The sequence below is a fragment of the Pelmatolapia mariae genome, linkage group LG23, assembly GCF_036321145.2.
Source record: "Pelmatolapia mariae isolate MD_Pm_ZW linkage group LG23, Pm_UMD_F_2, whole genome shotgun sequence".
Classification (NCBI taxonomy): domain Eukaryota; kingdom Metazoa; phylum Chordata; class Actinopteri; order Cichliformes; family Cichlidae; genus Pelmatolapia; species Pelmatolapia mariae.
Window position 1 is genome coordinate 10,929,566 of NC_086246.1, and position 143,791 is coordinate 11,073,356.

General features: G+C 40.1%; 7 protein-coding genes across 15 annotated transcripts; 4 read left to right on the top strand and 3 right to left on the bottom strand.

The window, feature by feature from the left end:
* The first annotated feature begins 16,816 nt into the window (after positions 1-16,816).
* On the top strand, positions 16,817-21,463 carry hpxb (hemopexin b). Its single transcript, XM_063466326.1, has 9 exons — positions 16,817-17,049; positions 17,731-17,857; positions 17,938-18,095; positions 19,220-19,373; positions 19,532-19,744; positions 19,829-19,921; positions 20,569-20,699; positions 20,793-20,940; positions 21,012-21,463. Exons 1-9 carry the CDS (start codon positions 16,987-16,989, stop codon positions 21,236-21,238), a joined length of 1,314 nt encoding a protein of 437 aa, XP_063322396.1. The 5' UTR covers positions 16,817-16,986; the 3' UTR covers positions 21,239-21,463.
* An 8,506-nt stretch (positions 21,464-29,969) lies between these two features.
* LOC134620052 (gap junction alpha-3 protein-like) lies at positions 29,970-34,538 on the bottom strand. Of its 2 annotated transcripts, XM_063465953.1 has the most exons (4): positions 34,470-34,538; positions 33,668-34,218; positions 30,513-30,786; positions 29,970-30,434 (listed from the first exon to the last, which is right to left on the bottom strand). In XM_063465953.1, exons 1-4 carry the CDS (start codon positions 34,536-34,538, stop codon positions 29,970-29,972), a joined length of 1,359 nt encoding a protein of 452 aa, XP_063322023.1. The 2 variants fall into 2 exon arrangements, with proteins under 2 accessions (XP_063322023.1, XP_063322022.1); XM_063465952.1 differs by having other exon boundaries at positions 29,970-30,786.
* A 4,578-nt stretch (positions 34,539-39,116) lies between these two features.
* LOC134620835 (gap junction beta-2 protein-like) lies at positions 39,117-50,757 on the bottom strand. Of its 2 annotated transcripts, XM_063467143.2 has the most exons (8): positions 50,582-50,757; positions 43,268-43,357; positions 43,071-43,119; positions 42,264-42,435; positions 41,306-41,458; positions 40,923-41,071; positions 40,640-40,846; positions 39,117-40,494 (listed from the first exon to the last, which is right to left on the bottom strand). In XM_063467143.2, the coding sequence occupies exons 4-8, from the start codon at positions 42,432-42,434 to the stop codon at positions 40,407-40,409; spliced, it is 768 nt and encodes a 255-aa protein (XP_063323213.1). In that variant the 5' UTR covers position 42,435; positions 43,071-43,119; positions 43,268-43,357; positions 50,582-50,757; the 3' UTR covers positions 39,117-40,406. The 2 variants fall into 2 exon arrangements, with proteins under 2 accessions (XP_063323213.1, XP_063323215.1); XM_063467145.1 differs by lacking the exons at positions 43,071-43,119; positions 43,268-43,357; positions 50,582-50,757 and having other exon boundaries at positions 42,264-42,867.
* sap18 (Sin3A-associated protein) lies at positions 46,635-49,548 on the top strand. Its single transcript, XM_063467146.1, has 4 exons — positions 46,635-46,815; positions 48,382-48,491; positions 49,041-49,163; positions 49,271-49,548. The coding sequence occupies exons 1-4, from the start codon at positions 46,744-46,746 to the stop codon at positions 49,425-49,427; spliced, it is 462 nt and encodes a 153-aa protein (XP_063323216.1). The 5' UTR covers positions 46,635-46,743; the 3' UTR covers positions 49,428-49,548.
* A 2,238-nt stretch (positions 50,758-52,995) lies between the features above and the next one.
* rtraf (RNA transcription, translation and transport factor) lies at positions 52,996-56,529 on the top strand. Its single transcript, XM_063466223.1, has 8 exons — positions 52,996-53,156; positions 53,629-53,753; positions 53,884-53,983; positions 54,818-54,898; positions 55,068-55,156; positions 55,543-55,611; positions 55,747-55,795; positions 55,946-56,529. Exons 1-8 carry the CDS (start codon positions 53,096-53,098, stop codon positions 56,098-56,100), a joined length of 729 nt encoding a protein of 242 aa, XP_063322293.1. The 5' UTR covers positions 52,996-53,095; the 3' UTR covers positions 56,101-56,529.
* Positions 56,530-56,593: 64 nt separating this feature from the next.
* On the bottom strand, positions 56,594-115,623 carry nid2a (nidogen 2a (osteonidogen)). 6 transcript variants are annotated; one of them, XM_063466222.1, is made up of 41 exons: positions 115,363-115,623; positions 113,724-113,909; positions 113,407-113,523; positions 101,409-101,510; positions 100,864-101,003; positions 100,213-100,345; positions 96,716-97,021; positions 96,245-96,356; positions 93,794-93,833; positions 93,350-93,459; positions 93,120-93,253; positions 91,946-92,057; positions 91,420-91,620; positions 91,109-91,339; positions 81,185-81,325; positions 79,668-79,796; positions 75,700-75,833; positions 75,409-75,514; positions 74,907-75,040; positions 74,650-74,755; positions 74,425-74,549; positions 74,208-74,313; positions 73,461-73,588; positions 73,040-73,145; positions 72,814-72,938; positions 72,401-72,506; positions 68,817-68,941; positions 68,605-68,710; positions 68,101-68,234; positions 67,844-67,949; positions 67,618-67,742; positions 67,205-67,310; positions 66,120-66,249; positions 65,907-66,007; positions 65,619-65,791; positions 64,650-64,779; positions 64,376-64,547; positions 61,300-61,457; positions 60,929-61,052; positions 60,705-60,817; positions 56,594-58,855 (listed from the first exon to the last, which is right to left on the bottom strand). In XM_063466222.1, the coding sequence occupies exons 1-41, from the start codon at positions 115,564-115,566 to the stop codon at positions 58,845-58,847; spliced, it is 5,388 nt and encodes a 1,795-aa protein (XP_063322292.1). In that variant the 5' UTR covers positions 115,567-115,623; the 3' UTR covers positions 56,594-58,844. The 6 variants fall into 6 exon arrangements, with proteins under 6 accessions (XP_063322292.1, XP_063322291.1, XP_063322290.1 ...); XM_063466221.1 differs by having other exon boundaries at positions 67,618-67,751; XM_063466220.1 differs by having other exon boundaries at positions 67,618-67,751; positions 68,817-68,950.
* A 10,713-nt stretch (positions 115,624-126,336) lies between these two features.
* ptger2a (prostaglandin E receptor 2a (subtype EP2)) lies at positions 126,337-140,574 on the top strand. Of its 2 annotated transcripts, XM_063466768.1 has the most exons (4): positions 126,337-126,490; positions 129,705-130,005; positions 130,390-130,551; positions 137,656-140,574. In XM_063466768.1, the coding sequence occupies exons 2-4, from the start codon at positions 129,706-129,708 to the stop codon at positions 137,929-137,931; spliced, it is 738 nt and encodes a 245-aa protein (XP_063322838.1). In that variant the 5' UTR covers positions 126,337-126,490; position 129,705; the 3' UTR covers positions 137,932-140,574. The 2 variants fall into 2 exon arrangements, with proteins under 2 accessions (XP_063322838.1, XP_063322837.1); XM_063466767.1 differs by having other exon boundaries at positions 129,705-130,551.
* The last annotated feature ends 3,217 nt before the right edge of the window (positions 140,575-143,791 follow it).

The following is a 143,791-nucleotide window of genomic DNA, read 5'->3' on the forward strand; positions in this document are numbered from 1 at the left end:
CTAGAGGACAATGTGTGCTTTGTCCTACTGGTCATTGCTTTGCACAACATGGTAAAAAAAAGTATGCTCATCAAAGTATGCAAATCTCTAGTGCAATGGAGGCTTGTGAACATACTTTCTCTGTATGTATTATTGTAGGGTCTACCTTACAATACGAATCACTTTGATGCGACTGTTGTTTTGATTTGGCGCAGTATAAATAAAATTTCATTGAATATAGAGCACCTGCCTCCTCATTGTGTTGCCTGTTGTTGTTGTTGTTGTGGTTGTTATGACCAGTGCTTGACCCCACACATCAGTGATCCAAGATCAAAGATGTTTGAAAGCAGTATGTTGTGAAAATACGGCCTTTTGCAACACTTTGTACTTTGGGGTCATTTTTGTCCACGAGGACCACAGGTGTTATAAAATCCAATAAAAACCCCATAAATAAATCAAATTACTTAAAACTTATTCCAATCATGCATAGTATAGTAATGAATAACTTCTGTTATTTTCAGACCATTTGATGAATAAAAAACACATTTTTGATAGCAAAAGATTTCTTTAGAGGACAAAAATGACCCAAGGACAACACAAGGGTTAAATATTAAGGTACAAGACAGAAATGCATTTAAAGCTGCATTAACCCTCTCAGGCTCAAATTAAGTTTTTGTTGCTAATGCACAACCAAGTCCTGCAGTGGTACTTCTGAGTAAAAAAAACCTCATAAAATATGTATGTGGGGTAATCAGGTTGTTAGTTTTTAACTGTTGCAAATCGGCAACGCCTGCCTTGAGAGGGTTAAAATATTTTGGTCACTTGAAATAAAAACTGCATACTCAGTCGTGACATTCATATCTTTTATATTTGAGTCCTGAAACAGCCTTTTTCGATCTTAAAGTTCTGTCTTATCTTTAACTCTAGCTTCAGACATTTTCAGATAACATGTGCTCTTCGGCCAGTTTATTTGTACTTGTTCAGTCGCTGGTTAATGCAAATATCTAATAAGCCATTGGTAACAAGTAATAAGTCACATGCCTAAATGCAATGAGTTGTATTTAGGCATGCAGGCATGATCAAGATGACTGGCTGAAGCTCAAACCAAGTATCAAAATGAGAAAAAAGGGGCTTTATGGGACTTTTCACACTTGGTTGTTTGTACTGGATAGGTTGGTCTTAGTATTTCAGAAACTTTAGATCGACTAGGATTTTCCTGCAGAAGCATATTTAAGGTTTACAAACGTCGGCCTGAGCAAGAGAAAAAGTCCAGCAAGCAGAAGTTCTCTTGTCCCTCATCAATGCCAGAGGTCAGAGGAGAAGGGCCAGACTAGTTTAAAACCAAGGTTACAGTAGGAATTTAAAAAAAATCAGTTGATACAATTAAGGTGTGCAGAAGAGCAACATGTCAAACCTTAAAGCAGATGGGCTACAGCTGCTGCAGATTCTGGGTGGTGGGCAAGTTTTGCCAGATATCTGGGAAAATACAGCTGAAGTGGTGAGGGAAATGACCAAGAGGGTATTTGGTGTATTCTCTGGACAGAGGAAAGATAACAAGGAAACTTAGTGATGCAAGTGTTTAAAGAAAATGGACACTAAGGGACTAATAGGGTAATGATTTGGTAGGCAGAGACACTGAGCTGGAAAGGATGTGCAGCATAGACAGAGATGGAAATGTAAGAGAAGAGAGTATGATAGAGAGTATGATGAGAAGGTGGAAGGAGTACTTTGATGAGTTGATGACAAAGAAAGGAGGACAGTGAATTAGGGTGGCCAAAGGGTTGGCAAGGAGGAGAGGGCAGCTATGAAGAGGATGCAGAGTGGAAAGGCAGTTGGTCCAGATGATATACCTGTGCTGATATGGAGATGGATAGGAGAGAGGGCAATGGACCTTTTGACCAGATTGTTTAGCACAATATTGGAGGGTGAGAGAAGTCCTGGTACTAATCACAGAACAAAGATGTGCAAACTGTAGTAACTACAGAGAGATAAAGTTGATGAGCAATACCATGAAGCTATGGGAAAGAGCTGCCAAAGGCAGAGGCGACAATAAGTGAGCAGCAAGATGGCTTTATGCCAAGAAAGAGCAGTACAGATGCAATGTTTGATTTAAGAGTGTTAATAGAGAAGTGTAGAGAAGGTCAGAAGGAACATCACTGTGTCTGTTGGTCCTGTTGTACTGCATGAGTCCGAGTGTCAGATAATCATGTAGGGTTGGTGCAGGACATGTAAGAGGACAGTGAGACAGTGATGAGGTGTGCGGTGGGAGTGACAGATGGGTTCAAAGTGAGGGTGGGATTACATTAGGGATCAACTCTGAGCCCCTTCTTGCAGTGGTGATGGACAAGTTAACAGATGAGGTCAAGCAGGAGTCTCCCTGGACCATGTTGGTTTCAGAAGACATTATGATCTGTACCGAGAAGATCTGTGGAAGAGAGCCTGGAGAGGTGGCGGTATGCACTGGAAAGAAGTGAAATGAAAGGTACTGGAAGCATGAAAAAAGGTGGAGTGAGGTGTGATGAGTGTCAGGGGTGATTTGTGACAGGAGGCTAGCAGCAAAAGTGAAAGAGAGGGTTTAGAAGATGGTAGTGAAACCTGGGGTGATGTATGTTTTGGAAATGCTGACCCTAAGAAAAAAGACTGGAGGCAGAGCTGGAGGTGGCAGGACTGAAGATGTCAAACTTTTCACTGGGAGTGATGACGACAGATTAGAAAGAATACATCAGAGCGACAGTTCAGTTTCATGTTTGGAGACAGAGTTTGAGATGGTTTGGACACAGACACGTGCAGAATATGTGTTGAATATGGAGCTGCCAGGCAGGAGGAAAAGAGGAAAACTGCAGAGAAGATTCATGGATGTAGTGAAGGAGGACATGCAGAAGGTTGGCATTGACTGAGGAGGATGCTAGGGATAGGGTGAGCCGTGGCAACCCCTAAAGGGAGCAGCCATAAGAAGAATGAAACATAAATATTCCATATTTACAAAGACCAAAGGCTGTATTTGTCAGGTGTGTGTGTGTTTGTGTGTGTGGCCCCTAACTCGACCATGTGCTAACCCCACACAGCTGCAGAGTCCCCTTGAGGGTTTGTCGCACAGGCAACAGAGGAAGGGCGGAGAAGGTGGGGTGGGGGGTGGTGTGTGTGTGTGTGCGTGGCGGTGGCGTGGCGGTGTGGGGTGGACTGAGCACTCATTTCCATGCCGCACTGTTCTGGCAAAGACATTGTACACTGCTGTGATTGTGCGTCTCTAGTGCTATTGCTCAATCTTTTTAGGCCTGTCAGTTAGTGTTTTCATCAGATAATTCTCTAGGCGCCAAGGTTGGAAAGCTCAATGTGTACTTCACTGTGGCAAATGTGTTTCTTTGTGTGTGGCATTGCATGTATACAGGAGATAGAAGAAGAGATGAGGGGACTCTTTAGAGGGAATTAACAAGAGCATAATCTGATTGTTTTCTTTATGCTAAACATCAAATGGAGTTGCAGAGAATACAAATTAATTTAGTCTCTGCTGAGATACTTTAGCTGAATTTTATTCAGCTATATTATCGTAGCACTTGTCACTCTTGTAAAACTACAAGTGTTTTCTGCACACTTGTAGCAGACATACGACAGCTCACAGTCCAGCCTGAAAACAGTAATGGAGAAACCAAGGAGTCTCAGGTTCCTCAAATATCCCTGTCAATCACACACCGTTTCCTCTGAGTGCGTTTTCTATCTGTCAAGGGTCATAGAGAGTGAGGATGAGCCCCGTCCCTCCCTCCCTACTGCTGCTTCTCCATCTCCATCTCCTCCACCTCCATCCCTCCCTCCCCTCCTTCTCCTTAGAGGTGTATCTCTACCTTGTGCATCACGTCTGGGCATGACCTGTTGCTAGGTAACTCTGGGTCACAGCTGCACACTATGGCAGACCCTTTTTTTATTTATCAGTGAGTTATGTGGGAGATGGGGGCTGTAATTTATTAGTTTGATATTGGCCAGGCTGCGCAAGTTTGGGATTGTAAAAAGAAGAGACGGCCTATAGCTCATCAAAATGCTCATTCTGATCCTGGGCCTCCGTTCGCTGAAGAGATTCACAACAGAGGGGATCACAACATTATAAATTCATCTGCTTTTTACTAAGAAAATCAAGCATCTCCAACAACAAAGCCAATAGTAATGCACTTTCCATGCTGGTAATTGAACAGATGTGGTCAGAGCTTAGAGGACCGAGGAAAAGGAATTCATCTCAGTACAGTATGTGACTGATTCATGTCCAAGGATGAAGTGGCTGCAGACAAATAACGTTATCCAGCTTTGTAGTACCTGCAGGGTAAATTTATGCAGAGCTTGCATCAGACTTATTAAGTTCACACATTTGTGTGAACCAATGATTTTGATAGAAATAAAAACTAAAAATATGATAAATGTCTGATCTGATTTCAAATTCACGGTTTCATTTAGATGTATTTTGGTTTGATATATAGGGAACTCTGCTTCTTTGCTTTCGGTAAGGTTGCCGCCGCTCTCATATCTGTGAGGTGAACCCAAAGCTGGAGCAGCAGCTGGTTAGCTTCGCTTAGCATAAGAGCTGGAAACAGATGGCTTATGTAGTGTAATAAAAGGTTATCAGTCATAAAGAAGATATAAAGGTTATATATCAAAAGATCAACATCTATGGCATTAACTGGAAATATTACTAATATAATAGATCGAGCACAATGTAGAGTTTTCATTGACCTAAAGAGAAGCTTTAAAGACAATTAATCATGAAATCCTTGGACACTGGAGCACTATGACATTAGTGGAGTGGTGTTGGAATGGGTCAAGAGTTCTTTGAGAAGCAAACAAAAATTTGTGAAAAGATGTTAATGTCAATCAAAATGCCCGGACACTGTTTTTGGAGTCCCTCAGGGATTAGTATCGGGACCAAATTTGTTTATCCTGTTCATTAGTGATATATATGAAATATCTGATATATCACAGTTTAATTCATTTGTAGATGTAACAAATATCTTTTTGTGCTGGAAAAAAATTCACGACAGCTTTTGGAAATTCACACAAGAAATGATTCAGTTGAGAACATGTTTGATGGAACCAAGTTTGAAGAAAACTAAATTTGGCGGTACTGGTACATACAGAACTTCACTTCGACAATTATGTAAACTTGATTAAAAAAAGAGCAATCGGGATCACAATTTAATATTCTTTTTTGAAAGTAAAAATCTTAATGATCATGTACCTCGTAAAATATAACACTGCACAAATTATGTATAACAGTATGTATAAATATACAGAAGATGTTTGTTGGCAGGAAGGGGACTGTAATCTGAGGGGAATGTGAAACTTAATGGTCAAACATCAGTTAAAACCTTTTGCATTTCTGTTTGTGGATTAAAGCTGTGGAACAATGAGCCTACAGCAATGTTCAAGCACTATCCAGATGTCTATAGTAAGACAAATTAATACATTTAAAATAGATTTATATGAGTTAATAGAATTTTCTTTTTCTCTCTCTCTTTTTGTGTTGACTTTTAGCAAATGTTATGATGATGAACATGGTAAATCTGTAGAATGTTGTGTAAGGATTGAAAGAAGCATGTGCATACTCTTCCTATTCCACTGCGGGCTTGATGATTGAGTTGAGTTCATGTCATGTCGATTCTGTTGACTTTATTTGCATACATATATGAGTATATATATATGCATATATATGTGGGTATACATGTATTTGTAATTGTATATATGGGTTTGTTTGTTTTATATGGCAGAAATAAAAGGTTGTCATCATTATCATCATCATTAAAATTTTATAGGTGGCAGCCATCAACTGGAACAATAGTAACCATTAATATTATTACTGCTAGCTAATCACTAGCATAGGGCAAAAACACCAGAATGTCAGTGCAAGGAAACCATAACTGCTTGTTTTTTACTCATAAATTCTAAGTAATATGTATATACTGAAAGAGATCTTGGTGTTTCCACTGGTGCGATTGATGTTTCTAATTAGAATTAAAAATGGCGGGAATATTCTAATTAAAGTAAGCTAACCGGCAGCTAGCAGAACTGTTACCAGTATAAATATTCTTGTTTCACTCTGAGAAAGAAAGCTTGTTCACTTAAATATACCAACATATTTCCATAAAACGGAAAATAGTTATTTTCTGTTTTAAACATATTTTTTGTGGGAAAACAATTTAAAATTTTTGGAATTTTAATGACCCGAGAGAGATTTGTCGATACCGGCAAAATGCGTAAGGTGAGACGTTTCCCTAGGATTATTACTACTTAAAATTTATCAGAATAAGAATTTCTACATTTTGCAGTAAAACGGCTCTCATATTATTTTATACTGTATAAAATAAAATTCTACATTTCTTTTCTTTCTTTTCGTAGTTGAAATAAACAGATACATGGAAATAACTCACCCCTAAACTAAAATATGGCTCGTAAAATTTTAGAACAGACTGCTACCATGTGAAAGTTTGACAGTTTTTGCAACACTTCAGTATGATATTAATTTGTGATGCATCTGCTGCTGTTGACTCAGCCACACATCTCTCTCTTTGCCCTGATGAAAGCTCAGCATTGCATCCCAGGTCTCGCCCGCAAAGCTTTTGTTAAATTCCTCTCCCTAATGTGCGTGTGATGAATATTTTTCAGATGCTTCCTTCAGGCCATAGCTGATCAAAACAAATGCACCTGCACTTTTTTTCCCTCCTTGCAACTGCAACTCCCCCAGGACTGGTAAAAATTGACTCCCTGGCTTCCTCCACCAGGCAATTACGTGCCATCTGTTCCCATCTTGGTTGTTCCAGCTCGTTTTGTTTCTGCGATTGTTCGTCTAATATCATAGGCCTGAAAGTGTTAGAGAGGATGGCGGGGTGGGGGAGTGGGGGTAAGAGTGGAGGGGGGCACAAAAATGAGGAGTGGCATGAAGAGGAATTAATCGAATCTAACAGTCGAACCAGATCTTCCCCTCTGAAAGGAGATAGTCCCACTAGAATGAGGACAATTACCATATTCATCACCTAATATTGCCTGCTGTATGCAAAGTGGAGAAGAAGAGTGTGATATGACTTTCTTGACCACCTTTCTAATTCCATCTGTGGAAGCTTACAGACTTGTTTTTTAATTGTTTGTTTGCAACAAGTCCATGTTGTACCTGCTTTGCTGTGGCGCTGCCATTTGTTGGAGAGTGCTAATAATAACCCATTAACTTCCCTGTCATATAACCCACTGATAAATCTATATGTGTGGTTGTTATGCTGCCACGCTGAATCACAATATTGTTTTGTTACAGTAACTATTGGGCCCATTACTCTCTGCCACACACACGGGCTGGTAGCGGCGTGTAGATTTAATTGCGGTGATGTTGCAGGCGAGGCGAGCAGCTGGATTGGAGAGTTTTAACAGTGATATCAATAACGGAGCGCCACCTTAGGCCGATATTATTTTCCATCTCTCCTGGCAGAGCGGAAGATAGAAATAATCAGTCACAACACCAGCCAGGCAGCCTGTAGGACCCCGTGTGACATCCAGCAACACTGATGGCTTAGGACCCATCTGTGTCCAGGGGGCAACGCTCAGTGTGTGTGTTTGAGTGGGTCGCTGACGATAATTGGTGAGAAGATGCCGGATCCTATAAGAAGCGGGAATCTGTTACTGTGCTGAAAGGCTCATACAGTAAAAACCCTAACTGTGTTAATCAATGGATATCAAAACTCTTTCGTGCCATCTTAAACAAGTATCCAGTGCTTGCTTTGGCAAACCAACATTTTACGCCACAGTTTTTAGATATCAAATGAAAAGAAAGGAAAAGAAAAGAGACAGCAAAAATAGCTTGACAATAAAATATTTTGGAAAAACGAGTGACAAAAAAAGAAGATGGAAATTATCTGCAAGCAGCTGAGGACAAATTCAAGCACAATATCATTCCAGTATCTCCTTAACCTTCTTCTGTAAATTGTTACCTCTGAGAGGTTTCGAGTCTCCTCCCACAGAATCGGTGAGATCATTTGGTTTTTAATAACAGTAATTAGATAAGCAAAATCCCATAATGCAACTGAATATCGACAGGCAGCTGTTGAACATACGTGGTTTGAAGCTTGTTGACAGCAGCAACAAACCCTGTAGGTTTACTGTTATTTTAAATTCATGTGCGCAGTTTCTTTTCCAAAGTGGCCACCCTGGTTGGAATGGCAGCTTTAAAAAAATAGGAAGGTAAGTGTGAGTCTTTAATTGGTTGCAAATCTGTTAAATATGTGAGCTTCCTGTGGAGAGATGCTGATAAGATTGACCGACAGACAAATCTGTAAAATGCTATATGATGGGAAATTTTCATAGCTCAAGTTATTTAATATGAAAATATACACAACTAAGAAGTATTTTCCTTATATTATTATATAAAAGTATTAAATGACTTTTTGAAAATGATTTAATCTTTATTTATATAGTAAATTATCTTTAAGTTGTGTGTGAAACGAAATATAGCTGTGGGGTGAACCCCTGGGAGTTTTGGCTCCTTGTTCAGTTGGTGAGAAAGTAAGTCTTGACACTCAGCCTGAATGATAACCTCTTTCTATAGAATAAAATACATTGCTTTCTTAGAGCTGTTTAATTTGGAATTAAACAGCTCTAAGAAAGAACAAATTGTATTAACTTGCATGGCAGTCTCCCCTTCGATTCTTTATATTTGCTGACATCTAGTGGTTCAAACTTGAAATGGATGTGTAGAACAAGCGTCAATGGAGAACTTCGCTCTCAGACTGCTGCCAACGTGTGATTTCTAGGATATTTAAAAGTAGAATGGGAGGCAGAGCCTTTGGCTTTCAGGCCCCTCTTCTGTGGAGTCAGCTCCCAGTTTGGATTCAGGAGACAGATACCCTCCCTTCTTTTAAGATTAGGCTTAAAACATTCCTTTTTGCTGAAGATTATTGCTATGGCTAGATCAGGTGACCCTTTAGTTGTCCTGCAATAGACCTAAGCTGCTGCAGAGTTCCCATGATGCACTGAGTTTTTCTTCTTCTCTCATCTTTTTTCACTCACTTTGTGTTTATGCATCAGTCTGCATTTAATTATTAGTTCTTATTCATCTCTGGCTCTCTTCCACAGAGCGTCTTTTATCCTGTCTTCCTCCCCTCATCCCCAACCGGTCTCGGCAGATGGCCGCCCCTCCCCGATCCTGGTTCTGCCGGAGGTTTCGTCCTGTTAAAAGGGAGTTTTTCCTTCCCACTGTCGACATTTGCTTGCTCATTTCGGGTCATATGATTGTTGGGTTTTTCCTCTGCATCAGGTCCTTAGTTTACAATATGAAGTACCTTGAGGCGACTTTTGTGATTTGGGTTTATATAAATTAATTGTACTGAAATGTACTGAATTAGTAAATTGCTGTATTTTCATTAAATTAAAAAATGATGGCTTATAATATACAGTGTTTGTGTTTCTAAACCTAGCGAAAGTTTTCTGATATAACACACCGAATAGTTAACAGTTACATTAAAATTATTAGTAGTATTATTAGAGACAGCTATATGCCTATTGTGTATTTCGTTTATCTAGTTTAGGAGCCAGAGTCCAATCAAAGTGAGTTCTAATGTGACATAAAATAATCAAAATTAAAAATCCATCTGTAATTATATAATTGCAGATGGATTTTATTATTCAAATATTTACAAAATAATAAGGAGTAAGTCTGTAAAAAACTTTTTACTTGATTGATTTTTGAATGGGAATTCATTCTTGCAAAGCAGTCATCCTCAGGATGTTTGTAGATCTTCATCCTCACCTGCTAAAGTCTGCCTCAGATCAGCAGGTATTTAATGAGAGACATTTGTCATGAGCAGACTGATGATGGCAGATGATTTCTGCAGCATCTTTCTGTGGGAGAATATGTATCATCACAAATGTACCAGCAGGATCAAAATGACAAAAACATAATACACATTACATTTGTTTCAGAATAGTTCTGTGCTCCATCAATCTCATCGTCTTGGGGGGTGGGGTGAAGTTTTTATGTCTCATGTTGCTGATAGGGTGCTTGAATGCGAATATACTCCGGATTAAGTTTGAAGGTACACCCTCTTAGCTATCGTTTACATATATCATGCATAAACTGTTTTTGCTTTCCCCCCCCTCATAAATTTTTCAGCTCCCCAAAATGATCTACATTTTCAAAGAAGTTAAAATTATTATCCCTTACTGTAATTCAATAACACAACAATGCAGCCTGTGAAATATGCAAGGACAAAAAAAAGGGAGGGGAGGGGAGAAAGATTGGGGGTGAGGGTGAGTGGGGAGGAGGGAAGGAGTAGAGGCTGCAGGTCAGAGCAGAGTGAGGAGCAGAAGGAGCAGTGCACACCTTGGTTACAGGTAGGACCCTCTTAGCATTGCTACTTTTAAGACAAAAAGGTATGCATTGTTCTGTATATTCACCTTTAAAATGCTGGTATGCTATATAAATACCAAAAATGCAAATGATGGCTTTTAGGGACAATTTGCGACTCACAGATTTTCTTTCAACCAACTGCAGGACATGTGAGTTTCAAAGAGGTGTTTAGCTGTGCTGAGCTTTACACTCCGTAACGCTTTCTGAATAGCTCTCTTGTTTAGTTTGGATATGCAGTAACGCTCATGACCGTACTGCATAATCTTTTCAATTATGAATGGTATCATTTATTTTACACTCAGTGGAGGGTGTTTGGTAACTTAGCAACTACTGCCTCTCATTCAACATTAAAGTGGGGTAACATGAGAAGTCAGTGTCTTCTCTCCAGATAAGTGACAGGGATTTGTTATTGAATGTAACCTACAATTTCCTTAACTTTAACCGACAGATTAATTCATAAACCGTGCACCATGTGTGCATAAACTGTAGTTTGATTAAACTTGTATTTATGTGTTCCGTGATTTCCTGCATCTGAGTTCTGTTTAAAATAATGTTTTAATTGACCTAAAAATGTACAACAAATCACTCATGGAAAATCTTAAACATAAAAAACCCATAGTAAATAGATTTTATCCATTCAAAACAGGAGTTCACATCTTTCCTTTGGGGCCTTATTGTGAACCTGCACAGGTAAACTGATACCACCCCTTTCATCCTTGCAAAAGCTTTTTTGTTTGTTCCAAGGGAGCACAGAACTGCCTACCCAGGTCTACACTAACATATACAGTACATGCTCCTACCAACAAATGCCAGCTCCGAATATGATCCCTTTATAAATGGCCATAAAACGCATAGGCTTGCTGAAAGCACTGACCTTCTCTGGCAGTGACTTGCATACTTTGTGTCAGAGTTGAAAGACAGAGTTCAGTTTCAATGCTTTAAGCAGATAAGCGTGGCTGTTTCCATCAAGAGCGACAATGGGGCACCTGTGCTGCTTTCAGAAAAAATATTTGAGGCTAAGATTTCACGATGAGTAACATCAAGAGGAACAACTTGGCAAGCATAAACCAATGTGTTTTGCCTGGACTCCATGTGTAATGAGGATTTAATAATAATTTGAAGTGAGAAAAAGCAGAAAAGCAGTAGATTATAAAATAAGATATACTTGAGCCAACTGTCGATTAGCATCCTGTTAGAGACATTTATTGTTGTCACCAAACTCTTCCAACAGAGTTAAAGTCTGATTACAACACTGACCTCAGAGAAATGGAACAGTGGTTACCTGAGAGTAGTTTGGAGCCTCGTGAGAAACTGGATATTGTGTGGGATAGATAAAGTTGCAATGAAAGAGACTCTGTGTCCCAGTTTAAAACAGCAACAGATAGGCCATGTGGTTTTTCACAGGGGGGACTGTGGCATTCATTGATAAAACACCACAGACTGTGTTGATGAGACCCAAGATATCTCAGTGACGTACCATACTTAATTTTGCTTCAGATCTACTTAGCTTTTATATTGACCTGCCACTTTTCTGCTGGATGAACATCTTATTCTGAATTCTACCTCCAGATGTCTTACATTTTTTAATGCGTTCAAATACTACAAAAGTCTGTGTATTTTCTATTCACATGAATAATCTTTTAATTCTTTACAGAAACATAAAGGAGTAAAAAGTAAAAAGAGGACTACTGAAATCTGTCCGGCACAATGTTAATGAGGTCTCACTCAGAAAGAAGAGCCCTTCCTGGGTTCTCAGCCCTGCTGACACATAGCACTCCAAAACTGAAAGATGTGACTTTCCCACCTCCACTTTCTCAAACCCCACGGGAGTCCATCTTTACTCCCATATCTCTTACTTCACCACCTCCATGGGTAACACAGGCTCTTTCCAATCTGGAGCGAGGAGAACAAGAGCTGTTAAATCTCAGGGAGCAACAGCAGGCCGAAGTAGAGGAGGTGAACCGCGAATTGGACAGCGCTGCAATTGAAGCTCAGCGAGAGGAACGTCGCCTTCTTGAAAAGGTTGAGCAAGATCACAGAGAAGCCCAACGGCACCTCAGTCAAGTGAAGAGAGAAAATGCTGCTGCGGTGAGAGTTGTGCAGTCACTTGTTGATCAGCAACTCAGAAAAATCGGTCAGCTGAGGGAACAGATACAAAGATGGGGGAGTACAGCTGGAGAATCCAATAAAAATCAACTGCAAAGAGGGGTGGCAGAGATCATCCAGCCATGGGAAATCTCTCTAACGCTTAAAAGAGTCAGTTTTTTACCAAGCCCTCAGTCCAAATCTTTAAGCTTAGGGGAAGTTGATGTTCGTGAGCAAGGTATGACCTACCACATTGGTGTCTGTAGTGCTCAAGGACAAAAGTGTGCCTTGCACTCAGGAGATATGAAATTTTTGAACCTTTCCCCTCTAGAAATTAGAAAGGAACCTCAACCAAACAGAACTGGCCAAAGGTATAGTCCAGAGGAGAGCATGAAGATAAATAGTGGGAACATGCGTATTGTCCGGAAACTACGTCTGTCAAGTTCTACAGAGAATGAGGAAGACTTAAAATCACCCAACTCTCCCATATCAAGACGCCGTGGTGTATCCGAGTCTTCCCAAGATGAATTGGAATCCGTGTTTTCAGACACACAAGGGCAAGACCTTTTCCTTGCTGTCCAACCTGTCTCCAGTCAAGGAGAATCTGAAGGTGATGACTCTGACAGCAGACCAAAGGGAACAAAGAGACGCAACACAGTGAAAGGTAAAAGAAAGCAAAAGTCTCTTGTCTTGGTGTCATGTAAGGAGCCATCCTGCCCTCCTGAAGAAACTGATACAGCAACATCTCCAAAGACTAGGCACAAAAGTTCACTCTCCAGGCACAGTCTTGTAGATGTTTCTACAAGGCATTTTTCTCTTTCCCAACAAGGCCTTTCACAGAAATCTTCATTGGACAATGGAAGCCCGCCATCCCCAGCCAACAGTGAGGATTTCTGCTACACTTATACTGTGAATACTCCAGTAAATGGATCCCTTAGGCAAGAGCACTGCCGATCAGTATCCACAGCTGACCTCTATGGTAAACTCCGTCCTTTAATTAGTGATGACAAGACTGAGAGCAGTGGAATCAGAAAGGTCAACAGAATGTGTCTTGTCTCTGAAACCTCAACTTTTGAGCAAGGCCAAGGAAACTCCCCAGAATTTGAAGGGAACACAAGCTGTGATGAACGACAGTCCACAGCCACAACTCAAGTTACACAGGGTGTGAGCAGATCTCTGTCAATGTCAACCATTGAAGGTGACAAATTCCACAGAGTCAATGAAACACAGCAGGATATGGAAGAGGGAGCTGTGTCTGGTCTGAAGGGGCTGGTGGAAAGAGCTGGTGGTTCAGCTGCCCTAGACTCAGCTTATCTAGTCAAACAGTTTGGAAAACAAGGATCAGGCCGTACTGACTTCAACCTGCCAAGTGGTATCCACGCAACAGTCAAAGGGCAGCTATTTGTGGTGGATTGTGGTAATGCCAGAATTCAAGTCACAGATCTCCAGAAGAATATTGTACAACAGGTGTCTCCTTCAGGATCTGAAAGGTCGTCCCGCATCTGTAACTACTTTGATGTGGCTGTGAACTCAAAGGGCCTCATTGCCCTGACTTGTGCTGCTGAACGAGCTGTGCTGGTGTTCAGTCGTCATGGACGGCTCCTGCAAACGTTTGGAGGCACTGCAATCGGTTCTACCACTGAAGAGTTAGATGCTCCGAGAGGGGTCACTGTTAACCGTCAAGATGAGTTTTTAGTTGCTGACATCAAGCGCGGCACTTTAACTGCCTTAAAGCTGGATCCCAAAACAGGGGCCAGGTTAGAGCGCACAGTGGTGACAGGGTACCACAGACCCTACTTGGTTGCAGCTTGTCTCACCACTGGGCTCATGGCAATATCAGAAAGAGGCAATGAAACTGGGCGTGTCCCATGCATTCGAGTCCTGGAGCCAGGCTGGAACACTATCCGAATACTGGGAGTGTGTTCTGGCCTGGGGCCAGTCCTGACCTGTCCATGGGGCCTCTGTATCGACAGTGATGGGGATGTATTGGTGACAGATTGGGGCAAACAGCACCACCGTGTTCTTATCTACCCATCCAAGGGAGTTGGCTGGCCTCTGGTGACTGACAACCTAAGTAGCCCAAGAGGTCTAGCCCTTCTCCCTGATGGCCACATGGTAGTGTCAGATAGCATGAATCACTGCATCAAGATCTACCAGTACAAATAAATGCAGTGCATGGTAAAGACTGAGATACAACAAAATAGAGATACACTAAGGGTGAAAAGTTTTAGAACACCCCAATTTTTCCAATTTTTTATTGAAAACTATGCAGGTTTATGTCTCATTGCACTCTGAAATGAAAGCATGTATTTTAAACTCCTGACTGATCAACGTAGCCACATTTGGCAGATATAACAGCTGAACACACACCCGTGGCATTCACTCTACAACAGAGATCGAATATTCTTCAGAAAGTTCTTCCCATATCTGTTGCACAAGTTCCCATAAATGTGGCACTTGTAGGTTGCTTTGCTTTCACTCTTCTGTCCGGCTCGATGGGGTTTAAGTCTGGAGACTGTGCCGGTCACTCCATGTTTTCAAGCTTACCATCTTGTTCTTTTTTTCCTGAGGTAGTTCTGGCATAGCTCGGACTTGTATTTTGGGTCATTATCTTGCTGTAGGATGAAACCCTGACCAACTAGGAGGATAACAGAGGGTATTGCATGGCGCTGCAGAATGCTGTGTTAGCCGTTTTGGTTCAGGGTGCCTCTCACTCTGTACAAGTCACCCACCCTGGATCAAACTTCAAACCATCACACTTCCTCCTCCATGTTTGACAGTTGATGCCACACATTGTAGAGCCATCCTTTCGCCTACTCGAAGGCATAATACCTTCTTTCAGTCTTCAGTAGTCCAATGGCGGTGTTTCATGGCCCAGGCAAGCCTCTTTGTCTTATTCTGACGTCTTAGCGATGGCTTTCTTCCTGCAGCTTGTCCTGTCAAACCTGCAGCTTGAAGTCTTCTCTTCACAGTTGAAACTGAGACTTGCTCACTACAACCACTATTGAGCTGTGCTTGAAGCTGTTGTCCTGTGAGCCGCTTGTAACGCGAACTGTGAAATCTCAGAAACTTGTCCTCTGATTCATTTGTGGCTTTGGGTCTGCCAGACCTTTTCCTGTCAGAGTTTGCCCAAGTTTCATTGCCTTTTGATGGTGAAAGAAACTGTACTCACTGACACCTTAACTTTCTTTGCAATTTCTCTTTAGGAAAGACTTACATTTTTAAGTGTTATGATGGTCTGTCTCTCTTCCATTGTTAATTGCCTCTTTCTTTCTTTCATTTTTGTAGCAACAAACTACTTTCTGCCCAAAACTTTACCCAAAAACTTTCAGTTTTGGGTAACCTTACCTTTTTTTATCCTCTGGTAGTTCACCACTTACCTTCTCACCATCTCAGTCTATTCATTTGACTTTAACAACTTGAACTGCATTAAATAACTGGAAAAATTTGGGTGTTCTTAAACTTTTGACCGGTAGTATATACTAACAATAATTGGTCTAATAATTTGAGGTAGGTTAAACTCTTAGAAGAGTTATAATCTGACATTTTTTGAGATTCTTCTAAAATCTTGTACCTCTTACCAGTTATATTTGACATGATCATGCTTGAAGAGGTTTAAAGATTTAGTGTCAGAAGTTAGAGTGGTGTAGAAAATTACTACTTTGATAGAATAAATTTTCAATATTTTCCTTTAATTCCCAATTCCAGAAGATGCAAGCAATATGGCATGCTTGGAAAATGTGAGCACAGTGCAAACGGGTACATCTGTAACTCTTGATAATTGAGTGTTCCTGCGTGATATTTAGACTTTTTGTGTATATTCCAATATTGGAAAACATTCAGATGATCAATAATAATCATGACAAAATATAATAAACTCATTGTAATCTCTCCTGTATCAAACTCTTTAGTTGGCTTGGGAAGGTCTGAATAACGTTTGTACTGTCAGTTTCTTAGTTAATTTTATTAAACTTTCATTCAAATCTAATTTCCAACTATTATGTTTTATTTCTGAAGATTTTTTTTAACCCTACACTTTCAAGGGTGGTTCAATAGCTTTTGGGTATTTCTATAACTGACAAACTGTCCAAAATTGCAGTATTTCCAGAAATCTCTTACAAACACTGTAACACAAATGGAGTCTTTTTTCACCAACGTGCAATTATCAAATGTAGTTAGAAGTGGTAACCAGACAGATCAATAATTACACTTTAATCTGCTCCATAATGAAAGTAAATCTTCTTCTCCTTTACTCTCATCTCAAGGCAGATATAGAAATATAGTTTGGTCTGCACACATTCTCATGCAGAAAGAGTAAAAATTAGCAAAGTTGAGTGAAAAGTGATAAATAATTATGTTACAGCCATATTTTGCAACAACAAAACTTCCATCACTCTGGCTATACAAACACACACACAGGAACACAGGATTTCCTAACCTGTCCACCCACACATGCACAGCACAGAATAAAAGTGCAGCTTCAGCTCCTGTGAAGCTACAGCTACAGCACCAGTCCAGAGTGAGACTCCACATCTGAGGACTTCAGCAAGAGAAACATGGAGCTGATCACCAGAACTCTGCTTCTGGGTCTGGCACTTTCCCTCATTAATGCAGCACCTGCGTGAGTGTTAATGAGCTCCATTTATATTTTGAAGTTTTAGTCAAAATAGACAATTCGTGTTGGCAGGATTTTTCCTACTATCTTGGCTTTAAAGGCAACATGATGTGCCATGTCTTTTAAAATAATTTGTGAACACTTGCAGTACGAATTCTCTGTGTGTTGATTCTTTGTTGAGGTTAAAAAGGCAAAATGTGAAACAACTCATATTTTGTTTCTGTAAATTCAGGAATAATGGAACATATTAAAATTGATAACCTTTCTCAAAATATCAGTCTGTAACTATTTACATAGAATAATAGAATAATTTCTGGATTTTTTTTCTTCTTATCAGTTGGCGATTTAGTGAAAAAGTCAGCTTCATCCATTTGGAACCCTGTTTGTTAGATTACAAAGTTCACCAGATGGATCAATTGAACAAATTTAAGACTGCTTAGTCATCATATTATCATGCTGTTTTGTCAGTGACTCACTTTTTTTTAATCTAGAAAAATAACTTTTTGAAATTATCTACAGGCATCAAGACGAGCCAGCACCAGAAGGTAGGATTTTATGTACATAAACTGTACGTTGTTTGTCAGCTACATAACAGCTAGATCTCAATCACAGCAGCATTCTATACTGAGCAATACTCGTATGTGTCTAATGACATGCATTTTGAATATTAAAGTTACATTAACAGTTAAAAGTATGTTACTTTTATCTTGGGAATAAAGATGGAGATACTGCTCTACCAGACCGGTGTGAAGGAATTGAGTTTGACGCCATCACTCTTGATGAGAGTGGAAAAAACCCCTTCTTCTTCAAAGGTATTGGACATGTTCTTTTTCTTAGAATGTTGGACTAAATCATCCTCTAAAATATTGTGTCTGTGGTGTTTTCTCCTCAGAGGGCCACCTGTGGAATGGTTTCTATGGTCCAGCTAAACCCTCAACGATGTTCTTCAAGGAGCTAGATGAACACCACCATCTCGGCCATGTCGATGCTGCTTTTCGGATGCACAACCCAGAGAACCAAGATGCCCACGATCACATCTTCCTCTTCTTGGTACGATCCTCATATGCTTTCAGCTATCATATGGGTCAAGACAAGTGTTGGTCAAGTTACTTGAAAAAGGTAATCAGTAACTAATTACTGATTACTTCCCCCCAAAAGTAATCCCATTACTTTACTGATTACTTATTTTCAAAAGTAATTAGTTACTTAGTTACTTTTTAAAAAAATTATTTACAACCTGAATAGGTAATAAAGTGATAGCTCTTTCAGCCCAATTCTATTTTTTCTGCATAATCCATCATATAAAATGTAATCAAATGAAAAAGTCTCTTTTTGAAACTTGTTTTATTAGTTTTAATCTTTTAACTTTACGCATGAAGCAAACATTAAATTATTAAACATTCTCTGACTGGAAGAAATTTGTTTAACATTTAAACCTATTTTCTGCACATTCCAGCACATAAAATAAAATAGTTTTTTGTGTTTACACTCACTCTTTCAAATAGATGCACGTAAAACACAGCAGAAAATAAATAAAATCATAGACTCAGCGGTCCAGTTGTTCTATTTTCACCTGTATAGCAGGAGTGGGGCAGGCGGAGGTTTGCCCTGGTGCAGGTGTGTCGTAGCGGTCAGTGGAAGGATCTGGGAGTTTCACATTCCCGTTGCAGCGTGCTGTCGGTGCTTGCTCGGAAGTTTAGGGGTTTTTTTCGCTGTAAAAAGAAGTTTTCTTCCCACGCAGTGAACAGCGGACGCTAATGTTTTTGTCACTTTTTACGGAATCAAACTCAAAGTAAGGTCAGTACTTCCACGCTTTAAACGCTGCACGGTCATACTCTCTGCCGCACTCGTTATATTATCCATTGTTGATCTGCACACAGCTGTTGCCACGAACGTTGCACTCGCTTACATCATTGTCATGAGACACTCTCGCAAAAAAATCACGTTTTAGTAACGCAGTAACGCAGCGTGCTTATGGGAAAGTAACAGTAATCTAATTACCTTTTTTGCAATAGTAAGTAATAGTAATAATTACTTTACTCGTTACTTGAAGAAAGTAATCGGATTACAGTAACACGTTACTTGTAACGCGTTACTGCCCATCTCTGGTCAAGACATCTTTTACTGATCTCAGATATTGTGTACTATTTTGTACTATTGTGTACTATTTCCAGGATGACCACATGTTCAGCTATTACAACCACACTCTGGAGTCTGGATATCCAAAAGCTATCCAGGAAGATTTTCCTGGAGTCCCCACACATCTAGATGCCGCTGTGGAGTGTCCTCAAGGAGAGTGCGTTACCGACTCTGTTCTGTTCTTCAAAGGTATGTTGGCATTTACTGCTGCAAAACTGTTCAGTAAGTCGAAATGAATTCTTTGACAGCATTGTTGAGTACTGTGATATAATGAGGCTACAATAAATAAAAAAGAACATTGTGATGACTTGTGATCTCCTTCTCAAAGTGGTCATTTCCCTCCATAGGGCAAGATGTGTATGTTTATGATATAGTCACAAAGACAGTGAAGACCAAGGCGTGGCCCCACCTGCCTCTCTGCACCTCTACTTTCCGCTGGTCAGAACACTACTACTGTTTCCATGGACACAACTTCACCAGGTTCAACCCAGTATCAGGAGAAGTTAGCGGCACGTACCCAAAGGATGCCCGCAATTACTTCATGAAGTGCGAAAACTTTGGTGGGTTCATTAAGAAGAGAATCTTAGAGATTCATTTTGGAGGTTTTTTCGTCAGATACATGCAATCTTGTGTGTTTCCCGCAGGTCACGGAGGTGATCACAAGGCTCCTAAATGCAGCGAAGTCAAGCTAGATGCCATTACTACAGATGACAGAGGCAGAATTTATTTATTTACAGGTAATGTGACATATGTTTCAAAATCTCAGTCAGCTCTCACTTAGTGTGATCTCCCATAACTGAATAAATAGATTATAATTGAATTATTTCTAGATGTGCCTTTAGCTGAGGGAACTTGGGACAGTCCTTGTATTTTGAGTTAATTTAGAATAAGCAATAAAATTTCAAGCAAAAAAAAAGATATTTCAGTTATTTTATTGCCATCAAACATCAAACTGTAAGATTTTAAAAACCAAAAACAATAACATTAACAGTCAACTAAATAATGATGTTACCAAGCTAAACTAAGAAGGTGTGTATTAATAACACACTTAAAATAGCATTTAGCTATTTGGCTAAGTAACATATAGCCTTATGTAACTGCTAAAGTAGGATTCTTTTGCAGTTTAGTTGTTGCACAGATCAAACAAACAAATTGTAACTTTTTTTTTGTAACTTTACAACTTGCCAGGTGTATTTTTGAACTTTAGTGAGAGTCAGGCTAACCCGGAAAGTTTACAAGGAAACAGCTGAGCTAATAGTATGTTGATCCGCACTTTATATGTAGCATACAGATTTAGGAGTGCTTCATCCAAATGTGATCCTGTAATGGGGAAAAAATGTCTTTAAGTTTTCTGCCATGATAAAGAACAAGTTCAATTTCTCAGGGCTTAACTACATGCGTGTGGACAACAGGCGTAACGGCCTTCACGGCTTTCCAATAACCAGGGGATGGAAAGAAGTGACAAACGGGGTGGATGCCGTTTTCTCCTACACCAACAAAATGTACTTGATTAAGGTAGACACCATATAACCACTCAGTTGTTGTTCCCCCCAATTTCTGTGTTGAAGTTAAAACTAAAATCCACTTATTCTAACATAACACTTACAGGATGATCAGGTTTACATCTATAAAACTGATGCCCACTACGTCCTGATTGAAGGTTACCCTAAATCCCTCAGGGAGGAATTAGGCATTGAAGGAACCGTGGATGCCGCTTTCCTCTGTCCCAATGAACACACAGTTCATATACTCCAAGGTAAGTTACTGAGTGCTTATGTCTTGGTTTTTGTGGAGAAAATTGTTATTTACATATGCTTTCTCCAAAAGGACACATGATTCGTGATGTTGACCTCACTGCCACACCCAGGGTCATCAACCGAGAAATACATTTGCCCTTGCCTGACATTGATGCTGGTCTCTGTGGTCCAGATGGCATTAAAGTGTTCAAGGGGTCACAGTATTACCTCTATGAAAGTCTCATGGTATTGGCTACAAGCAAGATTGCTCCTGTTCCTCGAAACATCACGTCAGGAATGATGGGGTGCGAGGATTAATCAGAAAAAGAAAAATGAGGAAGAAACCTTAATAATAATTTACTGGCAAGTCAGTTTTTGGACGTGAAGACTCCAGTGAAACCTAAAGTAATAGGGAACAGCTTTATTAGGTGACCAACGCATTTTGGCTTGTGGCCTTAATCAGCGTCATTCAAGTCAGTTTTTGGAAAAATGATCATGTCTTGCAATGAAGTTTGACTTGCTTGGTGAATAAAGCATTTTTTCATGGGGAAATCTTTATTATTAAAGGGTCTATATTTTGAATCTGCAAGCTTGGAACTGAAATCAACCAAATTCAGTTAAAATGAAGTAATGTCAGAGTTTGGCCACGAGAGGACCTACTGTACAAAGGCATGCATATTGCCATGCATGGCTCTGTCCCAGTGATTTGTTTCTTTAATGAACAAAGTGTGTCTTCTTCTTGTTGTTGCACTGATATTACAGGTCCTCTTGCTGACCAAAAGTTTTTTCTTTTCCCATAGCTTTCAGAAATGATACTGGTACTTTAAAACTTATATACATTTCTTTTCTGTCAGCTTTATACAATCAACACTGAATGTTCTAGTATCTGAAAAATCCTGTTCAGGACTATTATTTGACTAAAAGGCATCAGGTCAAACAAACAGCTCATGCAGATTGTTTTCAGTCATTGCTTCTGTGCCCAAATGGGACACATCCTCTGATGTCACATCCAAGGGGGCACTTGAGTGCTCTAAATGCCTCTTTTGTAAGTGCATCTGCCTTCCAAGGGGCTCTTCGGTCGGCCCAGATAACATTTCGGTTAGCTTAAGTGCTCCTTTAGTGTGAAAACTAGGAATTAAAAAAATGAACTTTTGGCTTAACCTCTCCCTCTTAAATAGCCTATTGATTGCACAAATGCACAAGGGCAGCACAGTAATGCACGTGATGGAGCTTTTATCCATTGTGTTGTTTTTAAAATAATTTTCCTCAGACAATCTCTTTTACACCTTAACTTTTGAAAAACCAAAGTGCAGACTTTTTGACATAATCCCAAATCAGACCAGTGGGTTCTGCATGATGTTATCTCAATATCAAAATATAGATAGATAGATAGATAGATAGATAGATAGAAGTTGGAGTGTACACCAAAGCCCAAGGAAAGGAGCCACAGTGCAGATTTCACAGTCTAAAGAGAATGGAGGTATGTACAAAACTCACAAGTCTCATTTACCTTTGAAATAGAAGTAGTGCACTTAAGTGTTTCATTCCATCACATTTCTCCTATAAACTCCTCCATGTTCTCATATGACAAATGAAACTTTTACTAGATCATACCTTTTATTAGCTTCTTGAACATGTTGTAGGTTTTACAATTATTTTTGAAATTAAAAAAATGAAAACAATGTTAATTTTTAATATGTTAACATCAAAGTCAGGTATTGCATTTCCATCATCCTTTTATTATCAATATGTATATGTAGATATATATAACAGAATTATGAATCCAGTTCTCTCTCTTTATTGCAAAATATTTAAATTACTGTCTGTAGCCGTACTGGACCATGCAGACACGTACGCACCAGCCTGCAAGAGTCCAGAGGTCGGAATAGCATTAGCAGGCATTCAAGGCCTTTTCTCTCCCCGGAGAGGTTTTTGTTCAGCCAAAATCCCTGGGACTTTCAGCTAGCATAAAAGAAGTGCTGGCCTCAGCACAGCTTAATGGGCGAGGCCACTGGGAGACACACACACACACACACACACGTTCTGCTGTGTGTGTGTGTAAGTGCATATTCGCGCATGCGATCCAGTGTACTTGTTACTGTGATTAAATAATAAACATCTGTTTATGAATTTATTGATTGTCAATGCTTCTGTTAGCTTCTTTTAGACCAGTTTTTGTTCCGCTGTCTAGCACTGCACATTTGCACTTAACTGAGAGAGCTTCCTGAGCTGAAGCAGGAGTTTTTGTTTTTCTAATATTTATTCATTCATGGTGTCATGGTGAGTTATGACTTTCAAAAGACAAATGCAAATAAACATATATATTTTCCATTTCCTGTATTTAGAGGGATTGCAGGTCGAGTGAACTATTTTGCCACTTGGCAGAGAGCACAGTTCATACCTGATACATATTTTTACACTTCAACTGAGTTACTTGATTTGTGATAATAGATGTAATTAAAAGAAAATGACTCAATTAGATTTAGACTAGGAATACACTATCTTGGCTATACTTGTGTCAGTGGGTCTATCCTTTCCATTAAGTTGTATGTTGTTTGTTTCACCACATGTCAGGAGCTATGCCTTGTTTGATAGAGGGAGAGCTAGCATAGCATGGAAAGCTAATAACAAAAGCTCAGTACGTTGTAACTATTTGATGTCTGCTATATCAACAGCTCTTCTTTGTAGTTTACAGTAGCTTTGACTCCAAATGAAGCTCCTCAGTCTCAGCAATAGATATCATACAATATCATACATATACAAACTAATAGATTGCTTTTTTTCTATCTCACATTTTGCCTACAGACTGCTAGAACATAATTAGGTTCACACATTTTTGGATAATGACACAACCTTTGTAATTTTGCATCTGTACACCACCACAGTTGATTTTACAGTGATGTGGAAAAGTATTTGCCCCCTTCCTGGTTTCTTGGGATTTTGCATAATTGTCATACTGTCATGTTTTGGGTCATAACATACATTTTATTATTAGTGAAAGAAAACCCGAGTAAATCCAAAATGCAGTTTTTAAATGATGATTTAATTTATTGTAACTGCCCCCATGAATTAACTACATTTTTTTAAAGCTGACTTCAGTTCCACTAGCCACACCCAGGACTGATCACTATCACACCTGTTGAATTAAGAAATCACTTAAATCTGTCAAAGTGAAGGCATCTTCTGTGTCCTGAAATACCACAGAAGTAGGGATGGGAATCGAGAACTGGTTCTCAGTATTTCAATTCCTTAGAATGTTAGTCTGCTTGTCTATCAATCCCAAATATTGGCTCCACTTGCACGTATGGTTTGATCTATCAAACCAAGTCATCTATCAAACTTGATGGACCCCAACACGTTCTCACTCCCAAAGCGTAACATTTTATGCTAGGTGACAAATAGTCAACATATTACGCTTCCGGGCACCCAACACGTCCCTATATTACGAGACTAGAAAAATGAGGAAACATGAGAACCGTTTCGAATGAATCTACACATGTACGTTCGTTTCGATTAAATCGCTTTGGAAAACACTATCTAACGTCGTTAGAGTGCTGGTTAAGGTTAGAGATGAGGTTATGGTTAGGGTTAGGTATAAGGTTAGGGTTAGGGTTGGATCCATAACCCGGCTTGTAGCATAAGAACGTGGACGCGGACGGTCACCTTTCGCGTTCCTCAGGAACGCCGCGAGACTTGACAAATCGTCATTATATTACTCCTCGGGAGTGAGAACAGGCTGTGCAGGCAGTGTTGTAGTTATGTTATAGCATGGACATCACTAGTACTTTTGATGATGTGTTCTAAAGCTTACATGGCACACTGTCTGTTCAGGTTGAAACAAAGTCTGCAAAACTGATGGGAAGGAAAAGTGCAAATATGAAGAGCATGTTTTTCAGTTAAAAAAGACCCAGCTGGATGCAAAAAAGGCTCACAAACAGTGATGGCAGATGCAGTAAAAGGTCTGAAAGAGTATCTCAAGGTATCAAGCACAACATATGGTGATCAGTCCAAGGGTTCCAGAGAATTATTGACTGCACAAGATTTTAATAAAAAAAACAAAATACTGAGAGGCAGAATAAAAGACTGATGCAACAAAACCATGAATATGCTAATTAACACTCTCAGTTCAATTCAATTTTATTCATATAGTACCAATTCACAACAGTCACCTCCAGGTTGAGGCGACATTTGTTGTGATTTGGCGCTATATAAATAAAATTGAATTGAATTGAATTGAATTGAATTGAAAGGCTTTGTAAAGTAAAGACCCTAGGATATTAGACAAAAATCCCAACAATCATACAACCCCAATGGCCAAGCACTTTTTTACCAGGAAGAAACCTCTAGCAGAACCAGGTTAAGTTAAGTTTTAACTACTTTCCATTGAAATCAATTGGCAACATTGCTCCGGACCCCAAAATATTCCAAAACAAGCAACAAATATAGGTATGGTACAAAATATTTATTGAGTAACAGTTCTGTAAACATCTGAGGTAAATCAACATTTACATCAACATGTTCTTCAACAAAAGGTTCAGACAAAAGGCACTTCTCTTCAAAGACAATCATTTTACAGTGGGAGTAGTCGCAGGGGTTATTCTGTGTGTGCTCCTGCTTGTGTAGATGATAAGTCCATCATATAATCTTCATCATTTCCCATCAGAAAGTCTTTGATTCAAGGTACATCCACTGGTAAAAGCTAGAGCCAACATCTCTTCAACCATTTTCAGGACAGAAAAATATCACTTTAGTTTCATTTCCAAGTCTAATTGTGTTTGTTATTTCCACAAATAAACTAAATATGTTAATATATCCCTCTTTATACGAAACCCTTCTGATTTTTGCTTTTCTCTAAATATTTCAATGTCTTCATAACTATCTAACTGTGCAAAACTTTACCTACATGTCAAAGATTTTAAGAACAACTTGGTACAATAAAGTTAGAAAAAAAAACATTTCAGCAATAAAAAAAGATAATACCTTATTTCAAAAAGTCATCTTTTTAAAAGAAACTCTAACATAATGTATTTTCTGTATTGTATTATCTCTTTGGTAGATATTTCTTTGGTTTGGTTAAATCAACACATCACAACTAGCAACTTCCTCTCTAAGAATAGATTAAGTGGTTCAGCATCTACAGTGTGCTGAATTTATTGTCACCCAAACTTGATCAGAGACATAAACTCTATCCACAAACAGGATTTATGGGGGGGCTTATTTTATGCATTACAAAATGATTTGCTCTTAACTACAAAGTATGTAGAACAGGTTCCTTTCACAGTATATTGATTCTAATTTATCACCTTGTTTCTTATGTTCATTTATGCAGTTTAGGAGTTGAACTCATGACAAGATGGAAATCTTTAACTCCAAACTTTGAAAAGTTCCAAACATGAAACTGAGGGTGACCCCATCAATGGTCTGATGCCATCTAGTTTTACAGAAAATACATTCTTAATCACAAACTTAATGACTGCAATCACATCATAGTCAAATAAAACAGAGGTAACACTCTATCAACAGATTCAATGTCACTTGAGGCATGTCCCATCTCCAGCAAATAGCAAATATTTGGCAAGTACTGTGGCATTCTCCTTCACTGTTTTGATATTGATATTGGTATTAGGCCATTACAAAAATACCCCTAAGGATGTCATCACTTTTACAGATTGATGAAACCCGAAATGTGACATAGTTAATGTCTGAAAAGGGCTCTGGTTTGTATCATGAACGTGGTAGATGCTTGCAAGGGATATTGTATTTTGGGGAAACAACCACATTTGCTATGTTTTTTAAAATTTATACTAGACAAACGATCCAGCAGATCCAATTGAAGCGCTATTTATCTGTGAATCTGTAAATCCAAAAGATAGGTGGTTGTGCTAATCAATATGCCTGGGAGCAAGGGTAGCTATATATAATATATAAGCTAGCAGTCTAGTCTAGTAGCGGCATTAGCATCTTTGGAACAATAGGTCAGACCCTATTGTTTCAAAGCCCTGAGGCAAAGCCCTAAGGCTCTCTGAGCAATGGAAAAGGGAAGGGGAGCATTAGTGAGTGTCAAATCCACAGTCCAGGATGAAACATAGAGCATCCACGAATACATCAGGAGGATGGACCCCCGAGATAAGCAGCTGCAAGAATGCCTCTGGCAGCTGAAGACAGAGGGCGATGGACGACCAAGCATAGGATGTACCATCGACAGATAGAGGAACTAGATGGCATCAAGATTTCCTACTAGTGGCTAGAAAAGGCCGGCCTAAGGGACAGCACAGAGGCACTGATCATGGCAGCACAAGAACCGGCCCTAAGCACCAGATCCAGAGAGGAAGGAGCCTACCACCGCCAACAGGTCCCAAGTTGCAGCCTGTTCAAAGGTGCCCAGGAGACTATCCACCACATATTAGCAGGATGTAAGATGCAAGCTGGGGCCATTTACACTGAGAGGCACAACCAAGTTGCTTGGATGGCGTACAGGAGCATCTGTGCTGCATATGGACTAGAAGTCCCCAAGTCCTGATTGGAGAACAGCGCCAAAGGTGACTGAGAACAATAGGTCGAAGGTCCCGTGGGACTTTGAGTTCCAGACAAGCAGATGTTGGCCAACCAACCAGGCATAGCGGTGGTTGAAAAGGAGCAGAAGACTGCAATCATGATAAATGTGGCAATTCCAGCAGATAGAAACATCAGGAAGAAAGCGCTTATGAAAACAGAGAAGTACTGAAGGAACAACTGCAATAGGAAGGGAATGGAAGGAGCTGTAACCCTAAAACTGGAAGAGTGGCTCCAGCAGATTCCAGGCACAACATCAGCAACATTCAGTTTATTCTGGAAATTTAGAACTTAGCTTTACTAAGAATATTAAGTTGACTTTATCCACTACACCATGTCTACGCCATCCAAAAAGTGTAAAATATGAACGTTTTCAAATTGAAATGAATGCACATTATCGAACAATCACTAGATCTATGTTTATGCATTTGGTTTCAGTATATGAGCATTAATTAAGGCACTTTGATATTTGACAGCTGAGCTGTGAAGTATGTGAGGAAAAAAGTGTTTAAATTCAAATGTTAATCACTGACTGTTCTTTGGTAGGCTGCATTTTTTTCAAGCGTGTCATTTATAAGCAACTCAAATCTGTTCATGGAGGAACACAAAGTTGCAAAAACACAAAACACAGTTTGCTCCAAACCATTCTCTCTTGCTGTCCTGATGCAAGGCTGACTTTTTTCCCCCCAATGGATAAAATTGGATAAATTAAAGCTTTAGGGAAGTTACTAATAAGCAACATAACAACCTAGAATGCATAAACCATTATCCGTATGTTTTCTTGTGTTTTTAATCTGGCAGGAATTAATAGAAAAACAGGACATAAATGAACATTCCTATGTGGGATGTGTTAAGTACTAACAGCAAAGTAAAAATGAACACTTCTTAGATCATATTGCTTTCTTTTCTCTCAAATCTAAGAGCTACAGCATAGTCTACAGCTCATCTAGAAAATTAACTTAAGAGTCCTCCTAAACAAAACAGCTCCAGGGAACTCAACACTTCTGTGCCACACTGCAAACACAACCAGCAGAAAGAAGGCAGTTTTTATACTCAGTTCAAGCTGCAAAACTTAAACCTGTTCAGTAAGGAACTTTGAAATACTGTCTTATTAGTCGACTCAACTCTTATGCTAAGGGGTTTTGCATAGTGACAAACTTTGGCTCAAAGTCAGTAAAATGTTAAAGCATTTATGGTTTTTGGTTTCTTATGTAAAACTGCAGTTTGATCAGAGACAAACTTTTTAAAAACATAGGTAGTTCTGTATAAAGTCTTGTCGTGCATATCAATGCTGTTAATTATTATGTATTTACATATTTATATATAGTTTACCCTGATGTGACCGCAGAGATATTATTTTGTAAACACGAAACATTATAAATATACCTAAATGCAGACACACACACAGCCTGTAAAGCCTTAGAACTACATCTCTGGGTGGGCCTGCTTTATGGTCACCTGCTATTTCCTAATGCTGGTGAATCCCTCTATTTATTAAAACTACAGGCTGTGTAGAGAGCGTACACAGAGATGGACGAGTTCTACACACTTACGACACTTCAGCTCCACCATCACATCACAAGAAAAATTAAAGCTCAAGAAACAAAAGTGCAAACCTTTCCTCTGATGTCTCACAGGAAAGAAATAAAAGAAAGATGAAAATAAAAAACTGCACAAAAACTTATTAGTAGGTCCAGTCATCATCATCATCATCACAATAACCTTTCCTTATTTGTATTTTTGCTGGCTGTGTGGATATTTTAAGTGTGCAGTTACATTAAATATCATCTAGATTTCTTATCCTGTATTATTCTTTTGTCAAAGAGGAGTGAGAGAATGGCCAGAGAAGCAAAATTAAGTAGCAGCAAAATTGACTTCTGCATTTCTGTCTTTGTGTCAGTAAACTACTAAAACAATGGATTTGATATGATTAGCTTAAATTGGCTGGGGGCTGTTTTAGTGATACTTTTTTCAGTGGGCAATATCATGGCTACAAGAAAATTCCTGAAAACTCTAAGCTGGAATGACAACCATGGCCTGACAGGATTTTTGGTCTTGAAAAAATCTATATACAAAAGATATAGTTTCTTGGTCTATTTAATTTAGCCTCTAAACCTAATAATAAAAAAATAAAATAAAAATAATCTGGATGTTTTTATATGTTTGTAAACGGAAAAAAAATGGACCCCCATGTGCACAGCCATTACTCTAAACAATTTGAACCTCCTTTGAACTGAAAACTTACACGTTAAGAAACTAATGTGGACATACCCTAATGTTGTCAATATCTATGTAGGGCATCATTTCAGATTCGCAATGCTGACTATAAACTAAGCAGCCAACTCCAGTAGGCATCAGGCTCATGCTGAAGTGCATGCTTAGGTGTGGTTTTATGCTGCAGTGCATATTAAAAGAAAAAAAAGCATGTGTAGGCTCTCTCTGTGTATAGAGCATGCATGCATAGTTGGGTAAAAGTGTGAGTGAGTGTGTGTTTTAGCTACACGGCCAGGTCATCGGGGCGAGCTCGTCCACCGCCACTCTTGCTGGCCCGACTTGGCTTGCGGTTGTCTGTCCCCGCAGCAGCAGGAGGCTGATGCATCTCCGCCCTGGTTACCACAGTGAAGTCATTGTGCAGGACCTTAGAAGGTGCTGTGATGACAGCGGTTTCCTCTTTCATTGCCGTCTCCTTTGGCATGAGAGAAGAAAGAGGGGTGTTGCGCGGAAGTGTGGGAAATGCAGATTGCTGCTCCTCTGGTGTTGGGGTCTTTTCCACTTGAGGAGAGGAGGAGGCTGAGGCTGAATTTTTTCCATTCAGATCGTGGACTTCCAGCACCATGTTGTTCCAGTTCTGCTCTATCGCCACCAGCTGTCCTTGACTTCCAACACCCACTTTCTCACCACTGCTATAAAAAGAAGCAGCATCCAACAAAAAGTCGTCTGGGTGGAACGCCGTGTTGTCCATCTTCATCCCAGCAGGCACAGGGGTGGTTGCAGCGTTTAAGGAGGTCACAGCAGGGGAAGACTCTGGTGGGCTGTAGGCCCCTCCCTCAGCTGCCCCATCTCCCATCACACTCACGCTGCCAAATGTCGGCAGACAGTCGAGCACCAAAGGAGAGGTCTGCTCAGGGATCGTCTCTGCGTCTGTGGGCTCATCTTCAGCCAGAATCAGTGACTCGCTGTCAGGTGCAAACTCATTGGTGACCCCTCGCTTTACTTTCTTCCAGCCTAGGTGATAGATCTCCAGCAGGTTGAGGACCAAAGACACACAGGCAACTACCAGCATAAAGATGATGAAGATTGTCTTTTCAGTGGGCCTATGGCAACAGAGGAACAAAAAGAGGTTGTGATTAACAAATCACACCAGTGTATAATAGGAAATGTAACATTAAAAGAAGAAGAAGGAAGAAAATCCAATGTTATTGTTGGATTTCTCATTGTTAAAGCGATAAAGGCTGCAGTGGGAGCACTTGGTGATAATCATTTTTAAATAACCCACGAGGGCAAAAATGTTAGTATTTGAACAATATCTTCATAGACTAAAGCAACTAGCTCCTTACTATTCACTATACTGTTTTGTTCATACTGTGTCCTTTTACTTTAGACTCCCTCTGTAAACACAAAATCCTCTTGTGTTAACTGAAATGGACCTTATTATACTCGCTGTACGCTGTACTTCCAACTGGGTCTCTCTCCTAGAGTAGCTTTGCATGATTGTGAGTTCAAAATAATTCAAAATAATCCTTGAGCCTTTTTGCAGGCCCTAGATTTATCCACATATTGAAATAAGGCTTCTCTTTAAGCCCTTTGCCTTGATTCATACTGACTGCCACTTACAAACAAAATATTTGATTTGACCATGCTAAGGTTATCACTATTATTGACATCATACAACATACAAACGTGATACAAACTGTCTGATACTGAGTGTTAAGAGCATTTTGTTTATTTATAAATAAAGTGACTTAACTATTTTAACCTTTAGCCAAGCTGGCCCCTTAATGTTTTTAACATAGTATTATGTGCTCATGTATAAATGTAATTTAGCTTCTTTAGCCTCATTCTTTTAACACAGAATTGCAAAGCTTTAGTCTTGATATGTAGCTTTAGCCTTACACTTTAAGTTATGTACCTTATGCCTTGCTCTTTGAGTATAATTTTAACTAACATTTGTCATGATCCTGGGCCCTTTTGACCCAGCGTTTTGTGTTTTCTATTATTGTGATTTTGGTTCTGTTCTTCCTCAGTTTAGTGTTCACTCTGTTCTGCCCGTGTGTTCCTGTGTCAAGTCCGCGTTTCTTAGTCTGTGTCCTTGCATGTGTAAGTTCCTGTTTTATTGTGAAGGTCTGCGTCTTATGTGAGTGTTTTCAGTTTGCCTCCCTTGTCTCATCACGTTAATCACTCCCAGCTGTGTCCCCCACCTGTGTGTAATCTCCCTGTGTTTCTCTGAGTGTATTTAAGTCATGTCTTCTGTCATAATAGTTGCTGGTTCGTCTGTGTTATTCCCCTCCGTCATTCTGTGTTTGTTCCGCCGTCTTCCTGGTCATTCTCCCTGCAAGGTACCCTCGTTCGTGTTCTGGTTTTGTGTTAAGTTTTAGTTTTCCCAGTTTAGAGTGTTTTCAGTTCCGCTTCTTGCCACCCTTTCTTTTGTGTTGAACTTCACCCTTTTGTAAATAAAGCTCACTCACTACTACGCAGTCTGCATCTTGGGTCCGTTACTAATCCACACACGGCCTGCCTCGGCACCCCGTGACAACATTAGTGTCACCTCTTTAAAACAGTGTGTATATTTCAGTGGCCATGGCCCAGATTGGTAACAAGCCCGTCAGCCTTGTTTAATTATGGGCTGGTTTGTTTTACGCATGTGCAACACACCTAGAGCAAACAGTCAGACTCACAGCTACACACTAGCATGTCATCAGCATAGAAGCCCTTCAATGTGAGTGAAAACACAAAGTTCGCCAAAGTAAGCTGTAGGAGGACCAGCGCGAAAAGCTTCTTAAAAACAGACCTAATCAGACACTTAAACCACCCTCATTTAGCTCATTATTTGTACCTCTTCCAGGAAAGGAAAGATGACAACTGATCAAAACTGCTCACTCCCCAGCCAGAATTGCTCTTTTTCATTTAGAAACAAAAGGTCCCACATCGCAGACAGGTCTGGCCCGGACCTGGCATCAAGCTAGCACTTCTGACTGACTGGTGTCATGGCAGGATGTATGTCTACCAGATGTGGGCCAGGTCTGGCAATGATGGCATTATTTATGTTCCTATTTTCCTATTTTAGTTAGAAGACCCAAATGCCATGTTGCAATACTATACTGCTATTGTAGCCAATGTTTCAAATGCAGGTTTGACAGGTTTGTGAGCGTACACTTTATCCAAAAACTAGTGACGGTTTACTCATGTTTATCACTACTGATTGGAAGGTTAGTGGTTCGATCCCTGGCTCCTCCAGTCTGCATGTCAAGTGTGTGAATGTGTATGAATGTAGTTAGGAAGCACCCAGTTTAGAGAGAGTGTGTGATTGGGTGAATGTGGAGCACTTTGAGTAATCCGGGAGAGTAGTAAAGCATTATCTAAGAATCAGTCCATTCACTGTCTGAACAGAGTTTCGTCATGTTACTTTTGCACTATTATGTTCTGGCACATGTTGTTATTACATGGCTTGATTACGGTACACATTAGGCTGACATCTGGGGCCAGAGCTGAAACTGTTCTGGGCCAGCACAGGGTCAGCAGTGTGTCTGCAACTGACCCGTGGCTGCACACAACTTACACATGGCCCACATACCACAAAGAATGACGGCCCTTTGGTGGCCCAGATCTGGTTTGCCAGAGGTAATCCACACATGGGCCAGCACAGGACCACCAGTGTGTCTGCAACTGGCCTTGTGCTGGCCCATGTGTGGGCCACCTCTGGCAAACCAGATCTGGGCCACCAAAGGGCCGTCATTCTTTGCGGTATGTGGCCATGTGTAAGCAAATTGTGTGGCCCAGATCTGGGCCATACCAATTTTGCTATGTGGGGTGTTGTTTAGACTATTAGTGTTGTACAAGAACATAGAGAGTGATAGACTTAGTAAATATAACTAAGGGACAGGATGTATGTGTAGAGTATAATGAAGAATTATTAAACAGACACAAAGAAAAAAATCTTTGATTGTGATGCAAAACAATAAAACTGAACTTTCTTACCTGGAGATGAAGCAGTCCACAGTATTGGGGCAGGGCCAGCGGCCACATTTATAGAGAGGCCTCAGCTGGAATCCATACAGGAAGTACTGCCCCAGAATGAAGCCCACTTCAAACAGAGTCTTGAATATTATGTTGAAGATGTAGGTCCTCAATAATGCTCCGCGTATCCTGATTTTTCCATGTTCATCACGAATTGGGGGTTTCTCCTTTTTCCCTCCACCATCACCAACTCCATTGTGATAGAGAGGGTCGTGGTCGTCCTGGTGTCGTCCGGCCTTTCTGAGCTCCTCTTCCCTCTCCCTCCTCTTCTCCTCCATGCGAACAATGTGTAGTACATGGCCCAGGTAGATGAGGGTTGGTGTGGAGACAAAGATGATCTGCAGCACCCAGAAACGGATGTGGGAGATGGGAAATGCCTCGTCGTAGCAAACGTTTTCACAACCGGGCTGCTGTGTGTTACAGGTAAAGTCTGATTGCTCGTCACCCCAAACTTCTTCAGCTGCTGCACCCAGCACCAAAATTCGAAAGATGAAGAGGACTGTGAGCCAAACCTGGGTCCAACAAACATGACAGTTAGAAACACAGTAGTTAGTACTTCCTGGATAATGCAGAGGTTAACTAAAGCTTGTGGTTTCTCCACAGTGTCAGTATGGTCTGCCTTTTACCAAACTGAAAACCTGAAAATGTCGTCAACAATGTTGGCGTATCAAAAGTTCTATGAAAAGGAAATACAGTGAAAATCATCAAAAGGTAAGCTTAATATGTTTAACAGATCATGTTTTTGTTATCAATAGTCGGTCACCTTTCCAATCACAGTGGAGTGTTCTTGAGCATTCTCCAGCAGTCGCCCTAGAAAACTCCAGTCACCCATGCTTCTCTCAGTTTTCTAGCCTGCAGAGAGACATGAGAGTCTATAGTGAATAACAAAAAGTCAATTAAAGAACAATACCACAGAAAGTCAGTATTTAGGGTTTTATCTGAACTTTTATGGCGGATACTGTTTTACCTTGTGTCTCTATGTCTGATTGTAGGTGTGTGTGTGTGTGTGTGTGTGTGTGTCATCACAGCAAATCATGTCAGTATGTATCAAAATCTCTGAGGAATGTATACAGCATCTTGTTGAATTCACAAAGAATTAAGCCAGTCCTGAAAATCGGTACTAGCAAGTGTCCTAATCAAGTGTTCGGTGAGTGTATTTTCCATGACGTTTATGAGGAATCATTCGATCTCTGTCAGTCTGTTTCCCTTTTTTCTTATGCCAAACATTCGCTTTCTCTTCCTGTAATCAGTTTGACACTTCTTTTCCATGAAAACATAAAAAACTAGCATTGTTCCATTTTTAGTCTGTGTCAAACACAGACTAGAGAGTCCTAATGAGATCTAACGGCCAGTTCATCTATAAACTCTTTAGCCTAGAAATTTTTGAAAGTATTCATCTAAGCCACAGTTATTCATATATTTAGTTCAGTTCCATTAAATTTTATTTATATCTCAACAGTAATTGTCTCAAGGTGCTTTGTATTATAAGGTAAAGACCTTACAATATAAAGGCTATCATCATCAAAAACAAAATTCTTTGATATTCTGAAATATTGCTTCATATAAACGAGTGCTGTTAATACTTACCAACAAAATAACTGCATGAACATCTCAAGCAGTATCTTGCCTTACAATACCTAGAAATATTTTCTTTTACCATTTAAACCTTGGTATTTCACTGTGAAATTTTACAAAAACTTGGCTGCTGCCCAAAAAGCTCTTTTCAACTGAGCACAGAAAGCATAACTACTTTCGAACTTCAATGCTAAAATCAAGAAGAGAAAAGACTTCAAAATAAAATTTCAAATAAGTTGGATTGTTTTGAAAAAAAGAAAAATTAAGCTGACTTACTAAAATATTGTTGTGTTGTCAGTGATAAATCCATCAACCAGAAATCAGAACAAAAACTATATCTGGAAGGAAGACACAAAATGCTTTGTGTTAGCTTTTTAGGCTCATCATCATACAGACATCACACAAAAAAGGATACAGGGCTTTTTGATGCTGATGCCAATATGAATCTTTTTTTTAACCAGAAACATTTTAGTGCACAGTAGGTACAAATGATGCCATATACTTATAGTATGGCATCGGAAACGGTCTTGTTACTCCTCACCTGATGCTAGGATTAGTACCAGTGCTAAGAACTGTCCAAATTTTTTAAACAGTTCAGATATTTTAAATTATCGATCACACAGGTCTATATAGTGATAAAAATGACTTCAAAATTAATTCTGCTGCATGATGAAAACCCCAGAAACATAGCATAAGACATAAAGAACTAGCTAAATTGAGTCAGCGTATGGTATGACCTTTCAGAGCATTCTCATTCCCAACGTGTAGCATAACTACGATTTGTCACATCCCAAGGCGTCTCAAAGGTAACCTTCCACATCCCTATGATACGCTCCGGATTGTTGATGGAATCCAATAGAATGACGCTCGCGGAGGTAACACACATTCCAGCTGTGTATTCCAGCCCTAACTGTAACCTTAACCATATCAGATAGTGTTTTCCAAAGCGATGCATGATCGTAACGTAAAATAAATTTACATGTGTAGATTCATTCCAAACGGTTCTCGTGCCTCCAAAAGCGTAACATACCAACAATTTATCTCATAGTGTCGGTATGTTACGTTTTGGGATGAGAATGTGTTGGACCTTCACAGAGTCCAGGATTCAGCTTCATAGATTCCATGTGGAATTACATGAAAAAGGAGAAAGGGGTTCCACAGAGAACCCGGAACAGTCAAGTACTCTGAACAAAGTGTACTACTAAGAATTGATAGCTGCAGTTTAAAAGGGTTCATTTATCACTACTTTGATTTAATTTCACTCTTTTTTCTTCATCTGACATTTTGGTGCAATCCAATGCCCACAGTAGCACAGCATGTGTCTGATTGTTTGATAGTTATTCCATGGTATACATTTGCTTTTGGATGTGCCAAATTTGTGTGTACTTGCGTTGGTATGTGTGTGTGATGCGAGACTGGCTGGTTAGTGGACAATGGCTGGCCATCTGTGAGAAGTGAAGTGAGTGAATAACAGGTTGTCGCTGTTGAATGCCGGACTCATCACATCCCAGGAATGCTGATGGGGGCAAATGTTTGCCTGGGATTCACTGATATGAACGCACACAAACATATACACGCATTCTAAAGTTTCAGCAGTGTTCTGTACTCCTGCATACTGTGTAACTTACTTCCAAAATAAAATGTAAATCCAGGAATTTGTGTCTGATGAGAGGTAGGTCAACTGAGTAAAAAAAAAAAAAAGAGAAAGAGAGAGAACGGAAGCTCCATAGACAGAAAGGAAATATCGCGGTCATGATTTAACTGTGTTCTTAAAAAACTGCTTAGAAACACAAATAAATAAATAACAAAGACTTTTCAGATGTCTTACACGTGAAGCATATTCTCAAATGACAAATGGCTACTAATTCACCAGTCTAACGGTGGTATGTGTACATGTACATGATGTGTTGACGTGATGAAATACCATCGGCCATGGCAGACAATAGGGAAGCTGCCAGATGGATATTGTTCTGGCTGCTGTGTGCTTTTGATGGATCAGAGGTCTTTGTGCTAAAACAGCCCAAACAGTTAACTCCTGGCCTGCCATTTGCACAACGAAATCCTTTTAAAAATATGCACAGTCACAATAAAAGACAATTCTGTTCATTACTCAGTTAATCAACTACCCTAGTGTATATCCAGAAACTTGAGAAGACCGTGCTCAGTGTTTAAGCAATTAGTTTCACATGGTGTGGAATAGTACAGAAGATGATTAAATGCAGTTTGTCAGGAAAGAGAAGATATTTTTGATACATATATTAAAAATGTAAATATATGTCTAAAAGTGCCATTCCAAAAATGTGGAAAGAGTTTGTAACTGTACACACAAGTGAATAAATGGGCCCAAAGTTGCCTAAGATACTAAAAGTACAAAACATGTTTTTTTTTTTAAAGTGTGCAAAGATTTATAGAATGGCACACAGCATCTAAAGAGAGTATGGAAATAATCAATTCAGCAGCTGGTTGGCTGGTTAGGAGCAGCAACTTATTTCCTCCATTTACTACAGCAAGTCACACAGTACAATTCCAACAAGCAGAAAAACTACAGGAAGGTTCTTCCTTTCGTGGTAACATTAGACAGTGTGTCTCCTATACGAAAGACAAACAACTAGCAATGGTTGCATTTAAATAGCCATCAAAACTAAAATGTAAGCTTCCCTACAGTTGACATCAAATTTATTTAAAAACAAAAAACAGTCCTACCGCCTGTTTTCCATTAGTTTCTTGTCCATGACTCTTTAAAAAAACTTTTTTTTAACTAAAGTATCAAAATCTAGCCTAAGACCCCACAAAATGCATTCTTTTTTCCCAAAGATTATTTAAGCCTGGACGATATTGCTTTGGATTTGTGGCTTCCTGTCTGCCGTCTTTCCCACATGGATGTGAACGCACCATGAGAGGTGCTGATAATCCAGCAGGTGGAAAGATGATAATCCCTCTTCCCTCCCACTTCAGCCTCCAGCATCACTCTACGGTGACTCTGCTTACCGTTCGGCACCGCGTTTCTTCTCTTCTTTTTTCTTTTAGTCCCACGGAGGTTCTCGGGGCAACCAAGAGAAGATTAGGCAGATTGATAGAAGGGAGAAGGGAGGTAGAGAGACACAGAGAGAGCAATACACAGAGTAACAGAGAGAGAAAGTTAACAACAAAAAAGAAGGGAAAAAGAAAAGAAGAATACGCGAGGCTAGTCTAGTCTAAAAAAAGGGCGCGTGTGGAACCTGTCCCGCGAAGGCGAAGCACAGCGGCTGCGTCCCGCGTGGCCAAGGCCATCCGCCACTGTCAAACATTGGTGTCCCCGTGCAAGGGGCGCACGAGGGGGGTGGTAAGGGGAAGGCGCGCGTTTGAGTCCGCGCGCGTGTATATGTGGTGCAACGCAACTATCACATTCCTGACCAGACAAAAATTTTCTTTAAGAACTTCTGTTAAGGGGAAAATATATATTTGGATTGTTCCTTTTTTTGAATGCAGTATGAGGTAAAACACCCTCTGGGTATTAGCTAATAACTTACTAGCTTTTTTACTGTCATTACAAATAAACATCAATATGGAAGATTACTGATGTCAAAAATGGAGAAATCAGAAAAAAATAGACAGAAATTGAAGTGTAAAAGTAAGCTCATCTTTCTACAGTTCTTCATATTGCAACAGTTTTTAGCCCCCAAAAGGAATTACATGTTAAAGTGTTACATTACATACATGACATTTAGTTACAAGTAAATTACATTCAGTTACTCATTAAGGGTAAACCTCACTTACAACGATGATATTTTAAATGATTTAAAAGAATAGACACATTAAACACCATCAAGTTTTAATAATAAAAGATACAGGATAACAGAAATTAAACACAACAAAATACAAATGTAAAGACAAAAACAATATAAACAGAAGCAGAAAACACAGAAACTAAAATCAGTTATTCCAAGCTTAGTACAGACATGAAAATCTTGCAGCAATAGTCAGCCGTGTGGCCAAGCTTAATATGGCCCAGAGCACCAGTGTACAATAAAATGAATTCTATCCACCCAATGACAGCCTTATAATTAAACACTGACATATAGCCCATTTTTCACATCTTTTAAACAGAAAAGACTACCTCAGTATTCATGTGAGATTAAGTGATTCATAGTATAAATGTTGACTGCAATAAATGTTAAAAGTAGAGTGATAAATAACATCCACAGTCTTAAGAATGCAGGCAGAGACAAATAAATTATAAATGTCACTGTAGCTTTTTTTTTTAAACCTTTTTTCACTCCAAAACGTTGCAAAGTTTTTTCTTTTTCTGTACAAGAAAACAAGTTTTTTGTTGTTGCTTCTTAACAACTACAAAGGATGGGGTGACACCATCTATTCACCTGTGTTACCACTTAGTTTTGTGTCACCCAAAGAAAGTCCCTCTGGGTAGGGGAAGGAATTGTTGCAGACCTGTTTGCTCACCAGCAGGGGTCAGCAGAGTACAGTACCTCATTACAGAACAAAAGAATTCATGGGTTTGTCTTTTTCTTTCCTTTAAAAACAAACATCATAAATATCATAAGAATATACTACATAACCCATCAAATGAAAAGAAGATTAAATGTTATCTGGAGAAGTTTTACATTCAATTAATTATTATGAGAAATACAATTTTTTGTAAATGTTTGTACATCAGTGGCTTTTCATCAGGACCTTCCAATCAGGACAAGGCCCGGGGGTTGGGGACTGCTGCTTTACATTACTGCCTTCTTGTGGTCTGCTTGTTTTGTACTCATAGGAAATTGTAGCTGTCCCCATTTTTTTCTTTCTACAAACAATTTATAGAACATGATTCTGGACATTGAACAGAATAAAAAGTATTTAAAATGACCTCAACATTAAACACATGTAGTTAAATACACATGATGTATTTATATTTTTATTTGTTAAACAGCTTATCTACATACAACCTCGTTTAACATGAAAGTATAGTTTTAAGATGCTAACATCCTCTCCACCCCTTGATTTTCTATAGAGTATCATCGAAAATGTCCGATTTGTGAGTTGTATTTACATTTATGATTCTCACACATGCATTATATCTCTAAAATGACAATGTTTTTATCAGTTTCTTCTCCACCCTCCGTCTTCTAGCTACATTTCAAAATCAGGTTGAAACAAGTGACTTCTGGTTAGTCCTGATCCGCATCTTCTCTCTGCTGCCTAATTTCCTCTCCTTCTGATCACAGAGACCCCTGCAAGAAAAAATAAATAAATTATATATAATATATAGAAGTGCATATGGAATGCACAGCTTAAAACTCAAAAACAAAAATAATGCAAAAAAGAATTGCATCAATCAGCTGATTAATCACCTGACTGTCTGATTAATACTATTACCTAGTGACAGCCTTGATGACAAGATATACAAGTTCAGCCATGTTAAGGACCATGCAGATAGATGAGGTAGTGGCCATGAAAACAGTGAAGATGGTTTTCTCAGTTGGACGTGAGATGAAGCAGTCTACCAGGTTAGGACATGGCCATTGATCACATTGCACCAACCGTGGCATCTGGAAACCATCGTACACCACATACAGAGCATACCTGGAGACACAGATATCGTACCATCAAACCAAAACAGCCATCTGAGACTGACGGAAAAAGGAAGCACTGATCTTACATGAATCCTGCTTCAAACAGCAGCCTGAACACCAGGCTGCAGGCATATGTCCACCAGAGGGCACCAGCTATTGGGAGCCTCCGCTTTTTCAGAGTCTCCAACTCCTCATCTTGGCCCTTTGCGCTGAGAAACCCAGCTCTACCAGGACTCTGTCGCACAGGATGAGATCATTTGAGCACTCAAAGAGCTTTCTACTACAAGTCTCATTCACCCAAACCCACACATTCATACATGCCTAAGTCTAAATCTAATATTAACTTACACACACTGATTGATGCATTGGGGGCAAATCAGGTCTCTGTCACAGCTGCCCTAAATGACATCATCATTTTGTCTGTCATCACGATGACTTTGCCGTAATCATAATAAAACAATGCACACACCTGAAGGAGCTTCCTCTTATCTCTGTGGTTACGATAGGCCACATACATGGCAACCAGGAGTGTTGGCGTGGAGACAAAGACAAGCTGAAGACACCAGAGACGGATGTGGGACACAGGAAAGAACTGATCATAGCAGACGTTTTCACAGCCAGGCTGAGGGAAAAACAAACCCCCCATGATCGTCACAATTATGACAACATCAGTGTATAGTTAATCTCTTTGCCTGGTCCACTGAAATCAAAGGTCAGCTACTGAGTAAAAAGTAGGTGGAAGCTGCTAATAATTATCACACTCTGTGTCATCTTATACGTCTTGTCCATACGTTTGTACCTTTGTACCTGTGGACAGTTTATTGCAGTACAAATGTACAAATTTATGCTAAAAGGCCAAGATCATTCTGCTTTGAGATAGTCTTTGTGTAACTAAACTCACCAGCGACTTTGTTAGTTACACTTCACAAGTACTGGGATGAACCTGTTTTTGCCTTCAGAACTGTCTTAATTCTTCGTGGCACCAATTCAACAAAGAGCTGGAAACACTCCGCTGATACTGCGGTCCATGCCATCACTCAGCTGTCATTTAAACTTGTCACAGAGTCTCCGTTTCCTGTTCCTAGCTGACAGGAGTGGCGCCCAACACAATAAAAGCACAATAAAAATATTAAGTGGTGATAGATAGTGACTACTTTTTAGATTATTAATACTTTATGTAGTATAAAACTTTACAGTATAACTTTGAAGTCAGTTCTTAGACAGGAAACCAGTGGAGAGAAGCCATCTGTTAAAACCAGTGAGAAGAGTAGATTCTGTATTCTTCGAGAGCTAGGGGTGAGAGAATGATTCTTTGAGCTGCAGAATTCAAGCTCAGACAATAAAACCCAAATCTTATTTTAACAAATAAGTGTCATTATGACTTACATCCCATGTGTGGATCAGATGTAAAAATGGACACGTCCTACCTGCAATGTGTTACAGGTGAAGTCAGACTGCTCGTCCCCCCAGACGCTCTCCGCGGCAACAACCAGCACCATGACCCGGAAAATAAAAAGCACAGAGAGCCAGATTTTACCCAGGCTGGTGGCATGACGGTTCGCCCCGACCAACTGAGTGTACAGAGCAGGCCAAGACATCCTGGGGGAAAGGACAGTGACAAGGGAATGGGAATGCTTGCACTACAGAACAGGGATTCATCAGCATACTCTTTTGCATTTCTTGTCATTACACGGTCGGGTTTATCTGCTTCTTTTACAGCCTCTACACGTCTGACACACGGACACCGATTTCAGACATTTACGAGGAAGTCAGTGGCAAACGATGAAAGCAGAGACCGGCGCTGAACAAAAGACGAGTTTGAAAGAGGACGGGATGAAAAGGAATGAAAGTGAGAGGAGGAGGGGAGAAGGTCCACTGCCAGCATTCATGTGAACTGATGAACCTCTCTGCCCACTGTGGACTGTACTGAACCGAGCCCACTCATCTAAAAGCACACTGAAACACACTGTACAAGCACACTGCTGCGGTTCTCACTGAGCTTCACCGTTCACACTCGGTCACTGATTGGTTCATTCATATTTTTTAGATGATGTGTACTTGCACTGAAAGAACCTGGGATATACTTCACATGACATGCTTATTAAGAGGTTTGTTTCTAGCTGGAGATGTTTTGTCATAAAGTAAAAACAGAAATTCTGATAAAAACCTGAAGCGACTTTTACCAAAATGAATTAAGATTAACCTTTGTTTTGTCTTTGTTGTCGTTTTCTTACCTTGTGTCTTCAGTGTCAGGATGTCTCCATGAAAGTATTCCACATGATCCTTTTCAGTATGAAAGCGCGCGCGCGCGCACACACACACACACACCACACACACACCACACACACACACACACACACACACAGCCTGTTGTTACATCAGTCACATTTAAAAGAAAATCTCAGTCTAAGAAACTGAATAAGACACAAACCTGCAGCTCCTGCTTCCTTTGCATGAAATCAAAGATGCGCCTCTCAGTGTGAAGCGAGCCAGGATGATGTCTGATGACTTCCTGTGATGACTTTCAAAATAAAACAACACAGCGCAGATTGTGCATTTTTGGAAGAAGAGATAACAGAGAGGAGAAATACAGATAATATTTTTAGCAGAAATGTAGCAACAAGAAAAACTCTGGATTGTGACAAGAAGCACTCTTAGAGTTTTGTTATTTGCTCTGTTAAAACCCATTTTAAAAGGCTTGACATAATTTTGAAATTATTTTTATGTGGATATAGCACATTAATTTCATTACTTAGTAAAATCTGTTTTATTGTTTAGGAATCAATGTCAAATTTAAAACGTTTTTGATCACAACCTTATATTGTTTTCAACAAAAACCTTATTTAGGAACATTGTGCAAGGATATTCATATTGTTACGTATTTAACTGGTCATAGCCTGTTATTGTAATGTACATGACAAAGTCCTAATGAAATAAATGTTGGTAAAAGCAGCTGATTTTTAAGCATGATTTGAAAAGGCATTTTATTAAATTTTGATCTTATTTGACCTCAAGAAGAGGTCAGAGGTCCAAAGAAAGGTGATAGCTAGAATCCCCATATATCACTCCCTATATGTCAATATACATATAATACAAACAATGGCAGTAAGAAATATAGTTTTAAATAGCCTTGTCTAGAATTATTATTACTTTGACCTTCAGATCAATCTACTGATCTTGAAGCAGAGGTCAGAGGCCAAATGTATTTTTATTCAGTGCTTTCTGTATGTTGATAATACACACCAAAACTTATAAGATTCATAGTTTCAAGTTATAAGGTTTTTGTCCATTTTCCACCAGTAACCATTAAGTTGACCTTGAAGTCCTCGATGGATGTAAATCAACTTATAATGGTCTGTTCACATGACCTCACTCTACACCGCTACAAAGTTTTGTCAAAATTTATTCAGGAATATAAATTCAAAGTAGTAATGAGATGAAACACAATTATTGATCACGACTAATAAGGACAGGGCGTCGTGTGAAGGCTGTGTGCAGGCAGGAGCGGTGAAAATGGAGGACCTACAGTGCAGACTCCGGAGACAAAACATGAACTCAAAAAAAAGCTTTAATGCTGAACTCAAAAGTAAGAAACTTCAAAATACAAAAACTCAAGCATGCAGCCAGAACACACAGCATGAATGAGGGTGGATCACAACACAGACAGATGAAAACACAGGGCTTAAATACACAGAGGGAACAATCAGGGAATGAGAGACAGGAGGGAAACACAGCTGAGGCAAATCAGGGCTGACGAGACAAAGGAAGCAAAACCAGATAACGTGAGACACAGACTTTCAAAGTTAAACAGGAACCACAGACTGAACTTACGAACACAGACTCACAAGCAGGCACTGCAACAGAGGGAACAGAGACGTGGGACCAGGGCAGACACAGTCACTGACTGGACACAGAATAGAGGGAGTATGGAAACCAAAACTTAAGAACTACATAATCAAACACCAAGAAGAACTTGGGAAAATAGAAATGCAAAACAGAAACCAAAACCTTCACAATAATAAACTAAGATGAGAACACAAATAAAAGGTACAAAACTGAAACCACTGGGTCAACGACCCAGGTACCCTAACACAGAGCAGGCAATTAGTAAAGAGGGAAAAAAGACAACCTGGGCAGGAAGTAAAAGAACAAAGGGAATGCAAGAAAGGTTTGCTTCCATTAAAGTTTCATAGAAATTTTCCACTAATGTTTCACAGGCTGGTTAGTGCTCTTTGGAAAAGAACTCAGTTTCATGTGCAAGATGAGTGGGACTAGTCATGTTGCCTTTTCTTTGACATACTGGATTTTCCCAACTAAATAAACTTGGTTTGGATGACCATCCACTGCACCTCCTCTGCAGTGTGGAAGTCAGAGAGCAGAAAGAAGCAAAGCTGCGCTGGGGTTTAATGTGTGCGCGCGATCTGTCTATGGCTGTAAGCTGAAACAGGTAGAGTCAGATGATTTTTCAGGTCCAAACCAGGACTTGGCAGCAGTCACCCTGCAGGACAGAGCAGCTCTGTGTGTTGCTGATGGCTGTGACCGATGAGCCTTTCCCACTGTTTGTCAACGTGTGGGAGGATAAAGCACAACTTCCTCAGTTTACAATAAGGACGCTCAGAAATGAAGACTCTGAAAGGAAGCTCTAACTTGTTCTGCATTCTGTGCTGCAGTTTGAGTGATACGGATATAAACTGTGAAACAAATATTTTGCAAACAAAAAGGTGCCAGCTTGTTAAAAGTTGACGAATGAAGCAGAAGCATCCCCGTGCAGAATTGCAGACATCCTGGCTGGAATCTCATGTGCATAACTACACGTAACATGACCCAGCATGATGAGGAGACAAGAGCTGAGACAGAGAGGGCGTCAGTGATTGTAATGGAGTCATTAGGGGAATAACAGCGGCACTTATTCTTGATGCATATCAATGAATGAGTATCAGTGTCAGGGCCCAACTCAAAGAGCCACTGTTTGATCTTTCAGTCAGCACAGGGTGAAAACAGAGGGGTGAAAGCTGGCAGATTGGCTACCCATTCTGATGAGAGGAGGTGGCGATGCAGTGGTGATGGTGGGGGGGCTCAAAGACACGCACACACATACAGTGAATGGGTGGAAAGAAAAAGAGAGAGGTAAAATAGAGCTGATTGTTAGAGTAGCTCCTGATCAGCCACAACTGCAGGAGAACAGAGAGAGGCACTGTTAGGATACACACACTGCACAAACACACACACATACATACTGTACAAAGACGCACTGTACAACGCTCACATATATGTTATCCAGAAATCTACACACGCTCACCCTCACACCATGTAATGAGTGAGGGGGAAAGCAGCATGTGACTGAATAGCAGGTTTCACATCTGTAGGTGGACTTGGCTGCCTGATCTCAGATCAGCCACTCTGTGGAAGTCTGTACAAGTGCTGCAGGATGAGCATTTACCCCCTTTCAGTAACATCATCTGAAAGGCTACTACAGGTGTTTCAGACAGGGGTGCACTGGCCACCCCCACTCCATACTGAGAGAGCGAATTCAGATTTCAAAATCTTATTTGCTTTCATATGTACCTATTTTCAGTGATATTAACTTTAATAGCAGGAAATTAACTAGGCATATAATTCTTTTCTTTCTCTCTTATATAACTTATATTTGACAACAACATAATAAAACCGCTAATTCTCTTTTTGGTGTGCCACCCCAATATTTTAAAAGGCCCTCCATACAGCTGCCCTGACCAGAAGGCGTCCCTGACCAGAAGGTGGCAGTAACTTATTCTGCGGTGGACGAAAGCACACCGGAAACGGAAACTACATGCTATCCGCCTCATTTTTGGCTGCAGCCTGGCTGAAATATTCAGCACGGAGGCAAAAGTCACCTAACTGAAGCAGTAAATTATTTAATAAGTAACAATGGCACTTGAATCGCGGATCACACAGGAGGAAATAAAGAAAGAACCAGAGAAGCCAATTGACAGAGAAAAGGTAACAAGCGGATTTTGATTCGCGTGCTGTTTTTGTTATTAGCTCCGAGCTAACCTGAGTTAGCCCTGGAAGCTAACTGGTCAGTTTGATGCAGACTGGCTGATGTTTGCTCAGAACTGTCGCAGTTTTAGGGGTAAAAATAGATAAAGCTGCATTTGCGCTTTGTTTTCAGGATATGCAGCGTTAATGCTCAGAGAGTCGCCAGTTTGGATACAAAGTGTGCTAGTTAGCTAAAAATCAGTTCGATAGCATCCAGCGGAACTGTTGCATATGATTTATGCAATTTTTTTCGTTGCATATATCATGTTAACCTGATATAATTTTGCAGCTGATTAGTAACTGTTTGCTTAGTGTTTACGTCGTAAAATAGTAAAAAAAAATTAAATTAAATTAAAAAAGCAAAGCTGTAATTGAATCGTAATTCACAGCTGGCAAAAGCACGAGGCATTTTTTTCCTTTTTTATAAGCTAGAATCCCTTTTAGGTCTTTATCGAAATCCTGGCGTTTTGAAATGTGCCTGTAGGCAATTGCAAGCAAAAGCATTTATCACTTAATTTAGCTCAGTTATCCTGTTAGATTTAGCGTTCAAGAATTTCAGTGATGTCTTACTATGAGTTTACTTTTGTGGCATTTTGAGTAAACAAATAAAATAGCTCTGCAGTTTAAAGTTAGATTTGTAGGCAAAAGTTCAGAAATTAGCAATCAGGGAAACATTATGAAGTGCGTAAAATAAATCGGTCAGTAAAATGTGAAGGCTCTAATGTAGAGCAGGGCGATATGACCAAAACTATTTATCACGATATACATTTGAAAATTTGCGATAACGATATAACTGACAATATAATTGACACTAGACAAGATACTTTACAACTTTATTAGTGCAAAAAAAAACCAAAACCCATCAATGTATTTTCACTTAAACAAGCAGCTGTTTTTTTTTTTATGTGCATTAAAGTTATATAAAAATTTAACAGTGCAAATGCAAATTCCTTGCTGACAGTTTAATCAAAAGGCATTTCCAGTGGAAATTGGCCGACAGATCCTCAGCATAACTCTTAAAAAGAGGTTATACACACACAATACAGTAATATTATGTTGAAGCACAGTACATATTACTCCGCGAGGCTCCTGCATACGACAGCCGTAATGCTCCGACAATCCATCAAGCGGTGCGGGTTCGTAGCTTAGCAAAGTCGTACTAAAACATTTGACAGATTTTCAAGCGCCGTGTACCACATAAAATCGTTTCCAGGCACTAATAAAGTTGTGGAGTCGTAAAGTATTTTGTCTAATGTCAATTATATCGTCAGTTATATCGTTATCGCAAATTTTCAAATGTATATCGTGATAAATATTTTTGGTCATATCACCCTGCTCTAGTATCAGGTTCTGTTACTTTGTGCAGGGTTTCTTAGTAGTCATTTAAAAAATAACAGAGAATACACACCTGAATTATTTGAAATCAATATTTTTTTTATCTCTTATGAATCAAATGTTTTCATTGTGTTTCTTCCATTGTAAACTGAATTTGTTCAGTAATATTATTATTATGTTTCTTTGCTGCAGACCTGCCCCCTTCTGCTGCGAGTCTTCACCACCAACAGTGGGAGACACCACAGAGTCGATGAATTTGCTCGAGGAAATGTTCCTTCCAGCGAACTGCAGATATACACTTGGTAAGATCACAGATGTGTCACTGTTTTTTTTTTTTTTTTTTTGTTTGGTTGGTTGGTTTTTTTGTGTGTGTGGGTGTTTTGGCCGGAGTCGAGGATTCGCCAGTGTTTTAAGCTGAGTTTGTAAAACAACAGAAACATAGTGTTATGATGCTCTTCGGGGTTGGATAATTTTCTCAAATCAGTGCTCCTGGCCATCTCCCTGTAGCATCGCTGATCAGTGATAGCATTGTTGAGGACGTTGATTGATTTGGCAGTCGTGGTTAACATAATTGGAAGCACATCGGCTAAATAGTTTAAAGAGGACTAAATAAAAACATTTGCAGGCCCTTTACTTTTTTAAGTTAGAGCTATAGTTCTCATGTATCGTCCAGTTTGTTTTCTCTGTGTCATATCCCACCTGTCTCTGGCTCTCTTTTCATATACGGTGGATTTTTCCCACAGACAAAAACAATATTGTGAAAAAGTTAAGGAGATAAGGGTGTTGTTTTTTTTTTGTTTTTTTTAATAAGGACACTGGAGCTGGTCTCTGATTGTGTTTATGTGTTTCAGGATGGATGCTACACTAAAAGAGCTGACCAGCTTGGTGAAGGAGGTATATCCAGAGGCCAGGAAAAAGGGCACCTACTTTAGCTTTGCCATTGTCTACCCTGATCCCAGAGGGAAGATGTACAAGTGAGTATCACACCAAAGACTGCGCTTTTTGGATTCACGCAGCTAAAGAATGTGGTGATCTATGTATATTGCGTCTTTAATAACCTCTCTTCTCCTACCTCCTTCAGGTTGAAAGAGATTGGCAGTACTGTGTCTGGCAGAAAAGGTGCAGATGACTCAATGACACTGCAGTCTCAGCGCTTCCAGATTGGAGACTATCTGGATATAGCCATCACACCACCCAACAGAGCACCGCCCCTTGGCACACGCATGAGGCCATTCTGAAAATACACATGCACAAACCTACACCTTCTGTATTTTGTCTTATTTTCATCATCTTGGATGATTTTGACTCAGTTTTTTTTAGAATGTGATCTGTAATAAAATTGTCCCTTTTTTTCCAAAGGCTGAATAGTTTTTTCTGTGTCACTGTGAGATGATTATTGAACTTGTTAAACTAGCAAAGAAACAGAAGTGAAGCAGGGAGCTCGCCTCTTCCTTGAATGCTGTATTAATTTCCAGGATTGGAAATGTAGCCATTTACTGAATTCACATTATTTCGCTACCTTTGTATTTGTAATTTATAATATTAAAATTAACTGAATTGCATTTTAATTAAAAACATGAATAAATATTACAAATTAAGTGCAAAAAAAAAATTTAATGCCAAAAAGTTCATATTCAATATTCACAGTACCCACAAATCACCAGTGTCAAATGAGTCCAAGCTACATGTAACGCAAGAACTGCTTGATCAAAATGTTATTTTCTTTTGAATGCAAATCTATACTGAAAGATCAGTGAGAAAAACATGGTCACCATCAATGTTCCCTCTAAACTGCGCGCGTGCGCAATTGCGCACTGTTGGCACGGTCTCTGCGCACAGAAAAAAATTAACCTGAATTGAAATTAAAGTAAATACTTTAACAATTCTGTTTTGCAGTGTTAGTAAGTGACTGTCTGCTCCCGTATGGAATTAGAACGATGCCACCTTATCCCATAGTCCAGCCAATAATGCGATTCACATTCGTATATACGCAGCAAATTAATGTCGTTGACAGGCTATGACAGGGTCCTTATGTGCCGACACTGGTGTTTTAGCTAGCAAAGCGGCGTGGCTGATGTGGAGTGAAGCCACTAGTGATGCGCGAATCATGAACGAATCGTTCAATACTCGAGAATCACTTTACTGACTCATGAATCATGATTCACAAGCCCAACTGACTCACTGACTCATCCCTGTTGCTGTTAGCAGCAATATATCTACCTTATAATTAAAATTGTGGAGAAAAACACAACATCCAGTATCTTAACAAAAACATTTCTGCTCTGAACTGGAAGAAAAAACCCTGAGTAGAAGCTCACATCAAGACAATAGCTCCTCGGTTCACAGTAGCATCGCTCTGCTAACATGCTAACAGCACATTTGAGCTACTCACCCCCTCCTTTCCTGTGCTGAATCGTAGAGCCAGCGAGTCACTCAGGACTCGCTAACCCCCTCCCTCCTGTGCTGAATCGTAGAGCCAGCGAGTCACTCAGGACTCGCTCACCGAGTCACTCAGGACTCGCTCACCGAGTCACTCAGGACTCGCTCACCGAGTCACTCAGGACTCGCTCACCGAGTCACTCAGGACTCGCTAACCCCCTCCCTCCTGTGCTGAATCATAGAGCGAACGAATCACTCACTCACTCACCCCCTCCCTCCGGGCTCACAGCTTCTTCTTCTTGGTTGGCAACCAATGTTAAGGCGCATTACCGCCCCCTGGCTCACGGCTCAGTGGACATTTAGATGAGAAAATATATACTTGACACATTTAAGGAAAATACTAATAAAATAAAAATAAACAAGATAAATGTTCCCTTTAGACATTTTTTTTGCTCTTTTTTGCTTTATAAAATTGTTGTTTTCTTTTAGAATCACTCATCTTAGCAGTAGGATTTACATGAAAAGAGAAAAGAAATTAAGTTTGAGTGAAAATGTACATTTTTTGCACTCTCTGGTCAACTGACTCAGTGAATCAAATGACTCAAAAAACCCGATTCACTTTGGTGAGTGACTCATTAAAACTCGATTCAGTAAAAAGAATCAAATTTACCATCACTAGAAGCCACGTTAATGACAATGTGTACAACTATTGGAGATGTGAGCAGGACAGACGGAACAATTGACGGAAAAAGTGTGGACTTTATAGCAGTTTTTAAATTGTGTTGATAGGCCACGTAAAACCAGAGTTATGATAAAAATATATGCAATGTTTGGTTTTCTTCCTGAATACTATCGTTGTTTATATTTACTGCGGGAAGAAACGCTCGAAAGTGCTCTCCGCCTGTGAGCAAAAGCAAAACCAAAAAACCCCACCCTTTCCTATTGGTCGAAAAAAGTACCATATCGACCAATCAAAAAATGATATGGCAACATGGCATTTAGTTGTTTAGGAAGGGGGAAGTTTTAGGAGTGACGGCGGTGTTTTGAGATGTGAGGGATTTGCGACGTTTAGCGCAAATCTTGTGTAGTTAGTGTGTAGTGTAATCAATAGTTTTGTTGTGTGTGTCAGAACAATGAGGCGACTGCTGAATGTTACAGGTGTTACAGGAGTGATACATCTCCTGTTGTCAGGCCTGCAGGTATCAGGCTGTTGTTCTCCTTTATCTCATAGTGCAGCGGTCCCCAACCTTTGTTGCGCCACGGACCGGTTTATGCCCGACAATATTTTCACGGACCGGCCTTTAAGGTGTCGCGGATAAATACAACAAAATAAAACTAGTTCCGGTACCGAAAAAAATAAGATTTATTCATAACACACGTGAAAAGACCCAGGAAAACCGAGTTAACAATAAAAACGATAACAAAATAACGCTGAAAACCGATAAAAACCCTGAAAACCATACATTTCACACCTGAGCCTCAACTCTCGCGGCCCGGAACCAAACGACTCACGGACCGGTACCGGTCCAAGGCCCGGGGGTTGGGGACCGCTGTCATAGTGGACAGAAATTATTTTTTGGAGTGGCACAAATAATTTGTGTGGCATCAAATTTGATGCAGAACAGCTGATTGTTCTGTAAATAGTTTGAAATGTTTATTTAAAAAACGCCTTGGATGCATTTTTAGGTAAATAGCTGCAAAAACTTTGTTGTTTGCATAGCTCAGTTGCATAGCTCAGTTACTTTTTTGAAGAAGTAACTATATTAATTGCCCAACATTGGTCATTATATACTGTATTTTGCAGTTACAGGACTCTCGCCCAGACCACAGACTCATAATACAAGTCAGAGCTTTATAAAAAAAAAAAAAGAAAAAGAAAAAAAGAAAGTTGTGTTTTCAAAATTGGAGTTCAAGTAATTTTTACTTCCAATAGTGTTAACATACTACACAGGTCATAAACAAGATTTTTTTTTTAAATTTTCATTGTAAGTGGGCTAAAGCAGTTAATTAAAAGTAGTCTAACATAAATGTAAATGCTGTAATTTGATTATTTTAATAAACCATGTAACTTGGATGGATTCGATGCTGGCGTGACCACAGTGCACATGTCTGCTGTTGCTCACAGTGGCCCAAGGGACCGCTCAGGGAGTTTGTGTGTTCGCTCAGACACATGAAAAATTAGAGGGAACATTGGTCACCATTCGTTTAATTTTGTATAAACGAATTTAAAAGTGTTCAAATCAAGCTACTCTATTAAAAATAACCAACTATAGCTAATCTAAGTACAGATTTCCCCGATCTAGGCTGACTATAATTATTTTGTAACTGTTTTAATTAATTGGTTTACTCTTGGTAATGTCTAACGGCGGTAGTCAGTGTGGGAAAAGTTTTATTTTGATAGCTATAAGAGGAAGTTGTACGCTCTCCGTCAGCGCATGCGCGAAGCTACATACTGAAGGCTAGCAGAAAATCCAAGTGACTGTTAGCTAAAGAAACTATTTGGTTTCCGTATTAAACACGGGGTGAAATGTTTCGGAGAAAACTGGGCGCTCTGGATTATCACAACCCCGACGGCTTTGACTGCACAGGTAAGAATAAACTTATGAAAGAGCAGTTCGGTTGGTCAGTTGAGTTGAACGTGGAGCCGGCTAACGTGTCCTGTCTGTATGGAGACAGAGAGCTGCCAGATTAATAACGTAGAACATGTATGTTCAGTGTGAGACAAACGTGTATCTTTATGAAAAAGCAATGTACAAGGTGCTTATGCTCGACACTTTTAATAATTTTAACTAGTTTTGACTATAGGTTGTTTGCATTTTACACGCAATAAACACACACTCGGGCTTCATTAGTAGGCTGCAGATACCAGCTTACCACAGTCATACCAGTGAGTTCAAACGCTGGCTACTTCCTGGTGCCAAAGTAAATTATTTACGTCCTGTAGTGAGTGATTCAGCAGATATGGTCTTGGAACCTCAGTTTTATTTATTCACTCCTTCACTTACTGGCCATGTGTAGCTGCTGATGTGTTGTTATCGGTATTGTCTAATTTCTGCTCAGATGAGACACAGTTTAGGAACTGCATTGTGTGGCTGGAGGACCAGAAGATTCGACATTATAAAATCGAAGACCGAGGCAACCTGAGGAACATCCCCAGCTCAGAGTGGCCCAAAGCCTACCAAAAGGTAAGACTGCTGGATCATCTGAAAGTAATCACTGCTGTTATTAATGGGTATTACTAACATAAAGCTGCATTTCTGATATAATATGAGGAGCACGGTGAATTGTGTTTGAGTTTTCTTTACCTGTGTGCAGTACCTACAGGATGTGAACTGTCCATTTGAAGTCGATGAGAGGAAGGAGGCTGTAGATTGGTTACTGGGCCTGGCTGTGCGGTATGAATATGGAGACAATGGTAAGGGGTTTCATTTGGTTCACATTTACTTGTATAGCGCAAGAACTCCTTAAAAAAAAAAGACTTCTGGCAGAACCAGACTGGAGGAGACCACCATCAAGTGCAAAAGTGCAAGTAGCTACAGTAATTGAGTTTTTCCTTCCCGCTGTTTTCCAAGTGTTCTCTCAAAGTTGGTCATGTGATTGTCGGGGTTTTCTCTCTGTATTATTGTAGAGTCTTTGCCTTATAATATAAAGTGCCTTGAGGTGTCTGTTGTTGTGATTTGGTGCTATATCAATAAAACTGAATTGAATGCAGTACGTGTAGAGAGCTGTGCTAGAGAGCTGTGCTACAGAGCAGAGGTTTAGTGGGGAAACCTGAGGGTTAACTTGGATTTACAGGTTTGCAGAGGGGGTTCACATCAACACGGTTGTGTGCCGCACTCCTAATCGGACTTTTAGCAGGTTATGGTTAGGATAAGGGATAATGTGCACAAAACTGCCACCTACTGGCCAGTCAGTTCCCTGGAAAAAAGTATCACCAATCTGTTATTGCGTACCTTTTAAGTTGTGTGCATATAACAGGTTACATGAAGACATTTATTGTTTTATTGGTGCCACTAGAACAAAAATGTTTCTGTCATTTTAACCTGTGTCACTAGTTGAAATACCAACGATGACCAGGAGATGGAGACATTACAAAAGGAATACTTTTTGTGTCAGATCATATGTCTACTTTTACTGCAGAATAAGAAGAACAAATTGTTACTCTTCTACTCGTTACTGTGAGCTCCCCTGTTAATGCAGTGCAAGTCAGTCTGTTCATCAGTGACGTGTTTTGTGTGTCTCTTCACAGTGGAGAAGTACAAAAACTGTCAGCCCCTGGCAGCTTCCAGTAACAGCGATAAAGCCGTGGACCCTCTGGTTAACCTCGACAGTAAGTAAAACTTGGATTTGAGCTTCCTCTGTCCTGGCATTCTTTCTTCTTTCCCTCTTTAAATCTTTGCAGGATAAAAGTTAAAACCTGTGTGTGTGTGTGTGTGTGTGTGTGTGTGTGTGTGTGTGTGTGTGTGTGTGTGTGTGTGTGTGTGTGTGTGTTTTTTCAGGCAATTCTCCAGATTTCAAAGCAGGAGTAACAGCTTTGTCCAACATCCTCAAGATACAGCGGCATGACGACTACCTGGTTATGCTTAAGGTGAGAGCACACTAAAGGGCTCTTTAATACTGTAGCAAAGCTTACCTGGACACAGAGAAGGAACAAGTTGGTCAGTTGGTGAAGTTTGCATTTGCTTCACACTAAAAGCCCTTAAAATGATGAAATGCTTTCCATGTGAGCCGGCAGCCCTGAGTCGTTCTTTTAATGCAGGGTAATGGTCAGCCTGATAACACAGAGATAATAGTTGGCACTCAAAAAATGCAGAATAGAAATTTTGCACTCTCACTTGCCACTCGCAATAGAAAGTAATCCTGTTAACCATATTAAGGGTATGTTTTTTTGTTTTTTAATGGAAGTCTTATGTATTAGAATGATCTCAAATCATTAAGAAGAGAGTTTTTCTTGTTTTTCTTTGCAACTGCCAGGCCATTCGTATTTTGATCCAAGAGAGACTTTCTCCAGAAGCCATTGCTAAAGCCAGCAACAATAGAGAGGTAAACTGAAGACACATGTGCATAATATGCATCAAAAATCATATGTCTATGTATAGACTGCTGCAAGTCTAGAGCCATGATTTCAGCAGCGTTACTGACAAAACTGAGCCAGCTATATTTTCTATTTTCCTACAGGGTGTTCCAGTAGCTTTAGACAAGCACATCTTGGGTTTTGACACTGGAGGTGAGTTATTTATTTGATTAATTTTTTCAGCAGAAAGGCTGAAAGCCAATGAGCAAATGCTATGACGATCGGTCTGCCCACAGTTCACAAGAATTGCTTCTCTGAAAGTATTGGTCAGATTTTGGTAAAACTTCTGTCTTTTCTCCTCAGATGCAACTCTAAACGAAGCGGCTCAGATCCTGCGCCTGCTGCACATTGAGGAGCTGAGGGAGCTGCAAACCAAGATCAACGAGGCCATCGTAGCTGTTCAGGCCATCATAGCTGACCCCAAGACAGACCACCGGCTGGGCAAGGTTGGCAGATGAGAGCGAGGACGGTGACGGACCGCAGAGGAAGTGAGGGACTGAACCTGATTTGATTTTTGAGAGGAAAAACCTTTTGTTTGGTTAAAGGACATCGAATAATTTTTGTTGGTTTTTTTCCGTTGTTGCATGAGATCGGACTGTTTAAATTGGGAATCTCATAAATAAAAGACCCAAGTGTTCATGTGTGGACATGCAGCCTGGATAAGTTCTTAAAACTTAATAATGTATAAAAAATAATAATAAAAAAAAAATGGTTTCCATTAATTATCCAGTAACAAAGTTTAAAGCTTCTGAAACGGCATCTTTTCTTCTGCAATATTCAAACTGACTGTTATATTTGTTTCTGGTGTTTCTGATTAAATATTTTTTGCAGATAGACAGAAATTGTTATTTTGAGGTGTGAGGGGAAAATATATAAATCCAGCTGCACACAGTTTGACTCCTGCGCTTCTTTTGTGGTGAATCAGACAAACGTTCAAAAAGCATCTCACGTAACAAGTCACATTTTATTTTATAAATATCACACCTTATGAAAAAATTAAAGTAGAAGAAGAAAAGGTATTTGCTAAAAAAATGTCATTTGTGTGAAATACAATTAGTAGTGCAGATATGTATAGTAGGGCTAATTGGATGGGGAAGGCTGGAGAAACATACTCCGATTATAGTAATCGGATTACAAAAGCTGGTAAGCATACAACAGTATCAGTGACAAGGGTTACAAGTATCATGATTCCTTGGCAGGTATCGATACATTTGGGGAAAAAGATGGGGAAAGATGCTCTTACATTTTACTTTGCTGATATAAAAGAATCAAGTCATCTTTAATCTTTAGTGTTAGGTGCTGTATTTTATCCCTGCTTCCACTCGTTCAGTGATGGTAAACCAGTCTTCTCCTGACTGTGGCTTTATGTTTAAGCATATACTGTATATAAAAGAAGAAAGTAGCCACTGTGACTTTACCCACTGAGGCTACGTCCACAGGTATTTTTGAAAACGCAGATTTTTCTATGCGTTTGCACCTTTTGTCCACACGTAAACGGCATTTCCGGTCACTAAAAACAGAGATTTTTGAAAACTCCTGCCAGGGTGGAGATTTTCAAAAACTCAGTTTTTGCATTTACGTATGGACGAGGAAAACGGAGAAAACGCAGCGTCAAAGGTGTGCGCCTTTTTTGACGTCACACTGTGTGACACGTTATTGTTTCAGTGAAATGAATTTCTACAATGGCGGACTTAGACAAAATACTGTTACTGTTAATATTACTCTCTGCAGTGTTTAAATGCTTACATATATACACACAGTTTATGTCCCTCCACACATAGGACTCAGTTCTGCTTCTATGCGCCATCTCTGTGTACTCTTTCCCATCCAGGCTTCTAGATTTCTGATTGGCCAACATTTCTACACGGTTAGGAATATATTGCCACCTATTGCTTTGGCATGTTCCTAGCAGCGTTTTCCTTCGTTTTTGCGTTTACGTGTGGACAGGTTTTTTTTTTTTGTTTTAAAAAAATGAAAACGGAAAATCTCAGTTTTCAAAAATACCCGTGTACGTGTGGACGTAGCCTGAGTGAAATGCCAAGGTGTAAGATAGCATGGCACAGATCTGACTGAGAAACTAGGACTTTGCACGCTGAGAGTTTAATGTCTCAGAGCTCTTATTCTCTTAACTGTTATTCCTTACAGATTGTTTACAAGACAGTCCAGAATGAAAGGGGCTCGGTGGAGCAGTAGCCAGACAATGTCTCCTAATAACAGTCACCAACAACCAACTTCTAAAGTCTAACATCAATCAAGCATTTTCTGTTGTAAATCTTTAACAGACATTAGCATAATGCTAGCATTTTATGGGCAAAACTAGCTTCAGTGTAACAAAGACTAAAAGACATAAGTGTTGTTTTATTACAATTTGGACACATTATCAAACCACGTAAAGTGCTGCGACACGAAGTGCGCAAAAGTCGCCAAAATCTGCTAAATCAGTAACCGCCGAGTTTCGAACCTCCTCGGTCATTAACATCAGCACAAAAAGCTGTGTGCTAGTAACTTCATGGCATGGGTTTCCATGGTTAAGCAACTCCTTTAGGTGTAATGTGTGGCAAGGACTTTTGTCCATATATCGTATATCCAGTTTTTTCTTAGTCTGTGTATTTAGCTCACAGATGTGAGTGCAGTGTTATTCCCAAAACGTATTTCCCAAAAAGCCAGACTGCACCTTTAATATGCAGTTGTTCTTGTTGTTAACCAGAAACCACTATGAGTGCAGCTGTAACTTCTCAACTTAATGGCCAATGTTATTTGTTGATATATAAAAAAAACTCAACAGCTTGATGTTAGTTTTCCCAAAAGGAAAAGCTTCAAATTATTCTTCTTTGGCTTTAAAGTACAAGGAAACCCCCAAAAACTACAACCATGCATTTTAACATCTGATTTCATTGTTCTGCACCTTTATTCAACAGAAAAACAAAAATCTCAAGCAATACAAAAATACAGTAGAAAAAAACTAAAAATGAGGTATAAAACAAATTTACAAATCATTTACTTTGGGTTACATTAAGGTGAGATACTGGGGTTGGAGTGGGTGTAAATTTGCTCTGACTGCTGATCTGGCTGTCGGAAGCCATCTTTGCTCCCTGCTGAGTGTCCTTCTTCCAGAGGGACACCAGAGGGCCTGGACCTGCCCTATGTCCATGAATCGCCTCAGAACTTTAGCACCAAAGCACACTGCGGGTGCAGGCTGTCGTTAGTGGCTCCCTGTGACACACACACACAAAGATAAAAGCTCATCACTTTGAATCATCATCCCATAGTGGAAGTACTTTAAGGATAAGTTAAAATGAGAGGTTAAAGGTTTCCTTTTCTATGTGAATCCAAATGTGACAGGATGAAAACTTGGCCGCTGGAGTGCTCTAATGACAGAACAAACAGTCGTGCACTTTGTAACTGGAAGCGACTGAGAATTATCTCTGTAAAGAATGTGTGTATATTTATGTATTGCACAATAAGAGCTTTTAAGCCTCTCGCAAGCTCCTCCCACAACTTCAGGATGTGTGTTTTAGAGCTGTCATCATGGCAACAATTACACCACACATCGTCATCTTTAAAGCTAGCGACTATAATCTTGTCTGACTGTTGAAGGATGTGACTTTTACAGCAACACACACCAGTGATAGTGATCCTTCCAACTGTTTTCAAAGGCAGATGCATTGTGACGAGATTATGTACTCTGCAGATGTGTGTAGCTTTAACGGTGACATTTGCCAAAGTGCTACTTTAGGGATTATCCTGTGTACTTTGTACTTGAACGTGAGGCTTTGAAAGGACTTGAAGCCATTTGCAGACATCAACACATCAAACATGACGCGTGCAAAATACAGGTAGAGGGTCGCACACAGCTGTGTAATCTTTGTTCTTTGGTCTCTCACACACGCAGGTCACAAGTAGAGGGTCGCAGACAGCTGTGCAATCTTTGTTCCTGTCTATTTCATGGGTGTATGTGAAGTCACCCCTCAGACACTTATATCTGCAGAGTGGTGGGTGTTAGCCAGCTGTGTGATGAGTGCAGAGTGATCAAACAGGAGCTGTGATTACTTCCAACAACAAAGACTGCCCAAAGAAACCAGTTTGATTAACCTTTATCAGTAACATGGATTTCTGAAAAAATTAAAACGTACAGCTCTGCTATCACTTCCAACATAAATGATGGCAGGAAACTAAACAGTAGTGACGTTTGTAGGGTCACAGAAGTTGGACTAGCTGGTATATAATGAAGTGCTGCGTGGTGGCTAGCTACACAGCTATGGTTAGCATAACATAGCAAACACAGTGAAGCTGGAGGATGAACGCTAACTTTTTTCCACTCGATAAAAGTTAACGTGAGGGTTCCCGATGGTTAGGGACAAATGCAATCCCATGGCAGCATGCTGTAAATGGACCAAACTTCAGTCAGGAGAACAACTGAGATAATCCATCCACAATACGAGGTTAGTCGTTAATATACTGCTGCATGGGCTGGGCTGTAGTTACATCATAAGGTTTTAAAAACTGAGCACAGTAGCTGCATGTCCTGGTTAGAGAGAACAATAATGGGTGATAACGATTCTTAAGGATAGTAACAGATGGCAGAAAGATACCCTACTCAGAAATGTTTCTGATGAACTGAGAGAAATGTAAATCTCACACAAGTAACACCATTCATTTCAGAGGAAGTGTAATCAGTGGATATGCAGCCTGCACAACATGTTGCTGAAGGCATCTAGTTTCATTTCATTCATACTGTCAAATGTCATATGTTTTTCAAAGGATCTGTGAGATTATAGGAAAGTGCAGTGCAGGAAAAGCAAAGTTGGTACACAAACCAATGAGTTCACTGTCTGCAACTCCTTTAAGTTACAGTGTGTGCATAATACAGTTAGTTTTCCTTCAGTTTAGCCCTGTGACAGACTGGCAGCCTATCCAGGGTATATCCTGCGTTTCACCCAATGACAGCTGGGATAGGCTCCAGCTCTGCCCCTTAACTGGACAAGTGGTTAAGAAAATGGATGGATGGGTGGATGTTCCTTCAAACTTGAAAGACTGACTCTGATTACACAATATATCTCACCTGGTAGGCAGTGGGTCGTTGCTACCGTGATGCCATACAAATGAGAGCGCTGCTCAGGCAAGTACTCATCAGTGAACAGACTTCTGTCTTTGTTCACTGCAATCACGCCATCCCTGTGAGTTACAGGTTAGAGAGGAATGATATCAGCGATATACACATATCAACTTATTGAACTGCGACCACCACTGTGATCTGAGTAGAGGGAGATGAATGAAGAAGACTACCTCCGCCAGTCAGTGTAATAGAAGTGGTTCCTGTAGTAGACCATGCTGAATGGGTAGTTGAGGTTGGTGTGGATTACTCTTCGACCTGAACCATCTGAAGATATACACTCTAGACGCTTTGTACCTGACAGACACAGGAAGACAGCATGGCTCATTACAAGATCAAGAAAATATAGGTTAGGTAAATTCTAGAGTATTAACTGAAGAGTTTTCAACTATCTCAATAAGCAAGATATGACAGTATATAGTCTGAGAGGCAGCTGTACACTGTTTACAGATGTCTTAAGTTATGTTGGTACTTTAAAACCCTGGGACAATAAATAAAGGACCAATTGTCATGAATGCAGCATCAGCATAGAGGCCATGTTTACCTGCATCAGCCCAGCAGATCTGTTCAGAAGCAGAGTCATATGTTAGAGCATTTGGCAAACCAATCCCATCAGACACTATCACCCGGCGGTTTTGACCATCCACTGATGAGCTCTCGATCTTAGGGGCCTCTCTGTTCCAGTCTGTCCAATACAGAGTACTGCAGGGAGACACAGGAGGGGAAAACTTATTACTCTTACTCTGATTGTTCCTTTACTCTTTTCTCCATAAAGGCAACATTTGATAACTCCCCCGAAACCATGATGGCGATTTTTTTACACCTCAGAATATATCAATAAAGACGTGATTTGACGACCGTTAGAATAGTGTCCAGGTTTTTCCAATAGGTAGCTGCATATGCAGAAACCACCCTCATTAATTTCTGATGCAAACCCAGTCATTTCATTCTTAAGTAGGCCTGGAATATGACAGAAAGTACTCAGTTGGGAAAAGAAATTCAAGCATTTCTTCTAGTGAACTTTCAGGGACTAAAAGAGTTAAACGGGACCTACTTGTGGGAGTCAAGCAAAGCTACTCTAGAGTCCAACATTAAAAATATGGAGCTGGACATGAGCAGAATGAACCCCTTTCCACCCCCTTCCATCTGGATTGTTGACTACAGTCATTTTGCATTAACTTGTTTCAGTGCCGGGCACTTATATGAGTGGTAAATCATACACACACGACTAAAGGGACCAGTGGTCTCCTGATAATGAGGTCAAGGTCAGGCTTGTCTTTTTAGTTTTTAGTCATGCTTTATCTGTGTACATAGAGAATGTGGACCACACTGCCTCACACATGCAGGCATATTTATCAGTGTTTTCATATTTCCTGTTTAATGAAGATTTAAATAATATTTTAAACAGTGCACTGTGTGTGGGCTGCTTACGTGCTGGCAGTCCTCTGGGAACTACGGGTAATACACACCACATGAACATTCAGCTTATACACACACACACTATGTACTTATGAATTTGGTGAAGGTGCAGGGCAGCAGATGTCTGACACGTTCACACATGTGTATATGCTTTTATAAAGCCTTTGCGTGTCATTTTGGTGTGTCTGCTTCACTGAGTGTCGTGGTTAGGGATGAGAATATTCAGCGACCCTCCCCAATTCGGTCTATTCGCCTGATATTGGTTAGGGTTAACTGCACGTGTTCACTTTACAGCCTAAGAAACCACAGAGGACATGCTTAATCATAAGTGCATAAGTGTGCCCATATGGAACAGTAATTACTTTTCAAACTTGAGTTTTTGTCAGAACATACACACCCCATATATTTACCCCAAAGTCAGAAACTAAGCTGTAAAATCAATAATGTCAAGCAAACATTTCAGGTTTTATGACCAGGGTTATTGCTGCTGTGTTTAATCATTTGTAACAACCACATTAACCAACACACACACACACACACAAACACGCACGCGCATAACTGTTGATTATGTGATTAGTTGCTGTGATGAAGAGCAGATGTTATTCCTGGCAAGTTGGCCAATCAAGGCCTCTTGCTTTCATCCTATGAGCGTGTGTGTCCAGGATTAATGGCATCAGTAAATTCAGGACAGTCTTCTTGGCTCAGTTTGCTGCGACACACACAGAGACAGCACTAAAAATCACTTGTGATAGAATTAGCAAACATATGTTACTAAAGACAGACTCCACCTGAAAATCCCCATTCCCATATTTTTTCTCTGAGTGCCAGTCTCATAATGATGAAGTCATGTTTTGGTCACAGTCTAAATCTTAGAATCCAGACTCAACAACCCGCCTTACTGCCAAATAGCTTTAAAAACAGAGTTTGCACTGTACTAATGAATTAGGTACAGGCCTCATTGAGTCATAGCCTGTTAAAGAACTAGTGTTTAATTTTCATTCTCGTAGTAACAGACTGAAAACCATCTGTGCCCTCTTCTTCCATAAAATCTCTGTGGATACAGTGAAGGCTATCTCAGCAGAGCACCTCCAGGTTGTTGCAAGACAGTGTGTGGGCTCTTGTGTGTTTCTTGTTCCATGTCTGCAAATCCAGATTATGTTAACATACTTTTCTTCATTTCTAAGTGGAGCTTTTATGCCTTTCTGTATTTTTTTTCATATACATATGTTGTGATGTTGTTGAGGCTTCAGACTGCTCTAAACACTCAGCCAAAGCTATCCCTATTTGTATGAGAGAACTGAGTGGTAACCCTGCAAACATTTCAATGTTCAGTACATTTTATCCTATCTAGTCTGAAAAATACTTTCAAAATGAAAGCTGTGCAGACACTGAGATGTAAGTTTGCCATCAACTCACTGTACTTCTTGAATATCACCTGCATGCCTTCGTTTGACTGTTCAACAATGGTATTCTGTGTTCAAGGCAGACTTCATATTATTCCTTCTTACAATTCTTCTAATTCTTCAAACTATGACAAAATAATATAAGCAAAATATTCTCAATAGTGACATCGAAAAGCCCCAACCTTTTTTGTCATAATACTGCAGCCAGTTTCAACCCGACAGATTAGATTGCATACGCATATCTCTTACCCAAGCAATGGCTAGCAATCTGTATCCATGAACATATGGTGGATGTTTTGTTTTTTTAATATATATCTTAAGAACAATTGGCTGCTTTGATTAGCAGGTGTGCTGACAGCAGATGTAGCTAGTAACTGTTTGCTAGGTCTCTTCTCTACTAATGGAATTACTTGCTATGTGGCACAGACTATCAAGAACTCTGTTAGCATTAGCTGACAACTCAAGATTCAGTCATCTCATCCAAATGTGATTACGTCAGGGTCTAAAAAAACAACATAATTGTAGCCAAATTGCTAATGTTGAAGCTTTCGTATGGGGAATCCAGAACCCCACGGAAGAAGTCACTATGGCTCCATCTGTTCAAATCTGCTCTTTGTGAGAGGCAGTGGGCTTAAGGGAAGGAGAGCAGGAGTTAGAGGAAGAGACGGGTTGCTTCAGACAGTGCATCACATTGACGTCAACAGCAACAAGGACAGTTTTTTTCAAATAACACTACGGATCTGGAAATTGGCATTTTGAAATTAGTGAAAGCAAAGAAAGATGAACAAATGGTTTTACCCGGTGGAAGAAACCACTATGATGGCACGGGGGTTGACCAAGTCTGTGTCAAACAGGGTCCTCCTCCCACTGCCGTCCAAGTTGGCTCTTTCAATCACATCAGGAGTTGAGTCCACCCAGAACAGCAGCCGGCGTTTGACATCCACTGCCAAACCTTCTGGACTGACGAGATCTGCAGAAGAACAGAGATCCGGACATCATAGAGGAGAAATCATTTAAGGCATTCCACAACAATCATTACAGGAACAAGCACCACACAACTGTGAAAGCTTACTTGTGTTAATGAGAACCTCAGGCTCAGCACCAGACACCATTGAAGCTCTGTTGATTGATCTTGCAGACAAATCTGTCCAATAGACTTGGTTTTCCTTGCAGTCATAGGCTATACCAACAACTATGGAGCCCTGGAGACACACACATAAATACAAGCTTCACCAATCTTGACTTACATCAGTTCACACAACTGTACCTCAAAGATGAGAACTCACCTCCAACATTTTGGCCATGGTGTGAACCAACAACAAAACTCAAAGTTAGTTATAGATACTATGAACTATGTGCTTTTCTTCTATTGTGGTGTCTCTTTCCCATCACCAAATTGGTCGAGACAGATAGCTGCCTCTCTCTAAGCCTGATTCTGCCAGAGATCTCTTCCTGTTATAAAAGGAAGTTCTTCCTCCCCACTGTCACCAAGTGCCTGCTTATTGGGGACTGCCTATTCGCTGGGGTTCTTTCTCTAATATTTTAGGTAGTTTTTCCTAAAGTATAAAGTGCCCTGAGATGACTGTTTAACAGAAACTTAACAGAATTACGTCGTTGCAGTCACTTGGTGTATGGTGAAAGGTGCTCTACAGTTTACCAGTTCAATGATCCAGTTTTTTAAGTTAATAAAAGCATCTGCATTCAGATACAAATAACTAAAACACCATATTTATATATCTGACAGATTTAAAACTTTCAACCCAAATATGTAATACTTTATATTTATATACATAATATTTATTTTACTAGTCAGATATTTTCTAAAATCGAGGTACAGGGTATTCACAATGACATACAATTTGAAATACACGATGTGAGGTCAGTTTTTACTTATAATTCTGAGACACAATTCTGCTTAAGACATAATGCTGGCAGTTTTTTTCTTTCTTTCTTTTAAGTAGCAAACAAATTTACTACAAAAATGAACAAAGATTAAAAAAATCATTTTATAGAGTATGTGATCTACCCATTAATTTCTTACATGTAGAGCCAATAGTGTTTTGGATCGGCTTTCGTCTAGTCTGGTCCCGTTGAGAGGCAGCGCTCCTATTTTCTGTCCCTGAGCGTACAGCAGTGTGATGTCAGTGTTTGTGGGAGGGCTGACATCTGGACGGGATGTTGGACGCACCGTAGGCGGTGGCACTGACGAGATGCCTGGGATGTGATTGGATGGATAAAAATGTTTGAGTCGTAATTAGTGAAAGACAAAACTTATATAAACTTATATAATACAGTACAATGACATGTATCTTTGACGATTATTGCTTACATGCAGGTTTGACAGCATCATCTGATTTGGTTCCGGGAACCATGTGTCCATTCTGGTCCACACACCAACAGTAGTTGGTCTCTCCATAACACTGGACTGGACTGGGAGGGTGCAGGCAAAAAAAAAAAAAAAAAATCAGAAGACTTTTAAACAGCAATGCAATTATTTTTTTTCTTGAGAACTTCCTTTGATGACTGCATATCTGCTGCTTACCTGAACTCTCCATCTGGCTCACACTGAGGTACATACTGCTGTGGGCCAGGTTTTCCACCATAGTGCTCAATCAAACTGGCTCTCCATCGCTCACACATGCTCTCAGGGCGTTCTGTTGGAGTCACTGCAACTAAGGGGAAGCCAAAAACCCCAAAACAACCCATCAGTACTTCCATTCATAAAGCTAAAGATAAATTACAAGTCAGATGATATTCTTCTGTAGTTCATCATTATTTATTCAATTACACTCTCAGGATGTTCCCTACTTTGCTGAGTTTATACTACAGTGTTAGTTGGAGGCTAATGGTGAGGGGATGCCTCGTGTTTAAAGAGGCACACATATACACACATCGTACTTTTGTCAGAAATGTTTACCACGTTCAAATCCCTTTAATGACTCACTTTATTGGAGAGCATTAAAACTAAACCTCAGAGCATTTCTGGCTTCTACTTGTGTTTACACTGGCCTCGCTCTCTCTGTGTCAATTTTGAATGTGAGACTTTGCTGTTTGTAGACTGAGAAGGAGAGGAGGACAACATTTGAAAGGGACCAGTTCTCTATTGTGAGACAAAGACAAACCAAACAATTAAATGCAGTTAGCTTTTCCAGAAGTGTTTATTAAAGTGGCAGTTAGCATGTTGCAATTCAGTCTTCTGGATCACTTGGTTTTGCTTCTATTTAATGTTCAGACTACCCACTAAATACGGTGGTTTGGAAAAGAGCAACAACTGGATGATCCATCAGTTCCATCTGCAGACTGGCAAACTAGGAGGCAATGAGTTATGTGGGAGCAGATAAATACAGATAGAAAAAAAGTCTACGATTGAATTTGAACAAAATAAATTTGTCAGTATGACTAAATCAGACAAATTGCCTGTGTGGGCCAAATATCCTCAGATCCTAAACCAAATGTGAGTGAGAAATGTTGTCATTATGAAATAATAAACCTCGTTTGCAGTCCATAGACTGTATATTAAAGATGTACTTGTTTTGCAGCTACAAGTTAGGCATTTTGTCTGTTGTATTCTTGGTGATTTAAAACTGGTTGTGAGAGGTGAGGGGGCAGGGGGTGAAGAAGTCTCACCTGGTCTGTCACAGTCTACACGTGCTGCACCAGGTGGAGTCCTGGTTCCTGCTCTCTCCTCTCCTCTACTGTCCACACACCAACAATAGCCAGTGGAGCCATGGCACTGAAATAAAGATGAGAAATACATTCCATTTTGGGGAATTCTGACCTTTATTTGATAAACAGTGAAGAGTTTTCAGACATGAAAGAAGGGAGGAAGAGTGGTGGAAACCACGCAGCAAAGCTATCTGAGTGAGAGTCGAACATAGACTGTTGTGTTGAGCTTTGCCGCATAAAGTTGCCTGCTCAACCACGTGAGCTAAACTAACACCAATAAACACAATCTTAAGAAGAACAAAAAGGAATCAATGATAAAAGCCAAAGAAGAAACTGTAGTTATTCACTAAATAAATAAAAAGTCAGAGTTTCACCTGCTGAGGTAGATACTGTCCTTCTGCATCACACTGTGGTTTGTAGACTCCAGTTATAGGATATCCATCAGCACTGGTGGTCTTTACACTGTCTCTGTGGTGCTCACAGTGAGTTTTAGCACGCTCTGGTAGACCTGAAGGCAAAAATAAAAATAATCACATATAAGCTGTGCTGTGTCAACTGCAAATAAACCTGCGTAAAACAATCTGAATGAAGAAGTCTCACCTGGTCTGTCACAGTCTACAGGTGCTGCACCAGGTGGAGTCCTGGTTCCTGCTCTCTCCTCTCCTCTACTGTCCACACACCAACAATAGCCAGTGGAGCCATGGCACTGAAATAAAGATGAGAAATACATTCCATTTTGGGGCATTTTGAACTTTATTTGATAAACAGTGAAGAGTTTTCAGACATGAAAGAAGGGAGGAAGAGTGGCAGAAGAAACTGTAGTTATTCACTTAATATATAAAAAGTCAGAGTTTCACCTGCTGAGGTAGATACTGTCCTTCTGCATCACACTGTGGTACATAGACTCCAACTATAGGATATCCATCAGGACTGGTGGTCTTTATGCTGTCTCTGTGGTGCTCACAGTGAGTTTTAACACGCTCTGGTTGATCTGAAAGAGAAACAAAGCACATCTAAACCTTCCTGTGTCAACTCCAAATAAACCTGTAAAACCTGTAAAATACTGGCAGTACTACCCCTCAGCTTCATAGTAGCTGCACCTGCATGGCATCAATGTCAAAATCCTTGTTCACAAATAAGAGTTTTAGAAAACTTGACCTCTGACCTTTAGGTCAAGGTCACTGAGATTTGAACTCATCTGAGATTTTTATTAGATACACCTGTGGTACCAATCTGAAAATCCCATGTTGCCTTATTCTCGAGTTATTGCAGGGTGACAACAATACCCCACAGCTTTTTACGGCTGAGGGGTAATAAAACAAATCTGAATGAAGTACAGGCCACTAGAATAAGAGTCTCACCTGGTCTGTCACAGTCTACAGGTGCTGCACCAGGTGGAGTCCTGGTTCCTGCTCTCTCCTCTCCTCTACTGTCCACACACCAACAATAGCCAGTGGAGCCATGGCACTGAAATAAAGATGAGAAACACATTATTTAGAAGAACAAAAATAAGTTATAGATGAAAGTCCAAAGCCAAACTAAGTGACAAATAAATATAAAGTCAGAGTTTCACCTGCTGAGGTAGATACTGTCCTTCTGCATCACACTGTGGTTTGTAGACTCCAGTTATAGGATGTCCATCAGCACTGGTGGTCTTTACGCTGTCTCTGTGGTGCTCACAGTGAGTTTTAGCACGCTCTGGTTGAACTGAATGAGAAAAAAGAAAAAAGGAAATTGATGCCTTGTCGTGCCAACAGGAAATAAACCTGAATAAAAACAATCTGAATGAAGTACGGGCCACTGGAATACCAACAGCACCCAGAGAGAACAACTGCTCCTGAAGGAAAAGGGCTCCACTAAAACTTTAATATTTGTGGACGCTATTATTACTGCCTGTCACCCCTCCCAGGATATGGGCCTCCAAAGGTACTGTAGATCTCCAGAGATTTCTGTCCTGGGCCATTATTTCTAGTTGGGTCCAGGTGTAACCAATCTTTTTTGCTTCTGCCTCGAGGTCCTGTCGTCAGGTGTTTCTTGGGTGGCCTCTCTTTCACTTGCCTTGGGGGTTCCACCTGAGAGCCTGCCTGGTGATGTTGGTTGGTATATAGCGCAAAGCGTGCCCTACCCAGCACTAGGGCTGGGCCATATTATACCGTTCACGGTAATACCGGTATAATGTTAGGCAACGATAAGAAAATAAAATATCGCGATAGAATACGGGTAAAACACGCATGTGCAGTGCCTTTGTTTTCATACGCACATGGCCGAAAAAGCATGGCGGCAACGGAGAATGAGAAGGGGGAAAGCGGATCGTTGAGTGAAACGGATGAACCAGAATTGGTTTGTAAAAATGGTGCACCTTCAGTGGTGTGGAACTGGTTTGGTGTTTGTCCGAAAGATACCCACCAAAGCACATTTTTTTTGTAGAACATGCAAAGCGGGCCATCGTTATTGCCATATTTGTCGGACTAAGGTGCTCGTAAATCTGGGAGTAATCTGGGTCCAAAACTCCGTCCGCTTCAGGTCCCAAAGTCAAACGAACACTGCGGCACATTGAGAGTTAAAATCTGTCTAAATTCTTTCACCTTTAATAAAATGATCAGCATTGCTGCTTTACCAGGTGTAACAATTAAGTTTAACATCCAGGCATCCATGAAAACAGAATTTATTACATTTAACGGAGTTAGAAGTTAGCAGGAAGTTTGAGGAAGTTAGGTAACTAGCGAAACTAGCGAGCTAAGCATGATATAGCATGTTCTGACTGAGAGATTTCTAAAAAAATTAAAACGTACAGCTCTGCTATCACTTCCAACATAAATGAAGACAGGAAACTAAACAGCAGTGACATTTGTAGGGTCACAGAAGTTGGGCTAGCTGGTATATAATGATGTGCTACGTGATCGCTAGCAACACAGCTATGTTAGCATAACATAAACAGTGAAGCTGGAGGATGAATGCTAACACTTTTCCACTCGATAAAAGTTAACGTGAAGGTTCCTGATGGTTAGAGACAAATGCAATCGCATGGCAGGATGCTGTAAATGGACCAAACTTCAGTCAGGAGAACAACTGAGATAATCCATCCACAATACCAGGTTAGTCATTAATATACTGCAACAACATGGGAATAGAGCAGCTGTGATAGAATACAGCATTAATGAATCAATGGTACAGAAGTGGAGGAAGCAAGAAGAATGAGTTTAATAAAGTTTGATTTATCTGACTGCTTTGTTTTGCTTAATGTGTCTTATAAACCCGTGCACCTTATGGTCCGAAGAATAGGTATTTGACTTTTTTATTTGGCACACTGCAGTTTAATGTTGCAAAGCACCTCTTTTTACCTTTAGTGGATATTATACATGGTTATGCTCAGGATATGTCAGCCCATTTCTACTGGAAATGCCCTTTGGTTAAACCTTCAGCAAGGAATTTGCATTTGCACTGTTAAATTTTTATATAGCTTTAATGCACATAAAAAACAGCTGCTTGTTTAAGTGAAAATAAATGGATGGGTTTTTTGCGCTAGTAAAGTTGTGGAGTTGTATTTTGTATTTTGTCTCGCATCAATTATATCGTCAGTTATATCGTTATCGCAAATTTTCAAGTATATATCGTGATAAATATTTTTGGCCATATCGCCCTGCTCTACTCAGCACCATCTTCTCTGCCTGATTTCTTCCTTAACAGCGAGTTGACATGTTATTTCCCATAGCTTGATGTTACTGATTGTGTCTGGCCAGCGAATGTGGAGAATCCTTCTGAGACAGCTGTTGAGGAATGTCTGGATTTTCCTATTTGAGGTTTTATTTGTCTTCCAGGTTTCAGCCCCTTACAGCAGTACTGACATCACGTTGGAGTTGAACAGTCGGATCTTGGTAGTCAGGGTCATCTCTCTGGATGCCCAAATGTTCTTGAGCTGGATGAAGGCGGCTCTTGCTTTGCCAGTCCTTGTCTTGACATCTGCATCGGTTCCACCTAGTTAAGTAAAAGAGTGTATTTCCTCAGGGGACTTCCACTAAGGATGACTGGGTTGTTACTATTGGAGTTGATCCTAAGGATTTTGGTCTTCTCCTTGTTGATGATGAGTCCAACCTGTGCTGATGTGGCTGCCAATATGCTGGTCTTTTCTTGGAGCTCCTCAAAGTGTTCAGACCATCTTTTCATCTGTTGCACTAGTTCTGTGATGGCCTTTCCCTCTTTGTCCTTGATGGGTCGTTCTGGCTTGCTGTACTTCCCAGACAATTTCTTGATTATTGGGTAAAGGTGTTTCATGTTACCATTGTATGCTGCCTGTTCTGCTTCAGCTCCCAGTCCATCTATGTAGACATTCTTGTCTTTCCTAATGCTCTTCGTCACTGCTCTGTGGGCTTCTGCCTAGTCCACTTGGGCCTTGGCTTTATCTGCCCTAGTCCTGCTGTTGTTTACTGCCACCTTCTTGTGTTTTCTCTCTTCTATCTTGCCCAAGGTCTCAGCTGTGATCCATTCTTTATGATGCTGTTTCTTTATTCCGACCACTTCTTCACAGATTGTTCTCAGTGTCTTCTTTATGGTCTGCCAATTGGCCTGTATGCTGCTTTTCTCCTGTCCCTGGTGCAGCTAATTAAGCACCTTGATCTTGCTCTTCAACTGAAATTTAAACTCCTCCCTTGATCTTTAGTCGACTGACATCATACTTCACTCTACACTGTGTTGTTTTTGTCCAGTTCTTCTGTAACTTCAGCTGCATGTTGGCTACTACAAGATGGTGGTCAGATGCCACATCTGCTCCTCTTCTCACCCTAACATCCTGGAGAGATCTTCTAAACTTCTTGCTAATGCTGATGTGATCAGTCTGGTTCTCTGTCACACAGTCTGGTGATACCCAGGTTCTTTTGTGGATCCACTTGTGCGGGAAAATGCTACCTCCGATGACCAGGTTGTTGAATGCACACAAATCAACGAATCTCTGCCCATTATCATTCATCACTCCCAGCCCATGTATCCCTATGATTTGTTCATATCCTGTGTTGTCAAACCCAATCTTGGGTTAACATTAAAATCTCCCATAAGGATAATGATGTCTCTGGCTCGGAACGCTAGATTGCTAACAAACAGACAGACAGACAACCAAACAAATGGAACTGATTACATAAATCTTTGAGGGGGAAACAGTCTCACCTGGTCTGTCACAGTCTACAGGTGCTGCACCAGGTGGAGTCCTGGTTCCTGCTCTCTCCTCTCCTCTACTGTCCACACACCAACAATAGCCAGTGGAGCCATGGCACTGAAATAAAGATGAGAAATACATTCCATTTTGGGGAATTCTGATCTTTATTTGATAAACAGTGAAGAGTTTTCAGACATGAAAGAAGGGAGGAAGAGTGGTGGAAACCACGCAGCAAAGCTATCTGAGTGAGAGTCGAACATAGACTGTTGTGTTGAGCTTTGCAGCATAAAGTTGCCTGCTCAACCACGTGAGCTAAACTAACACCAATAAACACAATCTTAAGAAGAACAAAAAGGAATCAATGATAAAAGCCAAAGAAGAAACTGTAGTTATTCACTAAATAAATAAAAAGTCAGAGTTTCACCTGCTGAGGTAGATACTGTCCTTCTGCATCACACTGTGGTTTGTAGACTCCAGTTATAGGATATCCATCAGCACTGGTGGTCTTTACACTGTCTCTGTGGTGCTCACAGTGAGTTTTAGCACGCTCTGGTAGACCTGAAGGCAAAAATAAAAATAATCACATATAAGCCGTGCTGTGTCAACATGAAATCAACCTGCCTAAAACAATCTGAATGAAGAAGTCTCACCTGGTCTGTCACAGTCTACAGGTGCTGCACCAGGTGGAGTCCTGGTTCCTGCTCTCTCCTCTCCTCTACTGTCCACACACCAACAATAGCCAGTGGAGCCATGGCACTGAAATAAAGATGAGAAATACATTATTTTGGGGGCATTTTGACCTTTATTTGAAAAGCAATTAAGTGTTTTCAGACAGGAAATGCACAGCAAAAGCAACTGGGACAGAATCAAACACAGGCCGCTGCATTGAGCCCTGTAGTTTACATTTGCCTGCTCAGCCAGGAGAGCTAAACTGCCACCAACAAATGATTTGTTAGGAAGAACAAAAAGAAGTTATAGACAAAAGTCAAAGAGAAACTGTAGTTATTCACTAAAAAAATAAAAAGTATAAATATATATAAAAACGTAATATATAAAAAGTTACAGTTTCACCTGCTGAGGTAGATACTGTCCTTCTGCATCACACTGTGGTACATAGACTCCAGTTATAGGATTTCCGTCTGGACTGGTGGCCTTCACGCTGTCTCTGTGGTGCTCACAGTGAGTTTTGAGACGCTCATCTGAAAGAGAATATTTAAACACTGATCTAAATCTCTATGTCAACAGAAAATAAACCTGCGTAAAACAATCTGAATGAAGTACGGGCCACTAGAATACCAACAGCATCCAAAGAGGACCACTGCTCATCAAGGGCAAAGGCTATACAAAAATAGTGATATTATGTTTTTATGATACAAAACTTTATCATCATTATACAAGAATGTGTAACAAAATTATTTATAATTACTTTTCATTACAACATGCTGACGTCAGTCTGGTTTTTAAGGTTAGCTTTGACCTTGAGTGTTAACAATGAAAGTCAAAGTCAATTGGTTAGCCAACCTCAGTACTCATGTCCCCCAAGACCCTGTATATTGTTATGAAGTTTGAATGTAATCTGGTGAGTAACATAAAATGTTTACTACTTTTCACATTTGGTGTGACCTGAACTGATTGTCACTAAAATGAAATTAGCTCAAGCTGTTATTGGGGTCCGCCATCACAAATCATAGACAAAGGCCAATCCAAAACTATATATTCGCAACAGTGGACTCTAGTTTGCTAACAAACAAGCAGAGAGACAACCAAACAAATGGAACTGATTACATACATCCTCTCTTTGGAGGGAAACAGTCTCACCTGGTCTGTCACAGTCTACAGGTGCTGCACCAGGTGGAGTCCTGGTTCCTGCTCTCTCCTCTCCTCTACTGTCCACACACCAACAATAGCCAGTGGAGCCATGGCACTGAAATAAAGATGAGAAACACATTATTTAGAAGAACAAAAACAAGTTATAGATGAAAGCCCAAAGCCAAATTGTATTAATTGATAAATAAATATAAAGTCAGAGTTTCACCTGCTGAGGTAGATACTGTCCTTCTGCATCACACTGTGGCTTGTAGACTCCAGTTATAGGATATCCATCAGCACTGGTGGTCTTTACGCTGTCTCTGTGGTGCTCACAGTGAGTTTTAGCACGCTCTGGTAGACCATAGGAAAAAATAAAAAAAAGCACATATAAGCCTTGCTGTGTCAACTGCAAATAAACCTGCGTAAAACAATCTGAATGAAGAAGTCTCACCTGGTCTGTCACAGTCTACAGGTGCTGCACCAGGTGGAGTCCTGGTTCCTGCTCTCTCCTCTCCTCTACTGTCCACACACCAACAATAGCCAGTGGAGCCATGGCACTGAAATAAAGATGAGAAATACATTCCATTTTGGGGCATTTTGAACTTTATTTGATAAACAGTGAAGAGTTTTCAGACATGAAAGAAGGGAGGAAGAGTGGCAGAAGAAACTGTAGTTATTCACTTAATATATAAAAAGTCACAGTTTCACCTGCTGAGGTAGATACTGTCCTTCTGCATCACACTGTGGTACATAGACTCCAACTATAGGATATCCATCAGGACTGGTGGTCTTTACGCTGTCTCTGTGGTGCTCACAGTGAGTTTTAACACGCTCTGGTTGATCTGAAAGAGAAACAAAGCACATCTAAACCTTCCTGTGTCAACTCCAAATAAACCTGTAAAATACTGGCGGCCGTCAGTACTACCCCTCAGCTTCATAGTAGCTGCACCTGCATGGCATCAATGTCAAAATCCTTGTTCACAAATAAGAGTTTTAGAAAACTTGACCTCTGACCTTTAGGTCAAGGTCACTGAGATTTGAACTCATCTGAGATTTTTATTAGATACACCTGTGGTACCAATCTGAAAATCCCATGTTGCCTTATTCTCGAGTTATTGCAGGGTGACAACAATACCCCACAGCTTTTTACGGCTGAGGGGTAATAAAACAAATCTGAATGAAGTACAGGCCACTAGAATAAGAGTCTCACCTGGTCTGTCACAGTCTACAGGTGCTGCACCAGGTGGAGTCCTGGTTCCTGCTCTCTCCTCTCCTCTACTGTCCACACACCAACAATAGCCAGTGGAGCCATGGCACTGAAATAAAGATGAGAAACACATTATTTAGAAGAACAAAAACAAGTTATAGATGAAAGTCCAAAGCCAAACTGTACTAATTGGTAAATAAACACAATCTTAAGAAGAACAAAAAGGAATCAATGATAAAAGCCAAAGAAGAAACTGTAGTTATTCACTAAATAAATAAAAAGTCAGAGTTTCACCTGCTGAGGTAGATACTGCCCTTCTGCATCACACTGTGGTTTGTAGACTCCAGTTATAGGATATCCATCAGCACTGGTGGTCTTTATGCTGTCTCTGTGGTGCTCACAGCGAGTTTTAAGACGCTCCGGTCGATCTGAATGAGAAAAAAAACACAAAGACAGAAAAAAGCTATTAGGAAAAATAACAAACAAACCAGAAAAAAGCATAAATTCCCGAGTTGCAAGAGACAGTCTGTCAACATCAGAAGTTTCTGACTGGCAAAGACATCTGTTTGGAAAGTCAAGGGTGAACAGTTCAATTCCACCTGAAATCACAAAGCCCCTCTGGGGTTAAGGCACAAAGAGCTTCTAGTGTAAAGCTATGAACCATATCAAAACCCCTTGCCAGCAGGGACATATATTAGCCCTCGACTCAACACTCAGTGGTTAAAATCAGACTGAATTGGAGTCTTTGCCTTTAAACCAAAGGCATCCTTTGCAAAGGCACTGGTTGACTAGATTTAGCCCAGAATACAATATCCATGGAGTGCTACTGACCTTCCTGCTGGGAGCAGTAGAAACCATTCCCAAAAAACCCCAGCTGACACTGACACTGGAAAGATCCCAGTCCATTAATACATCTGGCATTGATGTGACATGGAGAAGAGCTGCACTCATCTATATCCAGTGTTGGGACTAACGCGTTATTAAGTAACGCGTTACAGTAACTACGTTATTATTGTGGTAACGAGCACGGTAACTAGTTATTATGCCAAAACCAGGAACGCGTTACTCGTTACTGGGATTTAGATAGGCTCGTTATTCGTTACTTAGTGTGGTGGCTATCGCGGAGCTTCCACAGATTCAGTAACATTAGCAAGTGGTGGAAGACAGCAGGTGGATGAAGGAAAAGGGAGGCAAGAGGAGAGACCCGAAGCGGCCGCCGGTCCGAGTGTCAGGTGAACTGAACTTCAGGTAAGAAGTTATGACCTGCAGTCTATCGGAGTCAGATATAAACCAAGTTTAGGTGGAGTTTATTTTCGTTATGCTGACTTTTTCGTACTGCGTACTAGCTAGCATGACGGAGTTTCAATACAGCTGGGTGGGTGCTATGATGTTACTGATGTTGAACTTTATTTTGTTCATACGGTTAATTATTAGAGTTGCCAACCGTCCCGTAAAAAACAGAATCGTCTCGAATTCAGAGAAAATATTACGCGTTTCGTATTGAGGTGAAAAGGAACAGTTTGTCCCGGACTTCAGCTACAATGAAAAAGACACAAAGCTGGAGCTGCACAGCTGCCTCTTCTTCTCTCATTCTCTCCCGTTTCTACTTCAATCACGAAACTGATCAATGATCAGCTGATCGGCTTTTCTCTCTTGTTTGTTTATCGCCCACTTTGCGCCAGAAAGAGGAAACCAGCGGATGTCGCGCTAAACAACAGCAGCACGTTTAAGCTTGATCAGCTGTTGTTAGAATTTATTTAATATTACTTTCTAGTATCAGCTGATGTTTGCTGGAGCCACAGCTGTAAAAGCTGCTGGTCATGATGTCGGTTTGGTTATCTGGTGAGAGGGAAACATGAAGATGAAACCAGGAGATGTCCTTACTGAATCATCAGAGCTGAACAGGTGATGGAGAAACAGGTTTACCTTTTAGGTGACATGAATGAGTTGAAGGGAAGTTATGAACTGTTTCTGAGAGACAAATAACACCAGGATCCTTTTCTATGTAGCTGGCAGCTGGTAACTGTGCAGGGGCGGGTCTAGCAAAGTGTTGCCAGGGGTCCATGTAGGGCATTAACAGGGAAAGGGGGGCACAAGGAAATACTTTTCTTTCTTATTCTCACTTAAAATGTCTAGCTTTTAAAAAAATAATTATCTGAGTCTTACAACAAACAATTGATAGATTGATACATATATACCATCAGAACAGTGTACATCACTGTCACAACAGTGTTTATTTTCATTCAAAGGCTTTATGATTTTTCCTATAATGGTGAGCCGGTCTCTAGTCAAAATGCCCGGGACGATTTTCTTGTTCCAGTCCAGCTCTGTATGCAGCTCATCTGCAGTCTGGTGTTACCTACATCTTCCTATTCAGTAGGCAGAATTTCCAAGTTCTGAGTACAATCAAAAGCAGTCGAAAATTTTTGTGTTGGATGTAAAAAGCAGGCTAGAATCATGCAGCGGTCAACGACGGTCCAGGCGTGGGATTTCTCTCGTGGAAATATGCACATTATTTTTTCCTTTCTATTGGTAGGTGGCACAATGCACTTGTGGCAAGTAAGCAAGCTAGAAGACTGGCAAACTTGCTGGGTATCCAGTTACAGAAGCAACACATTAACAAGAGAATTCTGAGTAAAACCAAAGTTACTTTCCCTAGTAACTAGTTACTCTGAAAGTAACGAGTAACTTGAAGTAACTGAGTTACTTTTGATAGAAGTAACTAGTAATGTAACTAAGTTACTAATTTAAATTAACTTACCCAACACTGTCTATATCTGAAAAAAAGAAAAAAACAGAAGGAGAGAAAGGAGTCAACAACCACAACTGGACTGGAAACTGCACTACCAATACAACTAAACACTCACACAAAAAATACTACCTGGCTGCTTAATAGATGTTATTTACTTCAGTAGTGATTTATCAGTAGTATGATTGTCTAAATGTAAAGTATTATACTTAGTGGTATTTGTTTGGCGGGGGGGGGGCTCAAAAAAAGTTCATCAAAAGTTCACACTGATGCGTAAAAGGAGGACATGTATGCGCACACACATTCACAGACAGACACACAAACACACACACAGGCAGGACCTTGCTCCTCCACACATTCCAAAGCAACAAACACATTGTGCCATTGCTCCGTTTGTCTTTCCCTTAACCCCCACCCGCCCTGTCTAATCTCACCCTGTCGTTCTCACATTAGTTCTGTTCTCACATTTCTCATCTATCCTCCCCTCTGCCTGTGTTTTCTAGCTTTTTGCAGCTGTGGATGAAGAAATGTTGTAGCTCTGCTTGGACAAACAAGTGGACCTTTTCCAAATATTCAACTCATTTTGGAACTTGGAGCACAAAATGCTCCGAGAACACTTCTCAGGGGGGCAGTTAGTCCAGCTGACAACGGATAAAATGCAACAAAGGCAGAATGGAAGAATGATGTGGTTGCCACAAAATATATGTGTGCACATATTTGGTTAAAATTTGCATTTGCATCGAAGGTACGGTATGTGAAAGCAGACAGGATGCCACAGCTTAAAAAGTCAGCAGAAACCAGCACGTTTCTAAGCAGAGATTCATAAAACTGACACGGTGTTATGGCTTCCAGTTGATTTCTTTGCACACAGGGGATACTCCTAAGTGGGAATTCTGAAATGCTAAACATTCGGTTTAGTTGAAATTAACTGTCTGTTCGCTTAAGCTAATCATCAGCCCTCCACCACCGTCATCATCATCATCAACCGAGGGACTGGATCCTCTCTAGAGAAGCAACTGAATAACACTGAGCGCCACAACACCAGTCACCTGGCTAGCCAGCTGACAAATAGTGAAAATTTTCAAAATAAGAGCTCATAAGAAAGGGTTTTCCAACAATAAACTGATGATAGATGATGCAACACACGTCAGTTCTTATGCAGAACAACTGAAAATGTTCACACTTGTTGCTGATGATGTGATTAAACTGATAGGAGGCAGTTCAGAATGTGCAGGCTGCAAGTGTCGCAAGGAAGTTGATATCAGCCCTTAATGTAAACAATCTGAGAGGCAAAAGACAAAGAATTAAGTAAAAGAATATAGAAAAGAAGCACAACATTTTTGGCTTCTAATGAAATTACTGGATACAGTTCCATTGATTGATGTCAAGTCATTCATGTTTCCCTCAGAGCGACCCGTAATAACTGATGAGATCTGCTGACTTTGCAAAAAAATTTCCTCTCACATTTTATACAGATGTTTTGTGCATTTCTTGAAGGAATTTCCAAACTCACCAACACAGGTACGCCCATCGTAGCCAAATTCGTAGCCCCTCTGGCAGTGACAGCGGTGACTCCCAGGCAGGTTCACACACTCAGAATTATCCCCACATGTGCCCAAACCCTCAGCGCACTCATCTATGTCTGCAGAGAGGGAGACAGAGAAATTAGCTTTTCTTTAAATTTACAAGTCTGTAAATCAGGAATTCCTTGTCAACACATATAAAAGCTGTAATTAGGGCTCATTACTGGTGCTTTTACTGTATAAAAAGAAACAGCAAGGTTTCATAGGACTCTGTGCAGTCTAGTAGTACACCCTTAACAGCTTCTAAAGGAATTAAGAGGGTAAATAACAGTCAGGTGCTTCCCTTGATCATCACCAAGTTTGAGCACCTCTATAAAAGCAGGGGTTTTGGCAGTTTGCTGTTCTGACACATCCAGGTGTGTGCTAACACGATGCCACAATTTTCCAAGAAGTAAATGTCTAAGGTCAGTACAACTGACGAGCTACAACTCAGACTCTACAGACCTCAGTTAGCATGTTAAATATTAAACGTTGGTGGAGGAGTGATGATTCAGGGTTAATTTGCAGGACCTGGGGACTTTGTAGCCATTAAGTCGACCAGGATCTCCTCTGCATACCAAAGTATTCTAGACAAATGTCAGGCCATCTGTCTTACAGCTGAAGCTTGGACATAATTTGGCTATGCAAAAGGATAAGGATCTCAAGCGTGCCAACAAATCTACAACAGAAATGCTGAAAAAGAAAAGAATCAAGGTGTTGCATCAAACCATTCAAAGTCCAGATCTTTACCCGATTAATATGTGTGGAGGGACATTAAGAGAACTGTGCATGAACGAATGCCTGCAAACTTCAATGACCTGAAGTGACACTGCAAAGAATAATGAGCCAAAACTCCTCCACAACAACGTGAAATAATGATAAGCCGTAAAGAAAACAATTACTTCAAGTTATCGCTGCTAAACTGAGAAATGGTGGCGAGTCTTGTGCACATTTTTTTTCCTCACATGACTGTAAAATGCATTGTGTAATACAACATGGAGATCATCTGAGCAGAAAGGCGCACCGAGGCCCATCCATGAGAACTTAGGATGAGCCTGGGGCTTTCTTTGCTGTCAGCAGCGAAAAAGACCTGCTGCTGGGCTAATGACAGACCACACACCAGCTTGAAGTCCTGAAGGCCCTTTTAACTTGAAAATTAACCTTGAAGAGACGAATGGAGAGGAAGGATGAAGAAAAGAAAAGAAAAGAAAAGAGTGATTACAGATGATTCTGCTCAACCAGCCTGTACTTGACCCCTCTACACTAGCTGGACAGATGTTGATAAAACACAGAAACACTGTCTTGGACTTCGACATTTTGTATGCGACAGAAAACGCTAGACTAAACAAAGGCAGAGGAAGCACTCTGAAATGTACATAAACCATCTCATTGCTGCACAGTATATCCACAGAAGAATTCACTCTATGTGCTTGTTCACAGAAGGACCGACACAGACACAGATAGATACCGTAACAGTTGTGCCCATCTCCTGTATAACCAGTAGCGCACTGGCACTGGAAAGCCAGGTCCTCTAACGGGATGCACTGGGCTGTGGTGTCACAGTCGTGGGTCCCGGCATAGCAAGGGTTGTACAGCTCAGGGCCTGGAGCTTCCATTTCATGAGGGAAGAAAAAGAAAGGATTGTATTTTTAATCACAGTGGATGCAACTTAACAGTGACCGAGAGTGAAAAATTACTCCAAGATTCCTAACAGTGCTGCTGGAGAGAGAGGATCCGTTTGGACACCAGGTGTCTATGATTTTTAGGGTCGAGTACAATAACTCAGTTTTATCTGAATTTAGAAACAGGTCATCCAGATCTTTGTCTTTTATACATACCTACAGTCTAACTAGTTGGTATTTGTCATCTGGTTTCATGGATAGATAAGCTGGGTATCATCTGCATAGCAGAGAAAATGTATGCTATTCCTTATAATAATACTGGCTAAGGATAGCATGTATAATGTAAATAGAATTGGCTCTTGCAAGGAATCCTGTGGAATAATTAACCTTAGTGTGTGAAGAGGACTTCCCATTTACACAAATAAGTAAGCTTAAGTACTTTTTATATGCTAACTTTCATATAACTCCCTGTAACCAGTGTCTAATATAATTTCCTTATTTAATATAATATATATACTTCTGCCATGGTGGATTTTTCATGTTCAAAGTTTCATTTGAGGTCAGCCTTAAAAATAATTCAATATTTCCTCTATTTCAGACATTATTTTGTCTTACACTGGCTCTGTATGACAAAGAGAGACCATATCCCTGTTATAGTCCTCTCAGTCAAATTGTTTTGGCTATGGTTACAGAAGCCCCACCCACTTGCTGGTAAAACCTTCTGTTTAGGAGTAGCAGCCAATCAGACGAAAGATGGCCTAAAGAGCCAAAAGCAGGTAAAATGGCTTGTTTCAGGTAACCTGATGGAAATCATGCAAAGCTACTCTATTAGAAAAAATTGCTTGTGTACTGTTAGTAATGTCCTGTTGTCCATTTGATTTCATTTTCATTTTCTAGTCTTTCAAAGCACATTAAAAGTGGCACCTTCAACAAATGTTAAAAAAGAAAGAATTTAAAGAAGCAGACAATAACATTAACAGACATTATAATCTGAAAATAAACTGCATTAGACATAAAAGAGCAACATTGTTAAAGCTGGTGTGAGAAAATTCAACCAGACAACCACACAAAATCTGCTACACACCAAATATCCTGAACTCAGATCAACTGAGGTCTGGATTATTTAGTGAAACTTCAATGATTAGGGCAATGATTACAGGGCAAGTTAACCAAACACACATGTAAAATCATTCCAGACAAACTCCCACAGGACGGACTCCTCTTAGGAAGCAACTCCCTTCATGTTCTCTACGTTCAACATATGGACAAGCTTAGACACATATGGGGGGGTAGATACATAGACAGAGGGATGAGTGAGCGGATGTGAGTTCAGGGTTTCTTCATACTGCTGCGTGGCTCACACAGACAATTTCAAAAACAAACCTCAGACTAATTTTGAGAAAATCAGAAATATAAACAAAAGAGCAAAGAAAACCATGGGGGAAAAAACAGACATGTTAAAGATGAATAAATATGCTTAAAGTTCAAATTTGCTCTGTACAGCAGGATACAGCAATGATCCTGGCACTGTTATAAGAATGCTCCAACTCTTATTTTTTTGTATTATTATAACTTTAACATTAAGCAATATTATAGTGTCGTTAAAAGAAGTCTCAGCATCTTTGATCGATAACTTTGGTCTCGTGTCATGTAAAAATATTATCTAATGTAAAATACCCCACACTGCTCAGGCATTCTTTAAATATTCCTTCTACCCACACAATTTAAATATTGGCCCAAATATGGAATTTAGATTCGGCTCAAACACAAACCTTCAGTGTCTGCATAGTTTCGCTTTTATTTCAAGGACATCTATAGTTAGTCGGTTCCAGTTGGCTGGGATGTGTCAGTTATGCACATGAACACATCTGTTATAATATCTGTTTTTAATAATCTTAGAGTGTTTCATGCTGGACTTTTGCTTTACTGTCAGCTTCATCATATGCCATAAACAACAATACACTTGCACATAAACAAAAACAAACACACACACACGCAGCTTGTTTTCATCTCCTGAGGCCAGAGAGCAATTTTGGCTCATTATCAGAGAGAGAGAGAGAGAGCGAGAGAGAGAGAGAGAGAGAGAGAGAGAGAGAGAGAGCGAGAGAGAGAGAGCAAGAGAGAGAGCGAGAGAGAGAGACCCTGCAAAGTCTGAATGTGGCGGTAAAGAAGGGGAGATGAGAGGGTGAGATACACATGGACTGAAGAAAAGGCTGAGGGATAATTAAAGAGAGAGAGAATGGGAGAAGCACACACACACACACACACACACACACACACACACACATACATCATCATCATCAAAGTGGTGAGTGCAGTTTCCCACCTGTTGCTTTTCAAAAATCTCCTCCACACACACATAAACACGTAGACACAAGCAAACTGGGTTTATGCACTGGACACTTAAAGTCCAGCAACACTGAATCATCTGAACGCACTGAAAGCTGGATTTAAGTGGTTTATCGGGCTAAAAAAACAAAACAGCACAGCTAAGGAGAAAACTGCCCAAATGAATCCATAGTGGTGTCAACAGTTAGCTAAAGTGAGGCTGGAAATAAAAAACTAACTGCAGGCATGGTGCTTAAAACATGAGGGCAATTAACATGCAGTTCTTTTAAAATGTACAACAGGGGCCCGAGTCTCATTAACAGACTCAGACTCTTTAAAATGACGAGTGTCTGTTTGTTCAAAGCAAAATCCAGATAATTAAGACAAATATGAATCATTTTAGGTATAAATTGCAATCTAAATTGGCCATAGGTGTGAATGCGGGAGTGAATGTGAGTGCGAATGATTGTCTGTCTCTGTGTGTTAGCCCTGCGACAGACTGGCGACCTGTCCAGGGTGTACCCCGCCTCTCGCCCTATGACAGCTGAGATAGGCTTCAGCGCCCCCCACGACCCTGAAAAGGATAAGCGGAAGCGAATGGATGGATGAATCATTTTAGCGGCACCGTGGCATGGTGGGGTCTTTCTGTGCGGAGTTTGCATGTTCTCCCCATGTTGCTCCGGCTTCCTTCCACAGTCCAAAGACATGCAGTTAGTGGGGATAGGAAAACACTAAATTGCCTATGGGTGTGAATGTGAGTGCGAATGGTTGTCTTTGTCTAGCTGTTAGCCCTGAGACAGACTGGCGACCTGTCCAGGATGTACCCTGCCTCTCACCCTAAGACAGCTGGGATAGGCTCCAGATGGATGAATAATTTCAAATATTTACTTCAAAACTATTTACTCCAATACTTTAAATCAGCGGTCCCCAACCCCCGGGCCTCGGACCGGTACCGGTCCGCGAGTCGTTTGGTACCGGGCCGCGAGAGTTGAGGCTCAGGTGTGAAATGTATGTTTTTCAGGGTTTTTATCGGTTTTCAGCGTTATTTTGTTATCGTTTTTATCGTTAACTCGGTTTTCCTGGGTCTTTTAACGTGTGTTATGAATAAATCTTCTTTTTTTCGGTACCGGTACTAGTTTTATTTTGTTGTATTTATCCGCGACACCTTAAAGGCCGGTCCATGAAAATATTGTCGGGCATAAGCCGGTCCGTGGCGCAACAAAGGTTGGGGACCGCTGCTTTAAATAACAGGTGGCTACATTAGATTCAATTAAATCATCGAAAATAGGGGGCCCTCAATAAACTATACCACAACTAGTTAATTTGCACTTTAATAAAGCGTATGCGTGAGTAGAAAGCCAAGTGTGCTAGTGGAGTAGGCAGGTGGTAAGTCCACCAATTTTAGCTTGACACTAATGTACATAACAATGTAAAAAATCTATTGGTTTACCTGTCAGTTCAGCGTCTTTTCTTCCACAATTCTCATGACATCACTAGTCAGCTATTCTACCTGGCAACCCCCATTCAAGACCCCCCCCCCCCCCCCCCCCCCCCCCCCCCTCCACAGCACACATGTATGCCCTCTGTGTGACAGGCTCATACTTAACTCATGTTGACAAAATCCCTTATCCCCAAAAGCTCTTCCAGCTGTGGTCTGGGTGTATCATTGTGTGTGAGCATGTGCATGTGTGAGATTTGTCATCATAACGTTTTTAATCAGCGTGCTGACGTCTCAACGACAGATACCTGGTCTGAATCCAAAAACAAGGTGGTGGTGTCTGTCTCAAATTCTTTTTCAGACTTCTTTTTCCCGTCATCTTACAAGGTCACGTATCCAACTGTCACTATCTGCTTTTCATCAGACAAAGTGGGTAAAGACAGCACAGCTGCTGCATGTTGACAGAAAAAGAACACAACACATGTCCTCTCCTGTATTTATATATCTATGAACATTTTTTCTTCCATTATTTTAAGGAGAGCAGATGAAGGTAATGGACATAAAAATTAAAAACAATGCGGGAAAAATTGTTGAAAAACTTTTCATCTAATATAACATAATTCATCTAAAAGCTGTGGATCTTTTCTTTGGCTTAGCAAGCCACAAAGACCTCTGTGATTCTCAAAGTGCTTGATTTACCATTCACTTGGGTGCAGTAAAGCTTTAACAACGATAAAACTGTAAATGGGAAAGATTACATCAAATATGCCTGTCAACCACACACACTCCCCAAACACATTCAAATCCAACCCATACCTTGGATAGCACTGGACCTAACTGCCTACAGTTACTATTCTGTGACCAACGCAGCGAAAAGCAGCTAGTAGCTAATTTCAGGTTTACCTTCTGTAGATCATTGGTTAAATGATCGCTAAGCAATATTTGTTTATGAGACCTGCCGTAACTGTGGTCCAACCGGAATAGCATGGTGGGGGGAGTTTTGTTCTTCCGGTACTGGCATTGTGTTTTGTCGTGTGCTGGGGTACGCATTAAAGTTTTACAGTGGACTAACATCCAGAGTGATCATTGGCTTGTCGCATCACACGAGAGTGCTACACCTTCTATTAGTAAAACTATATTAATGTCAAAAAATAAAATGTAAGTTGTAGGACGCAGTTGAATTCCGAATGATCTTTTATTCTTTTGATACCTAAAGACCTTCCATCAATTCAATTTCATCACTTATTTGAAACCATGTCAAAGTTCTAGCAGTCCAAGCAGAAGTGCCCAGATGTTCTTTTCCAAGGTCATTACCTTCAGCTGTTCTTTCCCAGGCCATCAAAGAAACATAGTAAATGGTAAACTGGTTCTTATATAGCACTTTTCTACTCTTCTGAGCACTCAAAGCACTTTACACAACTTGTGCATTCACCCAAGCACATTTTCTTAATTCACACACAGATTCATACTACAATGGATGCATTGGAGAGCAATTTGGTATCTTGCCCAAGGATATTTGGCATGCAGACTAGGGGAAGCCAAGAATCGAACCACCAACCTTCCGATCAGTAGGTGACCTGCTCTACCGCCTGAGCTACAAGCTACCCCACGTGCCCTATCCTGGTTGGACAGGCTAAAACATCTCACCTAGGAGGTGTGCAAGATACACCCTAGGTACCCAAACCACCTCGACTGGCTTCTTTAAATGAGAAGAATTGACTCTACGATCCCCCTCTCAAATGACTGATTTCATCTACATCTTAACCCATCTCTTCAGAGGAAGCGAATTTCCATTTATTCCTTTGGTCAGAACCATAAGCAGGTGGCCAAAGGCGAGGGCAGGAACTTAGAACTAGTAAATCAACATCTTCATCTCAACATTTTTCCTACAACAGACAAGATGCTGTCTGTCAATCACCTGTTTTTACTCCACTCAAGAAAAAAAATAAAGATAGGTGAATTCCTCTACTTGATTCAATTCATCCATCCATCCATCCATCCATCCATTCGACCCTGAGAAGGAAGCTTATCCTTCTCAGGGTCGCGGGGGGCACTGGAGCCTATCCCAGCTGTCATAGGACGCGAGGGTACACCCTGGACAGGTCGCCAGTCTGTCGCAGGGCTAAAACACAGAGACAGACAAACATTTGCACTCACATTCACTCCCGCATTCACACATATGGGCAATTTGGATTAATCAATTAACCTATCCCCACAAACTGCATGTCTTTGGACGGTGGGAGGAAGCCGGAGTACCCGGAGGGAACCCACGCAAACACAGGGAGAACATTCAATTCATTTCAGTTCAGTTCAATTCAATTCAATTTATATAGAACCAAATCACAAAAACAGTTGCCTCAAGAGGCTTTGTATTCTAAGGTAAAGACCCTAAAATACTACAGAGAAAACCCCAACAATCAGATAACCCCACTCTCTTTTAACAGAAAGCAGATGTCTTTGATTTGTCTTCCTCCCCTCACCCCCAACCGGTGGTAGCAAAGTCTGCCCCTCCCTAAATTTCTGGTTCTGCCAGAGGTTTCTTCCTGTTAAAAGGAAGTTTTTCTTCCCACTTTCTCCAAAGCCTTAGCTAATAGGGGTCATCTTATTGTTGGAGGTTTCCTCTCTAAATTCTTAGGGTCTTTATCTTACAATATAAAGCCCTTTAAGGCAACTGTTGTTGTGATTTGACATTATGAATAAAATCAAATTAAAATGAATTGAAGAAAACTCCAGCACAGCCAGGCTTAGGGAGGTACAGTCATCTGTTGTGACTGGTTGGGGAGGGGTAAGAAAGGAAGACTGGACCAAAGAGACAATGTGGAAGTCAGCCAGAGATTAACAATAACTAATGATGAAATACGATGCTGTGTCCCAAAAGGTTGATTCTGTTCATCTGGACGTAGCGTTTTGAGTGGGAGAAACGTTTCATCACTCATCCAAGTGACTTCTTCAGTCTCAGCTGACTGCAGGTTTCCCCAATCTTATAAACAGTACATTTGTATAATGACTGAAACCAGCCCACTGAAGGAACAATGGGCTGGGAGGCCAGTTCCTTGATCATTAGATTAAGGTGAAGAAGAAGAAGAAATGCTCAGTGCACCATGGGAAACCCCCAGCAGCCTAGGTCTATTGGGACGTACCAAGGGAGGGTTCAGTGTCACCTGATCCAATCCTAACTATAAGCTTCATCAAAAGGGAAAGTTTTGAGCCTAATCTTAAATCTAGAATAAAGGGCGTCTATCTCCCAATTCCAAAGTGGGAGCTGGTTCCACAGAAGAGAGGCTACTTTTAAATACCCTCCTTCCCATCCTGGAGACGGCATCCACAGTTTCCCAGCTGAGAACCAGAGACTCAGACTCTGAGCTTCTAATTGTCAGCCACTTCCCACAAGTGAAAGTGAGTTTACCAAAACACACATCCTCTGCCTCTTCATGGCTCCTAAAAATTCTGTCCATAAAAGTTGTAAACAGAGTTAGTTGTACCAATAATATTTTAATAATTATAATAATTACTAAGTAGTATTCCAAGCACATTACTTTTTTATTCCTAGGTTGTAGACGATAAGGCAGAACACAAACTTTACATTATTATGACAACATTTTCTATGGTTTCAATCTGTAAATCCACAGCATGTGTTCTTAAACCTGTGCTCTATCCAACTCTGTGCCATTGGTTTGGCTGAGGTTTCTGTGGCAACCCTGCAATAATTAATAGCTGAATGGTTAAAGGCTCTGGAAGAGAAGTCATGTTTCCAACACTGTAGGCGTTGACTGAAGCTGAAAGACTGAAGTTACAAAATATGTGGTACAACCATTCTCGGGACTAGTCTGGCTTGTGTTGTTGGTCCATCCAAGTTATAACATACAAAGAGCTGAAGTGAAAGCAAGTGTTAAAAATGATGGGACGTGTCCACTGCAGTCACTATCTGTGGTTTTCATATTGTATTTTTTATTATTATCTTTGATGGAGTTTTGTGTGCTTCTCTCTTTCCTCTGGCGAACTCTGTTGTGGCTCCCTTTGCTGTTACGGCCCACTTGTCAACCAGTAAGCATTTGACAACAGACAGCTTGATCTGCATCCAGCAACGTGCAGTTGGGGTTTTGGAAGACTGCACAGGAAGATGTTTGCGGTGGGTGAAAACCCCTCACCAGAAACTGTCCATATGGAACACCATATGCAAACAGACACAACTGGTAGACCATAAAATATACATGACAGGGATGGTCTGGAATCCATTTAGCCATTCAAATCATAAGATTTGTTGATTTAAACTTTAAATTGTTTCAGTTTGGAGAACAGCCTGTTTTGTTGGTCATCATGTATGACTGTATCATGTATCACTGTATCTAATAGATGTTTTTATGACAGCTTGCTGAGAAACAGTTTGCATAATGGCAGCATTTACTGCTGTAGCTCAGGAGGTAGAGCAGGTCATCTACTGATTGGAAGGTTAGATCCCTGGCTTCCCCAGTCTGCATGCCAAATATCCTTGGGCAAGATATTAACCCCAGGTTGCTCTCTGGTGCGTCCATTGGACTATGAATGTGTGTGAATGGTAGTTACTAAGGAGTTAAAAGCATAGAAGACAGTGCTTGTGTGAACGTGGCATATTGCAAAGAGCGCTTTGAGTACTCCGGGAGAGTAAAAAAGCGCTATATAACAATCAGTCCATTTACCATTTAAAGAAAAATCTCAGCTCAGAAAACTGTCACAATTATCGACACCTCCAGTCATTAAGTGAACTGCAGTGTCAGTTATCTTTTCATGAGTTCAGGTTCATAAAATGTGTGCAACCTTGTAAACACTGTCCATTGTACTGTGCATTATTTATCTTATATTACAAGTAGGGGAATGGCATGTGTACTAAATACCTATATCTATATACCAAGTATCATGAAAATGATAACTTTTTCACTTTTGGCACAGAAAATGCCAGCTGGACTGCTAACCACCCCCATGCTGGCAATTACAGTGTAAAGCAAATGTAGTTGATTTACCGAATACTAAAACTAATAGCATTTGATTTTATAACAAGGGGCAACTACTCAAGACAGTATTTTCTTATGTGAGCTTGCAATCTGTCTCTGTTGGCAGGGAAAGACAAATATTATCCCTAAACCAAACAGTCCCTTCATGAATCAAATGCCCTATTGACGTGGGCCATAATAATCGCTTGGCGAGCACATTTCTGTCTAGACAGGCTTCAGTAGACAAATTCTTCTGGCTAATGTTAGCTAAAATTTAATGTTATTCTTATTATAATTTATTGCTGGCCAATAAATACTTAAATAAATACAGCACTTAGCATGACTGCTGGTATCTGTCTTCATATTTTGTCAAAAAAGCAAACTTGAGTACAGAGCTACTTAATATTCTAACAATTTCATGTTGCAGCCATATAGAGCTATCATGGTAAGTGCTGATTGTGCAAAGGCACAGACAAAACAGAAGATCTTCAAATGTGCATGCAGGTGGAGAGACACTGGCTAAATTCCCACTTGCAGTATAAAATATTCCAGTGGGACAGCATCAAGTCAGGGTCACATATATGTTGATTTACCCGACAGTGGAAAGAATTGGATTGATATTAAATATCTGACTATATCTCACTATAATATTCTTAAATACCTTAAACATGTTTTATTTCAAGCTGGTTTTTATGTGTGATGATACAATGCATTAGACTTACTGTATTTGTCTAAAAAAACAGCAAGACTTCAGGCTTTTAAACTGCTGTTGTGTTGTGTTGTTGTTTGCTGTTTATGTGTCTAAATTTGTTGACTTGATTTTATAAGAACTTTGCATTATGTGTGGTCAGAGGCTTGACAAGTTGCAAATGTTCACTTTACTTCAGGTCAAGGCACTACTTGCTATGGTCGATTTAAGAAAACACTACCATGTTAAAACTCACACATTATATGAGTAAATATGTAGTATATACAGTAACTGGACCACCTGTGAATTGCTATTAAAGTGTGATCTCTGTAAACATAGTTTGTCTCACCTCTAACTGGGCTGATTTTGTTGGTGATGGCGTATCTCAGGATCCGCTCCTCCTTCACGAACATGACAAACACCCTCTCCATAAGGATCTGCAAAGTCTCCGGGGTGGCAGCTTGGTTGTTGTGTGGGCAGTCACGGTAGGTGATATTCTGTTTCAGCTGGAAAGAGAAGGACTCGGACCCTCGGTCTGTTGTAACCACTGAATACTCTCTAATAGAGGTGGAGGTTGCAACTGCAGAAAGAGAGATGGAATCACTTTAAGCAACAAAAAGGGCAATCGAATGATGTATACTGTTCAATCCTTGACTTTACCTGAGGGGTAGTACTGATAAGTCTCTTTGAAGGGCTCCATGGTAACTTCAGCACCAGGAGGAAGGAAGGGCACACTGCCGCTGATTACAGTATCCACGGTTAGGTGGTTGTGGTCATCGAGGCCACGGCCCGTCTGAATAATTGACAAGTGCTGGTTGCCAGGGTAAAATACAACCTCTGCGTGACGACTGAACTCAGCACCTTGTAACACAAATAATCATCAATCTTTTATTTACTGGTTTATATATAACACAAACATGCAGAAGCTACATTTCAGAAAAAGTGCAGTGTCTACAATGGTTACACACTAACACAACCACACAGCTGTTTCCCATTAGTGAGGGGAGGGGGAAGACTGATATCACATCACATCCCTGGAGACACTACATCTGGCTGGGAGACCAGAAACACACACATGCAAAGAAACAGACACACGATGTCCTTGCTATTATGGAGTTCCCTCATGTCTCTCCAGAATGTCAAGAGTCAGGATGTACAAGGCAAAAAACTGTGCAAACATGTTTACCTGTCAGTTTGAATCCCGCTTGGCTATTCTGCAGCTCCAAAGCAAACAGCCATCCAAATAGCTCTCCAATGGGTGCAACTGGCATCAGTGCCCAGCCCACTGGTTCCGGTACCTGACCAAGAGAGATAAAGTTTGTTAAGTTGACTAAGTTTACGTAAATGATGCAAGACATTAAGACGTTAATTGTTTCAGAGGCTTTTTAACCAACATATTTCAATTTCCTTTCCTTAAAAATGATTAAATCCAAGGTGGATTTGAAAAAATTGTGGTTGAAAAAAATACTGAAACACCAAAAACTTGAATTCCCCCAATGGACACTTAAGGCTGAGTGTGAAATCATCCTATATACTTTGGTACACAGAGGAGTTTATAGTTGACTTAATGGCTACAAGGCCATAAAAAGGGCCTGCGTCATCATCCGTCCACCACCGTGCTTGATAGTTGATATCAGGTGTTTGTGCTGATATGCTGTGTTTGGTTTCCTCCTTATTTGGTGTTGTGCATTATAGCCAAACTTTAGTTTCATTCATCCAAAGAACATTGTTTCAGCAGTCTTGTGATTTGTTCAGATGCAAAGTGGAAAACCTAAGCTGTGCTGCCATGTTCTTAGAGGCTTTCTCCTGATAACACTTCCAAGCAAACCATACATGCACTTTTTTATTAAATAACGATGCTGTCATGACATTAAACATTGATGGACTCAGACTCTACAGGCCTCAGCATGCTCACGCTGCATGCTGTAGAGTCTGAGATGTAGTTCTTGGTCTGACATTGGAATGAATTCACTGGGATTTCCATTATGTTAACACACCTCAATGCTCCAGACCAGCAAACTGACAAAACTTTTATAGAGGTGCTCAAACCTGCTGATGTCAATTAATCAAAAACATTCGATTAGCCAAGTATTAGGGTTACCCTCTTAATTCCTGTGGAAGCAGTAAGGGTATGCTTAGTTTGTCTCATGTCTACATGCAGTCCTCTGAAAACTTTCTTTTTCATGACTGTAAGTTAAACCTTGCTCCTGATCTCCAGATCTGATAAGTTAGTCCCACTCTGAATGCTTACCAGATTGGTTCCTTAAATTTGTTATGGAAAAAGTACTGGCTGTCTTAATCTTAATTATAATATAGAAGAAGCTTGTACACGATTAATGGGGCTGTTTTTCAGATTGTACCTCGCTGATGGCAGTATACGCCCTCCCGTCTCCCACCACGATGTAGGCATGGAGATCAATGTTGTTCAGCGATACTGGAGTCGATCCCACATACATAGTGCCGCTCACCTTACCGCTAACACGCTGGGGGGCACCTGGATGAGCAGCACAGAACGCACACAACAAAGCAGCTGTAATATGTAAAGACAACCAATGGGCACAGCACTTAGAAAAAATGGCCAAGATCTAACCATCAGGCAGACAGTGGCGTCCATTTCCATAGAAGCCTGGTTGGCAGTGACAGCAGAAGCCTGTGGCATAGTCAGTGCAAAATGCATTCTGGGAGCACTGCTGCAGGAATCTAAATGAGAAGGAGAAAGTTGTAGTTTTAAGTACAATCGGTGCTTTTTTGATATGTATTTATGGCATCAGACAAGGCATGAGAATGGACAAGTGTCAGATCAAGCAGACACTAACTTAAAATATTATTTCTGCAGGAAAGAGCTTTTCTTTTTTAAGAAAGATCTTCAGATTCTGAGAAAGCAACTTTTCCTCTTTAGACTGTTTTGAACAAATCTCAGTGTTGTTAAGACACCTAACAAAGTTGTCTTTGACGTCTTTTCAATGTCTTACCAACAATGTCTGGTTGGCTGTGTAGGTAAGCAAATTAAATTGCATGTCTACTCTTTACATACCTGGCACATGTTTCCTTATTCTCTGTAGTATATTGAATCACTATGAGAGAAAAAAAAGTAAGATTAGAGGATACATAATACATAGATAATACACGACATTTAAACTCATTAGCCTAATGTTTCCACTCTAATGCTTCAGTTATACCCACTACATTGGTTAGTTTGCACTCCACTGGTGACATCATCACTCAGCCATATTCATTTAAGCTCTCTGTTATGGCGCAGGTACTTGCAGTATTCTCCTGAACAGTAAGTGTTGCTACTCAGACAAAACCTTCATATTACCAATGGTTTATCTTTTCAAATTGTTGCAACATCTCCCTCTGTATCATCTGTGAATGTCTTCTGCAAAATTTATGAAAAAGATTTTATAATGATCAACATTATATATTATTTTTATGACTTTTACCTGAAAATGAGCGATGGTAAGATGATTTACTTGAACAATTTATATTTTGTCTCCAATCTACACATTGTACAAAAACTTCAATTCAAGTGTATTTGTATAGCACCAGATCACACCAACAGTAAGCTCAAGGCGCGTTATACTGCAAAGTAAAGACCCTACAGTAACACAAAGAAAACAGACGACCCCCTATGACCAAGAACTTAGTGATAGCGGGAAGGAAAAACTCTTTTAACAGGAAGAGACCTCTGCAACTGGTTGGGGGTGAGTGGAACAACGTGAAATTTGCGCACATGCAGACATATATGCATACACTCCAAGATGCTATATGAAAAGAAAACCAGCTGCTGCAGTCCTGCTTCAAACATCCACACATGCACATCTTTCCTCTTTAATGAGAACCTTCATTGACATAATACATTGTGTAGTCTTGTAACCCTCACCACTCACTGGCTAATCACAACCCTAAACTAAGCCAAATATTAACCTAAACCTCAATATCAAGTAATAAGCAGTCCTTGGATGTGGCCAAGATAAGACCCAATGTCTTCACAGCATATACATGTTCTGACTACGACTCTAAACAGACTCTAAACTAAAAGACTGTTTATTTGTTGAAAGTGTCTCTGACTTGCATGCTGCTCAATTTTTTTTTGGAATGGACAAAAAAATAAATAAATAACTGAGTCAGCAAGAAAACTGCTGACTTTAGATATTTTGCATGAAACCTTAAATGCCTATTCTTATTAGAACTGCTCAAGTCTGACCACAACCTCACATGCTTAAGTAACTTCTCTTAACAAAAAACATCACATGGAGCTTGCATAACTCCTGAGCGAGTGCATTGCTCTCTTTTGACTTTTTCACTTTCTTTCTCTCTTTTTTTTTTTTTTTTTTTTGGGGGGGGGGGGGGGGGGGGGTGTTTATAAATACATTTGATTTGATTTGATTTGATAAATTTAGCCAAATATTCTATGTACATATACTAGTACATGAAGTCTGATATTCTTTAAGTCTACAAGATATGGTCTAAAATGGCCTTAGCAGCAAGATGCTCCATATCCCATCCTGCCTGTTTCCACTTTTACTATAGCTCTATAACAAAATAGTGAGCTTAAAGACACATATCTTGTTTTCCTAAAAACATGCATAAAAATGACAGATAGAACAATAAACACTTGGCGACAGATCTCGAAGGCTTCTCAGAAAAAACTGTTTCTTTTTCCCAAACTGACCTAATAAGATGAACTCACTTACAGACAGTTTGCTTGACCTTATATAAGAGGTTTACTGAGAACACATTCTTATTTATGGCAAAATCCTGTGGGAGTAGTTTGAAGGGGAGGGAGCGTGAGCACACACACCTGGTAGCTACACGGCACAACGGCAGTATTGTATTAGGTACCGCTCGGCAGCTGGCCAAGACAGCGAGGTAGCGTTTTCCATGAAACTAATTTCAAAGAGTAGAGAAAGTGCAACCCAGGTTATTTTGTTATAGCTACAATGTACAGATGTCCCCAAATGCGTCACATGCAGGCAGTGACGAAGTTACTGATATGAAAAGAGGACAGCTATGAGAATTCACTCTCTGTATATGTGTATGGGTTTGACTGTGCCTGTTCAAAATGGGGCTGTGTGAAATAGGCACATTGTTGGCTGTGGCTTTCTTGAGAATGGCTCCTCAAAACATAGTCTCATGTGACTCACTTCATTGTCACAGGAATCCAAAGACAAATAAATAAATAAAATTGCATTTAAAAAAAACATAGTGTGTACTTGCCCAGTTATGACTATGACAACTTGACTGTGAAAAAGATTGAACTTTTGACCAGCTGTCCTTTTTCTTCTGACGTCCTTTAAATGGCCTATTTTGGCCTAAGCTTGAAATGACCACACTATGAAGTAACTTGGAAAACTGTTGGAAAGTGTATCTAGAAGATTCAGTGAGGTACCGTATATTGATTTGACTGCTCTGTGCACTTCTTTAGGATGAAGTTTGCTGATAAGTTTTAAAAAAAGAAAAATACTCATTGTTTTTTTCTTACCTCCTGTGTCAAAATTAACCTGTTCTTCATCCACACTGACCACATGTGCTCCAGGGGAAAGAGGCGGAGCATTTCTATGTGGGGTGTGCACATTCACCACTTCCAGAGGCAGCTGCAGAGGAAGACACAGGAGAAATATGTTCTGGCATTGGAAGCAATGAAATCCAAGCCTGTAGCTGTAATTCTCTACAAATATCATAATCCAGAAAGTTATGATCTGTGCTATGTTCTCATTATTTTGTTGACACCATTCCACTATGACCATGATATTTTCTTAAACTGTCCTTTGAATTTAAAATCCTTTTAACACCTGACAACCCTGCTGTTTCAATTCCCTTTTTTCATATCTAACTAAGGCAATTGTGATGGCAAAAGGTGTGCATAATACCAAGTTGTGCATGATAAATGGTTAGTGGGTTATACTACAGTTCTTTGCACATTTGAACCACTTGCCCTGTTTTTCAGTGTTACCTGTGGTTGCTGTTCCTGGTGCTGCTGAGCACCTCCCTCTGCGACTGTCTGTGGAGGATTAGGGGAAGCGTACTGCCTCTCTGGTGGCTCGAAACCATACACAGGTTCAGAGGTCAATGGTATATTGTCGCTCCCATAATGGCTTTGCGGTAGAAGGAAACCTGATCGGTCACCATCAGCAGGTGCAGGCTGGAATTCAGGGTTCCTCCCTGTTAAAGGATAATCATCTTCTCTTTCTTGGGTATTAGGGTCGAACGTATTCTCCACATATTCTTCAAACTCATCATAGTCTGGGGTGGTGGTGCCCTGGAAGGAAAAACAATGGAAAAGTCAGAGGAGTAAAGAGCAGCATGGGTGTCTGAGGTTGTGGTGGCAGCTAATAAAACTGATTGGACTGGGGATTATCTAAAAAGAACATTAGAAACAGTGTGTAAGATAAAGAACAGTGAAAACAAACATAACAAGAGGGTTGTGTCTGACTGTCTTATCTGTGGGGAAGCCCAAGGTGGTAGAAAAGTGCTACACTGGTGCCAACTCCACCCAACACCCAAAGAAGGGTCACACCAACAGATTGTACTGTTAAACAAGTCTAAGCCCTGGATCAGATGGTGGCAAAACTTCCCCTATGCAATAGGAGCAGGCAGCGGTTAACTGAGGGCAGATGGAGGAACTGCAGGCCCAGGCCGAGCGGCACAACCCGGTGCCAGAAAACCTTGTGGTCTGGTCTGGGGCCGCAACTCAACTGCCTCTACTTACCATGGTTCTTTGATCATGCCACACAAGACAGTGGAGACGTATGACCGCAGCTGGTCTTGGATATGTTTGAGGATACAGTGTTGGAGGCTGGTAAGCAGCTGGTGGAGGCAAAGGCTGTGTGGCTGCTTCCCCTATTGTCTGGGGAAGGGCAGGCAGCGGCGCTCAGCCTACCAGCGGTTTTTCAGGGGAACTTTAAAGATGTCCGGAAGACTGTGCTGGACTGCTTGGGCTACTCCCATAAAGACCAGTGCTGCCAATTCCACAACTCCAGACTGGGAGTGGGAGATCAGCTATTGGCCACACCCAGCTGGCTGTAACTAGGGATGTTGTAGTGGGAAATGTGCATCCTGTTGCTGGTGGTGCTGATATAATATGATAAAACCATAATAAAATCATGACCCGATTCTTCTGGATGAGTCCTACTTGGAATGCCAGTCAGGTCATTTCACTGGAGTGCACAAGGATATCCTTTTGTTTTTAGTCTTGGTGGATTATGCAACACAATATCATGAAGAGGTGGCTTTGTGAAGCATTTCAATTTCTGCTGAGAGTGTGGTGCATGAGCTGTTTCTGGTCATATTCTGAATCCCAAAAGAAATATTTACTGACCAGGGCAATTTTTTCATATCTCACACATGGGCTGGTGGAGTGTGTGAATAAAGCATTAAATTCCATGATGTTTGAGTTCATTCACAAGGATGAATGAACTTGGGACTGGTGGTTAGACCCTCTGTTGTTTCCACTGTAGGAGGTGCCCCAGGCCTCCACTGAATTTTTCTTTTCCTTTGAAATGCTGTTTGGCAGAAAACCACGTGTGGTGTTGGACCTACTTACAGAAAACTGGGAGAAAAGTCCAAGCAAAAATAAAAGAAGAGAGGATGTCAGAGGATGACAACAGAGAGGCTAGACTCAAGTAGTTTACACCAGGAGGTAAACTACTTGTGTTTCTCCCATCCTCCAGCTGAAAAGTACTTGCCAAGTAGTAAGGGTCTTTTGTGGTCACACATGATGGGTGGGTGATGTCAATTATGAGTTAGCACATTCTGCCAGGGGTAGAGCCACAAAAATATACCGCCTGAAAGTGCAGAGGCAGGCAGATCCTGTTTCTCTGGTGAGCTTGATGAAAGACAAAGATGGGTTGGGGCCCGAGGCACCAAATTCGAACATTCCCGCCACTCCTTCGTGACGACCATCTCACACAAGCCCAGAGAGCAGATGCTGTTAGGTGGTTCTTGGAGCTGAATGGGTTCATCATGAACTTTGCAGAGCTAACTAGTCCCCTGACCAACCTCACCCGAAAGGGTGAGTCAGACCTGGTCCATTGACAGAGCAGTGCCAAGGAAGCTTTAAATTCCATTTGACTAGGTAAAATAAACTCTCTGGGGGTAACCATGCTCCATACTCCTAACTTCTCCCTGAGGGCAGGTGGCCGTTTTGTGTTTGCAGGTGAGGGGATTCGACTGAGGTATACATCGGTTGTAAGCTGTCAGAGCGAAAGGCTAAATACAGCACAGCAGATAAAGAATGTCTGGCCATTCTGTAGGCAGTTGAAGCCCTCCACTGTTATCTCCTGGTATGCTGATTCACCCTATGTTCGGGCAACGTTTTGCTGAATGATGGCTCCATTGCACGAAGGATGCCAACACCCAGATCATCCAACGATATCTAGCTTGACAGCCTTTCAAATTCAAGATGATCCAAAGGCTTGAGGTATAGCCGATTGTGGCTGATTTCCTCTTCTGTGGGCGAAGGAAGTTTAGGCCGGATGGCTCCTCATCCCAGGTTGGGCGATCGGGGTATTTGGTGGCGGGGTGTGGTTTTGGCTCAGCTCCAGGAGGGCTGGAGCAGAGGGTTCTTTGGGCTGGCTGGAACAGCTGTCAGCAATTGTCTCATTATGTCTCTTCTACTTATGCAGTAGCTCGCTGGGACCAAGGTGTGTATAGCAATCACTTGGACTAGCAGCCAGAAGAGCTACTAGAGCTGATAAAATTGAGTGGACATGTCACTGTTAAAAAAGCGTTAGAGATAACACTGAATGAATAAAGAAAGCAGCATAGCAAGAACGTTGTGTCTGACTGTGTGTGTTGAGAAACCCATGATGGCAGAGATGTGCTACAGCAGGTGTGTCAAACTCATTTTACATGGTGGGCTACGTGCATCCCACTTTGATCTTAAGCGGTCCGGACGACTGAAACTCCCCATTCTGTAAAGAAGTTACATATTTAACTGTTTTTCTACATGTGCCAATAACAGAAATCTGTCAGCACGGCTCTTTGGACTTAAATTGTAAGAAATAAAATTAAAGTAAAAGTTCTGGTAGCTCATTGCTCAGACTTCCAGTTTTGTGTTATTTGTTTTTGTTTAATTGTTTTGTTTTTAACTGTAGTCGTAAAAAAAATGAAATATCTATAGTAGAAATTGAAAAACAAACTTTTCTGTTTTTCACAAAGTTACAGAGATTTTACTAAAAACGTGGCTAAGCATTTTGCAATTTAGCATAACCTGGAATGATTTATGAAAGTTGAAATCTCTGATGTACTCAATAGCAGAGATTAGGCTTTCTTGTCAGAGGTCATTTGGGGAGAAAAAATAGTGGCCGACAACACTGTACACAGCAGTAGACTGGTGCATAATAAGCAAGCAAATAAGGCAGAAAATAGAGTGTAGATGCATTACAGGTATATTTCAAGAAGATATATTGTTATCATCCAAAAGCTGAATCAAGCAAATAACAAAATTACCAGGTGGGAGTCATATCCTACAGTTGGTGGAGTAGAAACAGGACCTCTAATGGATGCAGGTACAATGTTGTCAAAGGAATAACGGTTTCCAGTGTGGAAAAGCCAAAGGCCTGGAATTCCACTGTTACCAAACCTAGAGCAGAAGAAATCAGACATTCACAGAAAGATGTAAATAATTTGTTTATGTGCACCGCAAAAAACCCATTTTCTGTTGTTATAAAGCTTCTCCTGCAACAGCATTTTGAAGAAAAAGTTCAACAAAACACATAAAGCAAGGCACATAACAATGAATGTGAACATCTTTTTTTGAGTCACTAATTTTAGCTTTATGTTTACAACCTGTAATTATTAGCTATCTGCCCCTTATTGTGCTATACATGCACTGTCATTAGCAAGCTCTTACTACATACACATTTATTTACCAGTATTTGTTTTAGTGATTACTCTGTGTGAATGCATCTTGCTACTAACTAAAAAGTTGCATTGTTTGCATTGTTCAGTAAGCCTGTTAGGTAGTTAGCAATAAGTGAATTATTTTATTCTGTGAAGTTGGGATATATTTAGATTCTGATCATGGAACAAGTCATTATTTAATTCTAAGGTTAAACTGTTGGCTGCAAAGAAATTTATGGTTTAACCTTTTTTACTTACTGGTAGAGGTTTTTAACACTCTGCTCATTACTGGTGACACTGTAGTAAGGGCCTTCACTTCGGGTAAATATGAAATTTGGAATTTCTCCTCTGCTGAAGCCAACTCTTGCTGGAAGCTTTATCTCAACATTATACGACTCCTAGAAAAATTAAAAACAAAACAAACAAACAAATATAAGAACAACATAATAACCATGTTCTCAAATAAAACAAAATAAAATAAAATAAAATAATTTGTCAAATATTTAGCAACAAATACTAACAGTAACAAAAATTAGGAACTATATAGAATAATTCAATAGTCATTAAGGAACAAAAATCTTACAATAATATGTAAAATCTGAGCAACCAAAACATGCACACAGATACATCTTGAAGGGCTAACATAACCCTGGTCAGGTGTTATGTTGACCCGTTTATGCACCTAAAGCAGCAGTGGCTATGTGAAGTGATAAAAATAGTGATATAAATACAATGGTTCACTTTGCTCGTGTACATTTTGCCTTACAGCTGTAACAGTGATAACTTAACTCTTGTTTGCTTACCTTAGGCAGTGTGCCAAAGAAGTTCAGACTGCCTTCAGGGTAGAGGAAGAGGACATATGAGTCTATCTCATCATAACCAATAACAGCCTGGAACGTATTGACCTGTGGAGGCAAAAGCGGATTACAACATGGGCAGCAAGCAAAAATAACCCTTTGGACGGCAGTGTTAAGTACATTTATCTGCAAGCTCCAATTGTGGCTGGTAAATTTTAAAAAGAAAAACAAGAAAGATGCGGAGTGTCTGAAAAGGAGAAGCAATTCAGGATACTGAAAAGTTTTAGCTAACGTACATTTTATGGGATCGAGAATAAGAAAAACAAAAGAAACAACTGCTTGCTTATGTCATGGCCTCTGATGTTTTTTTCACTCTTAGTTGCATGTACTGTTTATATTACATTCCTTCTGTGTCTTTTCCCCGTATCAAGTTTATTTTTGTGTCAGAGATATTATTTACTTCCTGTTTTACTTTTCTTCTGTGTTTTGAATTCACTTTTACTTCCTCCCCCCATGATTGTGTTGACTGTATGCACCCGTATTTCATTTTCCTCTTAGCTGTGTCTCATTCTCTTGATTAGGGTTCTTACCCTGTCAGTATAGTGCTGTCTTCCCTTTGTCCTTAGTTAAAACAACTACTTTGTTTTCTCATGTCACTCCTGTTGCTGGCTTGTTTATAGACTTCATTATTGGACTTTTATCCACTAACACAGCTACAAGAAAGAGAGGCACACACTAGTCTCCCTTTAATGGCAAGAGTTATGAAATAGGACTTTTTAAAGCAGTAAAGTAAAGTTACACCACAGATTTAATGCAGAAGCTTAATTCCTACTTAAGGCTTTGTATGTATTTTTGTGTTTGTGTGTGTATGTGTGCACACACTTGCACATGTGCACGTGTCTTGTGTTGTGGCAAAACTATTTGCCCACCCTCCCATGTCTTTATATGTTGGAAAAAGACACAACAATTTACTTATATGCATGCAGAAATGAAAATATAGTATATAAAGGGAAAAATGTTGTTTTCTTTTTGTTTTTTTTACAATTCAGACAAGCTTGAAAGTCAACTTTACAAAAAGGCTTACTGCCTTGGCTCTGTTGTCTATCAAGTTTATTTTAATCTGTTCCAGTAATGTTGAGGTTCAGGCTGTGGGGAGGCCAGTTAATGAATGACTGTGTTCCACTGAGTGCTTTTCTAGCCAGGTATGCTCGTTAGTACCTACTCGGATTAACTCGCCACGGTTTCCTGGTTTTCCATCAGAGCATAGTACCTGGTACCAGGTACTTTTTTAGTACCTGCTCAGCCAGGGTTCCAAGCGATCTGAGCAGGTACTAAAATGTGACATCATCATACTGCATGCCACTGATTGGCTAGTCAGTGGCGTCATTCCATGAGTCATGAGAGCGTGTCGTTCAGGAAACTCAAAACCACCATTTTTGAAACCTAGCAACAAGGCCAAACAACGCTGTGTTCCCCCCGAGCAGCAGGTATAATCTTGCCTCGAAGTCCACTTTTATTGTTGGTTTTGTGTTGCATATTGATTACATTGTGGGACTCAGACGTGTTGCTATGATGACAACCACGTCCATCAAGAGGTACTAAATTGTAATGGAAAACCAGTCGATCCATGTCAAACCGATCTGAGTAGCTACTAATGGAAAAAGGGGCTTGTGTGGTGTCAAACACTTTCCAGGTGGATCAAATCTGGAACATCTAAACAGATATGACAAGATCCCCAACACCATTGGCTGACATGCAGCTCCTAACCATGACAAAACCTCCAACGTGTTTACAGATGGTTATAAACTTCACTGTTGTATTCTATTGTATTGTATGCCTGTGAGTAGGGGTGGGCGATATAAACGATATACGATAGAAACGATATAGATTTGGCCAACGATAGAGATTTTGACTATATCGCTCTATCGCGATAGCGCATGTTGATGATGTCATCAAGCTGCGCCTGTTTTGGTAGAAAGTATCACAGCGGCTACAACCATTATCATCAGTAAATTATGTTCTTCCTGACTGAAGTTTGGCCTGTGTATAGCATCCTGCTATGCGATTGCATTTGTCCCTAACCACCAGAATCCCTCACATTAACTTTTATTGAGTGGAAAAAAAGTTGCCGTTCATCCTCCAGCTTCACTGTGCTAATGTTATGCTAACATAGCTGTGTCGCTAGCAATCGCGTAGCACAACATTATATACCAGGTAGTCTAACTTCGGTAACCCTGCAAACGCCACTGCTGTTTAGTTTTCTGTCTTCATTTATGTTGGAAGTGGTAGCAGTGCTGTACGTTTGAATTAGTTTCAAAAATCTCTCAGTCAGAACATGGTATGAAATGTTTAGGTATAAACTAGCGAGCTAACTTCCTGTTAACTTCTAACTCCGTTAAATTTAATAAATTCTGTTTTCACAGATGCATGGATGTTAAACTTAATTGTTACACCCGATAAAGCAGCAACGCTGATGATTTAATTAAAGATGAAAGAATTTAGACTGTTTTTAACTCTCAGTGTTCGTTTGACTTTGGGACCTGAAGGGGACGGAGTTTTGGACCCAGATTACTCCTCACTACGGCAGCCGTAATGCTCTGACAATCCATCAAGCAGTCCATCAGCAGGCTTACCAAAGTTGTACTAAAACATTTTTTAACAGATTTCTACACGCCAAAATCGGTTCAAGGTCAGTAAGCACAACCAGAATTCATACATAAGGCACACTCTAGATTTTTGAGAAAATTAAAGGATTTTAAGTGTGCCTTATAGTATGGAAAATACGTTATACAGAAGAAAAGAATATATCGTGATATATATCGTTATCGCACATGCTTCAAATTATATCGCGATATGAATTTTAGGCCATATCGCCCAGCCCTACCTGTGAGACTGTTCTATATTTGCATCTTTCATCGATTGAACTAAATAAATGGAAACAAAAGTTTTTGTGAAAGGCTACTAATAAGAAAGTACCTAAAGTACAGTTTAATTCAGTTCATCGCTTGAGCCTTGTTTTCCCCTTTCCCTTTTTTATGCTTGAACTATTCGCAGGTTAAGTTACTTAACCCAAAAAATAAAAATAAAATAAGAAAGTCTGGCTCACTGGAAGCAAACTACAATACATATATTTATGTTTTTCTGATTAACGTAGTGTTGAATCCAGTTTTTACACATCTATAAAATCACCTCCAGTGTGTGCTGCTCAGCTTAACCTCCCTCAGATTATTCATTATTTTTACACTTACTCCTCATGTTTAAACTTCACACCTCTCCTCGCACCTACGCTCTCCTCCTCCCTGTGTAGCCTGCTCTTCTTCTCTCATCTGCTGGGTCCCATGTTTAGACTTCTCACCTTTCACACCCCCCACGCCTTGCGGTCACCAAAACGACTACTTAATCTCATCCACTTTACACAAACTAAGATGAATTAAATGAATTGAGTCTGCATGGACTGACGAATGAGGGAATTCCATTTACACGGGAGACTGTGACTTGAAGAACTTATCTCCTACACGTATGGGGGAGGCCAAGCCCACTGCTCAACCACAGTTGAACAAACACAGATTTAGTGAATGAAGGAAACATTGTGAGTGATCCCATGTTGTTTTCCTTTGGGACAAAGTCCAATTATCCGTAGACTCACACATAAAAAGAAAGCAACAGATATACACACACCTCATACTCTCAGCCCCCAGCCCAGATGTTGATCTCCACAGCTGTCTTCCTGTGTGTCTGAACATCTTTCAGGATGACTTTACAACATGCAAACCAGAGACCAGCTACGATGTGAGCCAGGGGCCATGGAGGGCTCACACACACACACACACACACACACACACACACACACACACACACACACACACCTACAGATGTTCCTCCACCTATATTAATCTCATGTGAATGCATGTGTGTGTCCCCCACCTTGTTTACATCAACATCTTTAAATGCTCTTGCTGTTTGTGGGCGGGAGGGATTTTGGAGCCTCTGGGCTCTGCGCAGTTAGTGAGGAGGGGGGGCTTGTGTTTTTCTGCTTTCTGTCTTCAGGGAAGGAGGAGAAGACGCTGGAGCAACATGACGTGATGTGTACCTTTTTTTTTGGGGGGGGGGGGGGGGGGGAATTCTGATACTCCAACTAGATGTCTGTACTATTCTTTCCTGTTTTTGTTGCCGCTTTCTTGGGAGCAGGAGGAGGAGAAATGAAGGACACAGCGAGAAGCAAAAGGAGCACTAAAATGTAAGGTTAAGTTGAGAAAAGCAAAAGGAAGTTTGTTTGTTTTTTCTCTGTCTACATGTAACATACACCAATCAGCCACAACATTAAAAACAGTGACAGGTAAGGTGAGTAACGCTGATCATGTCTTTACGATAAGGTGAGTGCTAGGAAACCTTGGGCCTGACATCCATGTGGATGTTACTTTGATAGGTACTATCCACTGAAATATTGTCGTAAACTACAACCCTATGAAACCTAATAACCCCTCAACTCGATGTGATTTACTCCTGAACTATAAGTGTTGCTAATCAGAAAAAAAGGATTGCATCAGCACTGAAAACACAGATAGAAGAAGTTAAAACACGATTTTGGGGAGCAACTGAAAGTACTTGAGAATATTTAATCTTTCCCAAGTGTTCGAGCAAACTCCAGCCTGTTCCAGCCTGTAGAGATAGAGTGTGGTGATGGACATGGTGGGATATAGATGATGATCTAATTTTCACAACAAATAAATCCATTCATAAAATGCTGAACTCAGGCTACGTCCACACTAATGCGTTTTCGTTTGAAAACGCATCGTTTTCTCTCAGTTTTGGCCTCCAGTCCACACTGAGACGGAGGAAAACACAGCGTTTTGAAAACGCTCTCGAAAACACATACATTTGAAGACAGTGCTATCGCGTCACAGTGTGGACAGCGAAAATGGAGACTTTAGAAAACGATGACGCATGTTAGTCATATGATGCAGTCATGTGACCAATTAAACTAAGATAGCGGAGGGCATTGTTCAGCAGTTGTTTTGTTTGCTCTCAATTGTGACAGCCCTATTAAAGATTAATATCAGTTTGTACATGCTCCAGATAGCTTTTCTTCAAATTCTTTAACTCTCACTCGCTTTTGCAACTTTGTACTTTTGTGTTACTCGCAGCAGCAACTCCACCTCATTGTTAGTCCATTTAAAAAACTTTTCCTCAACATTTTGCCGCGATGTTTCAAAGAACCGGAAAGTAAATAAACGGCAGACAGAAATGAGGCAGGTTGAATCTCCTTGCGTTTCACGCATGCGCAGTACTGGAACGTAAGCGTTTTCGGCCGTTTCAATGTGGACACACAACTCTGTGAAAACACCGTTTTCAAATCTATCCAGGCTAGTGTGGACGTAGCCTCAGTCCTGTAAGGTCCTCTGTGCTGGTCCCCATCCCGTCTCTGTCTTTGCACTCATGTGTTTGTCTGTCTCCCCAAGTGTGTAAAGAAGTCTCACAGCTGGAGAACAACAAATTGCAGCCAACACACATCAAAGACGTTTAGACTCTGTAGCTCAGTATGTGAGTATGTGAGAGGTCCCCCGCTCCACACACACACACACATACATATACAACACTCAGACTCCCTACAGGCATCGTGTCACACCTTTTTAAAGCGTTTCCTCACACTCTTTGCTGCGAGCAGATGCGGGCACAGATGTTTAATTGTCTCTGGGACCAACAAATGTTTCTTTTGAGGGCCATGCTGACTGTTTTAAGGTTTAGGTGGTAACATCATCCATCTGCTAGGCCTGTCTGCTTCACAGCAGGGGGTGAGAGAGTCTGAAAACACCTCTAAAGAAAAATACTGGAAGTTTATTTAGAAAGGTGATAAGCACTTACATGAGCTTGGCTTTATAGACCTGTGTATAAATCACATTAAAGTCAATTATGTTTTATTATCATGGGACCAGTTCTCTACAACCGCTGTCGCAAAGTGATTTTTACTGCACTGTAAGGAAACAAGCCTACAATATTTGAGAGATATGCCCAACATATCAGGTGATCACGATGGTGGGAAGGAAGAACTCCCCTTTAACATTAAGCAGCCACCTGCAGAACCAGGCTCAGAGAGAGGCGGCTATTCGCCATGACAAACTGGGACTGAGGAGACAGAGAAGGTAAAAAGAAGAGGGAATGAGACCAGGTACAACAAACAGGACAAAACAGAAGAGAAAGAAGACTGAAACCTGTGTCAAGTTTTGTTTTCTTCATTATTTTTGTCTCTCAATGGCAGCCTATGAAGTGTCGTTTGTTGCATTTTGAGTGGCCCAGTGATTTATGTGATTGCAAATACCGTAATATGATTCATAACAATCTTCCTTCTTTTGGCGTTTTACTTTTAAAGGGATAGAATTAAAATTAAAATATTGATATCACTTTTAAGTTTGCACTCTAAATATGAAGCTAGAACTAGCTTAGCTAGTTAGCTATGATTAGCTTTGCTTAGCATACAGACTTGATACTGTAATACTATTTAATAAGCTTTATTCTGTATACACAGATCATGCAAGCAAGAAATATTTCTCATCATCCCTAATCTAAACAACATTTTACATATACTGTAATATATATCCAATTATTTACAGCCAAGAAGTTATTTTTGCAAAAGTTTGCTTAGCTGATGCCAAGTAGCAACGAAAAAGAAGCTAAAAGGAGTCAATCCAAACACCTAACTTATTTTCTTACAGCCTGGTACAAAAACTGTTTCCCTATTTCTAAAAACTATCTGATATGATAATATTCATATCACTCACCCTATCAAAATCTATTCATGTTTAATGTTGTTAAACGGCCACTTTAAAATGTCATCACTTTCAGCATTCAGTTATACTAAAAATCACTTTAGTGAGTTGCTTCCTCAGTTTTTCCACTAAGTTAACTTTGCTTTCTAGGATATTTCTTGCCAAAATTAGCATGCCATACAACATTACACTAAACTACGTCTACAGCTTAATTAGCAACCTCTCAGCTAATGCTAGCACTGGTACCCTTAGTTAAAAACTGACAACATCTCATACAAATATGGTCATGCATGGTCAAGACTGATTGCCAAACTACAAACTTAGAATTCATGAATCCACAGTGCGCTGTGTAAGCACACTGGCTGTATCCATCTTTTATATACACTCTTTTCTTGACACTACGTTAACAAGGCTTTGAATAAACGACAGCAGCCGCAAACATATATCAAACTGTTGTGTAGAATTAATTTTAGGACTCTCCCAGTTTACTCAACATAGTTTATCTTACTTTGGGCTTGTTTACTATTTACTTATTTATTAGTAGTGTGGTTTACTCCCTTGAGATAGTTGAGTCTACTTTACCTCACATAAATTAAACTGAAGACAGTTTCGTTGATTTTCCGTCTCATCTGGCTTTTAAATAAATGACTCAACACACTGTAGCTGATGTTCTGAATCATGTCACAGATATTTAAAGCTGGAACCCAGTCTGCTTTGCCTGGAACATCCCAGGGAAACGAGTTCGGGATAAATGGACTTCACTTGTTTGTCAGTTGCTGGTGTTTTAGCTCGTCGGCCGCACAGCTGCAAGCAGGCAGAGTGAGGCAGACAGCAGCTGCAGCCCAGTTGCCAGCCTCACCAGAGTGCTACAAACGGAACTGCCTGCAGCGTGGGAACTGGCACACACACATACACACACACTCACTACAGCCCAACACTCCTGTCAGTATCTTACTGTTGTCATATGAAAATCTCTACACTAATTTTATTTTTTGTGACTTTTCTTTTTTTTTTACCTTCAGCTGTTTATAGCTGAAAAAAATCTGTCCAGCTTTGGGGCTTTTGAAAGCTTTTCAAAAGCTTTTTGTTTAAATCAAGAGCAAACGGTGGTTAACCATAGCTGCTTTTCTTAGATCCTCAAAGGTTTTGAACATGAATCTATTACGTAACTACAAACCAGACAGCTATGAATGTGTACTTATAATTACTAAAGCGATATCCCAAGTCATCATGAGTCATTTTTTGGACATCACAGAGCAGTACACTAAGGCAAACTCCTTTTTTCCCCTACTTTTTGTCCACTAATAAGCAGAATCTTTCTCAGGGCGTAAAAGCAGAGTAACATCTTCTAAAACTTGAAGTTCAGTCAGTCTGCTTTGGACCGGGATGAACATATTTCAGGGCGATGCCTCCTGTGTCACTGCAAGGAGCCACCAGAAATAACAAATAACACCGATGGCAACAGCACTTCCTATTGTGCTACAGTAACAAGACAGTTCAGCTGGCAATACCTTTCTTTTTCCACATATAGCAAATGCAGAGGACAGATTTATAAACCAGAAAACATGCAAAGATATATTCTAAGATCAAATCTTCTTCATGTTTCCTCTTAAAAAGCCAGGACGATTGCTAAGAAATGACTGTGTTGTCACTTTGAAAGACAGTCATGTTACATATGGCATCACGCACTATCTGAGTTGATCTACATAATACTTGTGAACTACGTCTTGAACTGAAGCTGAGTAAAACCATATATAACTATACAAAATGATGGATGGCACCTATTGGTTTGTCTGTCCAGCTGTTGAGCATTATTGCCATCCTCCGTATGGGTGAGAGACGGATCTAGCTTAGAAACAGAGGGACGCTGGACAATCACATCATCATAAATTCATCAGGTAATGAGATAATAGGTCAAGGGAGCCGAGAATCATTTTGCTATTGACTTCTATTATACACCCAGATTTTGTTTTTACAACCAAATGATTCCCCTCATGCCAATCATTAGCAAGAGCACAGGTTTAAGGCACTCTGGAATCTGTGAAAAACTGAATCAATTTTTTAACATTTTGCAATATATTAAGTACTGTAATAATATATAAATTGAGATTTATCACCTTTTGTCAACCATAAATTATGTCTTCAAAGTTAAACTTTGTCAGTATCTATCTTATATAACAAGATAAAGTTACCTCACTTATTTTTTGCTGCAAATTCAGATTGACAAGCATACCAACACTGTCAATAAACCTGGCCAAATGTTGCCATAGGATGGAGTCAGTCTACAGACAGTCTGCAATTGAATGGGGTCAAGTTCTCAATTATGCGCAATCTGTTTCTGATAATCCAGCAATTAACAGGGATAAATCATTGAAAATGACATATCTGTAGCTGTTTACGTAGACAGAAATTCACATTTAACTTTTACATTTGCTGTCAGCAAACCACCTGTTCTGTAGGAATATAACCAGAGTACAACCAGCGGGCAGCCAGCTGAGTCGAGTCCACTCAAGTCAGCTCAAGTCCACTTGAGTCGAGTGACAAAGACCTAAGCGTGATGGCAAAATGTTGGTAATCTGTCTGCATTTATACATTAGACAGAAGTTATGTGCAAAACTTTGACTCTCTCTGAGAGTAATTGCAGTCTGTCCAAAGATTGTTGTCCTATTTTCAATTGCATGACCGGGAACTTAGCTTGCTCTGAATTAGAGTGTGTCCAGTGTGGAATGTTTGTTGTGTTTTTTTTAATATAGCCGATTTAATGTAAGTTTGCTTGGCTAACGTTATCTCAGGATGGTGGTGCATGAGATGAGCCCCTTTGCTCGTAGTATTCCCAGAGTTTTTTAAATGTATTTGATAAAATATTGATATTTGGTGTTCCTATATTGATATAGGAAGCAAAGTATTGCAATACTATACGGTATCACAACATTTTCCCCACCCCTACAACATATTAATATTAACATAAATAGAGACATCTGACAGATGAACTGATAAACCTGCAGTTTGGCTCCACTTATCACCTCAGAGAGAATGCTCACTTCAAGGGACACACAGGCGTTTCTGATTGTTTACCTTTATGCTATGAAACATGCCTGTTCTGATGGGAGTCGTGTTTCTAGGTTGACAATGGCCAGTAGGACACAAGGAACTGAAGTTATCAAGTTTTGCTTTGATGAACAAGCAAGTTATAACATGCTAATTAGTTAGCTTGTGAATCTGTAGCTGTTGTAACTTGCAGAGCCTGGCTAGCTGTTTACCTTTCATCTGGCCTCTGTGTTAAGCTAAGATAGTCATCTTTTTTATCTAATTCGTGACAAGACAGTGAGTATGTGTGAAATGTCAACCTGCTCCTTTAACATCAAGATAACTCTAGTGCTTCTTTGGATGACATATTTTTCCAACTTAGGGCTGCTTAGTGTTACTGATAATCGCTCAAAGTAAAGTCAACACTTCTTAAAAGATCTAAACACTGAAAGCAGTCTTTAGCAAAATGACTGCGGTAATTAGCTAACTGAGCTCCCTGCTAGTTGATGTATGGGTGTGTATTTTAAGTCAAGTAATTTCTGTCCAATTTTGATAATAGCATCTCTAAGGCTAATTTCATCAAAAACACAGTTCAGCTTATTAGAAGTGTGAGCCTTCACTCTTTCGCTTTAATTCTCTCTGTCTTCTGTTTTCCTGTTATTTCTTCTCCACAGCCGACGTCCAGACGCCACACATTATGCCCCCTCCCCCTGAAACAGCATCCCAACACCCCCCAGTACCCACCCCGACAATCACACACTTCAGGTCACACACACACCAATCTGCCCTCAACACACCCCACCCAGCACCTCTGGCTAATCACTTCAAAGGAAGATGCTATCAGTCTAAAGAGAGACCCACTCAAGCAAATCAGAGAGCGCTCCAATCTGATGAGCAGCACAGAGCGCTTAAATAGCAAAACACGTCACTTCTTGTACTTTAAGAGGTACGTTCCATCCTCTAATTAGCATGTTGTCAAGAACTGAGCTAAGACAAAATTCCAATTTTGGGGCTCAGAGAAAAAGCCCTTGTCCACTTGGGGGCTTGTAAATCCCAATCAGTTCCAGAGAAAGCTGTCAAGAGGCTTAATGTTGCAGTACCCATTAGACTACTCTATGATAATTTTTTAAACATTCAAGGAGGAAGAAACAAGCCTAAAAGAACGCAGACCGTGAGAGCAACAAAAAGAACAAACAGAGACTCGGAGGGCTGACAGAAAGAAAGATCCCCTGGTGTTTTTCCTTAAATCTACCACTCCCTTTATTCCTCTTTACCCCAAATTCTGCACACCAAGAACATCAAGGCGCTGTTTGTTTGATCAATAGTAGGCCTGGCTTTACTTGGAGTCTCTCCCAAAGTTGGACTGTAACAAAGCAACCAATGCTTCTCCTGTTAACTCTTCTTAATACAGCTCTTTAAGTTCTGAATCATTTGCTTGGACAGGATTTTAGAACGTATTAATATTGACATTAATATTAAAGAAAACAGATACAAATGTCTGATGGATACACCATAATTTAAACCCTGCTAGTGTCACTACACTTTGTTACACTTTAAAAGACATGAGCATGTAGGTGGCAGGAAAGGTCTCATGCAAGGGTCACTGCTGAGCTGCATTATGACATTAAGACTGCACTGCTTCTGCACCCACACGAGAGGCAGGAATTCTTAGTCTCCACTGATTTGATATTGACCATTCCTGAGAATCATCATGCTTTAGTGATAGCTGTCATTACGGTCGTGGTTACACAGCAAACAGGAACTATCAGCATTTAAAAAATGGCACAGTTATCCTACATTACACAAAATGGAAAGACAAAAAAGGATTTAAAGAGTGAAACACGAGGAAATTTTTTAAAACCATTAGTGGCGGAGGGGAACAATGGTCAATGGTCATATTTGTGTCTACTGGTGTGTGAACTAGAGGAGAGGATAAAGAGGGCGGGGGACACTTTGATGACTCTTAAAGATGATCTTTGACCCTTTAAAAAGGTTAAGAGGCAAATTTGGGGAAGAGGGATTACAAATAATCTCCCCCACCTCAGGGTGGTTACAAGTGATGCACAACAGCCAGGAATTTGGGATTAAGTGTCACACAAGAACCAAAACATACTAGTGGGGGGTATGTGGGCTGTTTACATGATGATAAAACAGAACTCCTCCACACAGGGAGGCCCTGGAGCTACTGGTGTCTCATCCTCAAAACATCTTACCTTGTTTGGAGGGCTAGGGGGTCGAGTTTGTTCTTCGTATGCCGGGACATTTTCCCAGGTTGCCACTACAGCGTGTGTGGGTGTGAACTTTGCACCTGGGAACCCCCGGTGTACTTCCTAGGCGAGGAGATGAATGAACGAATGAGGGAGGAAGGGAAAGGACGACACATGAAATAAGGGAATGAAAGACAAACACTGAGCTGATGGATTGAGACAAACCAAATCTGTAGTTAATTAAAGTTCAACAGGTATTTTTTCTCTAGTATTTTTATAGCATCTTATGAGTTTTCAACACTAAAACTGTAATCATTACACACCTGTGCGACTCTGTTGAGCACACTGGGTGTTTCAGTCACCCTGTAGTAAATCTGTCCTCGCCCTCTGCTTGTGTCAATGTCAGCCAGGAATGGAGCCACCACAGGGAAGTCTGTGGGGAATCCGTCATCAACGTATTGCTTCTCCATTGGCAAGTCCTGGGCTGATATGATGCCATTGGTGGCCACCTAAAGGGAGGGAACGCTTTAGTTTGGAATATTTGGAATACTATCACGAACCCAACAAACCTCCTAATGAACCCATTCACCCTTGTAAACCACTAGAACCCCTTCATGGACTCCAGGAACCACATAATGAACCCCTATTCTCCTCAAAAACCACTGGAACAACCTCGGGGTGCCCTCCCAATTTTTCTGATCAAGATTTAGAAAAGTTCTGACCACATGCAGCCACAGCTGTACTCAAGCAATTCAATATTTCCATTTGATGCTATTTCACAACATTTTAGAAGGAGATTTTTACAAGGCTGTAGATAGATAGTAGATAGATCCCCGTGAGTCAAAAGATCATTTTTTCTACTCTTGGCTCTGTGTGACATCAGTCAGAGGGACTATCCCTAATATGGTCATCGAGAGCCCAAACCTTTGACTGTGAGCACAGAAGCCCCACCCAGCTGCTGTGTTAAAGTGATGTACACATTAAAGCATTAATATTGGTATTCCTGATTATTAAAGTGGCCACGTTGCATAATGAGCATTCTCACATGTGACAGTATTATTCAGTGCAATGTTGCTACTACTTAAACCTATCTATCTATCTATCTATCTATCTATCTATCTATCTATCTATCTATCTATCTATATTGAAATCTTTGATTCTCCTTGGATAGCTTGCATGAGTCACAGTTCAAAATAATCTCTATTTATCACATACCAGCCCATGGTGCTGTAAAAGTGCATTGCTGAGACTTAGTTCAAGTTTTAAGTGAGGATAATAACAGTTTACCACTTTCTTTGTTGATCTCAAACAAGAACAATACAACATCATTTATTTCTTGGTTATATTTTGAGTTATTTTCCCAGATCTGCAAGCTATCAAATAATAGTCAGTTAGAAAATAGTTAAGTAGAAGCTTTAAGTGGCTTTTTTCATTTGAAGACATTGGTTCACTCCTACTTTGCAGGCTCTGACAGGAGGCACTCTGGGCAAGAATTACTTTTACTTTTAAAGCATTAAGTACATTTGACTGAGCAACACTTTTACTTATACTGGATGCTCCTACAGCAGTTATGATATAAGAAAAAGAGTTAATTCATTTGCATCTGTTGACATCTGCTGAATATAAAAGTGAAGTTGCTGAAAGATTTGGATTTAAATATTAGGAGCGCAGTTTGTTGAAATCCTATGCAAACATTGGTCCTTCATGAAAAAAGAGTACACATGATAATAAACCCAATGTCCTCTGTTGTCATTGTCCCGACTTTTTTTTTATTCCGCCGTGAATGAATCGCTCCATTGAGCAGAGGGGAAACAGCAGCACAACTCTCCTGCGCAGGTTATTCAACAGCTGCAAATATCACCTGAGACACGTGAAGTGGGAACTTCACCGAATCTTTTTAGGCGCTCACAAAATAGACAACCTCGACTGAGCGCAAATGAATAGTAATGAAGTCATACTTACGTATAGCTGGGAGAAAGGGGAGTTGTAGAAGTACAAGGGTCTGGGAAGGGACAGCACTTTGGACGTCTCATCGTCGCCCTCTCTCAACACCGAATCTCCATTTAAAGTGCCGTAAGGAAACATGTCAGCCTTCTGGATGGAAGTAACCATAGTGCAGCTGCAGCACAGCAGCACGAACACGGCCAGCATCGCCCATCTCTCCATTGCACAGCCTGAGTGATCGAGCAGCGCTGCGCTATGAGAGGGAGCAGCAGGAGAGAAGCACAGCTGGACTCAGAAAGAGGTCTTTACTCACTCCTCCTCTCCACCGAGCCCCCGCAAACTCCACGGGGAGGGAAGGAGGAGTTTATGCCCACTGTGATTGGTCAAAGGCGGGTTGAGTGACAGCAGGCCGGGGCTGGAGGTAACATCTGGCTCGTATTAAAGAAAAGACAAATAGAGCATTTTTAATCCGGATGTAACTCTATCTGTTTCACAACACTGAAAAGACATGTGGTGTCATTTAAAAAAACAAACACACGATTGATGATGCACAAAAGTGAGAAACATGTTTTCTTAAATAGTTTGTAGGTTTAATTTGAGGTTTTCGAGGGGGACACATTAAGTGAGGGGATCTGGAGGACTTCCCTGGGAAACTTTTAACTTACTTCCTGAATTCTTGTAAAGTTTTCTTCACAAATATGTGCCTTTTCTGCATTTATTCGTAACGGAAATATCTTTATGTAAAGGAAAACATAAAATTCCGACACATCAGGTAATGATTCAGTATGTTAGGCTCACACTTCGTCTGTATATAGATCGTTTTTTTCTTCGGTTTTTTCTTTGTCTGTTTTTTTGGAAGCCACATTTGGATGAGATGAGATATTTATATGGAGTGTGAATAAGGAGTTAGCACTCTTGGTTTTGCACCCTTTGTTTCTAAGCATATACCTGTATGATCACCTGACACTCCACATCTGCTTCTTGGATGGGCTGTACCATTAGGCAAAATGCTAAAAACAAGTAAATAAATAAAGCTTATAGTCCTACGTCCAGTTGTCTGAGGTACAGACAACTGTAGATAGTGTGGCATGAATGGCAATGGTAGTGATGGTAATCTTTATCAGTAGGACCAGCTGTAAAACTTGTGGAAATACTGCAATAAGTCTGAAATTTTATGCACTCTATCACATTTTTGGAAAAGCCATCCAGTGGGCTAGACTAGAGTCTGGCCGTGCCAACTTTGGACTCCCAAACTTTATGTTTGACACCTCTGCCTTAGACGGTGTCACTTAAAATCAAAAAATACAATTATTCCAAATTTTTCTTAGCTAAGTAAGAAAAAGTAGTAAGGTTATAACATAAACAATTCTTTCGTGCTTTTTATGGGGTGTACAAATTCAGACACACACTTACAGACAATTTACACCACGTCCAATGTATGAGCATTTCAGAGACTACTTAAAGTAAAGTAAGTAAAGTAAAATTTTATTTATATAGCACCTTTCAAGATAAAATCACAAAGTGCTTTACAGAGGCAGAAAACAGACATTAAAATCTCAAACAAAACAAAATCAACCAAAAGCAAGTTTTAACAGATACGTTTTTAACTGCTTTTTAAAAGACATGACTGAGTCCACAGATCTCAAACTCAAAGGGAGCGAGTTCCAGAGTCTGGGAGCCACTGATACAAACGCTCTGTCACCTTTTGTTTTTAACCTTGTATGCTGGACAACCAGCAACCCCTGGTCACAAGACCTCAGGGACCTGCTGGGGTGATAAGGAAGAAGAAGATCACTTATGTAAGTTGGAGCTACACCGTGCAGGGCCCTATAGGTCATGATTATGATCTTAAAATGGACCCTGAACTTGACAGGGAGCCAATGCAGTTGAATCAGCAGGGGAGTGGCATGGGAGTATTTGTGATGCTTTATCAGAAGCCTAGCAGCAGCATTTTGAACACCCTGCAGTCGTTCCAGGGAGGCATTACTTAAGCAAGTAAACAAGGAATTACAATAATCTAAGCGAGATGAAACAAAAGCATGAATAATCATTTCCAATTCGGAACGTGACACAATGGGACTCAGCTTAGCGATATTTCTTAAATGGTAAAAACAAGAGCGAACCAAAGATTTAACGTGTGTGTCCAGCGTCAGAGCTGGATCAAATGTAACACCAAGGTTCCTAATGGAGGATTTAATATAAGAAGCAAGAGGACCTAGATTTTTAACCACGAGGGGAACAAATTTCTCAGGAGCAAAGACAATGACTTCCGTTTTATCAGCATTTAGTTGAAGGTAATTACCAGCCATCCAATCTCTAACGGAATCTAAGCAGGACTGCAAGATTTGGAGCTTAGAAACATCAGGTGGCCTAAAAGAGATATATAGCTGAATAACATCTGCATAACAATGATATGAAATATCAGAGAAAGAACTAAGAAGTTGCAGAAGAGGGAGTAAATACAACAAAAACAATAACGGTCCCAAGACAGAGCCCTGAGGCACCCCATAGGCAAGAGAGCTGACGGAGGATCTGAACTTAGAGGTAGCCACAGAGAAAGATCGATTAGACAAATAGGATTTAAACCATTCCAATGCGGTACCCGATACACCCACCCAGTGGTTTATTCTATCTAACAAAATAAGGTGATCAACAGTGTCAAAAGCAGAGGTCAGATCCAGCAACATCAAAACAGTGCACTCTCCAGCATCATAATTCATCAAAATATCATTAGACACTCTAAGAAGTGCAGTTTCGGTAGAGTGAGCCTTACGAAAGCCAAATTGAAATTTATCAAGAACCTTGTGTTCATCTAGAAAATCCGTGAGTTGCTTGGCCACAACCTTTTCTAAAATCTTGGCAATAAAAGGCAGTTTTGAGATGGGTCTGTAACTGGAAAGCAAAGAAGGATCAAGTTTAGGTTTTTTTAAAAGTGGGTGAATGACAGCACTTTTACAGTAAACAGGGACCTGACCAGAGAGTAAAGATGCATTAATAATTTTAAGAACACTAGGACCAATAGACTGAAAAACATTTTTAAACAAAGACCCAGATAAAATATCAAGGGGGCAAGACGATGATCTAATTGAAGTAACCAGCTTCAACAACTCAGGTAAAGACACTGGTGAAAATCTTTCAGATATGACAGGATTAAGTAAAATCGGAACAGGCAAATGGTACATGGAGGGAGAGATGTTGCTCCTTACATTGCTAACCTTTTCAACAAAGAAGGAAAGAAAATTTACACAGTCTTCATTTGAAGAAATAGGGACAGAAGCAACAATATCCCTAATTGTGTCAAATAAAACCTTAGGGTTACCTCTGCTCCTAGAGACTAGGTTTGAAAAATAAGCAGCGCTTGCATCACGAATTGAAGCGTTAAAAGAAACTAATAGGTCTTTTAAATGAAAGAGATGAACCTGTAAACGAGTCTTTCTCCACAAACGCTCAGCTTTACGACAGACACGCTTTAAACAGCGAATGCTGTCGTTTATCCAGGGCGAGGGTTTTGTAACAGGGGCTAGTCTAGTTTTAATAGGGCAAATATTATCAATAATAGAAAGACAGTAATTATTAAAAAGATTTGTTAATAAATCAACATCATTAGAAGCAGGCAGAACCAAATTAAAAACGTCAGAAAATCTAGCAGCAGTAGAAGAATCTAAGATGCGCGAGCTAAAAGCACGACACTCAGGAGGAGGAGGCAAATAAAAAGACAAATTAAATATAATACAATGACGGTCCGAAATAAAAATATCCTCAGAACTAATACAGTCAATGGTTAAGCCAATAGTAAAAACAAGGTCCAGAGTGTGCCCTTTGGTGTGGGTGGGGCCAGATACATGCTGTGTGAAGTGAAAAGAGTCCATGATGCTAAGAAAACCTCTGGCAAAGAGGTCAGAGTCATCATCAATGTGCATATTAAAATCGCCAATTATTAGCAATCTGGACAACTTCAAGATGGAAGATAAAAAGTCACTGAATTCCTTTAAAAATTGACTGTTAGGTCCAGGTGGACGATACACTACAGCACAGTAACACGGATCTTTAATTCCAATTTTAACCAGCTGTAGTTCAAACGTTGACATTTTTTACTTACTGAAAACCCAGAACCATGCAAGAAGCCTTAAAAACTCAATCTTGTGTGACACCTGGTGTCTGCAAAGGCATACTGCAGCATATGCACCGTGCCCCAGCTAAATTGAGTTTGAAAACAGAGTCATTTACAATTTTCAGCAATTGCTAAGAAACGTTTTTTGAATCCATCCATTTAGGACTGGATAGGCTGGGCAGGTCACAGCCCATTGCTTCTCTTGAAAGTTTCCACCCTACATTTATAAGAACACTCTTGCAAAATCTCACAAACACATCAAAACAGCTGTGTTTTGATGTGCTTCAAACCACACCGTTTTATCTGATCATGCATGCAATCAAATGAAGAACATACTGGGCATTCAGAGCACACTACATCAAAAAAATTGAAAACAACTGGTGCAGGAACTGGAACTTGGACCTTTAATCTCAAGTGGTTGTTTCACAATATTACAATGATTACCAAAATATAAAGCAGACATGTCTCGCATATTGTTTCTACATATTAGTGTTGGATTCAAGTCGCGCTCTCTTGTTTTGGTTCTGGCTTCACTTCAACTTTTACCATCTGTGGTCAACGTTCTGCATCAAATTATTGTGCAAATTGTGCTTCAGTGAGTGAGAGTGTGTTTAGTTTGTGGTGTATGGTGTACTTGGGGAACTCCTCCCAGATCTGGACAATCTGAGGGGCAACCTGGCAGCATCAGATGGACCGAGACATAATATCCCAGAGGTGTTCTATTGGATTTAGTTCAGACAAGCTTGGAAACCAGTAAGTAGTATCAGTTCCTAGATCAGTTCCAGATCCTTCAAGAACTGCCTGCATACTCTGGGCAATGCTGTGCACCAGAAGGAACCCAGGACCCACTGCACCAGGTCTGACAGTGGGTCCAAGGATTTTAAACCCTTTATCTCATGACAGTCAGGGTGCCATTGCCTAGCCTGAAAAGGTCTGCACATCCCTTCACCACCAAACTTGTCAAGCTGAATGTAACAGCAGCAAAATGTTCTCCACAAGTTCTGCAGACTCTTTCATATCTGTCACATGTACTCAGGGTGAATGTGTTCTCGTCTGCAAAAAGCGCCAGTCAGCTCTGATATTCTATGGCAAATGACAACTGAGCTCCATGGTGCCAGGCAGTGAGCACGGGTCCCACTACAGGATATCAGACCCTCAGGCCACCATCATGAAACCTGTCTCTAATTGTTTAGAGAAAGACATTCATGATGGTGGAATGCTGGAGGTCATTTAGCAGCGCTGGCAGAGCTCATCCAGTTCCACAAAGGAGCAGATACTGGTCCTGCTGTTTAGTAACTGGGTAGCGTCTGTGGTAACTTTCTGTCTCCTGGAATCTCCTCCATGCATTGACACCGTACTAGGAGACACACCAAGCCATCTGGAATTGGGTTGCCAGTGCAACCTCTGTAGGGTCCAGGTATGGCTTCATGTTACCAGCAGTGACACAGAACCTGGCCAAATGCAAAACAAGGGAAAAACAGTCAGAAAAAAGACTAGGAGGGGAAAAGATCCTCTAGTCTAGGCCCTCTACTGCCCCTGTTGTTAATTTTCCAAATAGGCTGAAACTGACTAACAACCCCATCTGCTACCTAACTAACCAAGATCCCAGGAGTTTAACTGACTTGATGCTATACTCTGATTAAAAAGTGTTCCTTTCATTTTCGTGAGCAGTGTATTATTGTACACAGCCTATGCTTTATTTCCATAGTTGTAGTACAGATGGTCCATATAAATAGTAAATGGACTGATTATTTTATGTTGTATAGAGTACTCAAAGCACTCTATACAACATGCCACATTCACCCAAGCACTTTCTGTATACTTAGTGCTGTCTAACTACATTCATACTCCGAACAACTTGGGGTTAGCATCTTGCCCAAGGATACTTGACATGCAGACTGGAGGGATCAAACCACCAACCTTCTGAACAGTAGGTGACTGGCTCTACCTCCTGAGCTACAGCCACCCCGATCTTACAGCACCTGATATTCCCATCCAAGTACAAACCAAGCCCAAGCCTGCTTAGCTTCTGAGATCAGACGAGATCGGGGATGCTCAGGGTGGTATCAGAATCAGAATCAGAATACTTTATTGATCCCTAGGGGAAATTATTTTTCGTTACAGTGCTCCATTATAAACAAACATTAACAAAGACAGAAAATACACTAACTAAGAATAGCACAATATATACAGGCATATATATACATAAAAGTCACTTATTAATAAATAGCTGAAAAAGAACATGTGCTAGAAGGGTGTAGCTGTTGCAGTAAACAGTGTGTTAAGTGGATGAGTTGTACAGGGAGATGGCCACAGGCAGGAATGATTTCCTGTGTCGTTCAGTGGTGCTTTTCGGTAATCTCAGTCTTTCACTGAACGTGCTCCTGTGACTGACCAGCATGTCATGGAGTGGGTGGGAGGTGTTATCCAACATTGTCTTTATCTTGGACAACATCCGCCTCTCCGACACCACCTTGAGGGAGTCCAGCTCCATCCCCACAACATTACTGGCCTTACGAATCAGTTTATCGAGTCTGTTGGCATCTGCGACCCTCAGCCTGCTCCCCCAGCATGCAACAGCATAGAGGATCACACTGGCCACAACAGACTCATAGAAAATCCTGAGCATTTTATGGCAAATGTTGAAGGACCTCAGTCGCCTCAAAAAATAGAGACGACTCTGGCCCTTCCTGTAAAGTGTCCTGGTATGGCCGTAAGCCATACCTTTGCTTTGTTCTGTTCAGTGATGGGTAGATTTTCTTTCTTTTTTTTCTGTTGTTTTTAGTGTTTTTGCTTTTTTGTAAAGTGTACTACTTTGTTTACTCAAATAAATGGTCATTCTTTGTTTGAATCTGCTTATTTGTTCTGCCCTTGGGTCCTCTGCAGATAATTCATGCCAGTAGTAGAATGCAAAATCCTGAAATCAGCATCTGACAAAAGCAGAGGTTACGTCTCCGATGGAGAAATATTCACTTTGTGATTCTGACGGTACCAAACATTTTGACCACTCTGGTTTAGACACTGTTAAAGGTATCCGTAGTATCCGATTATCTGTAGTATTTTGCTGCATGTATGAGTTGTTTTGGGAAATGTATCTTAGGCACCAATCAATCAAAGATTCAAGGGAAAAAACAACTTAATAATAAGAAATTTTTTTTGCGATCCCACCAGTGTAATTTACCATCCCTTTTCTCACTCTCACCCTGTTGTGTGCTGATGTGTGTGAGTGACAGGCTTACTGTTCCTGTGAGACACGGCCTCCAAGCTGCACTGCTGGAGCATGAGCTGACATAACTGGCATATCTGCTCTGCGTTACCTCATCAACAGCTAGCACACTTAAGAACCAGTTCGCGTTATAACGTCAGACTTGTAGTGTCATGCTAAATTACTCTTTGTACTTACCAGTTTCTCTTCTCCCCTTTCTTAGAATTGTCTTGGTGTCCCAGCTATAGCCTCTCGGCTCTCTCTCTCTCTCTGGAACTCCTCAGGTGGACACAAACCACTCCTCGCTCAAATGCTTGCCTGCCAACTCCCCTCAAACTAGCCACAGTGTGGATTCTTACCTGCCTGGCTGCTCTCCGCCACATGCCAACGTCCTTTCCATCTAAAGTTCTAGCTTGTTGAATAATCTGTTTTAGTGTGTATTGTTGTCCCAGTCTGTATTTTGAATTCACCTATTTTTTCTGGCAACATAACAAATTCTTTAGAGTTTCTGTGTTACAAAATGATACAAAACAGACAAATGTTATACTTTAAAGACCATCATTAACACACTTTAAAGTCATTGTTAACAATAAAACAGTGTAACAACCAGATGATAATATTTACAAATCAGTAATAACATATAACCTGTTACTTTGTATGATATTAGTCAGGTTTGTGTAATTTAGCATACCTCAGACTTTTCCCTTCTTAAAGAATGGCCTTGTGACAGCCAGCCTTCCACTGAGACCAACATAAGGATCAGGTCCTGGGTCAGGTTTTTGCTGAATAATTTCCTGTTTATTAATAACATGACTTTCAGACTGTTTGTCCCTTTTAGGTCTGCCACTTCTTGTTTTGTCTCCACTTGTCCACTTTTCATTTCAAAAACCCTGAAAATGCCCCTGTCCAACAGCCAAGGGAAGTTCATACAGGTAGATTCTTGACATTGAGGTTACTGTGTGCAGAACTGATTGCCAAAAAATGAACACTTTCTCCTTTAAGTTAAACGAGACCTAAAAACAACCGCAAACGTGTTGTGAAGTGATGGGACACGAGTGAGGAGTATTTCCTACTGTACATACCTGTATCAGCGAGCTTATCTTCAGACAGGAAATCCGAGCTTGCACTTACACACAGAAACCTGTAGGTGGAGACAAAGACAAAGCAGAGAGATTAAATTCCACACAGTGTGGGTCGTCTATTCTGTGTGATTTTGCTGTCTGACTTGTGGTTTACTTTGCACACACACACACACACACACACACACACACACACACACACACAGATATTTTAAACCGTCTGTCTATCATGTAATAAAGGAAGACCCACATGCAATCATATCCCATATTTATAATTGGACGACCGTGTGCCATAAAATAAATACACATATATAACAAAGTGCATTTCCCATAGTGTGATTGGAAGGTTTGATGTGTTCATCTTCAGTTTTGCTTTTCACTGTTTCAGTGTGTAATTACAGGATGTCAGTTCTTTATGCTTCAGCTGTGAAATTCAATATTCACTATAAAAGAAAAAAATCGATGAACTCATCAATGATTCAAACACAGACCATTAGCAGGCTACAGCAAAGCACACACATACAGTCGTATCCTGTTGACAGCAGTGGGGCTTGTGTGTGTTTGTGCAGAAAAGAAATCACGAGAGACTAACAATTTGTACAGCAGCTGTCAGCACTTTGACTGATGCCAAACTCCCAACAAAGGCTGTTTACCAGGGCAGCAGGACATAGACTTTGTGGATCAAGACCTTGATCAATAATTGAAATGGTTCTAAATAAAGAGCAAAGACAGACAACAATGACTGCTATTTATAAATCCTTTGCTTGGATCAATATCAACTCACAGGTGGGGCTGTTACTTGAAAAATCTGGATTTGTAGGTTTTGTATCTATAAGCTGAAAATTATGATTGAGTCTTTTAATTTGTAATGGTTAGGTGATCAAAGAAAGCATGAAATCAACTGTAAATTTAAGGCCAAAAACTAGGAGGACGGGGAAATGACAAGAAAAAGGACATAATGGAAAAGGTGCTGACAGACAAAAGGTAGGAAAAAGAAAGGAAAGGAAACAAAATGGGAGCAGACAAGCTGTAAGGGAAGCGAAAGGTATTACAGGAAATAAAAGGGGAAGTTATTCTGTTGTCAGTTGTGGTCTAGGACGAGTTAAACGAGGCCCTTGCTGAAAGAGAAAACTGAAAAGGTTAGAGTGAGATCTACAATATGAAAGAGAGCGAGAGATAGAAAGACAGAGTTTTTAAAAAAGGAAGAAAGACCAGGCAGGAAGGAAGGGTGTGTAAAATTTCTGTGTGTGAGCTGTGAAAACTGTAAATAACATTTAGAATTTGAGGTGTTGGGCAGGAGATTATATGTGATACAATTCTGTGGTTGTACGTGTGCTTTAGACATTCTGAGACTTTAGCTGATTACAAGACTTTTCAAACCAGAGGAGACGAATTGTAAAAAAAAAAAGAAAAAGAAAAAGAAAAAAGAAAAGAAAAGAAAAAAGGTAAATGGTAAAGAAGTCTACTTGTAGTGACAGCGCACTCACTGACCTGAAATCCCCATTGAGCTTAATCTTACAATGTCCAACGATGGCAACATGTTCCAATAAAGGCACATTATTGGATCTTGTTTGGCATTTATTCTGTTTTCTTCTTCTATCTGTTTTATCAAGTGATGTATTGGTATTGGCATGGAATTTTTCTACAGGTTTTTTGTTTGGTTTGTTTGGTTTTTTTATACTGATTCATACGGGACAAACACTTTTATTCATCTTCTTGGGAAACTCGCCTCAAATGTACGTTAATTTGAAGAAAAAAACAAACCCCAAAAGAATACACAAACCCTGCATATGGGAAAACAGACATCTTTCTTTGAATGTCCTAATTGTACACACACACACACACACACACACACACACACACGTCATTTTATCAGACAGGAAACAGTCCATGCTGTAACTTTTCTTTCTGTTTTTAGTGTTGGAAATGCACCATGAATAATAATGCCATGTACATGTGAGGGTGTTTTTAGTTGTTTAATGAAATATTGCTTTAGGGACTTCAGAAAGAAAGGGAGCAGATTACATTTTTATATAATTACTTCACATTAGTGCTACAGCTGTTTGTTTAAAAAAATAATAATTAACAATAGTACCCCAAAATAGCTGCTTGTCGCATTTAAAAGTCTTGTGTACAATCTGGAGAGTGGCCATGTTTCTAAAAACATTGTAAGCCAGTTGAAGGCTAGTGTGAAACCCCTTCTTCATTAAATAACCTATTTCTTAGTTTAATGCAGCATTTCCAAAAATAAAGACATATAATGTTACAAACAATGTAGATAATTCGCTTCTGTGGTACTTTCTTTAACTTAGGAGTGATCGGTTGTCATTCTTACCAAAGTGAAACTACATTTTATATTTGTTTAAACAGGGAAGTATCATCCCCGTCACGTGACTGCAGTTTGACAGACAAACTGAACAAAGACTGTTCTGCAGCTGAACTCACAGTGAGCGCTATTTAACAGTATTTTGAAGGTAAGGCTTGCACGGGCACGCATTCACTGGGTGGGTGGACCTTTTGGGTGTGACGTCACCGCACGATTCCCTTTACCCGGGTCCACTCATGCCTGACTCTCACAGCAGCGCGCGCCTCGCCCTCGCACCAACTTGCCTTGAATCCAGAGCGGCGCCGTAAGTGAAAGAAACGGGAATATACGGTGGGTATTTTCTTGTGTTTTGCCTGCATTGTGACTCGACTGGGACATTGATAAACGACAAACTTCTACACTAGTGAAGGAAAGTCAAAAAGCAGGTGAGAACTTAAATTTTTTGGATGTGTGTTGCTTCTGTTAGGGACAGTCGCGTTGTTTTCTTGAGTGTGAATGATGTAACTGAAAGCCTTCGTCACATGCTTCAAACATCATTTTTACCAATTAAATATCTACTTTGAAACCAGACAGCAGACCGCCGTGTCTTGTTTACAAGAAGTCATCGATATTAAATTAAACGGAAGCCGGCGTGTTTGTTTTCATTAAAGCGTGTTAATTAATAAAGTCACAGTTTTCCAGAATTTTCGCAACGTTTTAAAATAGCCGTCAAAAACTGACTTCATGAAAAATCTGCAAAGAACTTCATCCAAGAACCAAAACCTGGACACATCTTTCAGACTCCCGACGTTGTTTTTGTAGCTGTTTAAACAGTTCAGGAGCATCTGAAGCCCAAAGTAACAGCAGGCGTAATCAGTCACAGCAAGTGAGCCTGTTACACGTCCAGTGCAAGTGAAGGCATTCACACCCACAGAAAGTCATGCAAACGACGCAAATGTGCAATATTAGTATGCAGGTGTAGACTTTGAAAAATCAGCACAGCTGTTGTAAAAGTAACTGTGTGAAACCTTGAGATACACTTTCTGATTTTCTGCCTGTCAGCTGATATCTCTTAACTGCTGAAGAAAAAGAGGAACAACTTTGGGTTTCACAATTCCAAAAGATATACTAGTGGAATTTTTGCAAATGTTAAAAAGGAGAAATGGGGGGGGAAAGAAAATCTTCCTTTGTGCACAGCATGTGTGCGGTCAGTAAGGTCAGACAAAGTCCTACAAACATCAAGTGTGCACCATGTGTTATCAGCGTTATTGGCTTCAGTCAAAATGGTGTGAATTTAAATGACACCAGTAAACATTCTTGGCAGCCAACACTGGATTTTCTTGGACCAGTGAGCGGAAGTTAAACAAATGAAAGTCATTTTGAAACTGCTGGAACTTAGCGCTCGTAGAGCATTCCCTAAAGCTGAGTCAGAATTCAATTTGCTTTGCAGTGAAGCTCGTGTGTTGACAAGCAAATTAGCTATAGAGGTTCATGTTCCCTCATCATGTCAAAATGAACATTAAAACCAACAGTTTTAATGCAGTTGTCGAGTGGTTTAGTACAGGAAAACATGATTTCTTTTTTCTTGTCTTATTAAGCCATAACTGTGACACAGAGTTTGAGGCACCTGCTGGAGCTGCATGCATTACTTCTGTTAGTTCAGTATATTTTAAGAAATTGCTCCATTATTAAAGCCAGTATTTTATCATTTACATTACACACATAAATCAACAAATCTTTGTATTAAAAGTCCTGGATAAGAGATTTGTAGGCCTCTAGTTTTTCCTTTGCATAGACTTGAGTTTGTCTTCAACTGCCAGCAGTTCAGTTTCACCCACAAAACACATGAGCAACTGCAAACATGAAAGATGACTGTGACTGGGCGTAGTTGAGTTATGCAGCATGTTTGTTTTTCTCTGGAGGGGAATCTATCATGCTCTTTCATTTTATTTGTCATGTGTACACTGTCCAGGCAAATAACATCATACACTCTATTATATCATTGACCTGACTCTAGCTTTTATGATGTCACATGGACACACATGGACATCCCAAAGATTCTGAGTGGTGTGAAGGTCTGGAGTCAGTGGTGGCCACAGTATGTGAAAATGATGTCTTGTGTCCCCCAAACTACTCTTTCACAATTTAAAAGGATAGTATGTAGCTTTCGGGAATAGCCGCACAATCAGGGAAGAAAGAAATGAATTCATGGAAAAATCATTAACCATATTTAGGTAATCATCTGACCTATTTTTTATTTATTTTTTTTTCTGGGCGCATTAAGTAACCTCAGGTCATAACACTGCCTCCACAGGTTTGTAAAATAAGCACTATGTATGATGGGCTCATGATATGCCTCATTTCTTACCCTGATGTTCCGATTACCCTGGAACAGGGTAAAACTGGGCTCATTAGACTTGTGACTTTTTTCTACTGGTGTAGAGACGAATATTTACACTCCCTATCAAATTGAAGCCTTTCTTCTGGTTAGCTTCACTGATAAGTGGTCTTTTTAGGGCTACATAGCTCTGCAGACCCAATCTCTTGAGTTCTTTACATAATATGTGTATGAAAGTGCTTTTCTTGCAATGTATTACACTTGCATTACACATTCCTCTTTACTCGACTTAAAAGAATGCACTATGGAATGAAATTAGATGCCGGAGAAAGTAATTTGACTGCTTGGCATATTACTTTCTCATTACTCTGTAAAACATAATTACATTTTACTTATAAACACAAAGCCAAACAAAGATGAAAACCAGCCTAAACATTAAAGTAGAATCGCCACAGTAATTCTATTTTAGAAACACGAACAGGTAGAAATGGAGGCTGCAGGCTGATGGCCCATCACTGTGGAAATTCGGGGCCTGGTTACTGTGCTGGAGTCAACATGGACTCGGCTTTATCATCACTCTGGGTTCTTGGCTAGATTTGTGTTTGCATGCTGTCTGTGCAGGCACTTGCAAATAGCGGAAGTTGTGTTAGCCTTATAATGCAGTAATTTACTTTACTGCATTACAGAAAACTCTAATATGATTACAAAGTAACGCTTGACTGTAATCACGTTACTTTGTAATCACGTTACTTTGTAACTTTGTAACATGTTACATACAACAATGTTTCTTTATTTAGTTATTTTAATCTAACTGAATTTGTTACTCAAAGCTTATGGTTGAGCACCATCTTTCTAGGTCTTAATAATTTGTTGCAACGTTCATACTTCTTAGCAGTTTCAGCAGTTTCCTTGAATATCATAAAATATATAAGTCCAGGTGGTAATTTATTATATTTTATTTTATTGGACCGGACTGTATATACTGTCACAGTGGCATTGGCTCATACTAAACATGGTTGGTTCTTTGTACTTTTGTATCCTGATGAGGGCCACGGTGGTACAGTGAAAGAAAGGCATTGCGGAGTCTAGTTTTTTCCATTTTTCTAAAAGTAAATAATACATACTGATAGTGTGATAATAATTCCCATATAAAATTTTGCTAGTGTTATTTGGAACTCTGGTAAAAGTACTTTTATCAGTTGAGTTGTATTTTGTCAAGACATTTTTCACCAATCATTTTGATCAAGCTAATAATAGTGAAAAAAAAAATTGTTGTCAAGACTAAGTCTCACAGATCTCTTTTCCTCTTTTTGGTTTAACAGGATGGGTGAAAGCAACTGCTCAAGGATGGATGTAGACAACGATACATGCCACTTCAAGCACCACATTAACCCTCCTGTGAACCGCCTGATCAGCGCCTCCATGTTTGCTTTAGGCATCTTTGGAAATGTAGCTGCCCTGGTGGTCTTGGAAATACGGCGACGCAGGAACGTAAGGAGTGGAGGCACGTGGCAGCGCAGCTTGTTCCACATCTTCATCACATCATTGGTGGTTACGGACTTGACTGGAACCTGTTTTACCACCCCGTTAGTGCAGCTTTCATACTCGCGCAACTTAACCCTGGTTGGTATGAGGCCTAAAACTTGCAGCTTGTGTTCGTACTTTGGTGCCAGTATGACCTTCTTCAGCCTGGCTACCATGTTGCTCCTCTTAACTACAGCACTAGAAAGATGCTTTGCCATCGGGTACCCCTACCTGTACAGCCGGCATGTCACCAAGAAGTGTGCATACATCACAATATTGCTGGTGTTTTTGTTGTGCATAATATTCTGTCTCCTTCCTTTTGCTGGATTTGGGAAATATGTACAATACTGCCCGGGCACATGGTGCTTCATTGACATGAATGCAGTGAAACCACGGAACAAAGCCTATGCCATTCTGTATGCCACTATTATGCTGGTGCTTGTGGTGGCCATTGTAGTGTGTAACGCCTTTGTGGTGTACCAGCTGTATAGGATGTACCAGCGCCGGAGGAGAAATGGCTCAGTGATGTCCACAATGAGATCCAACAGTGAGCGCAAGCTTCTGTCCATGTCAGAGGAGGTGGAGCATCTGATCATGATGGTCGTCATGACCGTTATCTTTATCATCTGTACACTACCACTAGTGGTAAGTGACAATGGAGTCTTGTTCTGCAAATGACCTTTGTTCATCAGTTTGTTTGGGCTGAACTGAATCCGTAGGAGCCATTCATGGCCAATTCAGAGTTTTTTGTCTCTTCTTTTGAGGAGACCACTCTGCAGGTGGGTGAATCTACCAGAGGTGGAGGGTGGACTTAACCTTGTTGTTTATTGTCTTATGTAGTCTGGGAGTTGACTGAATGTTAGGGTGGGTGTAGTTTTTTCTCTGCGGTGGGGTCAGATGGGCTCTGGGGTCCTTTTCTCCACATCCCTAAATATGTCCCTCCTCCTGCTTAATCACAGCAGGGAGTGGGGACCAATAGGAAGGGTTAACGCCTCCTTCCGTAGACAAAATAAATAAATAAATACTTTTTTTTTTCTTCTTCACTGCCTACAATTTTCACAATTGCAAGACCCTTCACTGAATTGACTCCTAGCTGTCTGGTTCTGCCCGCCAGACCACATGTTTAACATCTCTTGTCTACTATTTGTGACCGGCCTGATTAGGTCACTGCAGTTTTTGTGCTACATTGTTGGTCATGCAGGCTTACAGGCTAGTCTTTTTGGACACTTTATATCCTTTATACAGTTTGGTGATAGTGATATTTTGGTTAGAGTACTTGTTATTAGGTTCACACTGTGTCACACTACCTTAATACTACACTACCACTATTTCAGACCTCTTAAAACACAAACCCTGTTCCACTTATACAAAATTAGAGACAATGTTTAGGTATTTACAAAAGGAAAGCGAAGTACTGGCTTAGCGGTTTGACTGATATGCAACTCATGTAAATGCATCTCTTTTCAGCTTATCTGATCTCGAGTACTGATTGAAAGATAAAACTGTTTTTTGTTTTGGTTTTTTTAGCCTGGTTGCTGAAAAACTGCTATCTTATCAGATGATGCACTTCAGTTTGTGTACAGGGGCTTGCTAAAATATTCACATCTTTTCTTTTTTAACTTTTTTTTTTGCCTTGTTTTGTTTTTGATTTTTTTTTTTTTGTTAAGCCACTTAACACTGGCCTATGAATCATTCAAGCATACAAAACTACCTAACTCAAGGGATAAACCAGTGTTTTGTCTACATATCAGACAATTTAAATGGTATCTTTAGGCACTTTGCCACTAAGCAGCTACAGCAGAGAAATTGTGACTGAAAAGTTATCCCTGATAAGGATAAGCGGAAGAGAATGAATGGATAGATGCATGGATAGATGTATGAATAAAATAGACTGAGTTTTTCAGGGTGTATTACCTCTTTGCCCTTTATATGGGAAGCAGCATGCGCTGCACTAACAGCTATGTTGAATGATCAGCCAGAAATTTGTGTTGAGCTGCGCCTCCACAAGTGCTCCCTGCCCAGCAAACTTATGCTATGCTTTGCTCAACACAGCAGGAAACTGCATGGCACAAGCCATAGAAAAGACTGGGTTTCAGAGCGCAGCACAGCACATGCCACTTCCTATGTGAAAGGGTTTATTACAGCTTGGCCAGGCTTCTGCACTGCCACAACTTTGAATTACGAAATTATTAAATGAAAAATAAAAATAAATAAATCAAAGATATTTATAAAGTTATCTATGATTCCAAGCTATATTGTTCCTAATGATTTCTTCCATCACATATTGATTCACATATTTAGGGATAGCTCAGTAGGTAAAGTGGTTGCCCCATGATCGGAAGTTTGGGGGTTTGAATCCACTGAACAGCTACCCTGAGGTACCCCTGAGCAAGTTACCGTCCCTACACTGGTGGCTTCCCACTGCTTCACTGGGTGAATGGGTTAAATGCAGAGGAGTAATTTCCCTACGGGGACTAACGCATTGTCATTATTATTATACTCAAGTTTTATTTAAACAGTGAGTAGATAATGAAATGTCCAAGACTACAATCCAACCCCACCCGACCCCCCCGTCAAATAGAAGTTATGTTTTAAGGTCAAGTTATCATTCCAAACAGCAGGCTTCACTTGCAGTATGCTTGGTAACTGGAAGCAACCTTTAAGATTTTATCTGTAATGTCATCAGAAAGCAATTTGGATTCAGGCTGTAATGAGAAGATCAGGGGTATCTGTCTTTCCAAGTGCAATTAGAAGTTTCACTTGTAACAACATCACAAATGCAACAACATCTGTGATGATTGCTCAAGGGATGGTAGTAAAACACCAAAAACAAAACCTCGATGTTGTTAGACTTTGTTATATGATATTTCTGACTAGCTTAGCATGTTTACAAAGTAGACATATGAGAAAAATTTGATTTCCTAAGCGTCACTTTGTTCTTTAAATGCTAAACGAGTAGCTTTCCCAGCATAATATGATGCCATGCACTTTGTTGCAGACATCGGTTATGTGCTAAAGTGCCATCCCGTGTGCTGTTGCTTCTCAGCTCTGACCTGAAATACAGAGTCATAACCTTCAGCTCTGCAGTGTCTGCCAAGTTGTGCATTATACTTAACTTAATATTAGCCACAATATAAAAAGCAGACGACGTCAAGGCGGAAGCCACTTTATGAACCGTGTTCTTACAAGCAGAGCCCTTCAGAGAGTGTTCCTCAAGGAGTATTATTCATTTAACAGTTATTGTTTGATCGTTATGTAAATCCCTCAAATTGTCGCACATCCACTCACTTAAAATTTGTACTGCTTTTGTAACATAAGCTATTCATGCACAGGACTTTTAAAAAATGTCTTTAACACTAATGAGGAGCATAATCATCACAGGAAGCTGTAAAAATGAACATTTTGACAGCTTCTAATTGTGTTAATGAGAATCAACTATCAGACAACTGCAGCTAGATGTAGAATTCTGTAGGCAGGTACAAGACACTGAGATCAGGTTTCTTCACTGCCTCAACAGGCAACTCAGTGAAATGCATGACTTTTGGTACATGAGGGAGGAAGGAAATCTACTTGGGCTACAGTAGAACGCAGTGGGGGAAATAATTATTTGGTCCCCTGCTAAATTTGTAAGTTTGCTCACTTCCAAATAAATGAAGAGTCAAATTTTTGAGGTTTTATTTTTACTGGAGAGAGATAAAATAAAATATGTATTTGATGATGTATATCTCTAGAACTGGGTTGCCTTTTTTCAGTCCATAGAACCATTTTAAGATTTTTATCATATTGTTTTCACTTAGTTGGGGATAATCCACTTTAATTACGTGTTACCCATAGTAGTCTTTAACACCACCAACGATGCAGTATTGCCTTCTAGCAAGAAAGTAAACTTACATGTGTTGATATCAGTTTAAATGTATGTTATATGTTGAACATTTTCAGTGCTTTTCCTGGTTTCAGATGGCGCTTCTTAACAAGAAGTCAAACTCTTGAACTCCACCAGACTACATTGACAAAACTGCTAATTTTACCATGCAAAGCTGATTAGTTTGTATGATTATGGTGACTTGATGGCTTCATTTAGATGCAAACTTATTCTATTTTTTTTTTTTAATAGAAAAATGTCAGTCATGTTCAGCTATTATGCGGCAACAATTTTAAGCAGCTGAGTCATCAGACTTTTTACCACCGCTCGCTGAAGTCTTCATAACATTAGTTTCAGACATATTATTCTTTTAATGAATAACATACGTATTTATAAATCACTTACTTGTGGCTGTCACAGTCATGTCTCCTGTCCTCTCCTGTCCTCATATTTCTACAGAATGGTCACATTAACCCACAGGAAGATGTAGAAAACCTTTTACCATATATCAGCCTAGAGGCACACAAAGTGATCTTACAGAGAGCGTATTTTAAAAGTACATCTAGCATCAAGTACAATTCTCTTTCTTGTAATATTGTATGGACATAGGAGGATGTATTTTACCTCTTAAATGACATCACATGCATATTGCACAAGAGTTGCCCACCATATAGGACGTGATACAGCCAATGGTTTCTATGGAAAAATGTGCTTCCTGACTGGTTGACGATGGTTTCTAGAAGTTTTTGGCGGTCGCTTGGGTGAAGTTAGTTGCAAAGAAGTAGTTGCACCGAAAGCTTCCTAGTCATTGCTTTGGTTGCTACCAGATTGCCATAGTTGCCTGTAGTTTTTCATGTTTGTCTGCTAATACTAGCCGAATGTTAGTGCAACTTATCAAGTGCAGCACACATTGAAGATGGAGAAGGTTTGCCTTTAGAGTAGAGTCATACGTTAGCATTCAAGCCAAGTGTATTTTAAAGTGATAAAACTGCTACCCTTTTCACTGATAAGATCTGATGTTGTGACTGTCATCACTGAGCAGTTCTCTAATAATGACTGTAGCTCAAGAAGGTGGGGCTTGAATAAATATTTAAGGTTTTTCATGTTTGCAAAATGGTTGTGAGATTCCCAAGGACACAATGATATACTCTTGGGTGTCCAGATTGCAATGTGAGACCACAGTCAGGATATCAAATACACACAGCCACATGGCAAGATCATATTACATTTTTCTGCGGATATGAAATCGTGGACAGATGATGTGGTTATCTGTGATCGCATTAAAATTTGAAAACGCTAGCCAACATTAATAAGTAACACGATAACATGAGGGCAAAATTAATAATGTCATCACCTCTGACTCAGTCTGTGCTCAGCATACACTGTGGCTGTGTAACATTTTGCTCTTCGAAATGAAACTATAACAGATGACATTAGTTCTGTGATCAGTACCCTCAAAGACTCACAACAACGCTTTTATTAATATACTTCCTGTTGGTGCTGTGAGAGAAACTTGGACTCACGGTGAAAGTCTGACTTCTGTCTCCTCACATTCTCGTTTCTCACACATGGTGAGGACTGTCACTAATCAGTAATGATCCCATCTGGCTTTGTTTAAAATGGCACTGGGGTTTGCACTTAAAGAACAGAACACTGACTCATTTTGTGTTTTATTCCAAGGTTGTTCACATTGTTCCTTCATCATTTGTATTTTTGAAATACATGCAGATTTTTCTTACACCTTTTCATGCAAATTACTCCTTATTTCCAGGTGATAAATTGAGTGCTCTCATAGGTGCCAACACAAATGTAGAGTGGAAAGCAAAAGAGAAAGCGCTAAAGAAAAACTTGCAGATGGCAATAAAAAAAGAATGTCAGAGAAAGAGAAAAGGGTGGGTGGAGGACAGGAAGTGAATAAGAGAAGCACTGTTAGGGAATACAGCGAGCATGTAAAATATTAGGAGGTTATTGTCCCTTGTTATTTGACCCTTTTAACTGTATATTGTTCCCTTCGATCCCCGAGAGAGAGTAGCAGTCATTTCTAAACCTGCAGACTAGTCACAGCTTCCATGGATTGTATTAACATGCTGGTTCTCAACCTTGTGGCTATGTGCTGAGGGAATTTACTGCTTCTTCCTGCCAATAAAGGCAGTGGCTGATTTCACTGACATTCCAGCTGCAAAGGAGGAACTAATTAGTGTAATTTGATGCTCATTCTTGGCCTAAGGGGTGCTAATGAAAGCAGCTGTATTTAAAAGCTCAAATACTTTATAATACATCAATTATTTATAAAAGATTGCCAAATAGGCACATCATAGCAATGGCTGTGTAGGTTAGAGACTTCGGAAGTAGAAAAATTGACTTTCCTTCTTTGAGTTTGTCTTTTGAACAAGGTTGGAGGTTGTAGACCGAGGGAGATGAAAATCATATGGTGAGCTTACAAAAACGGAAAAGATCTGAATTTGAACTCAGTCGAGTTTAAAAGGTGCTTCAGTTGGAAGCATGTTTCCTACCTGCAGATCATATGTTTGAGACTCTTTAGAGAGGATTTTTATCCAGACCATGTACAGCTAACCAAACTGCTTATTATTACCTAACCCAAACCAAGTAGTTAACTATATCAGTAGATATGCGATTGGCCTGAGAAATCTTTTTCATGCAAACAAAGTTAAAGGAGGGAACTTCATATCCTGGAACATAAAAAAAAAAAAAAAGGAAAATTTATGTCCTAAAACACGGGGGGACACAAGAGTACATCATGAACTACCACAAGAGTGTCTTAAAGTGTGATTTTAGTTTGTTTTTTAGGTTAGAAAGTACGGAGTTTCATTTTTAATATTTGGTCTGTTTATCCAAACGGCAAATATCTTCAATGTTCTTCACACGCCGCACTTTCCAGAGTTCTTTGGCCCGAAGTATCTATGTGCTTTGAAAATGGTGGAGATTTCTTGAATTATTGGTAGGATGAGCTAAAAAACTGAAATATGTAAGCATACTTTGATTTTATTGTTATTTTTGTCTGTAAACTGAGTGAATGGCTGTAAGCATGAGAGCCCATATTTGGGAGTTGCAAGAAATTCAAATATTCTTCCTGATGTAGAACATTAGTTAGTAAAAATATCTTGTGTGCGCATTACTAGGGATAAATTGTAGTGCTATTTATTTTTGAGAAATCAGTTATGCAGACTAAAACCGAAACAATTAAAACTATGCATAGTGGGATCAGGTTGTAAGATAAACTGAGCCCAAATTATCATTGGTTATTATGTAATCTAGTTTAGATCTGGGCTTCTATCCTCAGCCTCTTGTGTAAGTGGAGACCACGATTTTAAAAATTTACAGCACTCGCACTAGTCCACTCGCCAGCAACATTTTCGCCGTTGGATTGATTACTATCATGCTAATCTCGCTGGAAGAGAAACAAAGAAAAAGTCTCCAGTTTCTTAGATGTCCCAACAGTATTTCCTCAATAATCAAAATAATCAGTATATAGTAGAGCCACAGATTCTGCATAGATAAATAAATAAATGGGTTAGTATAAGCGGATGTGATTTTGCTAGCTAGAGCAATAATGCAAAAACAATTCAACGAAACATGAACATTCGTAGTATTTTTTTTACCACTTTTATTCTACAACATTGGCTTTCTTGTAATTTCTTCTTTGGATGTTGGCTGGCTTTTGCACCGTTCACAGTCAAGATGATTCCATACTCCTTCCATCAAACTGTCTTTATCTGATGGTTTACTATTAAAGGCTTAATGTTTGATTTGGAACCAAGATGCTAGCTGTGGTGTGGCTTTCTCTCATGATGTTCGCTTCGAGATTGTACCTTGGAATCTTCATAATCTCTCTATCCTCACTCCTTGCCTTCTCTTTCCTCCCTCAGATTCGAGTGTACATCAACTACAATGGCGAGAATGATCACGCCTCAGACCTGAATGCTCTCCGCTTCATCTCCGTCAACTCCATCGTTGACCCCTGGGTCTTCATACTACTCTCCCCTGGTGTTCAGCACTTTTGCTGGACCTCTGTCTGCCGGTCCACCCTGATAGCCCAGAGGGGATCTGTGTTTAAATCATCGCTGGCTAAAGAAAATGCCAAACTAGAACTGTCTCGGCCAACGCTGTACACGGAGCAAATTGATTCAGTAAAAAATATGTGACCGCAGCAGTGCTTTGCCATCACTTGATATTTACGTTTACTGGACATGAAAGTAGACTGTGCGCTGTCCTACCTGAGCACCGAAGCTGCAGAGGTTTGCTGGGTCACAGCAGTGTTTCTTTTGGGTAATGGTCCATGCCATCAAGCCGATAAGAACTTCTAAGCAGCTTTATCAGTTTGGGGCCGTCTCTTGCCAATTACTGGGCATTTCCATACACTTCTAGCATTTCAGCTAAATGCACACTGACTTCTCCGGAGCTTTTGACTCCTTCATGACTTGCATTCTTTATGAATTAAAGAAAAAGTGGCTGCTGATGGGAAAGGAAATATCCAAAGTTTGGCAGTGATGTCATAGACAATCTGCAAGTGCGTTACAAATATTGATCACTGGTATTATGATACTTCTCTTATCAACCCTGAGAGTCTAAACCTCGTACTTTAAACTAGGCTGCCAGATTCATGTTAGAAAAGTCAAAGGGCAGGATGCCTACAGAGTCTTAGATTAAGCTATCTTTTAACCAAAAAAGGTAGAGAGCTACAGTATTTATTTTTTATGTATAGTGTGTAGTATACAGGATACACTACCATGTTATTAACAACAAGGTTTTCATGTGCAGATGCAGCTGTATTTTGATTTAAGCTTCTTATACTGTTAAGGAAAAGTGGATCAATAATCTCATGACATGTGGCTGTTATTGCAATGCTTTTGATGCACTTTATGAATTTCGGGTACTTTTTAAAGTGGGTCCTATTAATGACAAAATAATTAAAAATAATGTGATCAAGTTAATTTTCCAGACCAGGTAGGTCTATATGTTAACTATTATAGCATAAACTTACCTTTTCTGCCTTAAACGATACTGTAGATTAAATTATATCAGCTGTGTGATTTGTAAAGAAATGGCTGATTATATTCAGAATTTGCCACTGGAATGGCAAACAGTTATTAGCAGCAATTCACTAAATACACGCGCAAATGCATCTTTATGCACAATACAAAGAATATGCAGTGGCCATTTATAAATGCTGTCTCAAAGTTTTCATTATAAATATTTACACAACTTTAGCTTTAGCCCTACATCTACATCAGCTGGTTTGAGATGATACCCTTTTACACACCTGTTTGGCAAATATGAACCACGCCACGCCATTTATTGGGCTTTAGTCTGGCTAAAGTTGCTATGTATGCAACTCATCTCTACCCAACTCCACCTTCTAAGCTGATGATGTGATTTTTGTTTTATTTGTGTTTGCTATGTCCTAGCTTTCCATAAACAGTTGTGTTCAGAAGTTCTCTTGGACATGAATTTCATAGTTTGGGGCTTTTAATGATTTCTTTGAACTATTTTTTTATAGTGTGGAATCACTGTAACTTATAAACTTGCCTCATGCACACAAGCAGTTTTTCTGTGCTTCTCAAAGTTCTTTCTATCTAACGTTGACACACATTTTCTAATTTATGCATAAAACTTTTTACAGAAGAGGTAAAGGGCAGTGGGGGTAGAAAAGTGGGGAGGTCTTTATTCCCCCCCCCCCCAGAGTTCTGAGAAAAAAGTCGGAATTCTGAGCGATTTGAAAAAAGAAAAAAAAAAGACGTCCCCACTTTTTTGTTTTTTTTTCTGTTTTTCCTGTAGCCCTAATCCCCTTCCATAACTTTTGACTATAGTGGCTCTGACTGAAATACAAGACATCTTTTTAAATTAGGGCTCACAGCTAAGATCCTCTTAGAAATTCAGCTGGTAAAGCAAAGGTTTCCAATGTAAGTTTCCTTTCAGGTCCTTAAAAATTGTACCCTGCATTAATCATTTTGCAGTTAGCCTACACAGGTCACGCGCTTTACTGATCAGCCACCCACTATTACACAACAGTGATGTCACTTTTAACAAAGCAGCTGAAATCAGATGACTACTGATTTTCCTGGAAAAAGTGGGTAGTGTTCTCCACTTTTTTTTGTTTTTTTGCAGACTTTCAATGGAATAAAAAGTTATATGTGGTTGAATTACACAATATCTTTCTTTTAAAGGAACCCTAATAAAATGTGGATGGATTATCCGGTAATAAAATAAAGCTACTGCAAACTTCTGCCTGCTCTCCTGCCATTATCTCTCAAAAAAAGGGAAAACTCTCCCACTGGCGTGGCTGGGTTTAGGAATTGAAATAGTTTGGTGCTCAAATGAGTACAAAGTGGAAAAATGTTCACAGAAATGTGTAGTAAAGGCCAGGAGATTCAGTGAGCATAAAGTCAACTTTGACTGTATCAGTGTGAGAATTGCCCGTTGTGTTGTTAAAATCTGCAGTTTATTGCCTCTGCTGGTCTGTTGTTGATTCTTAGCTCAGGCTCAATATGTTCAGTGTTTATGACAGAGACTTACTGCTTCCTGTCAGTGGTAATGTGTTCTTTCTGTGTGCGCTAATGCCATTGTGTTCTCTTGTGTTTTTGAGAATGAGCGTGTGTATGTGTGTCTTTGCGTCAGTGTGCCTGTGATATGTACCAGCTTGTGTGACAGACAGCAAATGTAATGTCAAACCTGAATGCTACCTACCTGGATTTTTCTGTAATTAAGTACTGTACATGAAATTGAATGCACTGAGCACACAAGCTTGTGTGTGTGTTTTATGGCTTGTGTAAATAAACATCTCATCTACCAAGTATTCTGAGCAACAAGATTTGTAACTTTTTTCCCACACACACACACACACACACACACACACACACACACACACACACACACACACACACACTGCATATAAAAAGTGTGTGTGTGTGTGTGTGTGTGTGTGTGTGTGTGTATGTGGATGGGTTCCAGATGTAGAGAACAGAGTCGAATATGGCAGCTCAAACTACATACCAAGACCGTCTGCTTTGTTTATGATCAGCTCTCTTACTTTTGGATGCAACATACAACCATATATGCACAGTATACTCATGGAGAAATGTAGTCACAGTTATAAAGGTGCTAAAATATCTGTCCTGGTAAAGCAGAAAACGATCAGGACAAAGCGGGGAGATGAATGCCCTTGTTTGAGAGGGACAAAGTCTGACCTGCACAGGCCCATGAAGTACTAAACAACTGTGAAGTAAATTACTAAATTGAGTTTGCAAGTTTTCATTACCAAATTCTATGGTTTAATCTAACTCATAGTTACAGTGTATCAATAGAATTCAATTGAGGGGCCACAGTGATTTTATTGGGCTACTCTACCCCTGAGGCCTGTTCAAACGTGTTTAACCAAGTTGAAACCACTGAGGCAGACTAAATACAGCCTGAGAACAAGTGCAAAAATCTTTAACATATTTTGGAAAATTCTGCAAATCATATATTGAGTCTTTTTCTCGGATTTGAGACAAAAACCGGTGTATTATATTGAAATGTGTGATTATTCATTTAAATTTATTCTTAGACACTCCAAAGGTCATTTAACTAATACTGTTTGCTTTTGAAGGTAATATTCCAGCACGCACCCAAATGAATTGTGGAATGCAAATGGAAAAAGATCGCTCCTGCTTTGGGCCAAAACCTATGCAAGCACGGGTGAATAACTTTACACAACAAGGCCCCAACTATTTAAATAAGAACCCTTTTGCCATCATGTAACAGTGCTAACCAACATACTGTGTTGCTAATTTATTCTTAGTTGGGTAATTGTGCAAACTGGCAGAAGAGCACTTGATTTGCTGCAGCTTTGTCCTAAATGAGAAGTGCTACTGCCCAGAAAATGTGAATAATATTTGAACAAGTCAGAACAGGAAACACTGGTACAGTGCTGAGAAAAAATATCTGCCCCATCCGGGCTTCTCTTTTTTCGTTGTTTTTTGTTTTGTTTTGTTGTTGTTGTTTTTTTTGGGGGGGGGGGGCATATTTATCAAACATGTTTCAGATTGTTAAACAAATTTTAATATTAGCCAGAGCTAACCCAAATAAATAACAAATTGCAATTCTTCAATGTTGATTTAATTTATTAAGTAAAAACAGCTATCCAAAAGCAGTAAAGCAGCCGAAGGCCATCACACTACCACTAGCATGTTTGCCAGGGGAATACATTTTTCCATGGTGGCCAATGTAGACAACACAGTGGAACCATGCCATTAACACAGTACTTTCATTTTTAGGACATTTGGAACCACAATATATAATAATGTTCCATTAAAACATTAGCAATCAATGTGTATACCAAAATGATTTAATGATGTACATAAGACATGGTTTAATTACTAGTTAATTACTAATTAGCAGTCGGGCACTTCACAACCAAGTCCTCAATCTATTACACCTCCTTACAAACGTCAACCAGTAATGAATTAATTCATGAGTCAGACCCACACTGTCATCACTGAAAGTTCACATCATTTGATTCCATTTGATAGGAATGCCATTTCCCTCTATAATTACCTGTATTCTACCATGTGTTCTGTTAGTTAATGTCCCAACAACAAACGGCTAAAGTCCAGTCAGCAGACCAGACATCAGGAACACATTAGCCTTAACTAAGTTTATTCTGCAAAATTGAAAACTGATTAATTAACCCTGTCTGGTTAATTTGATAATCTCTTCTTGTTGTGTTTCGATTAGGTCAGAGGAAGGAAGGAAGGAGCTCCCATGTGTGTTTACTTTGTGTTTGTGTTTTATAGATTGCTAATTCCAGATAGTGGCATCGTAGTGCTGTGGGCTTACCCGAAGGATGGTGGGTAGAATTACAAACGATACTGATCCACAGCTAATAGGACTAGAAGACTGATCTGATTTCTCACATGCTGGAGGGAAATTAAAACACAGGAGGCAGCCAGCTTGACTCACAAATCAGAAACCTCGATATGAGGGTCGGAGTGGAATAGAGAGACAAAAGCAGTAGCAGCAGCAGATAAAAAAAACGACAACAGTGTGGCCTGTGGTTCAAAGACTGTGAGGTCCAGAATTTCCGTTTAAAGTTTTGGGAAAAACCACTTATTTTCAAACAGGCTATAGCCATGTGCTTTCATTTCAGTTTTGGTGTGAACACGAAGACAAAAATAGACTGTCAAGATTTCTCACCTGGTTCTTATTTTGTCACAGGTGAAGTAAGATCATTTTGCATTTCCCGGTTGGCAGCTCGTAGCAAAATGCAGGGCAGATTCTTGGCAGTTGATCTTGCATTTTCAGCCCTGTCTCCGTTTATTTGGAACTTATTAGCTTTAAGTGGTGTTTATTAGCTTTGATTTTATTTTACTAGCCCATGTTTATGCTCATATTAAATACGGCCAAAACTGCAAACACTGTAATGCGGTCAGTGTGTCCACAAGTAATTCCTGTAAGACAAATGTTACTTCACACTTAGTTTCAGACTGTTCCTACTCTTGAATCTGCATAATGTCAACAGAGATCATAGGCTTAACATGAGATATAAGTCACAGAAGCCCCAATCCCCCACCCACCTTTATTCACTTTACAAGAAACAGTGAATCAAAAGGAAACTGGATTAAAGCAGGGGTGGCCTTAGAGGGAGAAGAGCTAAAAGTGGTTGAGGTGCTGCATCAAGGCCTATATAATATAAATAAGGATTATTCTGAACTGTGTTATACACCACTCTGCATTTTTACAGTGTGTCTTTTGTGGTTGGATGATGTTTAGGAACATTTACTTTTAGGTTTCAGTAAACTTGTGGTTTAGATTCTCCCCCACCTTTTAACTTTGTGTAGCATTTCGAATAAAACTCGAACCTGTTTCTAGATAACCACTTCCTCATGAGTAATATTGGTATTAGTCAACCAGCATTCCCATCATGTGTAATTACCCACTTAATTTCAAGTTGCTGATGAATAATCAACAATATTGTTTTCATATGCAAATTTCACACCTCATTAGTTCTGAGGAAAAAGAAGTTGT

Coding starts and splice junctions, on each gene's coding strand:
- rtraf (XM_063466223.1), top strand. CDS start 53,096: ATGTTTCGGAGAAAACTGGGCGCTCTGGATTATCACAACCCCGACGGC. Junction 53,157..53,628: donor CGACGGCTTTGACTGCACAG/GTAAGAATAAAC, acceptor ATTTCTGCTCAG/ATGAGACACAGTTTAGGAAC. Junction 55,157..55,542: donor ACTACCTGGTTATGCTTAAG/GTGAGAGCACAC, acceptor TGCAACTGCCAG/GCCATTCGTATTTTGATCCA.
- LOC134620052 (XM_063465952.1), bottom strand. CDS start 34,538: ATGGGTGACTGGAGTTTTCTAGGGCGACTGCTGGAGAATGCTCAAGAA. Junction 34,219..34,469: donor ACTCCACTGTGATTGGAAAG/GTGACCGACTAT, acceptor TGTTGGACCCAG/GTTTGGCTCACAGTCCTCTT. Junction 30,787..33,667: donor GTGGACTGCTTCATCTCCAG/GTAAGAAAGTTC, acceptor CTGTTGCCATAG/GCCCACTGAAAAGACAATCT.
- ptger2a (XM_063466767.1), top strand. CDS start 129,706: ATGGGTGAAAGCAACTGCTCAAGGATGGATGTAGACAACGATACATGC. Junction 130,552..137,655: donor TCTGTACACTACCACTAGTG/GTAAGTGACAAT, acceptor TTCCTCCCTCAG/ATTCGAGTGTACATCAACTA.
- LOC134620835 (XM_063467143.2), bottom strand. CDS start 42,434: ATGTCTTGGCCTGCTCTGTACACTCAGTTGGTCGGGGCGAACCGTCAT. Junction 41,072..41,305: donor ATAAGAGGAAGCTCCTTCAG/GTGTGTGCATTG, acceptor CCTGTGCGACAG/AGTCCTGGTAGAGCTGGGTT. Junction 40,495..40,639: donor GTCATCAAGGCTGTCACTAG/GTAATAGTATTA, acceptor TTTTTCTTGCAG/GGGTCTCTGTGATCAGAAGG.
- sap18 (XM_063467146.1), top strand. CDS start 46,744: ATGGCACTTGAATCGCGGATCACACAGGAGGAAATAAAGAAAGAACCA. Junction 48,492..49,040: donor GAACTGCAGATATACACTTG/GTAAGATCACAG, acceptor TATGTGTTTCAG/GATGGATGCTACACTAAAAG. Junction 49,164..49,270: donor CCCAGAGGGAAGATGTACAA/GTGAGTATCACA, acceptor TACCTCCTTCAG/GTTGAAAGAGATTGGCAGTA.
- hpxb (XM_063466326.1), top strand. CDS start 16,987: ATGGAGCTGATCACCAGAACTCTGCTTCTGGGTCTGGCACTTTCCCTC. Junction 17,050..17,730: donor CCCTCATTAATGCAGCACCT/GCGTGAGTGTTA, acceptor TTACATTAACAG/TTAAAAGTATGTTACTTTTA. Junction 18,096..19,219: donor ATCACATCTTCCTCTTCTTG/GTACGATCCTCA, acceptor TACTATTTCCAG/GATGACCACATGTTCAGCTA.
- nid2a (XM_063466217.1), bottom strand. CDS start 115,566: ATGGAGAGATGGGCGATGCTGGCCGTGTTCGTGCTGCTGTGCTGCAGC. Junction 67,950..68,100: donor GACAGTATCTACCTCAGCAG/GTGAAACTCTGA, acceptor TCTTTATTTCAG/TGCCATGGCTCCACTGGCTA. Junction 61,458..64,375: donor ATAGTGGTTTCTTCCACCGG/GTAAAACCATTT, acceptor GTCTCCCTGCAG/TACTCTGTATTGGACAGACT.